Source organism: Pimephales promelas, chromosome 9, assembly GCF_988280905.1.
Source record: "Pimephales promelas chromosome 9, fPimPro1.hap1.1, whole genome shotgun sequence".
Classification (NCBI taxonomy): Eukaryota; Metazoa; Chordata; class Actinopteri; order Cypriniformes; family Leuciscidae; genus Pimephales; species Pimephales promelas.
The window spans coordinates 9,600,872-9,721,738 of NC_142777.1; the positions used below are offsets into that span (position 1 = coordinate 9,600,872).

Genomic DNA, 120,867 nt, shown 5'->3' on the forward strand with positions numbered 1-120,867 from the left:
TACATCTGGGGAGCGATATTTATTTTTTCCTAGGATGGTAGGAGTGACGGGTAGGTTGGGTTGAGGTAGGTCATATGCTATATATATATATATATACACTTGTGTATGTATATATATATATATATATATATATACAATAATAACGTTAAGTCAACGGTATTCATAAACACGCTGAAAAGAGATTATGCGTGTTGATAGCATGCCAAAAATACGTGATACGTGTCATACATACGCAATTTCATGAGATCAGTCTGAGCATGGATGTTGTTGTGACTTAACGTTTCCTTCAAAATGATGCAAATACTGAGAAATGTAATATTTAAACCCCTTCTCTCTTGCTCTGGGGAGCTGGAGGAAAATCATTAGCCAGTCGATGAACATAATCGACTGTAATATTCGGCAAATGTTCAAGACATCTGGAGAAACATACATCCTCTACGTCGTCCATCAGGCTACCGGAAACTAGACACCCCATATCGGTTTCGCAGCCGGAACTAGCATATGCTAACGTGCACATAGTCCATACGAGTTAAATGAAGTGAAATGAGTTTTGTGCTATAAAGTGAAAATGGTCATCTCCTGCTGGGTCAATGGATGTTCATGCCGGAGGTTCAGTTAAATTGGAATTTTACAGTATACCCGTCATTAGACTCCATGAATGTGAGAAGACTAAGCTTTTGTCAGAACAATGACGGAGGTTATGGCTGGCAAGGATAAACAGGAAAGAAACTCACTCAAAACACGCAAGAATTTGTTTGACAAAAGCACAATGTTGTGTTTTATTGTGAGTGTAAACAAATATAAGTTAACACTTTGCAGTTTGAATAATGTCCTTTATGAACAAAATGATGAGGTATTAAAAACAAAACAAAAGAACATTGTTTCCACTGTTTGATCACACACACACACGCACACATACACACACACACACACACACACACACACACACACACACACACACACACACACACACACACACACACACACACACACGTACATGCATATTACAGAAAGCACCGGTGACTGTTTTAAGGGGAACATAGGAATTAATTTGTGCAGACTATGGCTTTTTAATTGACAGAGAGCCTAGCATGATGCTACTTCGCCATGATGACTAAGTACTTTTCCATTGATTGAACTTGAGAAAACGTCACCAAACCAACCCTCTGCAATCGATTGTACACCTCCAATGATTTCCAGACTCGGAAATGCTCACATGTGTAAAAACTTGCCAATACCCAACATGACAAAGGTACACATGAAAATACTGTATCTGAGGCAAAGCTGCATAATCAGTGCTCAGTACTTCCTTCGTTACTGCATACGGAATCACACCATTTATGAATGAAATTTTCACATTGTACCTCTCTCTGTCTTATTTTAAATAGTCTCTTTATTATCTATTCCACTTTGTCTCTTCATGATTTGCAAAACATTATAAACAGAAATAAATATTTGTTTGTAAAACAAAATTCTCTGATAAAACTTTGTAAACACCTATGGTAACACAGCAGCTTATGCCCTCAAAGATGGCGTCTCCGGGGAGGTCACGTGACATTAATTTGCCTGTGGGAAATGCTGGGAACTATAGCCGTTTCTCAAGATGCGTTCTTGTCTGTACTTGCATTCTTGTGGACTTGAGAAAGGTCATCAGTCACTGCGCAAGTACTTTTCCAATTCAAAGTTCACATCTAGCCAAGTCCAGTTCAAATCCCCGGATGTGTTCTTGATCCGCCCCGTTTACCGAAGTGCATCGAGAGGTGACTTGTGCGGACTTGAGATAGCCAGGTATCCCAGAATGCATCTCGTGTCAACCAGCAAGCTTCAATGGGAGAGGAGAAAACCCGTAATATCAAAATACTACTGTTATTGTGTCATGAAATGTAATTTTAAGAGTGTTTCAGGTGAGAATGTGGTTGTTTAAATCTCAAATCTGTGGTTTATTTATAAAGATAGCACCTATTTCAAAAATGTATCTGACGTTTTCGGAGCTCTGACATGCAAGCCTTCACCGTTGCCCAGCGCTCATCAACCCCGACTGGAACAGCTTTTCCTCGGCTAGTGCTTCTAACATTTAGAAGCATAACATTTCCTCGTCTAGTACATCTAACATATCCGCTGACACAGATGTCTCGTCTAGTGGATAAACTTGACGTATAATTCGTCTTGTGTAAAAGTCTATCTTTGTTCTCGTCTCATTTAACTAGTTTGTTCCATGGCAAAAAATTGTTTATTGTGTTATTATAAATAAATATTTTTATTTATTTATTTCATTTTTTTTTACATGATCTTCACTAGGCTATATGAACAATAGAATAAAATGAACTCTGTCTTTGTTTGTTAAATGTCAATAAAAATCAATAATGTTTTATATTTTTAAAATGAAAACAAAAAGATCATGTTCATTTTGTTATTAATGAGTGAAAATAATCAATATACGCCTGAACCACATGGCCAAATGTGAAAATAAATCATGAGGGAAAATTGACAGCTCATCCAGTCAAACTGTTGGATCAGCTTTATTTGTAGGGCAACCTTTGAAATGATTCGTTTCAGCCTTTTTGAATGTCAGTTCCCCAATCCGGAAGTGCCACCTAAAAAAGCAGTATTAACATTACCTTACTATTGGTTGTATTTTACCCGCGTGAAAATCAGTAGGCCTAAGATATGTTTAATTAAATGCGCTGACAGCTCATATCACCTGCCAAACAGATTACACTGAGCGGAGCGGGTGACCGGTTTAAGATGGCGGTCCCACGGCTCGTCTGACACTGGCTGTCGCGGTCGATAGGGCGTCTATCTCTAATATCTATGGTCGCCATGGTCATATTTGCGAAGAGGGCGCGATTTCTGTGCGGTCACGTCATCGTTCCAATAAGCATAGCTAAATCTGCAAATTTGTTTGATAAACTAGCAAACCCACATTTTAACATACACACTACTGTTAATAATCTGGATAATGCGTAAAGGAAAAACTAGTATCGAGGTATGTGTTTTGTTGTTGTTTTTCTTTTGAGATTTGTTAGTGTCCTCAGCACACTAGCGAACCTTCGTGAAGTCCTCGTTGAATTGTATAATGTAGCACTACGTTATTTGTTTATTGAGCTGAAACGATAAACATCTCCCTGCTTACTGGGTTAATTTAACCTTTATTTTAACCCCCATTTGTTTTAACTTGCATTGATAACTTACAATTTGCAATGACATAGCCTATCTTAAAATATGTCCTTTCCATTGTTTTGTCTCGAGATGCAGGCCATTAATGTTATTTTATTTGTTATTTTATTTGTATTTGTATTTATTTTTATTTGTATGTTTGTTTGAAGTATTTTGATATGTAGAAGTCTAAATGGACTTATTATTATTATATAATTTGAGAGTAAACAATCATTTACTCTGCAAAGAGAATATTTTACGATTGTGCCAATGTTACTTAAATGTCTTAATTTAACTAAGGCAGCTCTTCTGTCCTGGCTTAATCAAGCCTTGTCTGTGAAACCAGGTTTATTACCTTGTTTTTGGTGGAAATGGTGTTTCATACTTTCAATAACAGGTGCATACAACTTTTTTGTCATCAAGTTAAACAGCAGTTTTGGGCATGATGGACAGGGCTTCAGGCATGGACAGGTGGGCTCCATAAGCTCACTTTTAGAGGTTTAAGCAAACAGCCTTAATAGTGTTGTTCTTTACTCAAACAGAATAATGTCTCACTGGATCTGTTGTAACTCGTGCTTCATGTCCCCTGGTAATGAGCGTCAGCTGGCTGTCACAAGCTGTGGCCACATCATCTGTAATGTTTGCTTTCAGAGAGGTAACTTTATTTTCAGATTTATAGATGGTATATCGGTGCTGCTTTTATATAAAACTGTAGTTACTCTAAACACTTATAACACTGGATGTGAGTTATAACTACTATTCCTATAACTATTATAATATTTCTTGTAAAATTATCTGTCTATTTTGTATTGAATTGTAGTAGTAAAAGTTTTGTATGAATGTTTTGTTAGTGAGATTATGACTTAAATATGTGAATATGCCGCCATCTGCTGGAAATAATAAGTACTAAGATCATCCTGTGTTTGTTTCCCCTGAAGGAAATCAAGGTGTGTGTCTCATTTGCAAAGCAAATTGTCAAATCTCTGCACTGTCTGATAAGGTAAGATGCAAGAGATTTTTATGTCGTAGAGATTTAATATTAATGAACTGTCCCTAATCTGCGTATTGTTTTCATAGAGCAGCTCAGAGGTTCAGGATTTTTTCTTGGATATCAATGCAGTTGCAGTCAAGTACTTCTCGGATATAAGCAAGGTGATCATGTACACAAAATGAGTAGATTGTATATGTTAATCAATCATGCGGCAGTAGCAGTTATAAAGACATTTATTATGCTTTCTAGGTCTTACAATTCCAGGCCACACACCAGAAGCGATTACTGGCCCACTATCAGCAGAAGGTGAGAGAATCCTGCCCTTAACATGACTTATTTTTACTGAATCAAATTAATGTCACACAACACTCTAAGCACAGATTGAGAGAATGAAGGAGGATGAACTAAAAATTCAACAAGAGATGCAGAAGATGGCAAAGTAAGGATGAGTTTTGCTTTAGTACAAGCCATTTCTTTTTGCATTTTTGCCTTAATCTTGGTTTCTATTTTGAGCAGGAAAATTTCAGAACAGAATGCCTACATATCAAAATTAGAGATGACTGTTCAAAATCAAAGGTATTTCTACATGAATCTCTAAATAGATAGTTGAATACAGGGCCTATAAATAGTATTCACCTCATATATCTTTGATTTACAACATTAAACCACAAATAAATTACTTTTGCTTTTGTGGCACAGATCACCAGGAAAATATTTTTTCATATTGAAATGAGAAACCTATTGGTCCAAAAATATTACAAACATAAATACAGCACATTTAGTAGATGCACCTTAGGCCATCCAGCTCCAGTCTTGAGTGTATGTGGATACTGCTTTGCACATCTGTCCTGTGCAATCTTCTAGAGGCAGAACTGCTCAATCTCAGTCATGAATGGACAGCCTATGTTAAGTCAACCTCTTCACTAAAATGCTACTTGAATTCTCAATAAATCAATAATAGAAGTGGTCTAAATATTACAAAATGCACATATCTTCTGTGGAAGTCTCAGGACCCAAAAAATGTCCTTCCCGAATCATTACGTTTGGTAAAATAGATAGAATATTAAACGCATAGGATGTCCATTGGGAATACATATGTTTACAGGCATGAATGTATGTATTGTATGTATGTATTCCCATACCACCGTGTATTCCCATACCTCCAGACATCACACATCATCAACACGTTTTGTAAGGCTATGCAGAGTCACCAAGCTCCACAAACAATCAGCAGCCATGTTTTACAAACCTCCTGATCAAAAAACAACAAGTTTATGCTGCGTTCACAGCATGTCATAACCATAATTACGAGATGGTAATCCGTGACGGCAACCTCTGAAGATGTTGATGTCCTCAGACTCGGGTATAGGTGTTTCTATAGAAAATTTCTATCAATGGCGGAATTAAACTGCAGCAGTCAGTTTAAAAGTGGTAAAAGTTAGAGCTCTGTAAGTTGTTTATGTTCATTATTTTTGTAATGTGATGTGCTTTTTTACTTTTATTGACATGAGACAATTTAACCCCATCTCTCGTGATGCTTTGCAGACTCGGCTTTAGCAATGCGCGTGTTTTGAAAGAGGTGTGGCTTTGGACAGCGTTCTGAAGGTAGGGTGCCATCGTAGGGGTGTGTGGCGTGGTATAACGATTTTTGATCGTGGATGATTAAAACGTCTCCACGATCTGCTTTTAAAGAATTATCGTTGTATCGTATACATTGCATTCTATCAGTTGTAGTTCTGGCGCCTCCATCTCAACATAAGTTACTATACAACGCAACGTACATTCACATCACATGTTTACGCAGAGGTAGAGTTACACTCACGGGACACTGCAATTCACAAAAAGTAATTATTTGCATTTGCTTTAATGCCTTGCCGGTTAAACATTTTATTCGCATGCTTATCCCCTGTTGATAAGATGCTCTTTTATGAAGCACACAGGCAATAAAAGCCTGTCAAACAGTGCCTGGTTACTGGACTAAGTTATCTTTCGAGTCCTATTGCGCTAATACTGTCAAATACATTCAAAGTTTACATAAACGCAGTTTGTTATTTCTAAAGTGAAAGTACACATTTGAGAGAAAATCTGGTGTATGTCATAAGCGTTTATAATATAAGCATTAGACGCATCGTGTACCGCTCTTAAAGTGACAGTAGCCCATAATATTAAAGATGTTGCCGCTTGAAAGAGATAGTTCTAGGGCTGCACGATAATTTGCGATATTTTATTTTTCTGCTATATATATTGCGATATAAAAACAATTTTCCAAATGACTTGAATAGCTCTATTTGTAAAGAATGTATCCAAATGGTGGTTTTGTCATGGAGTAAATCCGCATAGAAACTAATAAAATGTTAACTAATGTAGTTAACTAGACTTTAATAAATGGAACCTTATTGTAAAGTGCTTCCTATTTGTGTCGCTTGAGTTCAGTGTTGGATAGATCTGTTGTTTTAACCATTCATTAAAGTGAATCGGTTCAAATGAGTCATTAGTTTGCGAGTCGGACGTGTCATTAACGGACCACGGCACACGTTGTGTGATTATCCAGGCAGGTTAGGACATCGCACAAGATTTGTGTCAACACAGAAAACATTTCATCACTGAATAGATTTTTTTTTTTATTGAAAGTGTGGTTTATGTCATCTGAATGTGTGGAAGGCCTTTCAGAGAAGATTTATTTATTTATTTATTTTAGCACAATTCACAACCAGTGGTAGTTCAGAAGAAAAAACAAACAAAATATGGTCTTCCGACCTTTTACCGTCATGTATTCTCAAAGATATTCAGTCATCTCTATTCATTAAAGGGATAGTTCACTTTGAAATTAATTTTTGATGTTTTAGCTTACCTCAAGGGCATCCAAGATGTAGGTGTCTTTGTTTCCACACAGTATTTTCAATTTTGATATCTTTAGGTCAAACCGTTCTTGTCTGTCAGTCATATAATGGAGGTATATTGGGTCCACCTCAAAGAGCATGCACAGATAAGTCCAAATTAAACATGATTTAAAGGCCACCTATTATGCCCCTTTTTACAAGATGTAATATTGGTCTTGGGTGTCCCCAGAATGTATTTGTGAAGTTTCAGCTCAAAATACCCCACAGTTATTTTTTATTATAACCATTTGAATATGTCTTGTTTTGGGGCCTGTTTTAAAATGAGCTGTTTTGAGGCATACCACCTTAAATGCAAATGAGCTGCTTATCCCCTGCCCTGCCTTTGGATGAGGGCATAACTTGATACATGGCAGTCGGCCTAAGCAGAAGGGCTGAGAGAGAAACCGCTATTTTGAATGTCATTCAGCGTTAGTTTGAATCGGAATATATAAATAGTACGAAGAGACTCTGGCAGAATAAACACAAATGAGAATGGACCAGTACGTCTCGGTATGGTTATTTGATACATTTATGTACTTATAGAGTTGTAATCGCGTCCCCTTTCCAATTATGGATGTGCAACACACACACACACACACACACACACACAGACACACACAAACACTAACGCTGGTGCAATTTTTTGAAACTACATACACATTCTGTGATAAAGTTTGCTATGTACAAGCGAAATTACATTTATGCAAGGGACCTGTTGCGTTTACTTGTCATACAGGTGCTTCTGTGTGAGAAGATGACTTAACTTACAGAATAAGAACATATATGCAGTTTTTAATACAATATCTTTAAATATATATATATATATATATATATACACAACCCGAATTCCGGAAAAGTTGGGACGTTTTTTAAATTTGAATAAAATGAAAACTATACGACTTTCAATATTTTATTCACAATAGAACATGGATAACATAACAAATGTTTAAACGGAGAAATTGTACACTTTTATCCACTAAATGAGCTCATTTCAAATTTGATGCCTGCTACAGGTCTCAAAATAGTTGGGACGGGGGCACGTTTACCATGGTGTAACATCTCCTCTTCTTTTGAAAACCGTATGAAGACGTCTGGGCATCGAGTTTATGATTGTCTGGAGTTTTGGTGTTGGAATTTGGTCCCATTCTTGCCTTATATAGGTTTCCAGCTGCTGAAGTGTTAGTGGTCGCCTTTGACACATTTTTCGTTTAATGATGCGCCAAATGTTCTCTATAGGTGAAAGATCTGGACTGCAGGCAGGCCAATTTAAAACCCGGACTCTTCTACGACGAAGCCATGCTGTTGTAATAGCTGCAGTATGTGGTTTTGCATTGTCCTGCTGAAATACACAAGGCCTTCCCTGAAATAGACGTTGTCTGGAGGGGAGCATATGTTGCTCTAAAACCTTTATATAGCTTTCAGCATTCATAGTGCCTTCCAAAACATGCAAGCTGCCCATACCGTATGCACTTATGCACCCCCATACCATCAGAGATGCTGGCTTTTGAACTGAACGCTGATAACACGATGGAAGGTCTCCCTCTTCTTTTGTCCGGAGGACACGGCGTCCGTGATTTCCAACAAGAATGTCAAATTCGGACTCGTCTGACCATAGAATACTTTTCCACTTTGAAATAGTCCGTTTTAAATGAGCTTTGGCCCACAGGACACGACGGCGCTTCTGGATCATGTTCACATATGGCTTCCTTTTTGCATGATAGAGCTTTAGTTGGCATCTGAAGATAGCACGGCGGATTGTGTTTACCGACAGTGGTTTCTGGAAGTATTCCTGGGCCCATTTAGTAATGTCATTCACACAATCATGCCGATGAGTGATGCAGTGTCGTCTGAGGGCCCGAAGACCACGGGCATCCAATAAAGGTCTTTGCCCTTGTCCCTTACGCACAGAAATTTCTCCTGTTTCTCTGAATCTTTTGATGATGTTGTGCACTGTAGATGATGAGATTTGCAAAGCCTTTGCAATTTGACGTTGAGGAACATTGTTTTTAAAGTGTTCCACAATCTTTTTACGCACTTTCACAGATTGGAGAGCGTCTGCCCATCTTTACTTCTGAGAGACTCTACCTCTCTAAGACATCCCTTTTATAGCTAATCATGTTACAGACCTGATATCAATTAACTTAATTAGTTGCTATAGATGTTCTGCCATAAATGTATTGCTTTTTCAACCATTTGTTGCCCCCGTCCCAACTATTTTGAGACCTGTAGCAGGCATCAAATTTGAAATGAGCTCATTTAGTGGATTAAAGTGTAAAATTTCTCCGTTTAAACATTTGTTATATTATCTATTATCTATTGTGAATAAAATATTTGCAAATTTGATTTGAAAGTCGTATAGTTTTCATTTTATTCAAATTTAAAAAATGTCCCAACTTTTCCGGAATTCGGGTTGTATATATCTATATATATATATTTATAAACGTGTGGTTACACACTATACAAACAAGGTTTAAATTATATAAACAGACATCCTATGATGACGACAACAACTTTAGATGCATTTGACATTGACTGAAAAGACTTATTTGCTCAAAAATCATAAAATACACTTACTGTTACTGGAGGTGTCGGTGGATCACAAACCGTAGACGACGATACACACTTGAGGATTAACTTTTAAGCCACAACAACAGGATTAACCCACGACAGAACATTTATGTTTCCAAGAGACATTACCGGCTGTCGTTGAAACAATGTTGGTGTACAGGATGGTGTACAGATCACTGAGGGCGGGGTCTATGCTACAACCACACTGTCAATCAAACCCCTTGCTCAATTCTACGCCACAAAGCGCTGAATCTTAGAACAGTTTGTTCTGAGACAGTGCATATGATTTATTGAGATTGCAAAAAAATCACTGGGTGGATTTTTATCATTCAGGGTGGTTTTTCTCATACACTGCCAACACACGTTTATGTTCAAACACCATGTAAAAGTGAATTTTCCAAAATAGGTGCCCTTTAATGACTCATAAATGTAAGTACACATTGATGGCCTAAGACACGAAACGAGCGTTTTTTGTGAGAAAACGAACAGTATTTATATCTTTTTTACCTCTTGTAATCACAGTCACGTCCAAGTACTTTGAGGGCGAGGGTGCTTCTGTCTGCGCAAGCGCAAACCCCTGAAGTGATCTCTCGCATGTCTACGTCACTCATTGTTTACACAGAGATTTCAGAAGTGTTGCCCTTCACTGTGAAGATCTACACATATTTCGATATACAGGAAATTGCAATGGAAGATGATTTCGATATATCAACACACGACGTTGATTTTTTAAATTTTTTTTTTCCACAAAAGCGCAAGAGATCACTTCCGGCGCTTGCGCAGACCGAATCGCCCGTGCCTTCAGATCACTTCGACTTGGCTGTGGTTACAAGAGGTAAAAACAGTATAAATACTGTTCGTTTTCTTACATAAACCGCTCGTTTCGTGTCTAAGGCCATCAATGTGTACTTACATTTACGAGTCATTAAATGACTCCATTATATGACTGACAGACAAGAACGGTTTGACCTAAAAATATCAAAATTGAAAATACTGTGGAAACAAAGACACTTGGATGCCCTTGAGGTAAGCTAAAACATATCAAAAATGAATTTCTTTTTTATTTTTATTTTTTTTATTTAGATTTTTATTTGAACATGAACATCAGTCAAAAGCATCAGTGAACATCAGTGTTGATGACATTTGACATTTGACAATGACATTTTAGTTCCTTTTTTTATCTCCCCTTTATCCCTTTAATGCAACCCCCCTCCCAGGAAAAAAAAACAATAATAAATAATGATAAATAAATTAAATAATAATAATAAATAAAAAATAAATAAATAAACAGACTAGCACAGATAAAAGGGAAAGTCAATAACAATTACACATAGCAAGTTAGATCTCAGAGAAGACAATAAATAAACAATGTTTAGACTTTACAGGACTAGTAAGTTTACACAGAGGTAAAGGACATAGTGGGAATAGTTTCCTTTTTCTTATATAAACCTCACTTTTTATATTGCTTTCTCAATTTGGGAAAGAAAGGGATCCCACATTTTCATAAACAAATCGTAACGTCCTGAGGCTCTATATATCACACGTTCATAACTAGCAATATTTGACATAAGTTCCAGCCATTCATCATATGAAGAAGGTATGTCTGACTTCCAATGTCTCAGAATAATTCTGCATCCTGCTGTCGAGACATACGCACATCCTCTGGTATAGTACCCAACATACACAGGGCAGGGTTCTTATATAATGACAGGCAAAAAATATTTTTAACAAATTGTACAATTTTCTCCCACATTTCCTCTACCATGTCATATTCATATAACATATGAACTATAGTTCCTGTTTCTTTGTTACATCGCCAGCATATTGCAGTATCTCTCAGTTTAATTCTAGCCAATCTGCTTGGAGTCCAGTAGCATCTATTCAAAATTTTATAATTTATCAGCTGGGATTGAGTTTCACGAAGATTAGTATGCCATTTTGATACAACCTGTTTCCAGGTTTCTTCCTTGATCGCCCCCCCCCCCCCCCCCAAATCTCTTTCCCATGCCACTTTAAGACCATTTAAATTAGGTGCATTGGCACCTCTAATATAAGCATAGAAAGCTGAACCCATCCCTTTTTTGTGATTGTTAGCAGCCAACAGAAGCTGTACATCTGTTGGTGGGTCAGGACCATTTTTAATGGAAGCATGGAGACAGTGTCTTATTTGAAGGTATTTCCAAAAGTCAGTGTTCGATAGTTTGTAGGTTTGTTTCAAGTGATTAAATGAGACCACATGTTCACCCTCATACAGGTCAGCCAGATACCATACTCCCTTTTTAGCCCACTGCATCCAGCAGAAAGCCCTCTTATCTATTCGCAATTTGGTGTTGTGCCACACCGAGGCTCTAGTTGTTAGGCACTGGGTTTGCTTTGAATGTTGGTAATACAATTTCCAGCTATCCCTAATAAATTTAAGAACTGGGTTTTGGTCTGGTATTGATCGGGCAAGCTGTGTCAAAAAGGCCTCCGCTGGAAAGGGAACAATTAGTTCTTTTTCAATATGCACCCAAGCGGGGGCTTCGTTGAAAGCCATATTGTTCTTAGCCAGCTGCGAGAGCGAGAAGGACCAATGATACCAGTTAATTCTGGGAAGAGAAAACCCGCCTGAATCTTTAGCAGAATACAATTTAGTACGATTAAAAAGGGGTTTCTTGCCCTGCCAGATGAAGGATTCTACATATTTATTGTATTCCTTGAGAAGGGATGGTGGCATCGTAAGGGGAAGCATGTATGATAAATAATTCATTTTAGGTACGATTATCATTTTGACTAAATTAATACGACCCAGAATGGACATTGTAAGTTTACTCCAGTTCTGTAACAAATTTTGGATATCCTGAATAATTGGTTGAAAGTTAGTCTGCATTATTTTCTCTAATCCTGGTATAAGTTTAATTCCCAAATAAACCATGCCTGATGAGACCTGCCTAAATGGCCATTGGGCCCATTATCCCATGGCAATTCTTAGACAAGGGCATTACTTCTGACTTGACTTCTGTCCAATTGATTTTATAGCCCGAGATCTGGGAAAAATCATCAATCAAAGAACACATTGTGTGCACTGTCAATTGTGGATTACTGGACACAAGAAGGATATCATCAGCATATAAAAGAATCTTATGCTCCTGCTGGCCTGCTATGATACCTTTAATATTTGGATTATTACGTATTGCAATAGCTAATGGCTCTAAGACCAGTGCAAAAATACAGAGGATACAGGGGACACCCTTGTTTTGTGCCCCTATGTAGCTCAAACCGCGATGACACTACACCGTTACATACCGATGATACTGGTTCAGTGTACAGTAAGTTTACCCACTTAGTAAATAAAGGTCCAAAACCAAATATTTTAAGTGTTTGAAATAAGAAGCCCCATTCAACTCTGTCAAAAGCCTTCTCCGCGTCTAAGGAGATGGCCATGACAGGGTCAGTATTATTTCTAGAGCTCCACATAAGGTGTAATAATCGTCTCATATTGTCTGCTGAAGACCTATCCCTGATGAAACCAACCTGGTCATAATAGTAGGTAATAGTTTATCAAGTCTTTTTGCAAGTATTTTGGCTAATATCTTACCATCAACATTGCCAAGTGAAATAGGTCTGTAGCTTGCACATTGTTGAGGGTCTTTCCCTTTTTTATGGATGAGAGTGATTATGCTGGTTCTCATACTCTCTGGAAGCTTACCCTTTACCAGAGCATTCTGAAAGACATAAAGCAATTTAGGAGCCAACACCCCTGAAAACTTTTTATAAAAATCAGAGGGAAAGCCATCCTCCCCAGGGGCACGACCCGGTTTGAGGTCCTGTATGGCCATCTTAATCTCCTCTAATGTGATATTATTCTCTAACGATTTGCTGTCTTGTGTGGATAGACATGGGATCTGTAGGGAAGAGAAAAATCGGTCATACTGTTCTGAAGTTACTTCTCCTTGCGATGTATATAAATCCTGGTAAAAAGATTTAAGCGTTATTAATTTCCCTGGCTTCTGTAGTCAGTTTATTTTTCTCATGAAAGATAGAGGGAATCAAGTTTTGAGTACTAAGCTGTTTCACTCTATGGGCTAAATATTTACCTGCTCTCTCACCTTTTTCATAATAATTTTGTTTGGTGCAAAATAGAGCAAATTCTGCTTTTTTCTGTATTATATCATTTAATTCTATTTTCAAACTGTAAGTTATTAAGGGTTACTGGGTCTGGATGATTAATATGTTGTTTTTTCAGGGTCCTAATCTTTTCTTCTAATTTAATTAGTTTTTCACGTTCCAATCCAGACGTTTTGGAGCAGTGTTGGATAAGCCGCCCCCTCAGGAAGGCCTTAAAAGCATCCCAAGTAATACCAGTATCAGGGATAGAGCCGTCATTGTAACGCCATTATTCATCTATTGATGACTGTATAAAGGAACATGAGGCCTCAGTTTGCAATAGTTAAAGCGCCATCTTGTGTTTTTGTTATAGTTTGATGTGGTAAGAACCACATATACTGGGGCATGATCTGAGAGAACAATATTACCAATTGAAGCAGATTGAACCTGACTCACCAACTGTTTTGAGATTAGGATATAATCAGTCCTTGAGTATGACCCATGAGGATGGGAGAAGAATGTAAAATCTTTCTCTAGAGGATGAAGGGTACGCCATATATCTATTAGGCCACATTCATCTACCATAGTATCAATGGCTGTGTATATTACAGGTATGTTCTGTTTGTAACTTGACTTATCAAGCTGTGCATTCCTGACTTGGTTGAAATCCCCACCAAGTATTATATTATGGTTACCAATATTTCTAATAATATTGCAAATTTCGTTAAAGAAGTCAGGAGACATCACATTTGGGGCATACATATTCATAATTGTAACTTTCTGTCGTTCTAAGCTAGAATCCAGGGCTATCCACCTGCCTTCCTGGTCAGTATATTCTTTTATGTACATTAAAGTCTAGGCCCTTTCTAATCAAAATAGCAACACCCCTACTCCTAGTGTTGAACGTACTTGAATATACCTGATCAATCCACCCCCTTTTAAATTTTTCCGATTCTTCAGCACTTAGATGAGTTTCTTGCAACATAGCTATGTCTGATTTGTTTTGCTTGAGATAGGTGAGGATTTTCTTACGCTTTATTACATGGTTACATCCCGTTATGTTCCATGAAATAATTTTTGTGAATCCCATAATATGTTTCTTGTTTATAGATTATTCATTGTATAAGAGTTGTTGATATAAAATTTAAACAGTGTGTTGTCTCTGTCAAGACATATAATTGTAAAGTCTAAACCAAAACATGCAATCTGCACCCAGTAAGTAAGGCAATTTAAAACAAACAAAATATCAAACAGAAAAAAATAAATGAAACGAAAAATAAGAACTTTCCCTTCCCCAACCAACCCCTTCCCTATGCAAGAAGGCTGTAACCCAGTACCATTATGCTTCCGATATGTTGACTCCCCCATTACGTTGGTCTCGCGATAGTCTATTTCCCTGTGGAAGTCTCCCGATTTTCAACAGCGAACTTAGAAGGCTCGTATAAAATAAGTAATGATTACTCAAATGGAACCAACACGTCGTAAACAGACCATGCAAATATGGAGGAAAGAGAAAAAGAAAAAAAAGAAAAAAACAACGAGCGAACGAACTCCAAACACTCCAGAATACTTTGGTTATGACCACTCCCCTGGTGACGATCAATGTTAGACATATGTCTACTTTATGAAGAAGTCTCTCAGGTGATCAAGACCCGACATTTTAATAAGAACGAAATGTCACTTTCCCTTCTGAGCAAGCACCTGTTTCTCATAAAAGTCATTTGCTTCGTCTGGAGTCTCGAAAATGAGGTTATCTCCCTTGAACATGACTTTAAGGCGTGCAGGGTACAGCAGCCGAAATCGGATGCCCTGCTGATACAGCTCTCGTTTCACCGGGTTAAACGCAGCGCGCTTTTTAGCAAGGGCAGCGCTCAAATCAGGATAGACCCTCAGTATATTCCCCTTGAACTTCACCTCGTGTTGTCTGGCCCATTTGAAGGCAAGCTCCCGGTCGCTGTAACGGTGAAAACACAGCACAAATGCACGCGCGGGCTTACCCGCTATAGGCTTAGGCCAGAGAGAGCGGTGCGCTCTATCTAGTGTTGGTGGGCTCGTGAATACCTCAGCCATAGCTTCCGCCAGCAGTTCTGAAACGAATACGGTGGGGTCTTTGCCATCCTCGCTCCCCTCGGGAACGTTGAGGATACGCAGATTAGGTCGGCGCAATCTGTTCTCCAGGTCGTCCAGACGATCCAGTAGCAGAGTGTTTTGAGCCTTCAGGGAGCTGATTGTAGATTCCGCAGCCACAAGACGTTCAAAGTTTTCCCCTGCGATGGTTTCTGTGGATGTCAGTCGACTCTGAAAAGAGTTTACTTTATTTATTTTTATTTATTTATTTATTTGATAGGGACAATGCACATTAATGAACTTCTGAATTGAGACAACAAAACAGACGTAAACATGCCGGATTATAGCCACAGGGCTAATTTACATCCGTAGTCCCTAGACAAATAACAAAAAATACAAAGATTACAACAAACAAAATAACAACAAAAACAAAATAAACTAAAAAAACTAAGTAAAAATTACAAGCCGGAATCACAACAAAAAACACAGAAAACACTTAGTGGTCACAAGACTGGTTTGCTATAAGCCACACTTTGAGTCTGGTTTTGAATATAGGAAATGTGGAACATTCCCTGACAGAGATGGGGATACTGTTCCATAACTTACAGGCCTTCACAGACAGAGAATTCTGTCCAAAGGCTGTTCTTCTGAACGGAACCTCACAGTCACCTCTAACAGAGGCCCGTGTCCTGGCACCACTATTAGTGTTTAGTTTAAAAAAGTCCAACAAGGGGGGTGGGGCTAATCCATGTAACACTTTGTAAACAAAACCGGCATATTTAAAAAAAATTAAATTCTCTATGCTTAATATGTTGTGTTTTTGTAAAATCTTACAAATATGGAAGGACATTGGCTTTTTATCCAGGACTTTTAAGGCATTTTTATAGAGTAATTCTATTGATTTAAATGTTTTCATACCGGTCAAAGTCCAGCTTGTACAGCAATATTCCATATGCGATAGAATCATCGAATGTAAAAACACTTTAGCAGCCCCAAATGGTATAAATTGACGAATTTGTTTAAAATTTCGTAAATTAAATTTTACTTTATTCGATATTTTTTTAACATGTTTTTTAAAACTTAATGTAGAATCAAGGGTCAAACCAAGGTACTTAAATTCCGAGACGATTTCTAATTCTTCTACTTTTAGAAATACACCAGATTGTTTTATGTCACGAGACTGTTTAGTAAACATCATACAGATGGTTTTTTCAACATTAAGTAACAGACAGGATTTAAAGAGCCATTCATTTACAGGGACCAGAGCAGAGGTCAGAATGGCAGAAGCTTCTTGAACACTTTTTGCACTTGTGTAGATGACTGCGTCAACAGCATACATTTGAAATTCAACATCAGCACAAGTGTTTGGAAGGTCATTTATATATAAAGAAAATGGTAAAGGACCGAGTATTGACCCTTGAGGCACACCAACGGGGACATCCAAGAAAGACGATTTGACACCGCCAATATTAACACACTGTTTTCTTGATTCCAAGTAAGATTTAATCCATTGAATGGCATTTAAAGAAAAGTTAAAATATGTCAGTTTAGATAATAAAATGTCATGATTCACAGTGTCAAATGCCTTTCTTAAATCTAAAAACACCGCTCCGACACAGGCATTATTGTCCAATTTACTCTTTACTTTTTCTACAAACAAACTATTGGCAAATTCAGTCGAATGATTGGTGCGGAATCCAAATTGCATAGGATGCAAGGAGTAGTGGCCATTATTTAAGTGTTCATTTATAATTTTAGCAACCCACCTCTCTGCAACCTTAGAGACAACCGGGAGGATACTGATGGGTCGGTAATTGATTACATTTAATTTATCACCTGATTTAAAGATTGGGGTGACTAAGGCCATTTTCCAGAAAGATGGAACAGTTCTCTGCTTGAATGATAAATTAATCATATATGTAATTGGAGCAATTAAGGAATCTTTACATAATTTTAGAAAATATGAATCTAGCCCATAAACATCCTTTGCTTTGGAACTCTTAAGTGACCCAATGATGTTGTCCACCTCTAGCTCTGTTATTTCACGCAAATTGAACACAGGCTTGGCAAAATCAATGGGTCTAGATATTTTATCAGATGGCTCAAACTGTTCAGTTATCTCCCTAACAGATTTAGAAAAGTATTGGTTAAATTCTTTTGATAGAGAATTTGCATCTTTAACTACAGTGTTGTTAATTCTGAGTTCAAAGGCTTCAATTGACTTTTCTTTTTGTCTACCAAGTAATTTATTGAGATTTTGCCAAATCTTTTTGCCATTTCCCTTGGCCTCAATGATAATATCCATAAAGAATTTTGCTTTAGCCTTCCGCATGTAGTTAATGACTTTATTTCGTAAGGATGTGAATTTTTGCCTATCTATTATAAGACCGGATTTTAATGATTTTTTCAGTTGGACATCCCTGTCCTTCATTAATTTCCTACAATTATCATTTAGCCAAGGTAACAACTTTCCATTTCTCTTATTATGGCTCCCTCTTTTAATAAAGTTTAACATTACTTGATTGATTTTAGACTGAAAAAGATCACTACAATTCTCTATATCCTCACTATGATTTAATTCACTCCAATCAATTTCTTGTATAGAAGCCACAAAATTTGCCAGTTGGTTTTTTGGAATAGCATTATATACACAGTATGACTGTGTGAAACTTTAAAACGTCGTTTTGTAAGCTTTCTTGAAAAAAAGACAGCATTATGGTCTGATAAACCTGTCATAAAGTTAAATGTTTTAGCAATTCTTTCAGGTCGATTAACAAAGAGTAAATCTATCAATGTTTCAGAACGAGAAGTTATCCGGGTAGGCTGTTGAATTAATTGTTTAAAATTATGGCGGTCTGTTGTAGCTTTAAGATGTTTCCTAGCCTTCTTATCATTCCAATTTACGTTAAAATCACCAATAATAATTGTTTCTTTGTTTAAAGTACAATATTTGAGAAGTTTTTCAAATTTTTCATAGAAATCCAACTTTGCAGATGGTTTACGATATACACATATTATGGCAAATGACATTGAAGATGAAAGGGACACATCTACTCCGACACATTCAAGTTGGATATCCTCTGGCCATACAATCTGTTTACTATTAAAAACGTCTCTTACGTACAATAAAACTCCTCCCCCCCTACCATTTTCCCTGTCGTTCCTGTACACATTATACCCAGGCATTTTTACAACAGAATCTGGAGAGCTATGTGTCAACCACGTTTCAGAGAGGCCTATAAAATCAATGTTGGAATTACATAGCAGATGTTCTAGCTCTTCGCGTTTAGGTGTCATACTCCTTATGTTTAAGTGTCCGCCCAATAAGCCTTTAGGTTTGGCTCGCGGGTCCCAAATTATTTTCGCCTGATTCAGAGTACGGAAAATATTGGATAATCTGTGTCTTTTGAACACGGGATTCCTAATTTTGGTCTGTATTATTACCTGGGAAATGGGTGGAAACTGCGGTCTGGAGCACTCACCGGCAAAGGTGACAGTATCTGACTGCACCACCGGAGACTGCCGCGGATCTTGACCAGTCCATGGATATGAGACGTCTGCAACGGATCTTTGCAGTCGACGATCTCGCGGTCCGCACAACACGCAGCCCCTAGCCGGGTCTCCACCCGTTATCGGGTCACACAGCGGGCAGAAACAAACAGACGCAGCCCCCAAACCTGCCGATGAACACGAAGACGCCGCGGCCAGCAGCGTGCCTCTCCCACCGGAAGCACAGCAATCCAAACGAACGTCAGGAAGTACTCCATCGCTCCACATCGGTATTCTCGGCACCACGATACTTCCTCCTGAAGATGGTAACCCCGCGGTACCTGAGTGACCGTCCCGAGCCAAGCCACTCGAAGCAAGCACCACAGGGCAGGACACCCCCGCACCACCCACCGCAAGAGCGACAGGCCAGGCCGAACCAGGCCCCCACCACCAGAAGGGAGGAAGCCACATGAGCCCCACAGGTGGGCAAAGCTCCACGGGCGGCCAAATTCCAGCGTTCATTGACTGATGAATGTCCCAGGATGGAATCACTGATGTCACTGGATCACCGCTCTGTGTAGCATCCGATAGCAGGGGGCCAGGATTCAATTCAACATCACCAGCAAGCAAGAGAACCAAGGCGATCCGATATAGCACCGACGACCCACTATTCAAGTGGGTTTCTCTTTGTCTTTTTGAAGGTAGGGTTACTTGTCCGTCTTTCAGAAAAACTGAGAACAAGGCATGTTGACTCTTTCGGTTTGGTATATAGCCTCCATTTGTGATTTCTTTCATCAGGCAACATCTTAAATTCAGTAAGAATGTCACAATCACAATTGTTAGAACAAACCAGAATTGTGGTTTAGATGTCTTGAATAAATTAGTCAAATTTGCTGGGTGCACAGCACCTGCTCGTCCGTGTGCCCACACAGCAGCCATCTTTCCTTTCTTTTTTACAATCTCGCGTAGCACATCCACCAATGTTTGGAGTGGTTTCACAGAGTTTTTTATCAGGGCAGCCATGTCCTCCTTAAGAACTTCCTGTTGTTTCGTTAGTTCATCAATGAGTTGTGTCACGGACAGAGAGTCGTCCATGTTTCCCTCCAATTTTTGATTTTCATCTTGAGACGACGCTGCTACCATGCTAGCTAGTTTGCTAGCAACGCTAGCCCTTTTCGACTGCGACGCTGCAGCTCTCTGTTTAGGATTAGCGTTACTCATTGTGCACCAGTTAGTTTGTAAACTCTTCCTTATGGCTCTTTCAGACTGCACGATTTTCAAAGTAGTCAGGTCGCTGCTCTTTTCACACTGCATGACTATCTTGGCCAGCATTCAGTCACTGCTGTGTTCACACTGGACGATGGATCGGCGACAAAAGGTTTCACACTGCATGACTTTAGAAAAATCGCCGACAGACTCTGTCTAGCACGCTGCACGCAAACTACATTTCACAACAAACACGTGTGAGATATGAAAAGGAAACAACGCGCGACACCACACGTGCAAGACCGGAGTTCTCACGTGAGACTTTTTTTTCGACCCGGTTGTGGTACAGCTGGTGAAACAGACACGAGTGCTCCTGCCAAATTTCTACTAATTTTTCTTCCATTTATTGTGTCCAAATAGACCGAGAAGAAGCTTTTTTTTGTTGAAACAATGCCATATCATGTTTATATGTGATCTATAACTCCTCCCCGAACTCCCTGCTGCTCTGTATCTTGCTCTCTCACTGGCTGCCGGTGATCGCCGATGTAGTTTTCAGTCAAAACACTTTTCACACAGCAGGATTTTGAATCGCCGACAGGTCCAGATATTTAGCATGCCAAATATCTCACGGGCGTCGGCGACTCGTCGGTGATTCTCTCAGTTCGCGTCTTTGTTCATTCACACTGCGTGATTGTCACTCGCGTGAACGAGCGCCGATTTGCCTGTGATTTCGGGCATTTGTCGGCGATTTCTCAAAACCTGTCGGCGAGCCAAAATCGTGGCTAAAATCATGCAGTCTGAACTCGGCATTAGATGCTTAATCGGTTTTTAAGCGGGTTTTAAAGTGAAATTCACTGCAAAAGGTGTCTATTAAAAGGATAAAACCGGAAGACCGATATGTGCATGGGAGGGAAAGAGAACAACACAGTTTGAAGATGGTGAGAGTGTGTGCGCGCGACCGGGGCTTTCATTCTCTCAGTTAAACGAGTGCAGAAGTCACTTATTGTCATCTACAGCAATTAAGCTTTGGACGGACAAAAATGCGCAGGCTGACAGAAAACCGCGTGCAAGTTTCAGTCTTCTTGCGCTTGATGTTTAAACTACAGGACTTGCAAATTGATAAACTCTCACACTATGATGGATAAACTTTGCAATTAATCCGCGAATCACAAGCGTTATGGGCCTGATCATGAATCACAGATCAACTACGATCCCTATAATTGACATCGCACATCCTTGCAATGTGACTATCGTGGATGCGCACATCGGGAAATCGATGCTAAATTGATACATTGTGCAGGCGTAGTATAGTTCACCCAAAAATTTTAATTCATTGTCATAATTTACTTACTCTAATGTTGTTCCAAACCTGTATTTATTTATATCTTGTGCTGAACACAAAATATATTTTGAAGAATGTGGGTAACCAAACAGCTGCTGGTGATTTCCATAGTAGGAAAAAATATACTATTTTTGAGTTGGGAGTTTATGAGTTGCTGGTCAGTGGGGACCAGCAACTCTTTGGTTACCCACATTCTTAATGAAGAATGAAAGAAAGAAACTTATTCAGGTATAAAACAACTTGAGAGTAAATGACAATTTTCATTTTTGTGGGAACTATCCCTTTAATGTTAATTAAACAACATAACAAGAAAATCACTCACTGCTTTTGACTGAGAACTTTAATAGTAGTGTTAAAGGGTTAGTTCCCATTCAGGGAACTTCGAGCTGCGTGTAAACGCCGTGGGAACGCCTCTGCGTGATGAGTCATGAAGCACGTATGAAATCTGTCCAATGGCGAGACGGAACGTCATAGGCGGGGTGACGTATCGACCAGGAAACTATAAAGCATCCCCGAAACACAAGCGCAACAGCTTCTGAGTCTTCACAAGCGCTCTGTGTATGAATTTTGTCTGTCTGTCTAATATTGTATGTATATATATATATTGATATGGCGAGCAAACAACAGCAGAATTTCAGAAAGTGTGTTCGTCCCTGCCCTCGCTTCATCACGGGTGGGGATACACACGATCTGTGTGTTGTTTGTTTGGGAGTGCAGCATGCTCAGTCGGCTCTCGAGGGGGCCGGCTGTGAGCACTGCGAGTGTCTGCCCATGAAGACACTTCGCTCCCGCCGGGCACTCTTCGAGGAGAGTGGTTCGGTGAGCGCTCCCCGGGGCTCGGGTCCCGCTGCTGCCGAGGCACAGCGAAGGCTTGCGTCGTGGGGATCGCAGATGGATCTATCAGCGGGGATTGAGACGGGCCCCGCCCTTTCTCTGCCCTTACCTGGTAGATCCAGTGCCTCAGATCTCGCTGCGGGGGTCCGCGTTGCGGTTTCTCCTGCCCGGGCTGAGGCGCCATCACTTCAATTATCCAGTTCTGAGGAGCTGGATATTGAAAGTGTGGCGAATGTAGAGCTGAGGAGGTTTTGACTCGGGCTGTGGAAAAATTAAGCATTGAATGGCCAGTTGAGAAACAAGAGTCGAGAGTGAAGAGTAAAATGGATGAGAGATCAAAGATTCAGAGATTAAAGAGATTAAAATCACACTCACTACCTCCACGCCGGTGTTTGCCCTTCTTTCCCGATCTACACACCGAGGTGTGTAGATCGTGGAACAAACCAGTGTCAGCTAGAATTTTGACACACCAGACCTCTATGTATGCTAATATTGCTGGGTCTAGGAGACACGGTTATGGGGCGATGCCGAGGATGGAGGAAGTTTTGGCTAGCCATCTTTCTCCTGAGACGGCATCGTCTTTTAAAACACCGGCGTTGCCAAAAAAAAAAAAAAAAAAAAACAAGCCACTCAGAAATACTTCGGTTTTGGTGGGCAAAGCTTATTCAGCGTTAATGAGCTGCGTCAGGCAGCAGATATTTCTCTCCGTGCCACCAAGGAGACGGCCAGATCAGTCGGCCGCTCTATGGCAGCCCTGGTGGCCACGGAGAGGCAGCTGTGGCTAAATCTGGCTAATATGAAGGAGAAAGTTAAAGCTTTTCTCCTGGATGCGCCGCTGTCGACCGAAGGTCTTTTTGGTGGTTCTGTGGAAGCTCCTCCCCAGCAAAACTGGGCTGAGACGCGGCGTTCTCAGGCGAGGTCTTCCCGGGATAGAACCGATCTGAGGACGGTTACTGTCGCCAGGAAGGTTTCGTCGAAGAAGTCCTGACGCCACTGGTGTCAGGCTACTGAGGGTGGTCCCCACCGTGAGACAGAGGTGTTCGCCGCTGAATCCGGCGCCCGCTCTCTCTCGGTGCCCTCAGGGGTTCGTTCTGCCAACCCTGCCTGTAATGGGGGGTGCAGACGGTCCCAGCGAGCGATTTCCCGAGGGACGCTCGTTTGCTTCGAGGAGCGATACAGAACGGTCGTTAAACCCTGCCTGTGCGCGGTCACAGGGCACCTTAGTAGAATTTCTGGTAGAATGGGGAAGTCTTCCAAATATATCTCGTTGGGTCCTGCAGACTATCGAACGCGGGTACGCGATCCAGTTCAGGTTGCGTCCACCTCGTTTTCGGGGGGTTTTGTCACAGTGGTGACCCCCGAGCAGGCTCTGGTTATGGAACAAGAAGTGAAAGCTCTGCTACTTAAGGGGGGCGATAGAACGAGTTCCTTCTCCCGACAGAGAGCTGGGGTATTACAGCCGGTACTTCATTTTTCCAAAGAAGGATGGTGGGCTGCGTCCGATTTTAGACCTGCGCCTCTTAAATCGGTCAGTAGGGAAGCTCAAAATGCTGACTCTCAAGCAGATCGTGTCACAGATCAGGTCCGAGGACTGGTTTGTCACGATAGACCTAAAAGACGCGTACTTCCATATCTCCATCCTTCCGCAACATCGGAAGTTCCTGAGGTTCGCTTTTGGGGGCGAAGCGTACCAATATCGGGTCCTTCCATTCGGCCTAGCGTTATCTCCTCGAACCTTCACGAAATGCATGGACGCGGCCTTGGCCCCGCTGCGTCTCCAGGGCATTCGCATTTTAAATTACATCTACGATTGGTTGATTCTGGCTCAATCGGAGCATCAGGCGATTCGGCATCGAGATGCCGTCCTCGCCCACATCAGAAGGTTGGGGTTGAGACTCAACGCCAAGAAGAGTGTGCTTTCGCCAGTTCAGCGGACCACTTTTCTAGGCGTGGTATGGGATTCGACGACGATGCAGGCACGTCTGTCGCCGGCTTGTATAGCCTCGATTATCTCGACTGTCACGCAAGTGAAGCTTGGCCAGTCACTCACTGTAAAGGAATTCCAGAGAATTCTGGGTCTGATGGCAGCAGCATCCAACGTGTTACCGTGCGGCCTGCTGTACATGAGACCACTACAGTGGTGGCTCAGGACCAAGGGGTTCTCCCCGAGGGGAAAGCCGCTCCGCAAGATCAAGGTCACGCGACGTGGTCTCCGTGCCCTGGCTATGTGGAAAGAACCTTGGTTCCTGTCCCTGGGACCTGCGCTGGGAGCCCGTGTCGCCGGGTAACGGTGACGACGGATGCCTCTCTCACGGGCGGGGAGCGATCATGAGTGGTCGCTCGGCCCGCGGGCTGTGGCCAGACCATCATCTCCGATGGCATATAAATTGTCTAGAGATGATGGCGGTGTTTCAGGCTCTGAAACACTTTCTCCCAGACCTCAGAGATCATCATGTTCTTGTCCGGTCAGACAACATGTCTGTGGTCTCTTACATAAACCACCAAGGGGGTCTGCAGGGACCCGTTCTGCTGAACCTGCCTGTGAGGATGGGCGCAGACGGTCCTAGCGAGTGGTTTCCCGAGGGAAGCTCGTTTGCTCCGAGGAGCGATACAGAACAGTCGTTAAACCCTGCCTGTGCGCGGTCACAGGGCACTGTTTCTGTCTCTATAATTACTCCAGAGGCCAGTCTCGAGAGACTGGTACCCTTAGTGGAATTTCTGGCAGAATGGGAAAGTCTTCCAAATATATCTCGATGGGTCCTGCAGACTATCGAACGCGGGTACGCGATCCAGTTCAGGTCACGTCCGCCTCGTTTTCGGGGGATTTTGCCTACAGTGGTATCCCCCGAGCAGGCTCTGGTCATGGAACAAGAGGTGAAAGCTCTGTTACTGAAGGGGGCGATAGAACGAGTTCTTCCCCCCGACAGAGAGTTGGGGTATTACAGCCGTTACTTCATTGTTCCAAAGAAGCTAACGATATACGCCTCCCTCACGGGCTGGGGGCGATCATGAGTGGTCGCTCGGCCCGGGGTCTGTGGACTTTCTCCCAGACCTGAGGGGTCACCATGTTCTTGTCCGGTCAGACAGCACATCGGTGGTCTTTTTATAGACCATCAAGGGGGTCTGCGCTCATGTCCATTATTCAGGCTAGCGCCAGATCCTTCTGTGGGCCCAGGGGAAGCTTCTTTCTTTGGCGATTATATATCCCAGGATATTTAAATCGGGGAGCAGACATCCTGTCGAGGCAGGGGCCGAGGCCCGGGGAGTGGAGACTCCACCCCGAGGTGGTGGAGCTCCTATGGAGTCATTTCGGTCATACCGAGGTAGGCCTATTTGAATCCAGGGACTGAGACACTGCATGCTGTGGTTTCTCTGTATCCACCAGCCCCTCTGGGGTTGGATGCGATGGTACAGGAGTGGCCGATGTAAAGTTGTGCTATCTGTGCGTTTTCGTCGATGGGCGTGTCCGTGGCATCGATGATTCGCCATGAAACAGGAAGTTGTAGTAACTTGGCTGTAAATGCCCAGATCTGCACAAAATTTTACACATTTGACAAGAGTCCCGCCCTGAACAAATCTACATGCCGACATTCACCCACAGTCATAGCGCCACCTGCTGGCAACAGGAAGTGACTTTTAACGTAGCAGCCCCCACCGCACGTTTGACCGACATGTACGAAATTTCTGTGGTACATCTACCATGTCCAGACGCACAGAAAAGTCTCTTGGAGCGATGCCCTAAAGTCAACAGGAAGTCGGCCATTTCTAATTTTACCGCCATTTTTGGATGATTTACTCATTACGTACTTTAACTTACTCCTCCTAGGGACTTAGTCGGATCGACTTCAAATTTCTGCTGTGGCTTCTAAAGGCATTGATGATGTAAAGTTGTGCTGTCTGCGTGTTTTCGTTGATGGGCGTGTCCGTGGCGTCGATGATTCGCCATGAAAGAGGAAGTTGTAGTAATTTGGCTGTAAATGCCCAGATCTGCACCAAATTTTACACATTTGACAAGAGTCCCGCCCTGAACAAATCTACATGCCGACATTCACCCTAAGTCATAGCGCCACCTGCTGGCAACAGGAAGTGACCTTTAATGAAGCAGCGAACCAAATTCACAGCCGCAACGGCTGAGCCGCAGAATATGCAACGCGGCCACCTCACACCCCAACGCGCTACAGGTGCGAGGGCCCGCCCATCGCTGCTTGCAGCTTTAATTAGGGCCCGAGCACTAACAGTGCGAGGACCCTATTGAAACTGTTAGGATTATTATTTTTTGTTTCTTTTTTCTGCAAAGTAAGCGCCATTTTCGGGGCCGCAACATGCTCAAAAACTCACCAAATTTGGCACGCATGTCAGGACTGGTGAAAAATTTCGTATTTTGTGGGATTCGCGGATGGGCGTGGCAAAATGGCACGCTAGCGCCACCTAGAAAATTGGAAAAAATTAGCCCCTCGTCCACGTTCAACGTACATGCACGAAATTTGGTGGGGACGTGTATCATATCAAGACGCACAAAAAAGCCTCAAGAACCCATACCATAAACTCGACAGGAAGTCCGCCATTTTGAATTTGGCGGCCATTTTTGGACGATTTACACACTCCGTACTTTAACGAACTCCTCCTAGGGATTTAGTAGGATCAACTTCAAATTTCTGCTGTACCTTCTAAAGGCATTGACGATGTAAAGTTGTGCTATCTGCGTGTTTTTGTCGATGGGCGTGTCCGTGGCGTCGATGATTCGCCATGAAACAGGAAGTTGTAGTAACTTGGCTGTAAATGCCCAGATCTGCACGACATTTGACACATTTGACAAGAGTCCTGCCCTGAACAAATCTACATGCCGACATTCACCCACAGTCATAGCGCCACCTGCTGGCAACAGGAAGTGACCTTTAACGAAGCAGCCCCCGCCGCTTGTTTGACCGACATGTACGAAATTTCTGTGGTACATCTACCATGACCAGACGTACAAAAAAGCCTCAAGAACCCATACCCTAAACTCGACAGGAAGTCCGCCATTTTGAATTTTGGCGACCGATTAGGGACGATTTATACACTCCGTACTTTAACGAACTCCTCCTAGGGATTTAGTAGGATCAACTTCAAATTTCTGCTGTACCTTCTAAAGGCATTGACGATGTAAAGTTGTGCTATCTGCGTGTTTTTGTCAATAGGCGTGTCCGTGGCGTCGATGATTCGCCATGAAACAGGAAGTTGTAGTAACTTGGCTTTAAATGCCCAGATCTGCACGAAATTTTACACATTTGACAAGAGTCCTGCCCTGAACAAATCTACATGCCGACATTCAACCACAGTCATAGCGCCACCTAGTGGCAACAGGAAGTGACCTTTAACGAAGCAGCGAAAAATTTCAGAGCTGCACCGGCTGAGCCGCAGAATATGCAACGCAGCCGCCTCACACCCCAACGCGCTACAGGTGCGAGGGCCCGCCCATCGCTGCTTGCAGCTTTAATTAGGGCCCGAGCACTAACAGTGCGAGGACCCTATTGAAACTGTTAGTATTATTAGGGCCCGAGCACTAACAGTGCGAGGACCCTATTGAAACTGTTAGGATTATTATTATTTTTTTTCTTTTTTTTTTTTTTTTTTCTGCAAAGTAAGTGCCATTTTCGGGGCCGCAACATGCTCAAAAACTCACCAAATTTGGCACGCATGTCAGGACTGGTGAAAAATTTCTTATTTTGTGGGTTTCGCAGATGGGCGGGGCAAAATGGCACGCTAGCGCCACCTAGAAAATTGGAAAAAATTAGCCCCTCGTCCACGTTCAACCTACATGCACGAAATTTGGTGGGGACGTGTATCATATCAAGACGCACAAAAAAGCCTCAAGAACCCATACCCTAAACTCGACAGGAGGTCCGCCATTTTGAATTTGGCGCCCATTTTTGGACGATTTACAGACTCCGTACTTTAACGAACTCCTCCTAGGGATTTAGTCGGATCGACTTAAAATTTCTGCTGTGCCTTCTAAAGGCATTGACGATGTAAAGTTGTGCTATCTGCGCGTTTTCGTCGATGGGCGTGTCCGTGGCGTCGATGATTCGGCATGAAACAGGAAGTTGTAGTAACTTGGCTGTAAATGCCCAGATCTGCACGAAATTTAACACATTTGACAAGAGTCCCGCCCTGAACAAATCTACATGCTGACATTCTCCCAGTCATAGCGCCACCTGCTGGCAACAGGAAGTGGCCTTTAACGAAGCAGTGTGGCAAATGCACAGCCGCACTGGCTGAGCTGCAGAAAATGAAACGCGGCCGCCTCAGACCCCGACGTGCTACAGGTGCGAGGGCCCGCCCATCGCTGCTTGCAGCTTTAATTTTTTTTTTTTTTTTTTTTTTTTTTTCTGCAAAGTAAGTGCCATTTTCGGGGCCGCAACATGCTCAAAAACTCACCAAATTTGGCACGCATGTCAGGACTGGTGAAAAATTTCGTATTTTGTGGGTTTCGCAGATGGGCGGGGCAAAATGGCACGCTAGCGCCACCTAGAAAATTGGAAAAAATTAGCCCCTCGTCCACGTTCAACCTACATGCACGAAATTTGGTAGGGACGTGTATCATATCAAGACGCACAAAAAAGCCTCAAGAACCCATACCCTAAACTCGACAGGAGGTCTGCCATTTTGAATTTGGCGGCCATTTTTGGACGATTTACAGACTCCGTACTTTAACGAACTCCTCCTAGGGATTTAGTCGGATCGACTTAAAATTTCTGCTGTGCCTTCTAAAGGCATTGACGATGTAAAGTTGTGCTATCTGCGCGTTTTCGTCGATGGGCGTGTCCGTGGCGTCGAAGATTCGCCATGAAACAGGAAGTTGTAGTAACTTGGCTGTAAATGCCCAGATCTGCACGAAATTTGACACATTTGACAAGAGTCCCGCCCTGAACAAATCTACATGCCGACATTCACCCACAGTCATAGCGCCACCTGCTGGCAACAGGAAGTGACCTTTAACGAAGCAGCCCCCGCCGCTTGTTTGACCGACATGTACGAAATTTCTGTGGTACATCTACCATGACCAGACGCACAAAAAAGCCTCAAGAACCCATACCCTAAACTCGACAGGAAGTCCGCCATTTTGAATTCGGCGACCGATTTGGGACGATTTACACACTCCGTACTTTAACGAACTCCTCCTAGGGATTTAGTCGGATCAACTTCAAATTTCTGTTGTACCTTCTAAAGGCATTGATGATGTAAAGTTGTGCTATCTGCGTGTTTTCGTCGATGGGCGTGTCCGTGGCGTCGATGATTCGCCATGAAACAGGAAGTTGTAGTAACTTGGCTGTAAATGCCCAGATCTACACGAAATTTTACACATTTGACAAGAGTCCCGTCCTGAACAAATCTACATGCCGACATTCACCCACATTCATAGCGCCACCTAGTGGCAAGAGGAAGTGACATTTAACGAAGCAGCCCCCGTCGCATGTTTGACCGACATGTACGAAATTTCTGTGGTACATCTACCATGTCCAGACGCACAGAAAAGTCTCTTGGAGCGATGCCCTAAACTCAACAGGAAGTCGGCCATTTCTAATTTTACCGCCATTTTTGGATGATTTACTCATTACGTACTTTAACTAACTCCTCCTAGGGCTATAGTCGGATCGACATCACATTTCTGATGTGCCTTCTAAAGGCATTGACGATGTAAAGTTGTGCTATCTGTGCGTTTTCGTCGATGGGCGTGTCCGTGGCGTCGAAGATTCGCCATGAAACAGGAAGTTGTAGTAACTTGGCTGTAAATGCCCAGATCTGCACGAAATTTTACACATTTGACAAGAGTCCCGCGTTGAACAAATCTACATGCCGACATTCACCCACAGTCATAGTGCCACCTGCTGGCAACAGGAAGTGACCTTTAACGATGCAGCGTAGCAAATGCACAGCCGCACTGGCTGAGCTGCAGAATATGCAACGCAGCCGCCTCACACCCCGACGCGCTACAGGTGCGAGGGCCCGCCCATCGCTGCTTGCAGCTTTAATTTCTTTTTTTTTTCTTTTTTCTTTTTTCTGCAAAGTAAGCGCCATTTTCGGGGTCGCAACATGCTCAAAAACTCACCAAATTTGGCACGCATGTCAGGACTGGTGAAAAATTTCGTATTTTGTGGGTTTCGCGGATGGCCGGGGCAAAATGGCTCGCTAGCGCCACCTAGAAAATTGGAAAAAATTAGCCCCTCGTCCACGTTCAACCTACATGCACGAAATTTGGTGGGGACGTGTATCATTTCAAGACGCACAAAAAAACCTCAAGAACCCATACCCTAAACTCGACAGGAAGTCCGCCATTTTGAATTTGGCGACCAAATTGGGACGATTTACACACTCCGTACTTTAACGAACTCCTCATAGGGATTTAGTCGGATCGACTTCAAATTTCTGCTGTGCCTTCTAAAGGCATTGACGATGTAAAGTTGTGCTCTCTGCGCGTTTTCATCGATGGGCATGTCCGTGGCGTCGATGATTCGCCATGAAACAGGAAGTTGTAGTAACTTGGCTGTAAATGCCCAGATCTGAATGAAATTTGACACATTTGACAAGAGTCCCGCCCTGAACAAATCTACATGCCCGCATTCACCCTAAGTCATAGCGCCACCTGCTGGCAACAGGAAGTGACCCTTGACGAAGCAGCGAACCAAATTCACAGCCGCACCGGCTGAGCCGCAGAATATGCAACGCGGCCGCCTCACACCCCAACGCGCTACAGGTGCGAGGGCCCGCCCATCGCTGCTTGCAGCTTTAATTTTTTTTCTTTTTTCTGCAAAGTAAGTGCCATTTTCGGGACCGCAACATGCTTAAAAACTCACCAAATTTGGCACGCATGTCAGGACTGGTGAAAAATTTCGTATTTTGTGGGTTTCGCGGATGGGCGGGGCAAAATGGCTCGCTAGCGCCACCTAGAAAATTGGAAAAAATTAGCCCCTCGTCCACGTTCAACCTACATGCACGAAATTTGGTGGGGACGTGTATCATATCAAGACGCACAAAAAAGCCTCAAGAACCCATACCCTAAACTCGACAGGAGGTCCGCCATTTTGAATTTGGCGGCCATTTTTGGACGATTTACAGACTCCGTACTTTAACGAACTCCTCCTAGGGATTTAGTCGGATCGACTTAAAATTTCTGCTGTGCCTTCTAAAGGCATTGACGATGTAAAGTTGTGCTATCTGAGCGTTTTCGTCGATGGGCGTGTCCGTGGCGTCGAAGATTCGCCATGAAACAGGAAGTTGTAGTAACTTGGCTGTAAATGCCCAGATCTGCACGAAATTTTACACATTTGACAAGAGTCCCGCCCTGAACAAATCTACATGCCGACATTCACCCACAGTCATAGCGCCACCTGCTGGCAACAGGAAGTTACCTTTAACGAAGCAGCCCCCGCCGCTTGTTTGACCGACATGTACGAAATTTCTGTGGTACTTCTACCATGACCAGACGCACAAAAAAGCCTCAAGAACCCATACCCTAAACTCGACAGGAAGTCCGCCATTTTGAATTTGGCGACCGATTTGGGACCATTTACACACTCCATACTTTAACGAACTCCTCCTAGGGATTTAGTCGGATCGACTTCAAATTTCTGCTGTGCCTTCTTAAGGCATTGATGATGTAAAATTGTGCTATTTACGCATTTTCGTCGATGGGCGTGTCCGTGGCGTTGATGATTCGCTATGAAACAGAAAGTTGTATTAACTTGGATGTAAATGCCCAGATCTGAACGAAATTTAACACATTTGACAAGAGTCCCGCCCTGAAAAAATCTACATGCCGACATTCACCAACAGTCATAGCGCCACCTGCTGGCAACAGGAAGTGACCTTTAATGAAGCGTAGCAAATTCACAGCCGCACCGGCTGAGTTCCAGAATATGCAACGCGGCCGCCTCACACCCCGACGCGCTACAGGTGCGAGGGCCCGCCCATCGCTGCTTGCAGCTTTAATTTTTTTTTTTTTTTTTTCTTTTTTCTGCAAAGTAGGCGCCATTTTCGGGGCCACAACATGCTCAAAAACTCACCAAATTTGGCACTCTTGTCAGGACTGGTGAAAAATTTCGTATTTTGTGGGTTTCGCGGTTGGGCGGGGCAAAATGGCTCGCTAGCGCCACCTAGAAAATTGGAAATAATTAGCCCCTCGTCCACGTTCAACCTACATGCACGAAATTTGGTGGGGACGTGTATCATATCAAGACGCACAAAAAAGCCTCAAGAACCCATACCCTAAACTCGACAGGAAGTCCGCCATTTTGAATTTGGCGGCCATTTTTGGACGATTTACACACTCCGTACTTTAACAAACTCCTCCTATAGTCCAGGCAAAGTAGCGTTTTACGACAGACTAATTGTAAAATAATTTTTTTCAGCATTGATCATTTCTATGAGGTGTCCAGAACAACATACTAAAAGTCCTAAGAAATCCTAGTTGAGGAAATATGTTTAATTCTCATCAATCCGAGATGTTTGCCAGTAAGGCCAGACAACAATACACCCCAATGGGGCTATTTTTTTCCTCTGCTCCTATCAAAAAAAAACTTTATACAATGAAAGTACCCATGAAAAGTAACAAATTTTGTATTACAAGTTTCTTTGAAAATGAATTTTATTATGCAAATGAGCTATACACTAATCGAATATGCCCAAAATACACCCAAATAGGCTTAATTTTTTTCCTTACTCCTACCACAATAAAACTTTACACAAAGAAAGTCTACAAGAAAAGTAAAACATTTTGTATTAGAAGTTTCTTTGAAAATGAATTTTATTATGCAAATGAGCTATACACTAATCGAATATGCCCAAAATACACCCTAATGGGCTTAATTTTTTTGCTTTATTCCTACCACAATAAAACTTTACAAAGTAAAAGTATACAGGAAAAGTAACTTATTTTGTATTACAAGTTTCTTTTGAAATTAATTTGAATATGCACATGAGCTCTACACTTATTGAATATGTCATAATTTGCATAGGCAGAAACACCCTTCATATTTATGACAAATCGGCCCAATCTTCATCCAATCATCCTACTGCCAATGGGTGATGGCAATGCTGCTTTTAGACTGGCCTCTAACCTGAAAACTGCCTGGCTTGGTAGTACCTGTCAGGGGTATAACCCCCGCCGGTATAGTCTTCAGGGTCACAGAGGGACACAAGCCTCAGGGGAGGGTTGGGTGTTTTTTAATTTTTGTTTTCTCTCATTTTATTTTATCCTCGACCCCTTCTCTGTGGCTCTTGGTTCTGGCATACCCAAATCAGTTCCCGGTTTGTTCTTTGCTTAGTTCTTCCCCTCTGGGTCATATTCATCAGATAAATCAGGCAACTGTGAGTTTGTGCAGCTAGTACCACGACATTCCCTGCAAATGGCAGTGCAAGGGAGTCCATGTTTTTTGCATGTTCTTCTCTTTGTGCCACAGTCGTTCTTGCAACTACAGCGGACTACATCTAGTATTTCTGGTGGTGCCGCAGGCTGATCGGTCATTATTGGCAAAACTCCCCCATCCAAAACATGCCACCCCCCGTCTTTTGGGTCCGTACGTTCACTTCCCCCTTTCCACACCATCATTTGTTTAAAGACCCGAAGACTGGAACTTTGCAGATGTTGACGTTGGAGGGAGAGTTTGAGGTTCCACTGGAGATGAGTTCGGGGTCACTTTTCAGTCACTATTCAGAATATAGGTGGGGCCATGGGTCGGCATATTCCCGGGATGGGCCGGCTGCGTCTCCATCCATTGTTTCGTCCATGGTTTGGTCTCTTATCTAAATCTGACCATGGAGTTGACTTTGGCGGAAAGCTGAAGGTGATTGCTGATATCAGACCACGTCTCATTGAGAATGAAACATTGTCTAGAAACCACATGTTCATTTTCTCGTGTTTGAGGGGTGGTTTATGAATGCCCGGAGCCATATTATTGGGTGCTACGAATGTCTATCAAATGCGTCTGTACGTAGCTCATAGCCAATCGGGTCAATGGTACCAGATGACGTTTGTAGAACGGCAGAAAATTAGACGAGGAAAAAGACGATGGGTCAGAGATTTAGGAGATTTAAAGTAAAACTTCAAATAATAGCGAGTCCCAAATAGTCTGTCTCTTTTACACGCCTAGTGTGACTGCAGGTTTGGGTAAATAAAAGCCGGTCTCAAATAGAGGCCAGGTCTGTTTTTTAGTTTCGGGTTTTTAATCTTCTAAAACCGTCAGATCGTCCGCTTTTTGGCGTCTGCCAAAGCAAATTTTTTTCCCGCCAAAGCCTATTTTGATCGGTGAGTGATGTAGAATAGAAACTGCTGCACTTGATAGGACACATAAGGAGCAGAGAGAGCGCACCGGACACACGCGCGCACTCTCACGTCTTCAAACAACACGAGCGCTGTCTTGCTCTCTCTCCTTCGCGCATAATCAAATCAATTGACACGATACTAAAAGGTTGGAAGACCGCAGTTTCAGGTGGAGCATTTGGAGATTTTTAGAGATTATAGACTCATTGAACAACATCTCAACACTAAATTATAAAGGCCGGTTCCATATAGACGCCTGTCTCAAATACAAGCCGGTGCAGTTCGATGATTTGGGAAAATAAGAGCCCAGGCTATTATTTTAAGTTTTACAGTATGTATGTATACACAAAGACTGTATCAAAAGGTAACTTCGCATCCACTGCCAAGATGGATCCATAGAGATACACAAACTGCTGCGGTGTTGCATAGACATCGTCATCGTCTTGCCGCTCCCTCCCCGTTCTGTGATTGGTTCCGTAGCTCAGGCGAAAATTTGGTTCATGGTGTCCAGGCTGCCTAGCAGCGTGAATAAAATCGCGCTGTGGCAAGACAGCATGGGGAAACCCAGCCTAGGCGCTTGCACAATCCAATCACGTTTGAGAGGGAAACAACAAATTGAGGGTTTCCGAGATTTTTCTTATTTTCATTTTTTTTTTTTAGAAGTAGTAATGGGTGCTCACGGTTATGGGTAGAAATGTAGTGGAGTAAATAGTACAATATTTCCCTCTCAATTGTACTTGAGTAAAGTCAAGAGTACTACCCAAAAAATGATCCTCGAGTAAAGTACAGATCCCTCAAAATTGTACTTAAGTACTGTACTAAAGTAAATGTACTCTGATACTGTCCGGCTCTGCTAACTACATACATTTTTGTTTTACAAGATAACTTGTAAAACAAAAAGGTTACTTTTCATGTATACTTTCACTGTCATTGTTCTGTGAGGTTTAATTGTGAGTTTTATAGGAGTAAAGGGAAAAAAATAAGCCCATTAGGGTGTATTTTGGGCATATTCGATTAGTAAATTGCTCATTTGCATATTCAAATTCATTTTCAAAGAAACTTCTAATACAAAATGTTTTACTTTTCTTGTAGACTTTCATTGTGTAAAGTTTTATTGTGGTAGGAGTAAAGGAAAAAATTAAGCCTATTTGGGTGTATTTTGGGCATATTCGATTAGTGTATAGCTCATTTGCATAATACAATTCATTTTCAAAGAAACTTGTAATACAAAATTTGTTACTTTTCATGGGTACTTTCATTGTATAAAGTTTTATTTTGATAGGAGTAAAGGAAAAAAATAGCCCCATTGGGGTGTATTGTTGTCTGGCCTTACTGGCAAACATCTCGGATTGATGAGAATTAAACATATTTCCTCAACTAGGATTTCTTAGGACTTTTAGTATGTTGTTCTGGACACCTCATAGAAATGATCTATGCTGAAAAAAATTCTTTTACAATTAGTTCTATTTTTGGCTCCAAAATGGGCTATTTTGCCTGGACTACTAGGGATTTAGTCGGATCGACTTCAAATTTCTGCTGTGCCTTCTAAAGGCATTGAGGATGTAAAGTTGTGCTATCTGCACGTTTTCGTCGATGGGCGTGTCCGTGGCGTCGAAGATTCGCCATAAAACAGGAAGTTGCAGTAACTTGGCTGTAAATGCTCAGATCTGCACGAAATTTTACACATTTGACAAGAGTCCCGCCCTGAACAAATCTACATGCCGACATTCACCCACAGTCATAGCGCCACCTGCTGGCAACAGGAAGTGACCTTTAATGAAGCAGCCCCCGCCGCTTGTTTGACCGACATGTACGAAATTTCTGTGGTGCATCTACCATGACCAGACGCACAAAAAAGCCTCAAGAACCCATACCCTAAACTCGACAGGAAGTCCGGCATTTTGAGTTTGGCGACCGATTTGGGAAGATTTACACACTCCGTACTTTAACGAACTCCTCCTAGGGATTTAGTCGGATCAACTTCAAATTTCTGCTGTACCTTCTAAAGGCATTGACGATGTAAAGTTGTGCTATCTGCGCGTTTTCGTCGATGGGTGTGTCCGTGGCGTCGATGATTCGCCATGAAACAGGAAGTTGTAGTAAATTGGCTGTAAATGCCCAGATTTGCACGAAATTTTACACATTTGACAAGAGTCCCGCCCTGAACAAATCTACATGCCGATATTCACTCACAGTCATAGCGCCATCTGCTGGCAACAGGAAGTGACCTTTAATGAAGCAGCCCCCGCCGCTTGTTTGACCGACATGTACGAAATTTCTATGGTGCATCTACCATGACCAGACGCACAAATAAGCCTCAAGAACCCATACCCTAAACTCGACAGGAAGTCCGCCATTTTGAATTTGGCGACCGATTTGGGAAGATTTACACACTCCGTACTTTAACGAACTCCTCCTAGGGATTTAGTCGGATCAACTTCAAATTTCTGCTGTACCTTCTAAAGGCATTGACGATGTAAAGTTGTGCTATCTGCGCGTTTTCGTCGATGGGTGTGTCCGTGGCGTCCATGATTCGCCATGAAACAGGAAGTTGTAGTAACTTGGCTGTAAATGCCCAGATCTGCACGAAATTTAACACGTTTGACAAGAGTCCCGCCCTGAACAAATCTACATGCCAACATTCACCCACAGTAATAGCGCCACCTGCTGGCAACAGGAAGTGACCTTTAACGAAGCAGCCCCCGTCGCATGTTTGACCGACATGTACGAAATTTCTGTGGCACATCTACCATGTCCAGACGCACTGAAAAGTCTCTTGGAGCGATCCCCTAAACTCGACAGGAAGTCGGCCATTTCTAATTTTACCGCCATTTTTGGATGATTTACTCATTACGTACTTTAACAAACTCCTCCTTGGGCTTTAGTCGGATCGACTTCACATTTCTGCTGTGCCTTCTAAAGGCATTGACGATGTAAAGTTGTGCTATCTGCGCGTTTTCGTCAATGGGCGTGTCCGTGGCGTTGATGATTCGCTATGAAACAGGAAGTTGTAGTAACTTGGCTGTAAATGCCCAGATCTGCACGAAATGTTACACATTTGACAAGAGTCCCGCCCTGAACAAATCTACATGCTGACATTCACCCACAGTTATAGCGCCACCTGCTGGCAACAGGAAGTGACCTTTAACGAAGAAGCATAGCAAATGCACAGCCGCACTGGCCGAGCTGCAGAATATGCAACGCAGCGCCTCACACCCCGACGCGCTACAGGTGCGAGGGCCCGCCCATTGCTGCTTGCAGCTTTAATTTTGTATAGTAATATCTTGAAATATCTTGTTTATCTCAACTGGTGAATTGGTTAGCTTCCCTGCTTAGTTTCTGATGGAGGTTATGGCTGTTCTTTCTTTATTTCTTTTAATTTGATAATTTGGCATTTCTAGTTTATATGTCACACGCAACACACACATGACCAGCATCGGCCAATAGTGAGCCTACGTGTGATGTACAACACTATTGCACTCCGTGAACTAGCTCAAGGCACACAGTTTTTTTTTATATTTCAAATGGAGGCATTAGTTAGGCTATAATGCTCAGTCACTTGCAAGTTGCAAAATGTTAAATCGAACATGAAAAAGAATTGTGATAAAATCGTGAACCATTATTTTTCTAACAAAAATCATGAACCATGATATTTTTTTCCATATCACCCAGCCCTAGGATCTCATGCTTTTAATGGTCGCTATTCCTACCCTAGGGTTCCCACTAGGGGTGGCACGGTTCACGAAACCGACGGTTCGGTTTGTATCACGGTTTTAGGGTCACGGTTTTCGGTTCTGTACGGTTCTTGTTATTTTTTTCTTTTAATCTTTAACACTCCAGAAATGTACTTCAGAATGTGATCTATAGCTTAATTATCCACACTTTAGGATACAGTATAAAAAAAATGATATTCATGCAATCATGCACAAACTGAATTTGACTCTTTGACTTTAAGCACATTTTGGGACTATCTCAGAGGAAAGCTATAGGTGAGATTTTGATACAGCAAGAGAGAAGACATTGACATGCTTTTCGTTTATTTGGCAAAAAAAGGAGAATGTGTATCACACTATATCTACAAGAACTTGTGCATTTTTATCACACAAATCTTATTTACACAAGAAATAAACTTGCATTTATCAACTGTCAACTTTTGTAGCTCTTACAAAAATTCTATCTTTTAAAAGAAAAAAAGAGGAACTACACTGTCTTTTATGAATAAGTCAATATACATGAAACCTCATTGCCTATAATTAGGCTATAGAAATAGCAAAGGCCATAAACATAAAGTGAAAAATAAGTTCAACCTCAACACAAAAGTCAGTATCAACAATGCTTCTATTCCCAGAGAGTCCCACTTAAAATTAAAGTGCAGGATTTGGAAACGTATGACTGAAGCTCTTATCTAAACATAAAGTGCCACTGTAGCGTTATATTAAAATATCATAACATGAAATCCAAAATGTTCCCACACACCGGACTTATAGCATAGACTTATACGACGCTGGCGCATCCTCCAACTCCCTCATCTCTCCCACTTGCCATTTCTCCGCGTGCCGTGACCGCGCTCCATACTCCACTTTTACTGGCTTGTTTACTAACTTGAACCGGCGCTGCACAGAGCGATCGGTAATGACATCAAATACCGCAAAAGTGAGTGACGGAGCCGTCGCTCTCGGGCTAGTTTGATGTTATTCACCGGTCGCTCTGTGCAGCGCCGGTCCAAGTCGAACAAGCTTATGTCGCGCGAAAGAAAACACACGTCACATACGGGCACGAGGTGCATGCGTCGAACCGTGAGACGCACACACGCTCCGAACCGAGACAAGCGAACCGAACGGTTCGGGTGTTTTTCATGTACCGTGCCACCCCTAGTTCCCACGGGTCCTTGAAATCATTGAAAGTTTGTGAATTTGAAAAACAAAATTCAAGGCCCTGGAAAGTTTTTGAAAATAGATACAGGTCCTTGAAAGTGCTTGAATTTATTTTGTGCAAGAGCTTTTCTGGAAAAAAAAAATCCCTCCTGTCCGCTAATGTGTTATTTCGCCAACACTTCGGGACACTTGAATATTAGCTTGCTTGATTTACGTCAGTTACTCACATTTACGCGTTACATTTAGTGTTTCCCGCGTAAGGTACTTATACGTTGCCATGACGTTCACACGCGCACAAAACAACTATGATGGTACCTCAACGCTTCACAAACACACCGTGAAACACTGCAAAAATAGGCTGAGACCTGGAAAATGCAAATTTCAAGATATTTGGAATATCTTATAATTTATATGATCTACACTATGTTGTCCCCAAGTCCTTGAATTTGAGGGTTTTGGACCTGGAAAGTCCTTGAATTTGAAGTTAACCGAGGTGTGGGAACTCTGCTACCCTCTCTGAAATTGCCTACCCTACTTTTAAGTGTTACCAAACTTTCTATTCATCAATTAATCCAAACAATATTATTCTAATATTATTATCTAAACAAAAATATTAATGTTACACTGAAGACTGGAGTAATGGTAGCTGAAAATTCAGCTTTGCATCACAGGAATAAAATACATTTGAAAATATTTTACAACTGAAAACAATGAAGAAACATAAAACGTCAGAGGCAGTGAATAGTATTTATATGCAGTGTAGACATGGCATGTATCCTTCTAATAAAAGACAACTTATGATGGATGTGGAAATAGAAGAGCTGAAGAAGAAAACACCTTAAACATTGTACTTTATTAATGCATTGTACTCTGTCATTGAAATAATTCCAGTTCAAGACTGGCATTTCAGTCCAACCGAGATCTACCTTCAGCAAGTCAAAGACAAGGTGAGTTCTAGCATGTTTTTAGCTTTCTTTAGCTTGCTTTCTTTGATTGTCCAAACTGTTACAGTTTAAGATGTTTTAGCCCTGGTAATTATGAAATAGATCAGGTGGTTTTTGTGAGTTGTTATCAATGTTGTGTGTTTCATTTAAAGACAGTTCAAGCTTTCTATATATAGATATTTTTATCATGTCAAGTGAAGTCACCTTTATATATTGCTTTTTACAATACAGATTGTATCAAAGCAGCTTCACTGTGATAACATGAAAATAATACAACACAGATCAATAATATTGTTGAATATTAAATATCCCTGACTAAGCAAGCCAAAAGCCAATGCAACAGTGGCAAGGAACCAAAACTCAATCAGGTGACTGAATGGAGAAAAAAACCTTGGGAGAACCCAGGCTCAGTCGGGGGCCAGTTCTCCTCTGGCCAACAAAGCAACAGTGATTACAAAAAAAATTGGATTGAAACATTGAGGGGCGGTTTCCCGGACAGGGTTTAAATTAAGCCTGGAGTAGGCCTTAATCTAGAATAGTTAAAGCTATGGTATACGATGTTAAAAATCGGTCGAGACGGTAGGGAAGTTTTAAAAAACTCATCCCGCCCCTCCACACACACCCCCCTCCCCTCTGCGCTACTTGATCCCTGACGTATGTCACGTTTGAGTTCACGTCAACGCAAGATTAGCAACACATGAAATGTTCTAAACTCCCCACCACCATTATAATACTACTAGTATTGCTAAGGTTTTCAGTAATTGTTATTGCAGCACGCAGCGCATCTTGTTCAAATTCCGATCGGCTCGAACAGAAACCTCGAACAAGAAATATAATTACTTTGAACCGCGATCGGCGATGCTAAACGGCTAACATTCCAATGCCGACCGGCAGCATGAGCAAGTTGTCAAACTGATAAAAAGCCACGTAACACGTCACACCATAAAAGAATAAATAAATGTTTACCTGCTCAACAAAAAGTCATCCGTGTCAGCGTCGTTTTCAGCCCCAGATCTCCCTGAAGCTTTCTCCAATGGTCAATGAAGGACGCTATATTTATCCTACTTAGAGTCCGGCGTTCTTCACATTTCTTTTTAATATCTGATCTTTCCTCCACAGACTTTCTCTTGCGTCCAAACTTTACAGTAGAGGCAAGCAGGGGCCGCTTGCTGTTGTCGTTTATATTTTTATCCATTGCTTTATCCATTGCTGATCTGACGCTACTAGCTAGCTACCATAGACAGTCTGTCAGCTGTTTGCTCACGCACGGAGGGGGCGGGGGCGGGTGCGATTGGGTTGGAGACGCGAGCGCCAGGCGGAGTTTCAAGTGGAGCTGGTGATTGGATGAGAGCAGTTGACCAATATAAGCTGTGCGGCCGCACAGCTTACATTGGTCAACTTTTCTGCGGCTGTACAGCCAATAGAGTGAATGGATTTTTTTCGTTCTTTTTTCTATTCATATTGTTAGGATTGTACTATATAAACATAACCAGCATCTAAACGAGGATATTAATAATGAACAATCTTTGAAGTCGTATACCCTAGCTTTAATCGTGTCTTAAAAAATGGCTTTTTGTAACACAGATTAGTACTTAATCTGTGTTACAAAAAGCCATTTTTTAAGACACGATTAAGTTACACTTGGACTATGGAGTCCTGAACTAAAATAAATCAGATTAAATTAAAACCAACTGTGCTAATCTGAATTAGCATGACAGAGGTTGCCTATAAAACACGGAATGAACCAAGAAAAGCTTAAAATTGCATGGAACTGAGAAGAAAATCCAAGGAAAACAATGGGATCAGAAAAAGATTGCAATCAAAAAACATAAACTAACAAGAGAAAATTATTTTTATGCAAGCTAAATAATCTGCACACAGCTATGGAATAAAAGAGAAGAAATGTTGGAAATTTGTGTGTGTATATGTATATAACAAAATACATGTAAAATCAACGATGTACAACTAGAATCAATGATGTTCTTTAAAGAATGGTTTTCATTTAAAATGAATTATTCAAACAACTCATAGTCTATAATTAATTCTTCTTGTTTATTCCTGTGATTTACATAACAAACTTACTAAAACATTACTTTACACATGTGGGGTTCGGTGTTGACAGTCTAAAAGCAATACTTTCAACTAGAGTAGTACCTAGGGGTTGCTTTATTAATTATACAGCTTGAATTTTTGTAGCAGGTCTTCGATCCAAGGCTTCACCAAAACGGTAACCCCCAAAAACACCAACATAACATAAACGTTTAAATAACAACATAATAATAGAACATTAAATATTCTCTCTGTTTTCTCATCTTAATAAAATAATTGCATAAAATATCACTTTATTTAAAAATTTACATTTCAGCCCTGTGCAAAGCATGATGGGAAGTGAATGTCATGTATAGGTTACTAGATTGAAACATTTCAAAATTAAAACATCAAGTGAAGTCAAAGTTAAGTGACCATTTCAAGTTAGTTTAACAAGAACTAATCACATTTTAACAAGAAACCCGATACAATTAAAACATAATTAAATGATATATTAATATATGTACTGAATGTGTGTGTATCCAAGTAATGCAGGTGTCTTCTTTGAAACACAAAGTTAATCTGAAGTTAAACCTGCCTCCTGGTAGGTTTAATTTAAGACTCAATTTAGTCCTGGAGTAACTGTAGTCTTCCTCCAGGAAATCGGCTTATTAAACTCTGGATTAAACTAAAATCTAGGACTATTTAAAGCCATGACATAGAAAGCAGATTTTTGTTAATCAGGTTTAAAGGGCCGTTTTATTCTAGGACTAGGCTTAATCTCTGTCCGGGAAACCGCCCCTGAGAGTATTTGTCCATTTCCATCTGTTTGTAAGTCGAAGTAATCACGCCAGTTTGTAGACGAGATGTTGAGGATCAGTGCCGATGGCTGTCGTGTCAATGAGGCCGGCACTTAAAGGTGCATTATGTAACATTTCATGTTAAAAATAGCCATTTTTCTAACCCATACATGCTTAAACAATTGCCTGATGGCCTGAATGAGCCCTTCTCTGATCACTGTGATTGCCTCTATAACCCTGTACAGTAAAATAAATTAGATTCGGACTCGAATTTGAGACTGGGCGTGACGTCATGCACGTTCACGGCACGCTCGCCTGGCTATGTCTGGCAGGTTTGTGTATTCGCCGCCATTCTCCATATCAGAGAAGACAACTCGAGCAACACAACTTTCGACAAAAGTAGAAGATGGATTCAAAGAGACCGACGTTCATCTTGTAGATAGATGGAGACTAAAACCAAAGTTTTCTACCACCTCCGTTTCCCCCTCACACACACACACATACAGTCCACTCCAAAAGTATTGGAACAGTAAGGCAAATTTCTTTGTTTTTGTTGTTCACTGAAGATATTTGGGTTTTAGATCAAAAGATGAGTATGAGACAATAGTTCAGAATTTCAGCTTTTATTTCCTGGTATTCACATCTAGATGTGTTAAACAACTCACAACATACCACCCTTTGTTTGAACCCACCCATTTTTCAAGTGAGCAAAAGTATTGGAACAAATAATCTTAAAGTAAATAACATTTAATATTTGGTGCCATAACCCTCGCTTGCAATAACTGCCTCAAGCCTGCGACCCATCGACATCACCAAACTGTTGCATTCCTCATTTGTGATGCCAGGCTTTTACCGCAGCTTCTTTCAGTTCTTGTTTGTTCCTGGGAGTTTCTCCCTTCAGTCTCCTCTTAAGGAGGTGAAATGTATTGTGTTAAGGTCAGGTGATTGACTTGGTCAGTCTAAAACCTTCCACTTTTCCCCCCTGATGAACTCCTTTGTTTTGTTGGCAGTGTGCTTTGGGTCATTGTCCTGCTGCATGATAAACTTTCTCCTGATTAGTTTCAATGTATTTCTCCATAAATTGGCAGACAAAATGTTTCTGTACACTTCTGAATTCATTCTGCTGCTACCATCATCAGTTACATCATCAATAAATATCAATGAGCCTGTTCCAGAAGCAGCCATGCATGCCCAAGCCATGACATTACCTCCACCATGCTTCTCCACACTTTGGCCTTTCCATCACTTTGGTAGAGATTAATCTTGGTCTTATCAGTCCACAAGATTGTGTTCCAGAACTTTTGCGGCTCATCTCTGTACTTCTTTGCAAATTCCAATCTGGCCTTCCGATTCTTACTTCTGATGAGTGGTTTGCATCTTGGCCTCTATATTTCTGCTCTCTGAGTCTTCTTCGAACAGTGGATTGTGATACCTTCACCCCTGCACTGTGGAGGTCGTTGGTGATGTCACTTACTGATGTTTTGGGGGTTTTCTTCACAGCTCTAACAATACTTCTGTCATCAGCTACTGTTGTTTTCCTCGGCCGACCTGTTCGACGTCTGTTACTCTGTACTTCAGTAGTTTCTTTCTTTTTCAGGGCATTCCATATTGTTGTGCTTGCTATGCCCAATGTTTGTCCAATTAATTATGTTTTAGGACTAGGTGAAACAATCCCCTGTTTAAGACCTGAGGTATGAGTGGTGACGATGCATCCATCAAAGTGGTTTCCTCTCTTTAGTGGTGACAGGTTTTTGGTCTGAGTGGTAACAATGCGTCCATCGGAGTGATTTCCTCACTTTGGTAATGGTTTAGTGGGATAAGAATGGGGGTTTTAAGCTTCAATGGGGTCATCAGGTGGGCACCCCCCTTCTCTGCTGTTTCAATGATAGGCACGACACCTCCAGAGGGCTCATCGGCATCACCTGGCGTCCCAGGTGTGCCCCCCTCTGCTTTCAACCCTTAAATGTCACAAGTGGTATTAGGGGCCCAGTTGGACTCTCCCCTTTTCACCCATATCCATCGGCTTGCTTCTTCTGCTGCACCTGAGAGGGCTTTGATGGTTTGGCTTAGGGTTTGGTCTCACACTCCCAGTTCCATTAGGAGCCTGATGGTTGACTTGCCCACAAAGCCTCTGCAGCCGACTTCCACTGGGCAAACCTTGGATTTCCATCCGCGTTGCTCAGCATCAGCTGGCAATTCGGTGTCCTTGAGTCTCTTGCGCTCAAATGCCTCCTCTACAGCATCCTCCCAGGGAACAGTAAGCTCTATTATGTACACGATGTGGAGCGATGGGGACAAGAGCACAAGGTCTGGTCTTGGGTTTGATGTAGCAATCTCAGAAGGGAAGTAAAGCCTTTGGTTCAAATCTGCCACCAATTTCCAGTCACAAGCCTTTCCAAGCTGGCTGATAACCGTTGTTGTATAGCCTTTGGCTGTCTTTACCCCTTTTCGAATGAACTCCCTTGCATATGTAGGATGGAATGATGGAGGAGGCAGGGCATTGTTCTTTAGTTGGCTGCACTCCAAGGTGGCTGCTAGGCACTTCAGGACATGGTTGTGCCGCCAGGTATAGCGGCCTTGTGACAAGCTTGTCTTGCATCCAACCAGAATGTGTTTGAGGTTTGCGGGAGATGGACAAAGGGGGCATGTTGGGCCTTCTCCGTACCACTCGTTGAGGTTCGAGGGGGAAGGCAGGACGTTGTACATTGCACGTAAGAAAGCTGATGTGAAATGCTTCCATGCTCATCAGCTCCCTCCAAGAGAACTTTCTCCTCTCAACACCCTCCCATCTCATCCACTGACCTTGCTTGGCTTGTGAGACAGCCTTTGCACACCTCGTTGCCTGCTTGTGCCGTCGCACCTCCTCGACAACCAGCCGTCGCCGCTGAGCTAGAGCTGCTCTATGCCACGATGGTCTGCTCTCTCTAGATCCGATGCCTCCTCTTCCCTGTTGCACATTGCCAATGATGTCTCTGTGCCTGAGGTCTGACTTCGCCTGGTGAGTGGCTTCAGCAGGGTTCCATTTCCTTCCGGTCACCAGGGTAGGAGCTGTTTGGGAAACGCATGGATCACGGGACTCTGTTAGTGTCATTTCCAGCCTTACTTTAGAGCACTTGAATTCTTCAACCATGCTGGAAACAGGAATCTCCAAGATGCCTCTTCCATACAGTCCTATGTTAGTAAAGCATCTGGGCAGTCCCAGCCACTTTTTGGCAAATGAGCTGATCACTCTCTCCAGCTTTTCTACCTTTGAGATTGAGACCTCATAGATGGTAAGAGGCCACATCATCCTAGGTAGTAGCCCAAAATGAAGGCACCACAGCTTTAGTCTGCCAGGGAGCATGGTCTTGTCGATACATTCAAGGCTGTACATGGTATCTTGCCTAAGCTGGTCTACCTGCTCTGTGTCCTTGAGGGTGGCATGGAACCAACGTCCAAGACTCTTGACTGGCTTCTCTGCCACTGTTGGTATAGGAGGATCTTTTGTGACGTCATTGTTTACGTTTGTCGCGTTGCATCATGGGAATCGTGTGGCAAAGATACCTGCAATTTGATTGTTTTGCACGTTTGGAGGAGGATTTAGAGAAAAGGATGGTTCACTCTTGCTGTGTGGTCGATTGTACGGGTTGTTGGGGGCCTGATAAAAAGTTTTTCATTTAATTTCATTTTAAATAAATAAATAAATAAGAACACTGATCAATGAAGACTTACCCGGCTTTGCAGTGAGCAGTGATTATTTCTCCGTTCTGCGATCACCCACGGGAGATGCGAATCACGCTGTGACTTTGCTTGGCCAGGTCTAACCTCTGCTTTAACAGACTGATCTCATGAAATGGCGCATGTATAACACTCCAATTCGTATTTCCAACACGCATAATCACTTTTCAGCGTGTTTATGAACGCCATTGACTTAATGTTACATTACTGTATATAAATATGACCTACCCCAACCCCGTACCTAAACCTACCCGTCACTGTGGTTAATACCATTTATGAGTCTTCCCTTACCATCCTAGGAAAAAAATATTGCTCCCCAGATGTAGATCTACATTTTGCTTCGTTTCGCTTCATTTAATGGCAGAGACATACACGCATAGCTCAAAATGCTTGAAGATAACACGCCACTTGATTTGAAAGTGGTGTGTATGTTTAAGCAAAAGTCATGATGTCATGTTGCTTTTAGCACTATCACTGCTTTCTGTTTGGCAGAAAAGATCGGCCCAACTTTTCGAGAAACAAAATAATCATAGGCCTCCCGACTTTAATCTTTCATGAGTGAAGGGTCCAGGGGTTTCTATTAAATAAGAATAAATGTCTCCCCAGCAGATTATAGTGGCCAAGACACGGACGAGTCGGATGGACGTTTTTTGACATCCCAAATCACATATGGGCTTTGAATAACTTCAATTTTGTCACCAATACAAATTTTGAGCTTCTCTCCAAACCTCCTCCGGTCGTCAGATATTAAAGTGCTTATATATTGTGGCTTTTGCCAGCTAACTCTCTTGAAAGTGCTTGTCGCATCTTTCAGCCGGTCATTCTATTGTTTTCTTGCCACCTAACGACTCGCGCATGTGTACAATGATGTCAACAAAGATCCTCCTATAGGCTCCTTGCCCACATAAAATCGCTGTTCCGACAGCTTTCCCTTGACGACTGAAATGCTCCTGGACTTGACTGTCTTTATTTCCATCCGAGCCCACTGGATGTTCTCCTGTAGCTTGTTCAGCAGGCGCCTAGCACATGTCTTGGTTGTGGTGAGGATGGTCATATCGTCCATATAGGCTCTGATGGGAGGGAGACGAAGACCAGGGCCCGTATTCATAAAGAATCTAAGAATTCTCTCAGAAAACTCTTAATTTAGCTTAAAAACTTTTACGTAGGATTAGAGTGATTCGGGACCGATCTGAGAGCAACTCTGAGTAAGGAAAAGATTAAAACTTTCATCTTTGCCGGGCGTACACCAAAAGACTTTGAAAAGATTTAGAAAAGACTTTATAAGATTATCAGCTCACACCTAAAGACTTTGGGTTCAGAGTTTTTAGTCTCAGACTAAAGATTTTACAAACACTGAATCTTGTAGTGACACTATTTACAAGACTACAACTAGATTATTTCAGCTTCCCACCAAATTCCTCCCATCATTCTAGTGCCGCAGTTGCATGAATGTGAAAGCAACATGGATTAGGGCGCGCACTTGTTCAGGAAGTAAAGTATACTGCGCATGTGTCCTTATTGTAATGACTTCAGTTAAATAAAACACTTGTAAGGGATGATAGTGCTGATGATTTACCTTGGATACGAGCGAGAGTGAATTCGAGCCTGAAGTGTATTCGTGCATTGGAATCAGAGCAACACATTTGGAAATCCCTGTCTCCTCAGAAGAGTCCGTTTACAAGCAACAGAAGTACACCTTATGTGACGCACACAGTAAACCTGTATTGTACACTCAACTGCGCATAATAGCAGCAAATGAATAGAAAAAAAAAAATATATATATAGGCTATAGGCCCTATACAAGGCGCACTTAAAAGCCTTTAATTTTGTCAAAAAACAACAGTGCGCCTTATAATCCGGAGCGTCTTATATCAAGCACCTTGGATAAATTGGTTAACAACGCTCCGCGTTATTAAATTCGCCCGTGAACTCGCGCTCGTGTCCATCTTATGCCCGCTTTGTCACACGGCCAGTTCAACCTCGTATAAATCAGGTTATGTGCGTCTCCCGCTCACGAGCACTAACTCTTAACAGACACACTGTCCCCGGCGCTGCTCGCAGAATGTTCATAAAGCGCTCCCTGTTCACAGTAACCGGGTCGTCTCATTCAAAACAGCCAGCTGTTGCTGTCAGCGAGCCGCCGCACATTGAATGCTCATATGAGTCAGCCTGCGAATGTAAGTTACGTGCCCGCCCGAGCGCGCTCACACTAATAAACGCCTCACCTCCGGCGCCACGCACTCGCTACATTCCCAGCACATCTAGTGGATGCATAACGTAAACCCAGTCGAACATGTGACTGTAGTATCTTATGTGCCCTATAATCCAGTGCGCCCTATATATGAAAAATGTTCTAAAATAGGTCATTCATTGAAGGTGCGTCTTAACTGCGGAAAATACGGCTATATATATTTACTAGGGCTGACTTCTAATAGTCGAGGATTCGACGATTCGATTCGGAGTGGTCTGATTCGACTATGAACGTTATAGTCGAATACTACACGGCCAGTACAACCTCGCATAAATCAGGTTATGTGTGTCTCCCGCTCACGAACGCTCACTCTTAACAGACACACGAACAGACACACTGTCCCCGGCGCTGCTCGCGCGTCACAGAATGTTCATCAAGCGCTCCCCGTTCACAGTAACAGGGTCGTCTCATTCAAAACAGCCAGCTGTTGCTGTCAGCGAGCCGCCGCACATTGAATACTCAAATGAGTCAGGCTGCGAATGTTACGTGCCCGCCCCAGCGCACTCACATTAATAAACGCCTCACCTCCGAAGCCGCGCACTCGCTACATTCCCAGCACATCTGGATGCATAACGCAAACCCAGTCAAACGTTTGACTGCAGTATCTTATGCGCCTTAATCCGGTGCGCCTTAAAGTGCGGAAAATACGGTATACATGCGTTTTATATTTAGCCTGAAATAGACAAGCATTCATGCGTGACAAAAAATCTTTAAGTTTTAGGAGGCAAAATATATTTTTTGTAATTCTTTGAATTACACTGCTCAAATCAGATGAGGAAGGGTTGGCTCTCCACAAAACATAAAATATTATTTTTCGTGTTCACAGAGAAAAAAAACAATGTTACAGACGTGACAGTTCTCCGACGGACACGAGCGCTCTGCAGCAGCACTTAAAGACTGCTTTAAAACTTTCACAGACCTCAAACAGAAAAACACAAAGCCTTTCTTTAAAGTGAATTTCGTTTTTTATATATTTTTTTCTTGATTTTAATTAATGTTTCATCAACCAATTGTCTGGATTTAATAAATAAGAAGGAAAAGCAGACTATTAGACTGCTGATAATCAAGGCACGGAGGCACCGATGTGCTGGAGCTCGTCTCATAAATATAGCTACCGCAACTCAGCGTATAAGTATAGTCTACTCCACAGACCTGAAACATATATCTATATTGAAATGTCTAGGCCTGCTTGTAAATAGAACGATTCAAAACGTAATGCTCTCTGCTTATGAAATGAACTGTGCATTTCTCTCTGGCGCATGCACTATGCGAAGATTGCGCAGCATCGTCAACTTCATCTTTATTAATAAACAATTAAAATGTCTCCTTGCTATATTTGTTCTTTGTGACAGCTTTTTATTTTCGGCAGTGCCGCTGCTACCCTTAGGCTAAAGCGTTAAGTTACAAGTTACAAGCTCACCACCGCATCAAAAACATGATTGCGTGATAAAAACATGAAAAATATACCTAAACATAGCCTAACTGTTTAGGGGGAAAAAAACACAGAATGAATAGCCTAATGCGCATACGTCCATCTCTTTTGTTTGAAATGGAAAAAATATAGCTGCCAGACCTATCTAAAAAAAAAAAGGTTCGACTATCAGTCGACTACGGCAAAATCTAACGAATCAGATTCGACTATGAAAATCCTTAGTCGAAAACAGCTATTTACCCACGTTCTGCTTTCTATCATATATCGAGCTATAATTTTTTTGCTCCATATCGCCCAGCCCTAGTAGATATAAAAACTTTTCTGGTAAGGAAAAAAGTCAATATCAGGAAACAATGTGTAATCACCATCACATCCAGCCGGCTCCCTGAGACAGCTCCCACCAGTGGGTCTCGAACTTGTGTCTCTGGTGTGAGAGGCGGACACGCCAACCTCCGTTTTATTGGTTGTTGATTGTTTTACGTCACTAGGACTACGCTAGGACTTACGATAATATCAAACATGTTTGATATGAAAGACTAGAGAAAGACTGGCATAAATCGGGTCGTCGACTGCCAATTATCACCTCACATTTAAAGATCGAGATGACGGGAGTGCGCCGAGACTCCAGTGAGATTCCTAAAGACTGCCGGTCTTTAGTCTGGGACTGTGAAAATCCTTTGGTGTAAGCCCAGCATTAGTGAGTAGGCGGGGCTGACCGCGTTGCTATGTATGACAATCTTTTGAAGACTGTGATTGGTTGGTTGTCCAAGAAGGAAAAAAAGAGCAATTTTAAGTATAGAGTTTACTCACACACACACACATTATATACATTATGTATATATATATATATATATATATATACTGTATATATATATATATATATATATATATATATATATATATATCCTTTTTACCATGCTGTTAATTTCCTAAGGTATTTGATTGGCTTAGAATGATTCCAATTACACTGATTGCTGTCTATTTAAATGGTGGTTTGAATCTTGGTTTTAAAATAGCATACATGGAATAAAAAAATGAGAGATGAGAAAGCCCGACTGGACAGAAGAACCGTGTTTACTGTTAGTCCAGTTAGTGGATGAACACTAGACCATCACTAAAGAAAAAATTTGGGCCGGGTGTCACGGTACAGAGCTAGAAGCAGACGTGGGAGCTTATTGATAGCGCAAATTATTAACGGTTCATTCCCCTGCTTGTGCGCACCAGGGAAGCCTGCTATATTCATAAATGAAGAGCTCTTTTCCAAAAAAAAATGAGTTTGTCGTGTCATTCTGCTGTGGACAGAACCCTTTCACTGCTCCATCAACGTTTCATGCCAAATCGCTATATTTCCTTGTTTAAAATGTACTGCAAGATACAGTTTCTTTCCAAACCGCGATAAGCGCCAGCCCTATTTTTAGCCTAAACGCTATAAATCCTCAAATTCAATGAGCGCTCTACACAATCCAGCACTGCGGCACTCTGAACAGAGGTTTATTATGTTCATTCATTCCTCAAAATGAGTCCTAGTTTTCTAGTCAACTAGTAGATCGTTTAAGCCATTTGTATTATCAGTAATCACATATATTGATTTAATTAAATGGGAGAGAAACCATATGAGCGTTTTTAATTGCCTATTCCGCATCTCAACGTATGCAAGCTTGCCACAAAGAACCGGCAAAAGTAATGATTATGCATGAAACATTTGAATTGTTTATTAATAAACTAGTGTTTTCTGTCAGTGTCAGCAACAAAGATAAAGTTGATGATGCTTACTCGCCATATTCGCAGTGAACGCGCATATAGGCCTATAGAGAGAAACGCATACTTCGAATTAGCCTACATACGCAGAGAGTTGCCAATTTATTTTAGTTTTTAATTGTTTTGTTTAAAAGTAGACATTTAAAGCTTTCTGTAGCCTAGTTCTCAGGCCTGTGTGAGGCAAGCGTCGCGGTGTTTCGGTTCATATATGAGACGCACTCCGGTTCACCTGCGCGCCTCTGTGTCCTGATTATATTGTCTGATATTTACTTCTAATGTATTAATCCAGTCAATTTGTCGATGAAACATTTATTAAAATGAAGATACAATTTATATGAAACGAAATTTACAAGCTTTCTACAAAACAAAACTCAATAAGTGGTCAAAATCATGTCTGACGCACTCCAAATATTTTCCGATATTGGGCAGCTTTTGAATTTTGATCCTATCTTACTCATCTCATGCGGTTCCCTTTTCATAGCCTACTCAACATAGATAAAATAATAAAAATAAGTAATGTAATATTATTTAACACAAATGTGAAACGTAGCCTATGTTTATTTATTTATTTTTTGTTTTGTTTTTTTTACTTATATTTAAGCGTCATGCTGCTCCGCTTTGCTCACATGTTATGTAGCCTGTGTGTGTGTGTGCATGTGCTGGAGGGGTGCCCATCCCTTTTTTGAATATCGTTATCATAAATTGATCATTTTTAATAATTCGTTTTTTTCATGCATATGTTGAAATTGGTACTATTTGTTTGAGGTTTGACACTTTACTAAAAATGACTTTACTAAAAATGATACAAAAAAATGGATGGATTTATAGCGTTTTGGAAAAAAATAAAATTAACTTTTAAATTATCATTAACAATATTGTTGTTTGATTTAATAATTATTGTTCAAAATGTTCAGACTGAACCAATAAAACATTTAAACAGGATAATTTGAATATTCACAAAATGTGTGGGTCTAGGTAAAAAATGTAGTTTTCCTGAAAACTATTGAAATGGATTTATAGCGTTTTGGAAAAGAGCTCTTCAAATGCAGTTGTTTTGAGCCTGCAAGGTGGGAATGTCCAGTGGAAACTAAATGAACTGCGACACAATAAGAGGTTCTGAAAGTGTTGTAATTGATTGTGTGATCACTGCTTACAGCTGGTTGTGACAGACCCAAATCATCAATGCTGCTTTATAGCATTTTCCCATTTTCCAAATATATTAATGTAGTGATGACTTTCATTTCTAGCGTTATGGCATATGCATATAGCATATCGTGTCGTGTGTTAGCTGGGATTACGCTGTGTCTGAGATATTAAAGTGTCTCTAATAAGATCAGTCACAAACATGATCCTTGCACGATCTCTTCTATAGCGTCTTATTAATTCACTGTCATCTATTGCAACACATTTCTTCTCCCTCTCCGTCTCTCTGACATTTTCTCCTCTGATAAAGAAACTCTAAAGCCTCTTAAAAGTCCTCATTCGTACTCCTAACAATTTTGACCTTAAGACCTCTTTTAAGGGTTAAGATTCTTTCTGAATTACTTTTCCTTTACTAGGATATTTTCTTTAATTTTAAGAGTAAATGCCCACATTTCTAAGAAATTTCTTAGAATTTTGTCACTAGGAGCTGCTTTTTGCATTAAGATTCTTTATGAATACGGGCCAAGATTTGAGCTTCTGACCTCCTACTACCAGAATTTCAGAATTGGCCTCCATTCAATTCATGAATTGGAATTTGAATTGAATTGACTCCGCCCCCCATGAAGTTGAATTTGAATTTGAATTGGAATGATAGGAAGTGGAATTAAATTCATGGCAATTCAAAGAAATTCCACACAGTCACACAACAGAAAGAATGTGTTGAATCTCACATGAGCGGGGCACAACGTAACGCTTTTTGACTTTCTCAGTTTGTGCAAATCTATTTAGAGTGTTTATTATGTGGTTTTGTTTTATTAATACAGTGTATACTTTTTTCTTGATTTACCCTAAAAGAATGGAAGTGAAATGTGACAACATGCCCCATAGGTGGGCTACATTGTAACATGTGAGGGATACACTGTAACATCACCATCACCGTTCACGAGACGCGAGTGCAACAGTTGCGTGCCTAGTGCGTTTACACTGAAAAACATTGGAACAGTAGCAGAGGGTAATGGAAAAACTTGTTCTTTGTGAACAGCCATTATTGCCAAAGAATGCTTTAATCAAGACATCTATATTTAGTTTTTTCACATGCATAAAATGAGTTAAATCATTGTCAAATCATTTTTGAGGAAAGATATGTACTTTTGCTATGGTTAAATAAATGTTCAGTGATATCTTACAAAGATCTCTGAATTTTGGCTCAAATTTTTCTCATTAGTGTTGAAATGGAAACTAGTAAATACAAGTTTCGTCATGCTAGCATGTGGAAGTATTTAAAACAAGTGTGTTACAACTAGCCCCGCGTCACGTTGTGCCCCACGCTCCCCTACAGTCAAGGTTAGGAAGTTTAATTTGGGAATGTAATTGCTCACTGTTATAAGTTACCCATTAAAAATGTGGTTAAGATTAATTTATTTGGATTACTTTATCAATGTAAAGCAATTTCCTTTTAATTCTGGGAAATGGCGCTACAATTACAATAAATCAAACTTATTATTTGTTCTAACATCCATTGCTGGGGGAAAACATTGCTGGTAGTATATGTAATGCAATCATATCTGACATTTATATTGTAAAGATATTGTTAAACACTTCACTTAAAATATCTATATGAATTTCTTAGAATTGTTATTGAATTGTAATTCTGCTTACTTTAATTCAAATTCGAATTGTAATTCGCCTTTGGCTAAGCCACGCCCTAGAATGTAAATTGACCATTCACAGCGCAGCCAGGAACAGAGGTCCGACCCTTTTTCACAGCGCTCCACTGACTTTCAACGCAGGCGTCTCATATTTCTAATCTCGGCAGGCTATTACCGTTGTAGTTTTATCAAAAATATGGTTAAACGTTGTGCCTGGGGCATTTGTAACACAGATGTGTTTCCCAGAGAGGTTTGAGAGGGGTGTCCTTTTTTTCCCTTCCCCAAACCGAAATCAAATCCTGACAAGTGTCGTCTTTGGATTAAACTGTATGGACGTCCTCAGTCAGATAAACCCCGAAGTTATACTATTTAGACCGTTTTATAATGTTTTAGGTTATCATAATGGGTTCTCATACCGGTTGATAAACTAGCACACGCTGCTAATAAATATAACGTTATACTCGTGTAGTCTGTTTGCTTTGTAATAACGATTATAGAAGTGAATAGAGACCTACCCAGCTTTGCATGAACAGTGTTGCTCCCTGATATTGTTAGTCCCGGCCTCCGTCTCGATTAGGATATGCGGTGTTTCATGTTTTGACTGTGACCGATAACGTTATGCTTTTGCCTCTATTTTAGATGCCTTGTTGTTTCTTGCGTCTCACCTGTACGTCTTGAATATAGCCTTCGAACGCATATGCAGCCCCTTTTGCCTACTTCTATCGGACACTTTATTTGCTGCTTTATAAAAGTTTGATAACATTTCAGCAGCAAGGGCTGTCACAGCACAAGCCATGTTGATACCAAACCAGAGCCCAGATGAAGTTGACGGAAGTAGCAACAGTAACTAAGGGGGGCGGGGCTTAGCCAAATGTGAATTCAAAGCCTGGATGGTGCATCCTGCCATTATTCCGATTTCTTACCGTTGCCATGCTGTGGTATACTCATTAGTGGTTAAGCATAGCTGCAGGTCTTGAAAATAGGATTTGACAATGCGGGTGATTTCATCTGGGATACTGAAATACTGAAATGCAGTCCAGAGGAGATTATGAGGAACTGACCCAAAGGGATTTGCAAGATCCAAGAACACAACATGGAGATCACTTCCATTTTTTTTGGCAGTTTGGATCTGATTCCATATCATGTTTGTGTGCTCTAAGCAACCAGAGAAGCCTGGTATCCCAGCTTTCTGCACCATGGTATCGATGTAGTGGTTCTTTTCCAGGTAGGCTGTTAGTTTGTTAGCCACTACACTGAAGAAGATTTTACCTTCAATGTTCAGGAGGTTGATTTGGCGGAACTGGCTGATGTCTACAGAGTCCTTTTCCTTCGGGATAAGGATGCCTCCTTCCCTCCTCCATGCCGTTGTAATTTCTTGTTTCTGCCAGACTACTTTCATTAGCCTCCATAAGCAGCGCAATACCCCTGGTGTGTTCTTATACAGCCAGTATGGGACTCCATTGGGTCCAGGGGAGGATGCAGCTCTTGCCCGACGTACAATTCTCTCCACTTCACTCCATCTGGGGGGAGTGATGTCCAGCTCATGTTCTGGGGAATGTATCGGAGGCATATCAGGTGGAAGAGTTGTTTCTCCGTCTCGCTGGCTATCAGTGTGGCTCTGTTTTAGGTAAGTTTCCAGATCTTTCTTTGATGCTTTGAGTTTGCCACTTTTTTCCTTTGTGAAAAGGTTTTTTGCAAACTTGTAGGGGTCTTTGAGGAAGTTTGATCTCGCTTGCTCCGTCATTTTACGCCTCCTCCTCAAATTCTTAGCTCTCCTCAAGGTTGCCAATTGGTTCTTAATTTCTGCCTGTAGCAGGTTAATTCCCTCCTTCTCCTCCTCTGGAGCTTTTCCATTGATTTTTCAGCTGCCTTTTTTCCTTGACTAACCGTTCTATTTCCTGCTGTCTTCTGAACTTCGTCGGGGTGGGTGGTGTTTTTTTCCTCTTTCCTGCCATCCCAAAGCGCTGTGCACCATAGTTGTAAATCAGGTCTTCCATTCACTCCAGCTTCTTGACTGCAGTTCCCCTCAGTTGTCCCAGGAGGTTACTGATGTCAGTGTCAATCGCCTGCCACTCCTTTTTCTCAGGATTTTGGCCACTTGACCTGTGTTTTCTGCCCCTGAATCTTATTCTCAGTTGTAGGCTGCGGCAAGTTGGGCTTGGTATTGGTTTAGTGGGATAAGAATGGGGGTTTTAAGCTTCATTGGGGTCATCAGGTGGGCAGTCCCCTTCTCTGCTGTTTCAATGATAGGCCCACGACATCTCCAGAGGGCTCATCGGAGCACCTGGCGTCCCAGGTGTGCCCCCTCTGCTTTCAACTAGGGCTGAATGATTATGGAAAATAATCGAATTGCGATTTTTTTAACCAATATTGCGATTGCGATTTAAAAAAAAAATTCTTTACCTTCTGTATTAGTCGACAAAGAGAAGCAATAAATCATTGTACAGTAGGGATGGGAATCTTTAGGCAGCTCATGATCCGATCTACTTTTTTTTATTAATTAATCTTAACAACACTTAAAATATGTATTTAATTACATGTGTAAAAACACATACTTTAAAAAATAATTATAAAAAAAAACATTGAATTAAACCAATATGTTAAGAATTTTAAATCGGCTTTATAAAAAAATATATCTTCATAATATAAAAGCTAGTAAATAAAGAGAAACAAACAAAAAAAGCATTACAAGCAATAAAGAAAGAGTGGTCTCAGTATTTAAAAGTAGGCTGTCTGAATGTTTATCATTCGAGAGCTGGAGTGATTTCCCCTCAGTTTAGATATGTTAAGCTGCATTCACACTAATGCACATATCTCTTGAAATTGTAAATGTGGTTTGACCTGTTGGTAAGAACTGACCGTGTTTACATTAATTTCGCGTCATAAAAGCATTTTGACTTGCAAGTTTATGCACATTTAACCAATGAGTCGCTCACGGCCGCATGCACGAGAGCTCTTCACAAAGCGTATTTTAAAATGAAAATGAAAAATGAAAGCAGCCTTCTCAGTGATTTTCATAGTTTTAATATATAAGCCAACTGCATTCCAAAAGACATAAATAATGCCTCTGTGTGAAGCATTTGTAAGGAAAATTCCCGCGGGAGAGAACGCGCACTTCAAGAGTATAACATCAAGCAAGCAAAGCGGCAAGCCCGCGAATGTCCTTGTAATTCGGTTCAACCCCGAACTTTATGAAATAACGTTACTATGTTTTGAGTAAGAGAGAGAGAGAGAGAGAGAGAGAGAGAGAGAGAGAATAGAAGCAAGCAGAACACGGTTCATTTCTGAAGCACGCGCAGAGTCATGTAAAGACACTGGGTCGGTTCTGATCAGGGGGGGAATTTGCATATCATAATTAATAATTGATAATTAATAATTATTCATACAGATTTGGATCAGACCGGTCTTACATGTTAATTTATTAATTTTACCCATATGCATACATGTGCATCCCCGCAATCAACCACAAATTAATTGTTATTGATTGCAAGGACCACGTTTTACAAGACAGGTAAAATCAATTAGCTCAATTAAGTTATATAGCTTGTGAAAAAAAATTCTGTGGCCACTAGAATCTGCCTTCCCTGCTCTATAACCAAATACCCTCTTAGGTATTTATAGTTCTGTAAAGCGTGTAGCTTTAAATTGACATTTCATTGACCCGTATTATGAGCAAGACAATCAGTCAAGGTAAGCATATTTTGTATTTAATAAAGTTCCTACTTAAGCATTCACTACGTTACAATGAAACATGTATTTACAAACATTAAAACACAAACTAAGACGACGCAGAGCGTTTAGACAATGGATACGCGTAAGTTGAGTGAGTTGGAGAGAGAGAGAGAGAGTGAGATAGAGTGAGTTGTAGAGCAAGTGAGAGAGAGTGGGTTGTTTGCCACACAGTCAGTTAACCTTTCTGAACACCACGAAAACACTTTAATGCCTCTTAGAAGCTCTAAAAGAAGGTATACTTGCAGGGCACATTGGGTCTGTGTGAGTCGCGGGCTCGTTGCTCGGCCCGTGCTGGCCACATGTCGGCTGGAGGTGCGCCGGTCCGGCGCGCGTGCATCACGTGAAGCGCGGCCGCGGCGTGTTTGCGCGGCCCGTCCCGGCTCGTTCATGGCTGCTTTGTTCCGTGGGGAGTCACGTGGCGTTCGTCGGCATTTAGCGCCAGTGTTTGAAAGGCTGAGAGTCTTTGAGGTGACGTTACCCGAGGAGATAGTTCGGCAAAGTCCACTTCCTTTCCTGGAAGACAAACTTGGTAGTCCACTTGAGGAAAAGATGAAACTTTTAGACGAACAAAAGGAAAGATCCATGGTTGGATCAGAGTCCCGTGAGGTTTACATGTTGAGCGCTGGAAAGTTCAGAAGAGGGCGAGGGCGGACCTGCGTTCTCACATTTATCACCTTGGAGAAATCCATCCCCTTCCTGTTGGTTTGAGCCAATCGGAGAGTGGATGTTGCACGCGGGAAGCTTTCTTTTGTTCCTCAGCGCGCGCTTCTCGTGGAAGGGGGTGTGTTCGATGAGGGTTTTGCAATAGCAATTTGATCTTCATTGGCAGTAAAACGAATTAAAAATACACTTTACTTTACATCTCTATGCATATTCGAGTGTTTCATTCAATAAGCATTCTAGAGATATCAAGGAACATTCTGTTATATCAAAGGAATATACACTTATGTTTCAAATGCATGACGAAGGTATTTTTAATTCCTATTTAAACTGTGACCAAACAAAGTTATTTCACTGTGACATGGGGAAGACACGTATACATAAAAACCATTGAAAACATTTTGTTGAATGTTTTTAAACACCAAAAGTCCTTCTCGAAAACATTCCACACATTCCGATGTGTGGGGGAAGTGAAAGGTTTGTGTGTGCGTGTATGTGTTTCAGAAATTCGCCTGGCCAAAATCCTTACAGTCATCACGCATCTGTGTTTAAAAACTAAGCTCAGACTCGATTCTGAATTTCTTTGAATCGATCCAGCATTGTTGGGGAGAGAATAAATAACACAATATCACATACATTAAAAATAAACAGTTCTTTTCTGAACGCCAGACCGCGTACAGGGCAAGTTGATGCTTGATCTTGCAGACTGCTCCCGTGTGTCACGTGACCAGTGTAATCGCAGTCGATTTCATCTCTTGCGATTACAAAATCGCCTTTCATCATATCGCGATTTTATCGCAAATGCAATTAATCAACCCTTCAACCCTTAAATGCCACAGGTGGTATTAGGGGCCCAGTTGGAGTCAGAAGGAACAGTGATTACAAAACAAATTGGATCGAGACATTAAGAGAATTTTCCATTTCCATCTGTTTCCATCTGAATTTTCCATTTCCATCTGGTAGTCGAAGTAACCACCCCGGTTTGGAGACGAGATGTTGGGAATCAGTGCCGATAGCTGTCGTGTCGATGAGGCCGGCACTTAATAAGGATGAGTCGGGATGGGTCCAGGCGCAGGTCCACCATAGAGGGTCCCTCGGGAAAAACAGAGAAACGGATATTAGCGTAGACGCCATCCTTCTTTTGATGTACGAAGTACATCAGGATTTACGGGACGTGTTCCCAGTTCCGGCTGATCTAAACTATGCAGCCTAATTTGAATTTAGGAAGTCTATAGTGTGTTATGTGTATGCTAGGCCAAAGAGGTGTGTTTTTAGTCTAGATTTGAACTGACAGATTGTGTCTGCTTCCCGGACAATGTTTGGAAGATTGTTCCAGAGTTTTGGTGCTAAATAGGAAAAGGATACCACCAGCAGTCGATTTTGAAATTCTAGGTATTATCAACTGGCCGGAGTTTTGAGATCGCAATAGACATGAAGGACTATAATGCGTTAAGAGCTCGCTCAAGTACTGCGGCGCTAAACCATTCAGTGCTTTATAAGTAATCAGCAATATTTTAAAATTTATACAATGTTTTTTTTTTTTTTTTTTTTTTAAATCTTGTAAATCCATAATTCCAGAAGTGATATATGAGTGATTTAAGTGTTTGATCTAAGTGTGTATGTGAGCCGGTGTGAGTGTGGGTAAAGTATGTGTATGTGTGGGTATGTGTATGTGTATGTGTATTTGTATGTGTATGTGTGTGTATGTGTAAACAAAGTAACCATTTATTATTTATTACCATTGTCATTACCATCACCACCCCACTCCCCACTACCACCATATTGCCAATATTGTGTTGGTCGATTTTTATTTCCATCCTTCCTCCTATATAACAATTTCCATTGTCAATCCTGCATAAAATAAAAGATGATATAATAAGATAATATAAGATAACCTTCCCCCACATCTCATCAGTCCCTATCTTTTCCTATTTTTTTTTTTTTTTGTGTGTGTGTTATGTGTAATGTCTATGGTGCATTAAAAGAGGGAGTACAGTGCGAGAGTGTCTCAAATTGGGACAGAGATGCTGTCCTGTTGAAACCACTTCTCGCCTGTCTTGCCTGCCTTGGTGTTTGTGAGGTTTTCCATATATACATATTCCTTTTTTTTTTAAATTTATATGATGTTTAATTGGCAGCCAATGCAGGGTTGACAGAACCGGGCTAATGTGGTCATACTTCCTGGTTTTGATAAGAACTCGAGCTGTTCTTGTAAGAACTCGAGCTTAAAAGTTTGTTTATTAAACGTGCAGGGCAACCACCCAGTAGAGCATTACAATAATCTAGCCTTGAATGTCATGAACTAATTGTTCTACATTTGACAATGAGTGCATATGGTGTAATTTAGATATATTTTTAAGATGGAAAAATGCAGTTCTACAGATACTAGACACATGACTTTCAAATGAGAGATTAGTATCAAAGAGCACACCCAGGTTCTTAACCGACGACGAAGACTTAACAGAGCAGCCATCAAGTGTTAGAGAGTATTCTTGGCTGTTACGTGTGGAAGTTTTTTGTCCAATAATTAGAATCTCTGTTTTTTTCAGAATTTAGTAGTAGGAAATTACTAGTCATCCAATTTTTTATATCAGGAATGCATTCCATTAATTTTGTGAGTTGGTAAGTTTCGTTAGGTTTTGAAGAAATATACAGCTGGGTATCAGCAGCATAAGAGTAAAAGCTAATTCCATGTTTCCAAATGATATTTAGTGGTAGCATGCACAGGGTGAATAGCAGCGGTCCTAGTACTGAGCCTTGTGGTACGCCATACTGAACTTGTGATCGATTTTCTTGTCTATTTAAAAGAATGTTGTGGTCAATTGTGTCAAATGCAGCACTAAGATCGAGTAACACTAATATAGAGATACAACCACGATCGGACGATAAGAGCAGATCATTTGTGACTCTAATGAGAGCTGTCTCGGTACTATGATGTGGTCTAAATCCTGATTGAAAGTCCTCACAGATATCATTTCTTTCAAGAAAGGAACACAGTTGTGAGGATACTGCTGTTGCCAGTATCTTTGACAGAAAAGGCAGGTTCGAGATTGGCCTGTAATTAACTAATTCTGTAGGATCAAGTTGGGGGGTTTTAACAAGCGGTTTTATCATAGCTAGCTCAAAGGTTTTTGGTACGTATCCTAGCGACAAAGACGAATTAATGATGTTAAGAAGAGCATCTATGATATCTGGAAGCATATCTTTCAGTAGTTTAGTCGGTATAGGGTCTAGCAAACAAGTTGTTGATTTAGATGAATTAACAAGTTTGCAAAATTCTTCCTCTCCTATAGCAGCAAATGAACCAAATATTTCCTCGGGAGACAACAATGCACCCCCTGATGCGATACTGTAGTAGACAGTTGCATAGTTATAATTTTGTCCCTGATATTATCAATCTTATAAGTGAAGAAATTCATAAAGTCATTACTGCTGTGTTGCTTGGACACTTGGGCTTGAAGCTTTCTTTTCCAATGATGAAAACTACGGCCCTGTTTACACGAGAACGCGGTGAAAACGTAAAAATATTTTATTGGATGTGCCTTTCGTTTACACGGCGACGCGTTGTTGAGGCTTAAAAACGCAAAAAAGTGAAACCACCCTCCTGAGTGGAAATTTTAAAAGGCACCTATTATGCCCCTTTTTACAAGATGTAATATTGGTCTCGGGTGTCCCCAGAATGTATTTGTGAAGTTTCAGCTCAAAATACCCCACAGTTAATTTATTATAACCATTTAAAAATGTCATTTTGGGACCTGATTAAAAATGAGCTGTTATGGGTGTATGTCACCTTAAATGAAAATGAGCTGCATATCCCCGCCCTGCCTTTGGATGAGGGCGTAACTTGATACCTATGGCAGTCGGTAAGCAGAAGGGGAGAGCGAGAGACGCTCTGTTTTGAATGTCATTCAGCGTACGTTTGAATCGGAATATATAAATAGTACTAAGAGACTCCGGCAGAATAAACACATGAGAATGGACCAGTACGTCTTGGTATGGTTATTTGATACATTTATGTAATTATAGAGTTGTTGTAATCGCGTCTTTTTGCAAGTATGGATGTGCAACACACACACAGACACACACAAACACTAATGCTGGCACATTTTTTTTGAAACTACATACACATTCTGTGATAAAGTTTGCTACGTAGAAGCGAAATTACATTTATGCGAGGGACCTGTGGCGTCATGTTTACTGCTTCGGTGGCAAATGTGAGAAGATGGCTAACTTACAGAACAGCAACATATATGCAGTTTTTAATACAATATCTTTAAATATATATTTATAAACGTGTGGTTACACACTATACAAACAATGTTTAAATTATATACACAGACATCCTACGATGACAACAACTTTAGACGCATAATTTGTTGTTGAATTGGCTGATAGACTGAAATGACTATTTGCTCAAAAATCATAAAATACACTTTCTAAAGGTGACGTTGGATCGCAAACAGTAGACGACAATCCACACTTGAGGATTAATTTTTAAGCCACAACAACAGGATTCCATGAAAAATTACCGGCTGTCGTTGAAACAATGGAGGATGGTGTGAACAGATCACCGAGGGAGGGGTCTAGGCCACAACCACACTTGTCAATCAAACCCCTTTCTCACTTTCTGCGTCACAAAGAGCTGGATCTTAGAACAGCTCGTTCTGAGACAGTGCATATGATTTATTGAGAGTGAAAAAAAACCACTGGGTGGATTTTTATCATTCTAGGGTGGTTTTGCTCGCACACTGCCAACACACATTTATGTTCAAACACCATGTAAAAGTGAATTTTCCATAATAGGTGCCCTTTAAAAACGCTCCACCGCCGCGTTCCCGTGTAAAGGGTAAAAACTCAAAGTCTGCTTGACAGTGAAGGTTGTACGCAGGCACGTGGACTTGGTGTTGTTGTAGTATGCACTCCTAGCCGCCTGAAGTGCATACTATATTGACCTTCACACACTTTTGCATCACCATTTGCACGCGGATTTCCCAAACAAAACGCTCGTCTAAACGCAGAATAAAAAGTGATGACGCAACGCCACTTTTGCGTTTTCTCTTCAGAATCGTTTCCGTGTAAACATAGCCTTAGACTAGTCATGCAGAGCTATTTAATGTTTGGGCAATCAACCTAAAAGGCAACACCTGGGCAACAAGAAACACCTGTCAGTCACATGTTCCAATACTTTTGCTCACTTGAAAAATGGGTGGGTTCAAACAAAGGGTGGTATGTCGTGAGTTGTTTAACACATCTAGATGTGAATACCAGGAAATAAAAGCTGAAATTCTGAACTATTGTCTCATACTCATACTCATCTTTTGATCTTATAACCAAATATTTTCAGTGAAAAACAAAAACAAAGAAATTTGCCTTACCGTTCCAATACTTTTGGAGGGGACTGTAAGTGTGTAAATTACTCAAATGCCTTTCCTTTCATATATTTTAAATGACTTGCAGATTTATAACTTTATTACCTCATTATGACTGTAACAAAAGATGTGTGCGGCTGATGCTCCTTTGGTTATTGAACAAGAGGGGGCGTAGTTCTGCAAAAACTCAGAGACTTGTGTTTTGCACCTTTTAGAATAAGTCGGGATGGGTCCAGGCGCAGGTCCACCATATAGGGTCCCTCGGGATAAACAGAGAAATTAGCGTATATGCCATCCTTCTTTTGATGTACCAAGTACATCAGGATTTACGGGACGTGTTCCCGGTTCCGGCTGATCTAAACTATGCAGCCTAATTTAGAATTTAGGAAGTCTATAGTGTGTCATGTGTATGCTAGGCCAAAGAGATGTGTTTTTAGTCTAGATTTGTCTGTGAGGCATACGCTGAGTTTCGGTTAATTTATGATGAGGTGCGCTCCACTTCACGCGCAACAAGTGACCGTGTCGGCGCCTCCCTGTCATGATTATATTGTCTGCTATTTTGCTTATTTATTAAATAGAGGCAATTAGTTGATAAAAAATGTATTTAAAATTATGATACAATTTATACAAAACAAAATTCACTTTAAAGAAAGACTTTCTTAAAGAAAGACTTTTAATGAAGTGGTCAAAATCATGTCTGACCCACTCAATGTCTCCCGATATATCTATATATATGAAAAGTCATGCTGTTCACTTTTCATAATCAACATATTAGATAAAAAAAACAACAAAATAATATTTTAACAAATATGAAATAAAATGCACTTATTTAATGGCTACAACATGTATAGTTGGCCTAGACTCTATTTGTACAAATTGCTGCACATTCATTTAATTCTGAATTTTGCACACATAAATTAAAAGGCATTTGTTTATGTGCATAGTAAAACATATCTGCAACATTTATCAAGTTCGCGGATAATAAATCAGGCTATACTACGTACACAAAATCAGATGAGCCCCGAATATGAACGCAACGTGTTTAAGAAAACGTTAAGCATTTTCCTCCCATAGAAAACCATTGTAAGAACGCTTAATTTGGTTTAATGCTGATTAGAATGCCCCCTTATTATGTAGAAATAACAAGAGAGCCTAAGTTTTCTTTTCTTTTCTTCACCATGTAAATTAGGACTTCCATAGAATACAGCCTGAATATAATTGCTTCCAGAAATTATTTTTGGGGGTGCTTTGGTCTATCTTGGGGGCTTTCATTCTAGCACCGCCCATGCATATGCCTGTACATTAACGGGCATTTCTTCATAAATATTCAAAAAATTGCTAAATGCATTATGTATTTATGGGATTATATATGCCATTATGCATAGAAAAACTTTATGTACGCCTATACAACGAGTTACACAAAGTAACTTTAAAAGTAACTTCCCCATCACTCTGTTTCTCTGTTTATTTCAGCTTCTTCAGTGACAAAAGTTCCCTATTCTTCTCCACTTTTAATGTCACGATCCATATCCTCTGCTAGCCTGTGAGTATATGATCAGTTCAGATCTCTGGGGAAGGTTTAAACTACATTCTTTTTTGTCATTTCGCATAGTTTGAGAATTCGTTATTTTTATATTTGATTTATTAACATTAAACTGTTTCATAATCAACAGTACAAAACCGACACGGCAGAGAAATGTAAAACTAATTTTAATTACTTTCCAGATTTCTATGTTTGTTTGTTTTTAAAAAAAATCAACATCCCATGCGAACGTCTATGAAATATTATCTGTCGTGTGTTTTTTCAGGATAGTCTGTGCTTTAATTACTGATAGTCTGGCTTGTGATCTTAACATGAGTTTGTTTTTTCTTTCTCAGAGCTGATAGCATAAAAATAGACAGCAGGGGGCTCTCTCACAAAGTAAACTTATCCTATTTTTCTGTATACTTGTGTGGTTTTCTGTAGAGTATATATAATTCTGTTGTTACTTTGCGATCCTATACTTCTGTTTCTCCATCTAGACAGAAGCCTTGAGTAGGATTTGTCTCAGAAGCTCACCGCAGAACTGCCGCATAGGTTTGTCAATACTTTTTTGGTTTTGGATCGCCTGGACAGGGTTTGTAAATGTTAAAGATGCACTGATGTGGCTGTTCTGGGCAATTACAAAAGTTTTTACAAAGATTATGTAGAAATTATTATTTATACAATGGATTTCCTATTTTATAATTAATCAAAATAATAATAATACAAAGTTTTTTTTATAATCAAGAATATAATGCAATATTATTCAAAAACAACAGCAAAAATATCCTAATGTGATTATCTTACTTACAAGGAATAAATCCAACCAAAGAGAGAAAGAAACCCCAAGGAAAATAACACTTCAAAAAAATATCACAAAAAAAGTTTTCATTCATTCCATGGCGAGAAAAATATTTCAAATAAAATATCCATCTAGATTCTTTCTGATGAAGGACACATTCTATGTTTCCCCCATCCACGCGGAGACGTGGACAAGTAAAGGATAATGTACATCCAGCCGGTTGTTATCGCAGAATAAACCCTGACAGGGTGATCAGGACACCTATGTGAAGAGAGTAGTTGCTAGAAATCACTGCAAGTTCAAACTATGGAGATTTTCTGGGATTAACATACCGCTGAATGTCACGATTGACCAATCCACAGTGCAGTGTAATAATTTATTATTTCTTCTCACAGCACTCATATGTTCAATATTTCATGTTCTGTTTTGTCTAATAGTTTTACCTTGATATTTTGTATGACAGACAATAAATCAAGTAAATAACATTCTCAGAGCAACATGTAACACACTGTTTTATGTTGTAAACCTTGTTGGTAAACAATTTTTTTTTTTAAACTACTACTTCTAATATTATTTCTACAGTCCGCTACTAGCTAAAAAAATGCAACAAATTAATTTTAGTTTTTGATTCATTGATAAATTATAAAACCTGAAGCCATTACATTCAGCCTGCATTAAACTTGAAAATGCCCCAAGATAGCAATAATATCAGACTGCTGAGAAATTCAATGCCATGAAAACATTTTTAAATAGTTTTTTGTACATTTTGGTAGCCAAAAAATAATCAAACTAAAATAAAACTCGAAAATTCTGAAAACAACAAACTAACAGTAATATTGTGAAAACTGTACTGTAGATAAAAAAAGAAATACAAACTGAATTAAAGATTCAAAAATAAATTTGCCATGATCTCACCACTGTATAATTCTTGCAGTTTCATTTGATAATTAATTCAATATAATCCATAATAGGCTCAAACATACGCCCTAGTGTCAGAGTTGACTCCAGCACAGGAATCAACTCTCATTGTTGACTCCGTTACTGTGTCTGAAATCGCTCACTCCTTCGTCAGAGAGTTGTTGCAGAAACAATGTCACAGTCATGTAGTTTAATCCTACGTGCAGCTTGCATTGTAATTATACCCCGTGCCAGCTTTGTGCTTTCATCGGTTGTATATTAATTAGGTTTGCCATGGTATTGTGTTCATAATCATTAAACTAATCATAATTTTTTAAAAATGCCAATAAGAATCAACACATTAAGTGTACATTTTTGTATAGACTAGATATTATTTTTATTATCTTGAATAATGTTCAAGCAGCTTTTTTTGCACTTTAAGAGAGATATCAATGCACTTATCACCCTGCCTCACCTGACCTTTTAGATCAATTAGCGAAATTCATTAAAGAATAAATGACCTTCTCTCTCATTTATTTTACTCTGAAATAATATATTAGAGGCTTTTTCTCGTGATTTTTCCCTCTTTAAAATTAGGTACTATTGGCAACAACTAGGAAACGATCGTGAGGCATCATTTCAAGGTAATGTCATCTCTAAATTGAACTAATTTTGCCAGTCACACTAAAAGTGTGTTGTTTTAGTAAAAGTAGTTTTAGACTTTGCGTCGGAAAAAAATAATTGTCTACATTTAGTCTGTAATAATGACGGCAATCTTTTATTCTTATTGCCGACACTGTTTTGACTGATGCTGGGTTCACACTGTATGATTTAGTGATAGTCCTTTATTACTGTTGCTTGTTTGTATGTACTGAACATGTCAGACTCTGGGATCTCAGTTGTCAATCATTTCAAAACACGCAAGAAGACTTATCCGAAGTTTGACATCATCAATTCATAACGCCCCTTCTTTTTAAAGAAGTATACTTAAAGTTAATTGTATTAAGTATACTTAAAGCTCCTGTCCGTAACTTTTTGGGGTTAAAAATTATCCAAAATAAACATTTGAGCAAGTACATAACCAGCCAGTGTTCAAAAACTATCTGCTTAATTAGTTTAAATCAAAACAGTAAGCTTGTAACAATGTTTTTTAATTCCAGTTATACTGGTGGATTTCCGCTGGAAATTTGAGCATGTCTTTGCTTCATTACGTCATTACGTCATATATCTGTACACATAAAGGAAGAGTCACGGCTAGTTGTAGTGTGAGTGTGAGGATGTTGGAGGTGGAGATTTATAGCCTTTTCTCACCGCACTTGATATAATTAAACATTACTTTTATGGTGGATCCAGAAAGGTTCAAACGACAATCATCAGTGACAACTGGAATGGAAAAATGCAAGACTTTTGACTGAGAGTTTGGAAAAAGAGACCAGTCGGGCATGCGGAAACAAGGATAAATATCTGAAGGACATTAAATGTAGTCACGCAATGCTGAAGTTGTTTACATTAACAATATGAGAACAAAGTATAATTTGCTCAGTTTAACTTGATATGATAAGTTATCGTTAGATTTAATCTGCGTGATTTACTGCAATGGTTTTTTCCTCTCAGTTGGTCAGAAGATTACTTGTTGTTACTTGTTCAGGTGACATTTTAGGCTGAAAATTCTTATGTTGGTCATACTTCCAAAAAGAATAATCTGTGATTCTGAATGCCAGGATCTACACTGGCGCAGTGACTGACAGCTGCACATTCTGTGCTGTGCTGAGCAGAGGTACAACACATGTAAAGTTGATAATTCCACGAATGACTGCAATTGCAGATTTCAAAGAGCAAAAACAGAAGACTTAAATGTGGGTAAGTGTAATTTATAAAAGCAAAATTTTAAACAAAAAGCTGAGATTTTACGTTTTTGTCAAAGAATAAGTCTGGATTGGATTCAGAAAATGAACCAAATATTTCCTCAGGGAGACAACAATGCACCCCCTGATGCGATACTGTAGTAGACAGTTGCATAGTTATAATTTTGTCCCTGATATTATCAATCTTATAAGTGAAGAAATTCATAAAGTCATTACTGCTGTGTTGCTTGGACACTTGGGCTTGAAGCTTTCTTTTCCAATGATGAAAACTAAGGCCCTGTTTACACGAGAACGCGGTGAAAACGTAAAAATATTTTATTGGATGTGCCTTTCGTTTACACGGCGACGCGTTTTTGAGGCTTAAAAATGCAAAAAAGTGAAACCACCCTCCTGAGTGGAATTTTTAAAAGGGACCTATTATGCCCCTTTTTACAAGATGTAATATTGGTCTCGGGTGTCCCCAGAATGTATTTGCGAAGTTTCAGCTCAAAATACCCCACAGTTAATTTATTATAACCATTTCAAAATGTGATTTTGGGACCTGATTAAAAATGAGCTGTTATGGGTGTATGTCACCTTAAATGAAAATGAGCTGCATATCCCCGCCCTGCCTTTGGATGAGGGCGTAACTTGATACCTATGGCAGTCGGTAAAGCCTAGTTCACACTACGTGATTTTAAGCCCGATTTAAGCCCGATTTGCAAATCGTTGAGTCGCCGACAAGTCAGGGTGTTATCGCGTGCAAATCGCGGGCGATTAGCGGACGATTAACGCTCGCCAATCCGTTAGTGTGAAAGAGCCAACAACGCATCAAAGACAGCTCGCAGACAGCTCGCAGACAGGTCACCGAGCTCAGAAAAATATCTAGCCTGCTAGATATCTCGAGCAGTCGCGCGACTCAATCTCAGTGATGTCATGAGTACAGCCAATCATAGCAACGCATGGGTTGAGGACACCAGGTAAATCTTACTTTTTCTTTTTTGCATTTTTTTTCTCAGAGCAGATCGTCGAGCAAACAGTGTGCAGCACTAGTTTCTGTCTGACGTCCATATTCGCGTGTTATGTTCTTCTCTGTAGTTTCGCGTCATTTCTGGTTCGTTTTATTGCGTGGTTTTTCGTTACAAAACATGGTTTCTAGACCAGATAGAATCGTGTTGTTGTCAACTCGTTATTTGTTTGATTATTTTCAGGATTTAGACCGTACTATAGTACTGAAACAGCTCTCATTGAGTCACAAATGATATGCTCTTATCATCCGATCGTGGTTGTATCTCTATGCAGTGCGTTGTTAACTCGTGTAGTGAGTTACCTCCTGTTGTGGATCAATCACGTTGTGTTGTGTGGTGTGAACAGCTAAACAACTTGAACACTCATGATTTCACTGAGAGCAAGTCATGTAATGTGAACTGCACAGTTCAGCCCAACATTTTCAAATCATGTAGTGTGTGAACTAGGCTTAAGCAGAAGGGGAGAGCGAGAGACGCAATGTTTTGAATGTCATTCAGCGTACGTTTGAATCGGAATATATAAATAGTACTAAGAGACTCCGGCAGATTAAACACATGAGAATGGACCAGTACGTCTTGGTATGGTTATTTGATACATTTATGTAATTATAGAGTTGTTGTAATCGCGTCTTTTTGCAAGTATGGATGTGCAACACACACACACACACAGACACACACAAACACTAATGCTGGCGCATTTTTTTTGAAACTACATACACATTCTGTGATAAAGTTTGCTACGTAGAAGCGAAATTACATTTATGCGAGGGACCTGTGGCGTCATGTTTACTTGTCGTACAGGTGCTTCTGTGGCAAATGTGAGAAGATGGCTAACTTACAGAACAGCAACATATATGCAGTTTTTAATACAATATCTTTAAATATATATTTATAAACGTGTGGTTACACACTATACAAACAATTTTTAAATTATATACACAGACATCCTACGACAACAACAACTTTAGACGCATAATTTGTTGTTGAATTGGCTGACAGACTGAAATGACTATTTGCTCAAAAATCATAAAATACACTTTCTGGAAGTGACGTTGGATCGCAAACAGTAGACGACAATCCACACTTGAGGATTAATTTTTAAGCCACAACAACAGGATTAACCCACGAGTCCACGACAGAACACTTATGTTTCCATGAAAAATTACCGGCTGTCGTTGAAACAATGGAGGATGGTGTGTACAGATCACCGAGGGAGGGGTCTAGGCCACAACCACACTTGTCAATCAAACCCCTTTCTCACTTTCTGCGTCACAAAGAGCTGGATCTTAGAACAGCTCGTACTGAGACAGTGCATATGATTTATTGAGAGTGAAAAAAAAAACCACTGGGTGGATTTTTATCATTCTAGGGTGGTTTTGCTCACACACTGCCAACACACATTTATGTTCAAACACCATGTAAAAGTGAATTTTCCATAATAGGTGCCCTTTAAAAACACTCCACCGCCGCGTTCCCGTGTAAAGGGTAAAAACGCAAAGTCTGCTTGACAGTGAAGGTTGTACGCAGGCACGTGGACTTGGTGTTGTAGTATGCACTCCTAGCCGCCTGAAGTGCATACTATATTGACCTTCACACACTTTTGCGTCACCATTTGCACACGGATTTCCCACACAAAATGCTCGTCTAAACGCAGAATAAAAAGTGATGACGCAACGCCACTTTTGCGTTTTCTCTTCAGAATCGTTTCTGTGTAAACATAGCCTTAGACTAGTCATGCAGAGCTATTTAATGTTTGGGCAATCAACCTAAAAGGCAACACCTGGGCAACAAGAAACACCTGTCAGTCACATGTTCCAATACTTTTGCTCACTTGAAAAATGGGTGGGTTCAAACAAAGGGTGGTATGTCGTGAGTTGTTTAACACATCTAGATGTGAATACCAGGAAATAAAAGCTGAAATTCTGAACTATTGTCTCATACTCATACTCATCTTTTGATCTTAAACTCAAATATTTTCAGTGAACAACAAAAACAAAGAAATTTGCCTTACCGTTCCAATACTTTTAGACGGGACTGTAAGTGTGTAAATTACTCAAATGCCTTTCCTTTCATATATTTTAAATGACTTGCAGATTTATAACTTTATTACCTCATTATGACTGTAACAAAAGATGTGTGCGGCTGATGCTCCTTTGGTTATTGAACAAGGGGGGGCGTAGTTCTGCAAAAACTCAGAGACTTGTGTTTTGCACCTTTTAGAATAAGTCGGGATGGGTCCAGGCGCAGGTCCACCATATAGGGTCCCTCGGGATAAACAGAGAAATTAGCGTAGATGCCATCCTTCTTTTGATGTACCAAGTACATCAGGATTTACGGGACGTGTTCCCGGTTCCGGCTGATCTAAACTATGCTGCCTAATTTTGAATTTAGGAAGTCTATAGTGTGTCATGTGTATGCTAGACCAAAGAGATGTGTTTTTAGTCTAGATTTGTCTGTGAGGCATACGCTGAGTTTCGGTTAATTTATGATGAGGTGCGCTCCACTTCACGCGCAACAAGTGACCGTGTCGGCGCCTCCCTGTCATGATTATATTGTCTGCTATTTTGCTTATTTATTAAATAGAGGCAATTGGTTGATAAAAAATTTATTTAAAATTATGATACAATTTATACAAAACAAAATTCACTTTAAAGAAAGACTTTCTTAAAGAAAGACTTTTAATGAAGTGGTCAAAATCATGTCTGACCCACTCAATGTCTCCCGATATATTACTCATCCATCTTACTCATGCTGTTCACTTTTCATAATCAACATATTAGATAAAAAAAAAACATAATATTTTAACAAATATGAAATAAAATGCGCTTATTTAATGGCTACAACATGTACAGTATAGTTGGCCTAGACTCTATTTGTACAAATTGCTGCACATTCATTTAATTCTGAATTTTGCACACATAAATTGAAAGGCATTTGTTTATGTGCATAGTAAAACATATCTGCAACATTTATCAAGTTCGCGGATAATAAATCAGGCTATACTACGTACAAAAAATCAGATGAGCCCCGAATATGAACGCAACGTGTTTAAGAAAACGTTAAGCATTTTCCTCCCATAGAAAACCATTGTAAGAACGCTTAATTTGGTTTAATGCTGATTACAATGCCCCCTTATTATGTAGAAATAACAAGAGAGCCTAAGTTTTCTTTTTTCTTTTTTTTTCTTCACCATGTAAATTAGGACTTCCATAGAATACAGCCTGAATATAATTGCTTCCAGAAATTATTTTTGGGGGTGCTTTGGTCTATCTTGGGGGCTTTCATTCTAGCACCGCCCATGCATATGCCTGTACATTAATGGGCATTTCTTCATAAATATTAAAAAAATTGCTAAATGCATTATGTATTTATGGGATTATATATGCCATTATGCATAGAAAAACTTTATGTACGCCTATACAACGAGTTACACAAAGTAACTTTAAAAGTAACTTCCCCATCACTCTGTTTCTCTGTTTATTTCAGCTTCTTCAGTGACAAAAGTTCCCTATTCTTCTCCACTTTTAATGTCACGATCCATATCCTCTGCTAGCCTGTGAGTATATGATCAGTTCAGATCTCTGGGGAAGGTTTAAACTACATTCTTTTTTGTCATTTCGCATAGTTTGATAATTCGTTATTTTTATATGTGATTTATTAACATTAAACTGTTTCATAATCAACAGTACAAAACCGACATGGCAGAGAAATGTAAAACTAATTTTAATTACTTTCCAGATTTCTATGTTTGTTTGTTTTTAAAAAAAATCAACATCCCATGCGAACGTCTATGAAATATTATCTGTCGTGTGTTTTTTCAGGATAGTCTGTGCTTTACTGATAGTCTGGCTTGTGATTTTAACATGAGTTTGTTTTTTCTTTCTCAGAGCTGATAGCATAAAAATAGACAGCAGGGGGCTCTCTCACAAAGTAAACTTATCCTATTTTTCTGTATACTTGTGTGGTTTTCTGTAGAGTATATAAAATTCTGTTGTTACTTTGCGATCCTATACTTCTGTTTCTCCATCTAGACAGACGCCTTGAGTAGGATTTGTCTCAGAAGCTCACCGCAGAACTGCCGCATAGGTTTGTCAATACTTTTTTGGTTTTGGATCGCCTGGACAGGGTTTGTAAATGTTAAAGATGCACTGATGTGGCTGTTCTGGGCAATTACAAAAGTTTTTACAAAGATTATGTAGAAATTATTATTTATACAATGGATTTCCTATTTTATAATTAATCAAAATAATAATAATACAAAGTTTTTTTTATAATCAAGAATATAATGCAATATTATTCAAAAACAACAGCAAAAATATCCTAATGTGATTATCTTACTTACAAGGAATAAATCCAACCAAAGAGAGAAAGAAACCCCAAGGAAAATAACACTTCAAAAAAATATCACAAAAAAAGTTTTCATTCATTCCATGGCGAGAAAACTATTTCAAATAAAATATCCATCTAGATTCTTTCTGATGAAGGACACATTCTATGTTTCCCCCATCCACGCGGAGACGTGGACAAGTAAAGGATAATGTACATCCAGCCGGTTGTTATCGCAGAATAAACCCTGACAGGGTGATCAGGACACCTATGTGAAGAGAGTAGTTGCTAGAAATCACTGCAAGTTCAAACTATGGAGATTTTCTGGGATTAACATACCGCTGAATGTCACGATTGACCAATCCACAGTGCAGTGTAATAATTTATTATTTCTTCTCACAGCACTCATATGTTCAATATTTCATGTTCTGTTTTGTCTAATAGTTTTACCTTGATATTTTGTATGACAGACAATAAATCAAGTAAATAACATTCTCAGAGCAACATGTAACACACTGTTTTATGTTGTAAACCTTGTTGGTAAACAATTTTTTTTTTTAAACTACTACTTCTAATATTATTTCTACAGTCCGCTACTAGCTAAAAAAATGCAACAAATTAATTTTAGTTTTTGATTCATTGATAAATTATAAAACCTGAAGCCATTACATTCAGCCTGCATTAAACTTGAAAATGCCCCAAGATAGCAATAATATCAGACTGCTGAGAAATTCAATGCCATGAAAACATTTTTAAATAGTTTTTTGTACATTTTGGTAGCCAAAAAATAATCAAACTAAAATAAAACTCGAAAATTCTGAAAACAACAAACTAACAGTAATATTGTGAAAACTGTACTGTAGATAAAAAAAGAAATACAAACTGAATTAAAGATTCAAAAATAAATTTGCCATGATCTCACCACTGTATAATTCTTGCAGTTTCATTTGATAATTAATTCAATATAATCCATAATAGGCTCAAACATACGCCCTAGTGTCAGAGTTGACTCCAGCACAGGAATCAACTCTCATTGTTGACTCCGTTACTGTGTCTGAAATCGCTCACTCCTTCGTCAGAGAGTTGTTGCAGAAACAATGTCACAGTCATGTAGTTTAATCCTACGTGCAGCTTGCATTGTAATTATACCCCGTGCCAGCTTTGTGCTTTCATCGGTTGTATATTAATTAGGTTTGCCATGGTATTGTGTTCATAATCATTAAACTAATCATAATTTTTTAAAAATGCCAATAAGAATCAACACATTAAGTGTACATTATTACATAGACATAGACTAGATATTATTTTTATTATCTTGAATAATGTTCAAGCAGCTTTTTTTGCACTTTAAGAGAGATATCAATGCACTTATCACCCTGCCTCACCTGACCTTTTAGATCAATTAGCGAAATTCATTAAAGAATAAATGACCTTCTCTCTCATTTATTTTACTCTAAAATAATATATTAGAGGCTTTTTCTCGTGATTTTTCCCTCTTTAAAATTAGGTACTATTGGCAACAACTAGGAAATGATCGTGAGGCATCATTTCAAGGTAATGTCATCTCTAAATTGGACTAATTTTGCCAGTCACACTAAAAGTGTGTTGTTTTAGTAAAAGTAGTTTTAGACTTTGCGTCGGAAAAAAATAATTGTCTACATTTAGTCTGTAATAATGACGGCAATCTTTTATTCTTATTGCCGACACTGTTTTGACTGATGCTGGGTTCACACTGTATGATTTAGTGATAGTCCTTTATTACTGTTGCTTGTTTGACTGTACTGAACATGTCAGACTCTGGGATCTCAGTTGTCAATCATTTCAAAACACGCAAGAAGACTTATCCGAAGTTTGACATCAACAATTCATAACGCCCCTTCTTTTTAAAGAAGTATACTTAAAATTAATTGTATTAAGTATACTTAAAGCTCCTGTCCGTAACTTTTTTGGGTTAAAAATTATCCAAAATAAACATTTGAGCAAGTACATAACCAGCCAGTGTTCAAAAACTATCTGCTTAATTAGTTTGATTCAAAACAGTAAGCTTGTAACAATGTTTTTTAATTCCAGTGATACTGGTGGATTTCCGCTGGAAATTTGAGCATGTCTTTGCTTCATTACGTCATTACGTCATATATCTGTACACATAAAGGAAGAGTCACGGCTAGTTGTAGTGTGAGTGTGAGGATGTTGGAGGTGGAGATTTATAGCCTTTTCTCACCGCACTTGATATAATTAAACATTACTTTTATGGTGGATCCAGAAAGGTTCAAACGACAATCATCAGTGACAACTGGAATGGAAAAATGCAAGACTTTTGACTGAGAGTTTGGAAAAAGAGACCAGTCGGGCATGCGAAAACAAGGATAAATATCTGAAGGACATTAAATGTAGTCACGCAATGCGTTGCGTTAATGTGTTTACATTAACAATATGAGAACAAAGTATAATTTGCTCAGTTTAACTTGATATGATAAGTTATCGTTAGATTTAATCTGCGTGATTTACTGCAATGGTTTTTTCCTCTCAGTTGGTCAGAAGATTACTTGTTGTTACTTGAAGAGCTCTTTTCCAAAACGCGTTAAACGCCATTTTTAAAAAAAATGAGTTTGTCGTGTCATTCTGCTGTGGACAGAACCATTTCACTGCTCCATCAACGTTTCATGCCGAATCGCTATATTTCCTTGTTTAAAATTTACTGTAAGATACAGTTTCTTTCCAAGCCGCGATAAGCGCCAGCCCTGTTTTTAGCCTAAACGCGATAAGTCCTCAAATTCAATGAGCGCTCTACACAATCCAGCACGGCGGCACTCTGAACAGAGGTTTATTATGTTCATTCATTCCTCAAAATGAGTCCTAGTTTTCTAGTCGACTAGTAGTAGATCATTTAAGCCATTTGTATTATCAGTAATCACATATATTGATTTAATTAAATGGGAGAGAAACCATATGAGCGTTTTTAATTGCCTATTCCGCATCTCAACGTATGCATAAAGCTTGCCACAAAGAACCGGCAAAAGTAATGATTATGCATGAAACATTTGAATTGTTTATTAATAAACTAGTGTTTTCTGTCAGTGTCAGCAACAAAGATAAAGTTGATGATGCTTACTCGCCATCTTCGCAGTGAACGCGCATAGGCCTATAGAAACGCATACTTCGGATTAGCCTACATACGCAGAGAGTTGCCAATTTATTTTAGACATTTAAAGCTTTCTGTAGCTTAGTTCTCAGGCCTGTGTGAGGCAAGCATCGCGGTGTTTCGGTTCATATTATGAGACACGCTCCGGTTCACCTGCGCGCCTCTGTGTCCTGATTATATTGTCTGATGTTTACTTCTAATGTATTAATCCAGTCAATTTGTCGATGAAACATTTATTAAAATGAAGATACAATTTATATGAAACGAAATTTACAAGCTTTCTACAAAACAAAACTTAATAAGTGGTCAAAATCATGTCTGACGCACTCCAAATATTTTCCGATATTGGGCAGCTTTTGAATTTTGATCCTATCTTACTCATCTCATGCGGTTCCCTTTTCATAGCCTACTCAACATAGATGAAATAATAAAAATAAGTAATGTAATATTATTAAAAACAAATGTGAAATGTTTATTTATTTATTTATTTATTTTTTAACTTATATTTAAGCGTCATGCTGCTCCGCTTTGCTCATGTTATGTAGCCTGTGTGTGTGTGTGTGTGCATGTGCTGGAGGGGTGCCCATCCCTTTTTTGAATATCGTTATCATATATTGATCATTTTTAATAATTCGTTTTTTTCATGCATATGTTGAAATTGGTACTATTTGTTTGAGGTTTGACTCTTTACTAAAAATGACTTTACTAATAATGATACAAAAAAATGGATGGATTTATAGCGTTTTGGAAAAAAATAAAATTAACTTTTAAATTATCATTAACAATATTGTTGTTTGATTTAATAATTATTGTTCAAAATGTTCAGACTGAACCAATAAAACATTTAAACAGGATAATTTGAATATTCACAAAATGTGTGGGTCTAGGTAAAAAATGTAGTTTTCCTGAAAACTATTGAAATGGATTTATAGCGTTTTGGAAAAGAGCTCTTCACTTGTTCAGGTGACATTTTAGGCTGAAAATTCTTATGTTGGTCATACTTCCAAAAAGAATAATCTGTGATTCTGAATGCCAGGATCTACACTGGCGCAGTGACTGACAGCTGCACATTCTGTGCTGTGCTGAGCAGAGGTACAACACACGTAAAGTTGATAATTCCGCGAATGACTGCAATTGCAGATTTCAAAGAGCAAAAACAGAAGACTTAAATGTGGGTAAGTGTAATTAATAAAAGCAAAATTTTAAACAAAAAGCTGAGATTTTACGTTTTTGTCAAAGAATAAGTCTGGATTGGATTCAGAACGATTATCAAAACATAAATAGAGTCGATCGAGTCCATCAACACCCCTAAAGCTTCACAATTATCAACCCTTCCTGCGTCGACATTTCATTAGGTAATGACAGGCAGTTTTGATCTTTTTATATGTTGGGGTGTAACGATACCCTCGTGTCACGATTTAAAACATATCACGATACTGAACTCACAATATGATACTATTGCGATACTCCAAGACATTTGATAAAAGATTAACAAAATAGTATTGTTGATTTAAAATGCTAAATTTGATATTACAGTGTGTCTGTCAATGAATAGGCTGGGAGTTGGTGCTGCTAAAAAATTGCTGTGACAATGGTGACACCAGGATAAAATATTCATGATTATGAATCTGAAGCTGAAAATACAGAATTATTATGCTTGCACTCTGTCACTGATTAGATTTATTTAAATATCGTAGGTCACTTTTTACTTGTAACATAAGACATTTGTCATTATCAGGGCCCACAAATATTCCCCATTGCTTTATTATCAGAATATGCAGCTGTCTTCCCCTGACATGCAATTTTTTCTTACGGAAATTTCTGTTTCTGACTGTAACAAATTATAGCTCAACATTCACCATATCCTCCATGGTAGGTGCTTTTTTGCTAATTCCTTTTGTAGGCATTCATTGTCCTCTGTACTAGAGTATTTTGTATATTGGGATCACTTTGGATATACTGATCCTCTTCTGAATCTCCTTCCTCTTACAACTTATATCCAGCAGAATTTCTTTGAGAAGCGTTAACCATGCTACAACCTTTTTAGTTGCTCAAACTTTTTTATTAATCCAAATCATATTACAAAACAATAGATTACAAATTATTAACACTTTTCTTTTTTCACATAAAAAACTAAGCATAACAAAATAAAATAAATAAATAAACAAAACAAAATAAAATAAATAATAATAATAAAAAAGAAAAAAATTATCTATATACACACACACATATATATATATATATATATATATATATATATATATATACATACACATATAAGAAAATGGCATACATGAGTGCGCACAGATACATTTAATCATGTATTAACCAGGAGGTAGGGTTTTAAGAGATTTAAAGTAGGCTATAAAGGGATGCCATTTACTGAAGAAGTTGCTCTTACGAGAACTTTTTCCAGTTTCAGAAAGAACATACAGTAGTATCCACTAACCATTGGGAGGTTGCTGGAGGCTTATTAGATTTCCAGTGGAGCAAAATACGGCGTCTAGCTAACAAGGAGGTAAAAGATATAACGTCAAGTTGTTTGGAATTAAACTGAGACCAGATTTTTGGTACACCAAAGATTGCTATGGTGGGGAAAACATCAATTCTAATTTTTAGCACTTTAGACATAGTTGTAAAATAACTGACCCAATAATTTTGCAACATAGGACAAGTAAAAAACATATGACTCAAATTGCACAAAAGCGCATGACATCTGTCAGATCTGTCTTCAACATTGGGAAATATTTCCAATAGCCTGGCCTTAGAAAAATGAATTCTGTATAGTACTTTAAATTGTATGAGGCCAAGACGTGCACAAATTGCACTAGAGCGTATTCTGTCCAGAGCGCTTGCCCACCAATCCTCTTCAAAACTTTCCCCTAACTCCCCCTCCCACACTCTTTTAATTCTGTCAAAAGAACAATCACTTACACCTAAAAGACAACCATACATTTTTGAAATTTGTGACTTGTGATACGGATTGAGTTGCAGAAACTCTTCCCAAACTAGCAACGTGGGCAGAGATGGGAACCTAGAAAATAAGGTAGCAGAACCGTGTCTGATCTGCAAGAAACGATACACGTGGGACTCTTAACAACTCCAAATCAGAGGATAACTGTACATAACTACAAAATGTACCATCTCTATACAGGTCTCGGAAACATCTCAAGCCTTTTGTGTGCCACTGCTTAAATACAGGATCAGAAAGAGATGGAGGAAATATATGATTTTCCAATAGTGGCATCAATGTTGAGGCAGAATTGAATTTAAAATGTCGCCTAAATTGGCACCAGATACGAAGTGTGGATACAACAATTGGATTATGAGTCAATGACGCCGAAGAGACATTACAGGATAAGGGTGAAGTAGCAAAGCCAATGGAGAGGTAGATATACACGAATTTGCTTCCAATCTGCACCATGTTGTAGTGGACGAACTAAGCCAAAATGTTATCTTGTGAATATTTACTGACCAATAGTAAAACATAAAATTAGGTGAGGAGAGTCCACCATTCAGATGGCATCTTTGAAGCAACGATTTGCGAATTCGGGGCACTTTACCACCCCACAAAAAGTCAGACACAATCTGGTCAATAGATTTAAAAAACTTTTTAGGAAGAAACAAAGGAATGCACTGAAAAACAAAAAGAAACTTAGGCAACACATTCATTTTTACTGCATTAATCCGACCTATCAAAGATAGAGGCAGATTACTCCACCGCTGAAAATCAGACTTGGCTTGTTCTAGCAGAGGGGTGAAATTACCAGATACAAGAGAGGACATCGAATGAGTGATATTGATACCAAGGTATCTGAATCCTGATCTGCTTAATTTAAATGGAACATCTGACTGCAAAAGGCCCTTAGCCAGTGCATTAATCGGGAAACACTCACTTTTGTGGAGATTTATTTTGTATCCAGAGAAAGAGCCAAATTTTTGCAACATGGATAAAATAACTGGAAAATTTTGAATTGGATTGGAAACGTATAATAATAGATCATCTGCATAATAATTTATCATCTGCGTGATAATTTAATTTCAATGCCTGACCTCACCACTCCCTGCAGTAACGGAGAGGACCTCAAAGCAATCGACAGCCGTTCAATGGCCAGGGCAAAAAGCAAAGGGGAAAGTGGGCACCCTTGTCGTGTTCCACGTCCAAGCCTAAAATAGGTGGATCTATTGTCATTAGTGTGTACACTCGCCTGAGGCGAAGCATATAAAAGACGTATCCAATTTGTAAATTTATGTCCAAATCCAAATTTTTGAAGCACAGTGAAAAGATACTCCCACTCTACACTATCAAATGCTTTTTCAGCATCAAGAGAAATAACAACCTCAGGTGTCTTGGCAGAGTGTTTAAGATTAATTATATTTAAAAGAGTACGGACATTAAAAAATAACTGTCTCCCCCTAATGAACCCTGTTTGCTCCTCAGATATAATCTTTGGAAGTATGTTTTCAATACGAGATGCCAACACTTTGGCCAGGATCTTGGCATCCACATTCTGTAAGGAAAGGGGCCTGTAAGAACCACATAGCTTAGGATCCTTATCTCTTTTAAGCAACATAATTATGGATGCTTGTGTAAGTGTTTCTGGTAGGAAACCACGCTCTAAAGATTCCGTATACACTGACAGAAGTAATGGGGATAATTTGTTCTGAAATTTAAAAAAAAAACTCGACAGGAAACCCATCGGGCCCAGGGGCTTTATTACCTTGCATCCTTTTAATTGCCTGATTAATTTCGTTTGTGTCGATTGGTGCTTCAACATCACCAGCGACAGCTGAATCAATCGTGGTGAAATTTAAGTTCTGTAAAAAGACAAGTCATATCATGGGCATCAGACGGAGATTCAGAAGTATATAGCAAAGAATGAAAAGACTTAAAGGTGGCATTAATACCTTCAGGTTCAGATATTAAATTACCAGATAAGTCCTGAATCTGTGGAATCAAACGACTAGCTGCTTGACGTCTTAACTTATGAGCCAAGAGGCGACCAGCTTTATCACCATGTTCATAATAAGTACTACGAGAATGCAAAAGGAGCCGCTCAGCCTCTTCAGTCAGAACTAAATCAAGTTCAGCTTGTAAATCGAGACGTTGTTTAAATTTAACTTGTGAAGGGGAATTGGCAAGCAGCTGATCAATTTGACAAATATTTGAAGTGAGTTCACGTATCCTCATGTTACGAACTCTCCTTGAGTGTGCAGAGTAAGAAATAATCTGTCCCCGAAGGTAAGCCTTAAGTGTTTCCCAAAGCAATGAGTAAGTAACCACCCCATCTTGATTTGTAGCCAAAAAATTGTCAATGGAATTTGAAATAAAATCAATGAATTTTTCATCAGATAACAGAAGAGTATTCAACCTCCATAGCGATGAATATCTAGGCTGCACAGAAAACTGTATATCCACATTAAGAGGGGCATGGTCAGATATAACAATAGCATGGTAAGAAACAGATTTTACTTTAGATATCAGTGAGCTATCTATAAAAAAATAATCAATACGGGAATATGACTGATGAGCTTGTGAGAAGAAAGAAAATTCCTTATTTTGAGGGTTATAAAATCTCCATGGGTCAACACAGCCATTTTTGGACATAAATTCCACTATTGATTTAGACATAGATGTTGGAGTTATTGTTCTGGAGCTAGAGCGGTCCAAAACAGGATCGATTACACAATTAAGATCGCCACCAAAAATAAGCAGATGACTATTTAATGAGGGGAGGATCTCAAATAACTTGTTTATGAAACCTGGATCATCGATGGTGTAGTATGGTGCCAACAACAATCAAATATCTTCCATTTTTATCAGTTATTACCTTAGTAGAGGAAAACTGAACCCTTTTATTAATCATTATCGCAACCCCTCTAGCTTTTGAATTGAAATCAGAGTGAATAACTTCCCCTATCCAAGTACACTTAAGCTTCAGATGATCTTGGTTTCTCAGATGTGTCTCCTATAAAAAGCGATGTCTGTATTTAACCTTTTCAAATGTGCAAATATTTTTGACTTTTTGATAGGGCTTCCCATGCCATTAATGTTCCAAGTTACAAATCTTATTGCAGAACTGACAGGATGTGGCAAATTACCATGATAATTAGCCATCTACTTAACTAAACTAAAACAATTCCCTTGCAGGGAAAAACCTCCTGTAAGACGCACACAAAAATAAAAAGAAATTCAACCCTCAGAACATTCCCACCCACCCATGCACATACACTATGCGCATCCCCAAATGACGCGGACCCATGTGCAGACTCCAACTGGAGCCAACCCAATGATTCACTGCTCACGATTAAAGATAAACAAAAAGAGTGACCTGCAGAATATGACATTCAGTATTGCAAACGCACATTAGAACAAATTTAAAAGATGACTCCAAATATGCCCAGGTAGGCTGATAATTAGACAGCAAGCATATAAAAATCGTTTGTATTTGAGACACTGTGCCAAGCTCAAAAATAAAATAAAAAAGTAACAAGTAATAAACAGTCACATTCGTGTGACATGCAATGTCTCATGTATAATACCATGGGATAACTTACCCAACACAACTCACATGCCTAAGCGCGTACACATTCACGCATCACTAGATGCATTCTGGCGAGGCTGTAAAGAATTGACATATGACTTAGCAAGTTCCGATGAGTTGAACTGTCTTCCGACGCCGTTAAAAGTAACGCGTAGCTTAGCTGGGTGAAGAAACCCAAACTTGACTCCAGGTATTGAGCGAAGTAGCTGACGAACACCATTGAAGGCAGATCGGGCGTGAGCGGTCTTTGCTGTGAAATCCGGGAAGATGGAAATACTCATGTCACCAACTTTGAGCTGTTTCTTTTCACGTGCCCGCTTTAAAACCTCAACACAGTCAGAGTGATAATGTAATCTTGCCACAATAGCTTGCGGGCGCTCCCCCGGTTTTGGCCTAGGTTGCAAAGTGCGATGTGATCTGTCAATGATGATGTCCCTCTCGATGTTGAGTGCCTCCTTGAGTAGCTTGGAAATCGCCACGGTTGTAGATGGATTTTCTTCTGGAACTCCTATTATCCTTATATTGTTACGGCGGGATCTAGCTTCCAGATCCTCACACTTGTCTTCTAGTTTAACCACAGCGGCCAAAAGAGACTCTACCTTTTCCCGAAGCTCGATGACGTCATCCAAACAGGTAGAAAGGGAATGTTCCATGTCCTTCACTGTGCCTTTCAGTGCCGCCATGTCCATCTGCATCGATACCATACTATTAGAGAATTCCGCTTTGACTGCCTGAAGCTCGCTCTTGATGGTCGCCAAGTCATCTCCTAACATGGACTGCAACTCAAAGCGAAATATTTCAGCCAGTTCTTTGCGCAACGAAGTTAGTATCTCCGTTTTAAGTGACTGTGTCTCGTCTGAAGTTGCCCCAAGCTCAGGGCCCGCCTCCGGGCTGTCTGAATCATGCTCTGCCGTTCCTCTCTCGATCTGCCATCGTCACTCCTCCTTTATGCTTCTGCTCTTCCGTGAGAGATGCGAGAAGATTGCATCTCACAGGTGTCTTTCATTATCACTAGCCTTGTAGACGAAAGAGTGATTTCTCTGAAGTTTTTGTGCTGTTCTGGATTAGTGGCTGTGACTTGTGGAGCTGTGCAATGTGGTGCATTGTGGGAGTTGTTGTCTTGCACACAAATGCACCCTTCAGTTATTTTGTCTTTTCTCAGTCAAGAGGGCACCAAATTTAAAAATTCTTTTACATTTCGACTACATATATGATCCACTTTCAATAAAGATTAATGTTGAAATGGGTGAAATGCTCCTTTAAGAATTGATTTTATAGTTATGTACATTTGAATATGTGTGCATGTTTGTAAATCCCTACAAAACCATGCCTGAACAAACTACTTGTCTTGTCTATAAATTTGATACAGAATTTTGTTTTATTTTATCACATCGGGGTAGGTACGCGAAACGAATTCACAACGCTTTATCTGTAGAGTGGGAAAGGGATCTTCCATAGGGAAAGGCTAGTCGGCACTTCAGCACCGCATTGTCATCGGGTCCAGGCTAAGCTCCTCGTCAGATCTGGATACGGCAGGCTGCGGGAAAACCTCTGGATAAACAAAGAGACTCAAATTAGCATAGATGCCATTCTTATAATGTAACGAGTACATCAGGATTTAAGGGAAGTGTTATCAGTTCTGACTGACCTAATCTATGCAACCTATTATATTATGTGTTTTCTAGGGCAAAGATATGTGTCAAGCTTTGAACTGACAGAGTGTGTCTGCTTCCTGGACAATGGTAGGAAATCTATTCCACAGTTTTGGTGCTAAATTGGAAAAGGGTCTACCGCCAGCGGTCGATTTTGATATTCTAGGTATTATTAACTGGCCGGAATTTTGAGATCGCAATATATGTGAAGGACTATAATGCGATAAAAGCTCGCTCAAGTACTGCGGAGCTAAACCATTTAGTGCTTTGTAAGTAATCAACAATATTTTCAAATTTATATGATGTTTGATAGGCAGCATATGCAATGTTGACAGAACCGGCCTTATATGGTCATACTTCTTGGTTCTGGTAAGAACTCGAGCTGGTGCGTTTTGTACTAGCTGTAGTTTTTTTATTATTAATCGTGCAGGGCAACCATTACAAAAACCTGTCATAAACCCATGAACTAATTGTTACGCATTTGTCAATTAGAGCATATGGCGTAATTTAGAGATAATTCTAAGATGGAAAAATGCGGTCTTACAGATACTAGACAAGTGACTTTCAAATGAAAGATTGCCATCGAAGAGCACACCCAGGTTCCTAACCGACGACGAAGACTTAACATAGCAGCCATCAACTGTTAGACAGTATTCTAGGTTATTACAGTTTTTCTCCGTTGGTTTGGCTCATTTCTTAAAACAGAAATTACATTCTCATAACTCTAAGATATGGCAAAACAGTCTTACAGTTCAGCACAACACTATCTCACTTGCAAAAGCTCATACCTCGCAAAAAAAAAAAAAAACAGTTCACTCATGCTTCAAAACTAAATTCAATTCCCATATACAGAGTCAGTGCCGCACAAACGTTCTCAACACTCTTGGTGCTTTTGCCAAAATAACGTGGATGGTTCGGCACAACACCATGGTTCATCTGCAAAAGCTCATACCTCTCCCAAAACAGTTCACTCATGTGTCAAAACTAAATTTCCTCGTCATTTAACCGGTCAGTGCTCCCCAAATGCTTAGTCCCTTTGGCATTGTGTAAGCACTGCAAGTCAAAATGTTTAGATGTTTTGTCACTATGGCAGAGGACCCAGGTGAAAAATAATTCTATTAAAAATATACTTTAATAAAGTGTACTAAGGATATTTTCTACATTTTGTACTATTTTCGTCAAATCCAAATATAGTTAGGTGTATTAAATTATGTATTAACTTCAACTTAACATCTATTTGACTACACTTCCAGTGTAAATAGTTTACTAAAATGGAACAACTTTCTTTAAACTTCAAGTGCACTAAAATACACTGATGAAAATCAAGATTCATGAGCAATTAAGCACACTTACAGTACAATTGCATTGTATCCCCAAGTGAAAAGGAAATATATATTTAAATTGTGCTAATTTTGTATTTTAAGTTTACTGTATTATGTATTAAATGTTATTTTGAAACAACTTTAAGTATGAAACTTTAAGTGTACTTTAATATGTATTTAAGTTCACTTTTAAGGTAATAATAATATATTTTATTATATTTAATTTTGTTAAAATGGAACTATTTTAAGTACATTTAGTGTAATATAATAGCACTTCTTTAAATTGTATTTTTAATACACTTTAAATCTACTTTAGAAATACAGCTGAAGTATATTTTAGCTTCACATTAAGTAGAACACTGTAAGACAGTATATTAAAAATATATTTTTACAAAACCATTAAATATGAAAATAATATATTTTAATGTATTAAAAATACAGTGAAAACATATAATTCAGTAAAACACACAGTAAAAAATATTTGTATAAAACACACTCAAACACTCTTTGAAAGATAGTAAACTTTAAGGCGCACCTCTAGCCCTCTTCACTGCGGTAACTTAGCTGACCTGGTAATCTGCTCGTCTGTGTTCTCTAAATATTAGATTGATGCTATCCACATTCGCTAGGTCAGAGTCAGGGAAATAATACAAAGCAAATTTTGGAAAAGACATGATTTCTGTTGAAATATCCATATAGTTGGAATACCACAGTATCCGTTGCCGCCCAACTTGTAATTTCAAATGGCAGTGTGTGATTGGACAATTACATGCATGCTTGGTTTGAAAAGCTTGGCTCTGATTGGTCGAAATTTATGCACCTCGAAATAAATGAACATAATTCTTCATATATATATATATATATATATATATATATATATATATGTGTGTGTGTCTGTGTGTGTGTATGTATGTATATATATACTGTATGTATATATATATATATATATATATATATTATGCATACCGGTATGCAATTAGTTAAACAATTCATTTGAATATCCGATATATTTTTTGATGTGTTATTTAAATATATTAAAATGTTAAACATGCTTTTCACTATATTTTTTAAAGCAAGGCTGAAGCATATGCTGTTACATAAATATTAAAAATAAATTGCAGTAGGCCTATACATGGTTATAATTAAGGTATGTGTAACCAACTAAAATATTAATCGTTTTGCTATACACACAAAGTAAACATTAAAAAACTTATATATATTAAAAGTATATGATTGTCTATAGCATATTTCTTAAAAGTGTAATTAAGCATATATTTACTACCAATGTACTTCTAGTACACTTTTTAGAAATATATTAAAATGCAATTCAATGTGTATTTTTAGTTAAATTAAAATAAGCATGTTGGATATACAAATGTATTAAAACATACTATTTGTATTTCAAATATATTTTTAATACATTTAATACTACGTCTTTTTCACATAATAGAAATACACTTAAAAAGGTATTGCAGCGCAAATTATAGTTGTGTTTAAGTATATTTTGTGCATACTTATAATTACTATAGACTTCTATACAATTTAAAATACATTAACAACAAAGTACACTTTCAAAAAGTACATTTAAAAAATAATTTGATTACTGGTCAATTAGTATACTTTTTGGACTCTTAAGTTGAACTTAATTACATCTTGTTTTAAGTATACTTTTAAGAAGTACATATCAAGTACTCTTTTAATAAAGCACAAGAAGTAGAAGCATACTTGTTTTATACTTCATGTACTTCATTCATATTTCTAATACACTAAAGTATACTACTTTTTTACCTGGGGACCATTGAAATGTCCCTCAGGTCCACCTTTCAGTCTTAGCCCAGTCCTTCATTGACAATGGTTACTGTGATGTTTTTTTTTTTTTTTGTCTAGCTAACAGAATACAATTTGTGTATAAAACTGAAATTTTTTTGTGTTTTTTTTAATTTTTTATTGTAGGGTAAGAGTAGCCTCCAAGATTTGATATCACACATTGCACTCATATTGCTAAGAAATTGACATTATCATTCACACACATAAAGTAACTTGCATACATCAGAGTTAAAAAAAAACATTCTCAAAACAACATAGAACATTCCTATGTAACTGGAGGTGTGTCCATGTTCTTCACAAGTTCAATATACTGCTGGCCACTACTCCAGTGGTTCCAAACCTGGGGTACATGTACCCCTATGCAAAGGTACTACAGGGGGTATTTGACAGAAAGGGGAGGGGTAAATCATCAATGAATAGACTTACTGAAATGGTACAGTAAAACCCACAGTATTTGACAGATTTACATGAGAGGCACTAATTGCAGCTCTTTGACCAAACATATGGTTTGATTGGTCATCTGAGATGTGTGAAACTCCTCCTTCATTTGTCAAGTTCTATCAATTGCTGTAATAAATGTATCAAATGTTCCAAGGGATTCATAAATGATATTAATGGTGACATAAATGGTGACAATTGAACAGACTATTGTGCAGTCCCACTTTGGCAAAAAAAAAAAAGTGATACTATCTCGTGATCTCAAGATAGTAACTCGTGGCCTCAAGATACTATCTCGTGGCCTCAAGATACTATCTCGTGGCCTCAAGATACTATCTCGTGGCCACAAGATACTAACTTGTGGCCTCAAAATACTATCTCGTGTCCTCAAGATACTATCTCGTGCCCTCAAGATAGTAACTCGTGGCCTCAAGATACTATCTCGTGGCCTCAGGATACTATCTCGTGTCCTCAAGATACTATCTCGTGCCCTCAAGATAGTAACTCGTGGCCTCAAGATACTATCTCGTGGCCTCAGGATACTATCTCGTGGCCTCAAGTTACTAACTCTTGGCCTCAAGATACTATCTCGTGGCCTCAAGATACTATCTCGTGGCCTCAAGATACTATCTCATGGCCACAAGATACTAACTTGTGGCCTCAAAATACTAACTTGTGGCCTCAAGATACTATCTCGTGGCCTCAAGATACTATCTCGTGGCCTCAAGATAGTAACTTGTGGCCTCAAGATACTATCTTGCAGCCAGCAGCCATATCACCCTGTAGCCCAAGACTGGTTGCCCACTGAAGCTAACCAGGGCTGAGTCTGGTTAGTACCTGGATGGGAGACCTTCTGAGAAAGCCAGGTTGCTGCTGGAAGAGGTGTTAGTGAGGCCAGCAGGGGGTGCTTACCTTGTAGTCTGTGAGGGTCCTAATGCCCCAGTATAGTAATGGGGATACTATACTGTCAAAGAGCACCGTCCTTCGGATGAGACGTTAAACCGAGGTGCTGACTCTCTGTGGTCATTAAATCCCAGGATGTCTTTCGAAAGAGTAGGAGTGTAACCCCGGCATCCTGGCCAAATTTGCCCAGTGGCCTCTGTCCATCATGGCCTCCTAATCATCCCCATCTATACCAATTGGCTTCATCACTGTCTCCTCTCCACCAGTAACCTGGTGTGTGATGAGCGTTCTGGCGCACTATGGCTGCCGTCGCATCATCCAGGTGGATGCTGCACACTGGTGGTGGTTGAGGAGATTCCCCTCTCTATGTAAAGCGCTTTGAGTGCCGAGAAAAGCGCTATATAAATGTAATGAATTATTATTATTATTATTATTATTATTATCTTGTGGGCTCAAGATACTAACTTGTGGCCTCAAGATACTATCTCGTGGGCTCAAGATAGTAACTCGTGGCCTCAAGATAGTAACTCGTGGCCTCAAGATAGTAACTCGTGCCCTCAAGATAGTATCTCGTGGCCTCAAGATAGTAACTCGTGGCCTCAAGATAGTAACTCGTGGCCTCAAGATAGTAACTCGTGGCCTCAAGATATTAACTCGTGGCCTCAAGATAGTAACTCGTGGCCTCAAGATACTGTCTCGTGGCCTCAAGATAGTAACTTGTGGCCTCGAGATTATTATTGTTAGTATTATAGTTTATTTAGATAGGGACAGATACAGATAACATAGATACACTTTGACAGTGATCTGATGTATGTATCAATGTTTTTAGCCAAAGCTAATTTACAACATTAGTCCCTTGAAGGGCTTTTTTAGTAAAATGTAATACATGCGATAAAATACATGAGCAATGCAATACAATAAGGGCTTATTGATAAAATGCAATACAAGGGTAAAAATACTAGTAGAGAGAAAAATAATAAAATATAATATAAATGACAAAAAGGAAAAAAGAAAAAAATACAAAGAAGGCAGAGTGACAAGGACTAAATATGCGAACAACACTGTTAAATAATATAATAATAATTCATTACATTTATATAGCGCTTTTCTCGGCACTCAAAGCACTTTACATAGAGAGGGAAATCTCCTCAACCACCACCAGAGTGCAGTATCCACCTGGATGATGCGACAGCTGCCATTGTGCGCCAGAACGCTCACCACACACCAGCTTACTGGTGGAGAGGAGACAGTGATGAAGCAAATTGGTATATATGGGGATGATTAGGAGGCCATGATGGACAGAGGCCACTGGGCAAATTTGGCCAGGATGCCGGGGTTACACCCCTACTCTTTCGAAAGACATCCTGGGATTTTTAATGACCACAGAGAGGCAGGACCTCGGTTTAATGTCTCATCCGAAGGACGTCTCATCCGAAGGACTTTTCCTGAATGAACCACAATTTGTTTTTTGTCATTTTGAAGATGTCTAATGTCGGGATGCATTTCAGATGATCTGGCGGAGAATTCCACAATTTTGCCCCTTTCACTGAAACAGCAGTCTGAGCAAATGATGTTCTACAGAAAGGGATGTTACAGTTGACTTTAAAAGTAGATCTGGTCAGTCTAGTACTTTGCTGTCTTGTTATTATTTTGCAAAGCGGTAGTGGAGCAGCATCATTTAAACATTTGAAAATCAGCTTAACCAGATGCAGAGAAATAAAGTTAACAAAACTTAAAATCTTGTATTTGCTTTGAATATGACAATGATGGTACCTTATTCTTTTCTTATCCAAAACTTTCAAGGCTCTGTTGTAAAGGCACTCTATAGTTTTGACAGATGACTGATGAGCTTGAGACCATGTGGTTATGCCGTAAGATATACACTCACCGGCCACTTTATTAGGTACCCCATGCTAGTAACGGGTTGGACCCCCTTTTGCCTTCAGAACTGCCTCAATTCTTCGTGGCATAGATTCAACAAGGTGCTGGAAGCATTCCTCAGGGAGTTTGGTCCATATTGACATGATGGCATCACACAGTTGCCGCAGATTTGTCGGCTGCACATCCATGATGCGAATCTCCCGTTCCACCACATCCCAAAGATGCTCTATTGGATTGAGATCTGGTGACTGTGGAGGCCATTTGAGTACAGCGAACTCATTGTCATGTTCAAGAAACCAGTCTGAGATGATTCCAGCTTTATGACATGGCGCATTATCCTGCTGAAAGTAGCCATCAGAAGTTGGGTACATTGTGGTCATAAAGGGATGGACATGGTCAGCAACAATACTCAGGTAGGCTGTGGCCTTGCAACGATGCTCAATTGGTACCAAGGGGCCCAAAGAGTGCCAAGAAAATATTCCCCACACCATGACACCATCACCACCAGCCTGAACCGTTGATACAAGGCAGGATGGATCCATGCTTTCATGTTGTAGACGCCAAATTCTGAATCTGAAACCATCCGAATGTCGCAGCAGAAATCGAGACTCATCAGACCAGGCAACGTTTTTCCAATCTTCTATTGTCCAATTTCGATGAGCTTGTGCAAATTGTAGCCTCAGTTTCCTGTTCTTAGCTGAAAGGAGTGGCACCCGGTGTGGTCTTCTGCTGCTGTAGCCCATCTGCCTCAAAGTTCGACGTACTGTGCGTTCAGAGATGCTCTTCTGCCCACCTTGGTTGTAACGGGTGGTTATTTGAGTCACTGTTGCCCTTCTATCAGCTCGAACCAGTCTGGCCATTCTCCTCTGACCTCTGGCATCAACAAGGCATTTCCGCCCACAGAACTGCCGCTCACTGGATGTTTTTTCTTTTTCGGACCATTCTCTGTAAACCCTAGAGATGGTTGTGCGTGAAAATCCAAGTAGATTAGCAGTTTCTGAAATACTCAGACCAGCCCTTCTGGCACCAACAATCATGCCACATTCAAAGTCACTCAAATCACCTTTCTTCCCCATACTGATGCTCGGTTTGAACTGCAGGAGATTGTCTTGACCATGTATGCCTAAATGCACTGAGTTGCCGCCATGTGATTGGCTGCTTAGAAATTAAGTGTTAACGAGCAGTTGGACAGGTGTACCTAATAAAGTGGCCGGTGAGTGTATGTGAAAGAATCATAGAATTAAAAAAAGTAAAAGCGCAATCTAGAGTAAGACAATTTCTAATCAGCATAAAGCAGCTCAAATTGGCCCTAATGATTTTATAGATTTTCTTGATGTGACTTTTGAAATTCAGCTTATAATCTATATTTATTCGAAGATACTTTACTTCAGGTACTTGTTCGATAAGTTCACCATTCATTTTTATGTTCAAAAGTTGTGCTGGGGGTAGTTTTTGAATAGAAATAAAACAGATAGAGTTTGTTTTTTAATATTTAAAGTTAAATGAGATGAGGCCAGCCAAGACAATATTCTTTCCAAGTTAGCATTAAGTTTGTCAGCCACAGAAGTACAGGTATCAGCAGAAGGATACACAACTTACTAAACGATAGTAACTCGTGACTTCAAGATAGTAACTCGTGGCCTCTAGATAGTAACTCATGGCCTCAAGATAGTAACTTGTGGCCTCATGATAATAACTCGAGAATGCACAATGGGGAGCAGCTTGTATGTATCAGTATGTCTGCGTATGTATATTAGTTTGTCTGTCTCTCTGTCTGTATCAGTATCTCTGTCTCTCAATATGTCTGTCTGTATCAGTGTGTCTGTGTATGTATATCAGTATGCCTGTCTGTATCAGTATGTCTGTCTGTCTATCAGTATGTCTGTGTATGTATATTAGTTTGTCTGGCTAGTATGTATGGCTGTTTATCACTGTGTATGTGTATCAGTATGCCTGTCTGTCTGAATCGTATGCCTGTCTGTCTGTGGGCTATAAAACATGGGCTATAAAATATGAAGAAGAATTATAAAGGACTATGGATATACACCTACTAGATTTATAGTACTAGTAAATAAATAGAACCAGAACAGCAGCAAACTATATTGCACACTGAATATTAAAACAGACAATATTGCACAGAAAGTGAATTATTGAACTACAGCGTCCAGTTTAATAACAAAGGGTCCATGAGTCACACACTTTACTATCTTGAGGCCACGAGTTAGTATCTTGAGGCCACGAGTTACTATCCTGAGGCCACGAGTTAGTGGCCCTCATTTATCAAAAGTGCGTACACCAAATTTCCAGCCTACACCCAAAACCACGGTGACTTTGAGATTTATCAATATGGACGTTGGCGTACGGCACGCTCAAATCCTACACCAGCTCAGGAGGTGGTGTACGCACGTTTTGAGTTAGTGAGGAAATGCGGAGAAAAATTTCTAACACCACTTAATGCACTGAAAAGATATGATTATGACCCACTGTAAAAAAAACAAAAAAAACAAAAACAAAACATAGTAATTATAAACTTCTGTGTTTATTTTTGTGCAACGTGGACTTCAATGTTTAATTTGTGTGACTTTACCAAAGCATTTGATTTGTAAGCATATGTATTCCTTCAGTTGCGAGCCTGTGGCCCTGCCGTTTCAGGATTATCCCGGCAGGTGCGCACGGACACGGTTCGGTAAGGCTTTCATTGACCAAAAAAATAATTCAGACTGACAAAATAATAAAAAATAGCAACATTCTTCTTCTTTTAAATAATAATAATAATAATAATACAAATAATAATAACGACATCCTTCTTCTAAAATTAATACAATGTTAATACAAATCATATAGGCCTAATAATAATAAGAATATTACAAATTGTCATGCAATTATTAGTGTGAATGAATGGTACTTCACATCACATCATCATCATCGTCATCACTATTATACATGTGACGTGATTCGAAATTGAATGCTCATTTCAAAAGACGTGTTGTAAAATAATGCATTGTGATAGGTCATTTTGGCTCCACGTCGGAGAAGTTACTCTTCTTTGCCGTCTTTCATGTGTCCATGGCGTAAAATGAGGGTGTGGGGGGAGCGGAGACTTGAATATTTAGGGGCGTGTTATTCTAATGACGATCATTTTCGGCCGCGGGATTTATCAAGGACAGGCATTGCGTACACCTGGATTTCAAAGGTATGCACATCTTCATAAATCAGGCGGTGAGAGGAGTGTAAGCATAATCTTACGCCAAAATATACACCCGTTTCTACGCAAGATTGATCAATGAGGGCCATTATCTTGAGGCCACGAGTTAGTTTCTTGAGGCCACGAGTTAGTATCTTGAGGTCATGAGTTACTATCTGTGGCCACGAGATAGTATCAATAAATTTTTTTGGCCAAAGTGGAGGGGGGCTTTTTTGCCCCTACGGAGGGGGGCTCCGTAGTTTTTTCAGAATTTAGTAGTAGGAAATTACTAGTTCAATTTGTTATCAGCTATGCATTCTGTTAATTTTGTGAATTGGTAAGTTTCGTTAGATTTTGAAGAAATATAGAGCTGAGTATAATCGGCATAACAGTGAAAGCTAATTCCATAGGAGAAACTAATGATATCTCCTAATGGCAGCATGTACAGAGTGAACAGCAGTGTTCCTAGTACTGAGCCTTGAGTACTGAGTACTGAACTTGTAATCGATAAGACATCTCTTCATTTACTGTTATAAACTGATAACGGTCAAATAAGTATGATTTAAACCATGCTAGTGCAACTAATGCCAACATAGTTTTCTATTTAAAAGCATGTTGTGGTCAATTGTGTCAAGTGCAGCACTAAGATCAAGTAACACTAATAGGGAGATAAAACCACGATCGGATAATAAGAGCAAATCATTAGTGACTCTAATGAGAGCTGTCTAGGTGGACTAGTCCGGTCTAAATCCGCACTGAAAATCCTCGCAGACATCATTTGCGAGAAAGGAACAAAGTTTTAAGGATACTGTTTTTTTTAAATATCTTTGACAGAAAAGGTGTCGAGGTCGGCCTGTAGTTGACTAATTTTGTATGATCAAGTTGTGTTTATTTAACGAGCGGTTTTATCATATAGCCAGCTTAAAAGTTTTTGGTACGTATTCTAGCGACAAAGACTAATTAATGATATTAAGAAGAGGATCTATGACATCTGGAAGCATCTCCTTTAGTAGCGTAGTCAGTAAAGGGTCTAGCATACAAGTTGTCGATTTAGATGAATTAACGAGTTTGCAAAATTCTTCCTCTCCTATAGCAACAAATGAATACATTTTTTCCTCAGAGAGCCTACAATCCATTCCCTGATGCGATACTGTAGTAGATGGCTATTCAAATTTTGTTCCTGATATTATCAATCTTATAATTGAAGAGGTTCATATTTACTGCTGTGTTGCTTGGACATTTCTGGGCTTGAAGCTTTCTTTTTCGTAAGTTTAGCCACGGTTCCAAATAAATACCTAGGATTATGTTTATTTTCTTCTAGTAGGGTTGAAGATTAGCAAGATCTAGCAGCTTTTAAGACCTTTCTGTAAGCAATTGAGCTCTCTTTCCATGAAACCCGAAATACCTCTAGTTTTTTTTTTCTAGTCTGAGTTTGCTCGTTGTACCACGGCACCTTTGCGCTTCTCCGCATAACAGTTTACATTCTGAAATCTAAACCAATCTGTGTTACTTTAAAATATATTAAGTTTATCTCTGTAAAGCTGCTTTTAAACAATCTACATTGTTAAAAGCGCTAAATAAATGAGGATGACTTGACATGACTTGAAATTACACTGCCATCTACTAAATAAATATCAATAGTGTTTATAAGAATCAATACATTATTGGCAAACATAATATTGCGATATTCACATATTATTCCGTATCGATATTCACATATCTATCACCAATCCATTTTCTTACACCCCTAATGCAATCTATTTTCTTTCACCCCTAATACCTAAATCCAGTTTGTGAAATGCTATAAGTATATTAAATAAAATTATCATACAGATTAACAAAATTACATTAAAAAGTTTTGGTTTAAGTTTTCCCAGTTTTGGGGGAAATATATCGGCCACCTTTTTGTTTTATTTTCGACCAAATACTTCTCAGAAGCAGCACTCATTTCACAATGATATCAACAATCCATTTATATGATCTAGCTGTATACTTTGTTCTGTAATAAATGGTCTCCTCTCTTTTTAGGTTCAGTTCATCACAGGGCATCAAGTCAGAGCTCTATGGGAAGCCATTCAGCGCCATTCAGTGCCACTGTCAGGTATTTCTTCCACTAAAGAATGACTCTACTGTCTTGTATCTTGAAAAAAACTATTCTATCTTAGCATAAACGCCCGGAGTAATATGAGAAGTATCTCTTGCTGTAGGGAATTCTCCAGTGGTCTACGGGAGCCTGCGATGAGTCCATCCCATAATATGGCCTACCGCAGAGAGTCTTCATGGGAAACGCCTGTGTTCAAGCTGCCCTCGACCTACAAATACAGTTCTGTGTCGTCCCTGGGACCCCCTCTCTGATGTACACTCCAGTCCAAAAGCAATATGGCTAATCACAACTCAAAATATTATTGTATGTCACAAAGTTCTGCTATTTTTACTTGATACTTTTAGGAAAAAGACATCAGGGCCATTAATGTATCAACATCCAGGGCTGTAGTCGAGCAATGAACACACTGCAGCGCTGCCCTGTAACTGACTCTCTTATGATGCCGCAGTGCATTAATGTTGCCTCTCAATGAACATCTGTGTTCTTATTTGCTTGGTTCCTATGTATTGTAGCAATTACAGACCCTGATTGAGTGGTTTGTGACTGTGAATTTTAATATGCCATTTTGTGCATGACTCGCATTGTGTCAGCAGCATGTGCTGTTAATCACATCCAATATGTTCTCTGCTGCATGTTTCTGTTCTGATTCTCTTCTGATTGCACACTGATAACATTGTATTGTGGAGTTCAAACCATGGATTAAACCTTGTTTACATGGCTTGAGTTTGTTTGGGTCTTACTCTTGAGTTTATTATGTTGGTAAATTGTGAGATTCATCTATCAAATCTCGGATTCATCCAAACAGTTATCACTTTATAAGTTATCAGTTATCACTGCATGATGCCATGAATCATTGGTTAAGTATCAGTAAATGGTTAATTCATTATAAAGCATTAATTGACATTAATACGCAGTTTATATATGCAGCTATAAATGCTTTATTCTTGATTTATAAGCATATCTATAATTTTTTAAGTTTTTAATAATTGTATTTTCATACTTTATTAACAATACCACACTTAAAGCCACAGTGTATAGTGTATATACACTTAAACTATACACTTAAAGCCTATAGTTGGTTGCTGCTATAGGCAATGAACCAATAGTCTGTTTAGATCATATCTGTTATATGTTGGATATTGTCTGTGATTTAGATATGCAGATTTATTTTTTAGGTGACCTAAATATTGATTGGAGTTTGAATAATTGCTCACTGAAAGCTGATTGTTCAGTTGCAGCTGATACCTGGCACAAGTGGTCACTACCCCAACAAGAATTTTTTTATAATGTTGATGAGACAAAAATGGAAACATGCATAGATTTACTAATGCAACAGATTTGTGTTCAAAAGCAATCTCAATTTGTGTTGGCTTTAGTGATCATAATTTTATCGCAATTAACAGAAAATCCCAAATCCTCAAACTAGGCCAGAAAATAATAATCAAACGGATGTTTAAATATTTCAAATATTGTGAAAAATTAGAAATACGTATTGGTCACAAGTATTAGGGGAAGTAGATCCTGATCTGTACCAACATTTTTAGATGTAGGTGACACTTTTTTGACTAAACCTGCTGATATAGCTAATTATTAGGAGATTAATTCACAAAGAAAGAATTTACAAAGATACAATCATGCTTAATAAATCATAATTCAAATTTGATAGAGTAAAACATTAAAGTTAATGAAATAAAAACCTCCTGGTGTTGATGAACTGGTTGTCAAGCTATTAAAGATGGTTGCTGATGTGCAGAGGTGGGGGACTCGAGTCACATGACTTGACTCGAGTCTGACTCGAGTCACAATTTTCAGGACTTGTGACTTGCTTGATTAAAGTACAAAAATGACTTGACTTGACTTTGACTTGAGAACAAGTTACTTGAGACTTGACTTGACTTGAAGTGGAAGACTCGACAATGACTTGAACATATAATAAACAAACAGCAATACAGTTAATTAAAATATATATATATATTGTGACGTCAGCATCACTATATCGGCATTTAACGCTGCTCAATTCAAACCGCGCCAAACGGAAGTTCCGGGAGTCTCACGCATATTGATAGCGTCTCCCTGATGCTCGCAAATGAGTTAAAATCTCCCGGAATCTAGAGCGAGATACTGCGCGTATAACATACATAGCGTGCGGCGTGTGCACGGCAGAGATATGGGAAGCCAAACAAACCAAAAGTGAGACGAGACAGCGGGGCTTTACAGAGCTCGTGCCGCGCAGACATGTCATCTGCACGGTTCAATGATCCGAGCCGCGCAGCCGATTCGTCAGCGCAGCGCGGACGTGTTTCCTAGCGACACTCAATAGTCAGCGCTGCACTGACCAATTTAAAGCAACGCAAACCATATGCTACATACTACATGCAAATAAATGTACATTAAAGAAACCCCTCCTTCCTTACAAAGAATTGTTCTCTACTAAAGTTTAGGAGTTAATTATGGAGAATTCCATAATTAAAACAATTATTTGTTAATATTTATGTAAATTTAATATATAATATACATAATAATACATATTTTATATTTATTAACATATTTTATATCCCCCCCCCCCCCTCCCTAACATTACATTCATTGAGATATACCTCCCTGAAATGAATTCTTGTAGGTTGGGATGTCTGTATATGCAGCATAGATATATAGGCTACACGGCTGTGCAGCTGCAAATGCGTTTTACATATAGGTTTCAGTAAATCGAGGAAAAGGAGTTTCCGAAGACATTTGTTGGCTATGATAAGAAAAACTACTAAATTAAAAAAAAATTGCATTTTATATTCTCATACATTTCATACATTTTATATTTTACATTTATATAAGATATAACATTTTAGATTTCATACATTTTAGACCGTTTCAATTAAATTGAATTAGACAGATTGGATTATACATCTTAGAATCGATACATCTTAGACTCTGAACGTTTTGTGTAAACAACACAATTTTATTTTATTTTCAGATATTAATGTAGCACAGATATGCATATGATTAATATAGCAAATATATTAAATAAGATACATAATATATGTATAAAAGTTCATCTTTTCTGTGCAAAAATAAATATGTATCGAAAAAATTTACCTCTATTTATTTTAGTAGTGTGACTTGACTTTACTTGAAACTTATCAGGACTTGACTTGACTTGCTTAGGGTGAACCCTTGACTTGACTTGACTTGCTTGATTTATCTGAACTGCGACTTGAGACTTGACTCGAGACTTGATGGTTAAGACTTGAGACTTGCTTGGACTTGACCATGTGTGACTTGTCCCCACCTCTACTGATGTGATTACCAAGCCTATATATGTTATACTATTAATTTAAGTTTATAAAAATCTGTTTTTCCTGTGAAGTGGAAAAAATCTGAAACTGTGCCTTTTCCAAAAAAATAAAAAGTAACATTTTCTGAGAAAAATAGCAGACCTTTAAGTGTTTTTGAGTTTACGGAGAAAATAGTTTGTGATCAAAGTAATTTGTATTTCTCTAAAAATTGATTGAATTCACTTTATCAACATGCTTATAAGAAAGGGCACTCTACAACGACAGCCTTGGTTCAGATGACGGATGAATGGTTGCATGAAATTGACGATAGAAAATTAGTTGGTATTGAAATGTTAGATCTGAGTCCAGCATTTGATTTAATTGATTATGATTTTTTATTGAAAAAAACAAAACAATTTATTATGGATTTGAAAAGTATGCAATCCAATGGATCTATCTTACTATTAATTTAGTTTAATGTACTGTTTAATGGTAATTACTCCGATACAAAAGTTGTTGTGTTAAGTTGTGGGGTGCCTCAAGGGAGTTTCCTTGGCTTGGACCACTGTTATTTTCTATTTTTATTAATGATCTGTCTTTTATTGTGAGGTGTGCCACCATTATTGTCCTATATGCTTTGAATTTGTCAGTAGGTGGTTTGATAATTGAACAAGTGAACAATTGCTTGGCGTGATTGTGACGGACAGCAGGTTGACCTGGAACACAGATACAATTAATATTGAATAGCAGTTCTCCATTGCAGAAAATGAATGAACCAATTTGTATACGAAAAACTTTGGTGGAATCAATAGTTTTGTGTCATATTGCATATTGTTCCATCATTTGGGCTTCAACTAGAGAATAATTTAAACAGATTACAGATCGTACAAAATAAAGCATCTTGGCTTGTTCTAAATGATTTTTTATTAACAAAGTTCAGGAGAAGCACATTCAGATAATTAACACGGGTGGAGAGCACTCAGCAAACATGATAAAATCATAAAAATCATGATTAATTAATCACATTCTCAACTAATTTCTCTGACAGTTTAGCAGCATCCCTCCACCACCCCTTCTCCACTCTTCTAGTCCTAAACCACTTTACATAGAGGGGGGAGTACTCGAATTTGAGCCCTTCTCCTGGACACCACGCCAAATACGCATTATACTTTATTCCCTTTAAGTGTATGTAAGTGTGAACTCGTAAAACTGTTCTTAGAACAAGTATGAGGGACATTCACAATCAGTTAGCATGGCTTCATGAAAGAAGCAGAATTAATTATTCTCTTATTAAATTCTTAAAAAAATATTACAAAAGCACCTGAAATTATTTATAGAAGATTGACTTTCTTCAGTGACATTCATACCTCTTCCACTTGTCATAGAGGGGGGAGTACTCGAATTTGAGCCCTTCTCCTGGACACCACGCCAAATACGCATTATACTTTATTCCCGCCATATGACATTTCGTCGAAATACTACGGACATGGCACCCTTTAGCGTCAATTTAACACGCAGAACCCAAGGCGTCATGGTGAGTGGCATCTTTTAGCGTCAATATGAGATGCAGAGAGATGCAAGAAGGGCCTTTCTTGTTACCTGCCTGCCTGTCAAACACATCAACTTCAAAGAGCATCGTGTTATAGACAGAGCAATGGTGGCATGGAAATCGCTCCCGTTATTTTTGGTCTCAGAGTCACAATGTTAGTTTTTCCCAAAAGAGTATTTATTTACTTTGGATTAACTAATTATGTAATTAATAATGACTGTATAATGAGCTATGGCAATATAATGAGCAGTTGTATAATGAGCAGTTGGTCGTCCCGATTACTATTGGCAGATGGACAGGAAAGGCTATAGTTGATACCGGAGCAAGCTATAGTCTGTTACATGAGAGCTTATGGACAGAGCTTGCATCCTCTGATCCACTTCGGACATGGGCTCTTGGTCCACTCTACTTGGCAAATAGTGAGACAGCTGTACCTATAGGATGGACACATACCAAATTTGACACTCCATACCCAAGTTTTTTCCCTACCAGCAGCCATACTGTCTACAAAAGCTCCATACCCATTGACCTACCATGTTCTGTGGTTTTAGGATTGGATTTCATATTCACCAGTGGTCTTCAGCTCAATGTAGCAGATGGAGAATATTCGTTCAAGTCAGTTCCAAACCGGACTTATCCTTTTCAGCCTGGACGAGCTAGTGTTCCCACTAGATGCATCCAGCATCTGGAAAAGAAAGCACCACATGCAAATGCAGATCGAATCCTCGCTTTGTTCAGTTCTATTCCTCCACACCAAATGCCATGGGTAGTGTCCCAATCACCAGATAATCTGGAGTAAAAAACGGTAATGAAAACCCTGGTAGACACAGCAAACCTACCACCCGAAGGAAAGGGCCAACTGCTCCACCTCTTAGAGAACAATCCTCAAGTCTGTACCCTCCAGCTCGGAAGAACCACAGTACTCCAACACTGTCTTTATAATGTCCATCCGCAAAGACGGCAGCCAGAGATTTTGTGTAGACTATATGAGGGTCAATGCTGTCACTGAGAGAGATGCCTATCCCCTGCCTAATATCACTGAGATATTGGAATCCCTCTCTGGTGCAGGTATTTTCTCCAGCATTGACCTCAACAGTGGTTACTGGCAGGTGACAATGGAACCCGAGAGCAAGTCCAAGACGGCATTCATCGCTCCATCTGGATTATATCAATTTAATGTCATGCCATTTGGTCTGAAGAATGTTCCAGCAACTTTCCAGCGATTAATGGAGACTGTGTTGGGTGAACTGCAAGGAAGAATATGTTTTGTATATAGATGATATCATAATTTATTCACCCTCCGTCACTCAACACTTCTATGATCTTCAGACTGTCTTCGACCGATTGCACAAAGCCGGTTTAACCATAAACCTGAAAAAAAGTAAATTCTGCCTTCATGAATTGACATTTCTGGGACATGTGGTAAACACAAAAGGCATCTCGGCTGACCCCAGCAAAGTAGAGGCCATTCGCTCTTACCCTGTTCCCAGGAATCTTAAAGAAGATTAACGATTTCTCGGGTTGGCCAGAAGGTACCACAGGTTTGTGCCCAATTTCTCACAGATAGCTGAACCTATAAATGCTCTGAAGAAGAAGGGACGAAAATTCCAGTGGTCACCACAGTGTCAAGAATCCTTTGAGAAATTGAAGACATGTCTCACCTCACCCCCCATTCTGGGTCATCCAGACCTTCAACTTCCTTTTGTCATCTACACTGATACCAGTGATTCAGGACTCGGTGCAGTGTTGACACAAAGAAAAACACAGGGCTTGGAAGAAGTCATAGCCTATGGCATCCGAACGTTGACCAAAGCTGAGATGAATTATTCAGCTACAGAGAAAGAGTGTCTGGCAGTAGTATGGGCGCTAGAAAAATGGAACCGAATACTACCTGGAATACAATACTACTTCGAACCGAAACTCTTCACAGTAGTCACGGATCATTCAGCTCTACAGTGGGTCATGAATTCCACAAAAACCACGGGACGTCTAATCCGTTGGGCATTTCGTCTGCAAAAATTTTACTTTGTGGTTGAGTATCGAAAAGGAAAACTCAATGAAGCCCCAGATGCATTCCGGATGTATTCCGCACCTGGATGCCATTTATACTTTGGATTTCCACTTTCTGCAGTAGACATCTGGGAAGAACAGCACAAAGATCTAGTAATTACCACAATATTTCAGTCACTAGCCGACAATGATTCCACTATGCAAGACCAATATGAGGTAATTGAAGACAAGCTATATCATCGAACTCATCTGACTAATGGGCAAGTTCATTACAGACTCTATATTCCGGCCACCCTTGTCCCAAGAATTCTACAGCATTACCATGCGCATCCCTTAAGTGGTCATTTAGGAATTAGCAAAACTTACGGGTGCATCAGGTCGCTTTCTGGCCCTCCATGTGGACATCTGTAAAACATATGTAAAAAGGTGCATGAAATGCCAGACCTTGAAAAATGACAACCGCAAACCTGCTGGGAAAATTCAACAGACCACCACCAGTCGTCCAAACGAGATGTTGGGAGTAGACATCATGGGTCCACTGCCTCGCAGTTCCCACCAACATGAATATCTACTAGTGTTCGTGGATTACTATTCCTGGTGGGTTGAACTTTTCCCCTTCTCTGCTGGAGCAGACGCTGGAGAGAAAATAACGCTCTCCATAACAAAGTCTTCAGCGCGGTGCGTGGACAAGAACCCTAAGTGAGTGGTGACCGTCTGGATCCTGGGCTATATCCATTTACCATCCATCAGAGCATCATTATTGCTAAGGGCTACGGCGTGGCTGGATTCGCGGCTGTTTTTTCCCCAAACACTCACATCAATTTATCTCTGCTTTTTCCACATCCGGGTCATTCCGGTTCCCCCACAAACTCAGGTTGTGAGTAATATATTATTTATTTATTTTGGGCTTGGTTTTGTTTTGAGTTTTTTTTCCCCCTTAATGAAAACCAAATTGACATGTTTTGATATTTCTTTTTGGATGAACGAACTGTTGAATCTGTGGATTATTGGACAGAAACTTTGACTGAAAAATGTAGTGGTTTATGTATATATATATATATATATTTTTCCCCCTCTTTTTTCGTTTGTACAGACATTACTAAACTGAATCTGAACTGTTCCATGGTGATTTATTTTTTTGTACATGTAACCGGTGACACAAGCTATCTGGGCTATTATAATGAAAGATTGACAGGGATACACCTGTCTGCCGATCGAACATATTAATTTTTTATTTTCAAACAATCGTTGGTTGATTATTTGAATTCATTATTGGGTAAGCCATAGGGTACTTGCACTAGGGTATTTGTAACGGTCACCGTATAGATCTGCACTACATTTCCCAGAAACCTCTTCACCACACACCTTCACTTACCTCTGTCTCTCCGGGCCTGTATCCTGACAGAAGGCTTGACCGGCACAAAGAGAGGTGAAGAAAGTGATTTCCAGACAATCACCAGCAACTGTGAATCAACATTTTGTGGGAACTCGGTTGGCGAGGTTTACAGGAACCCGTGGTGGTCGCAGTAGGGGATGTGATTGAACCCACCAGCGCGTGACCCATAAAGAGTATCCGAAGCAACCTGCACTCAACGCTAGAAATCCTGTGCAATCTCCAGTCAGTGCTTCTGTACAGCCCATGGATTTCACTATGTTCGACCAGAACGGTAAGACTAGAGGAATTTACTAGAGTTTACCTTCGACTTTACCATGATGGGAGTTGGGACGAGGACTTCCTTCAGCAGCAGTTCTGGAGCGGGTTAGATGATCCACTCAACCAGATACTACTGCTTGATGATCTCAACCTACCTCTTAATAAATTGATTGACCGCACGCTGTGGGTGTGTGGTTCCTCACTCACTGTGGGATCCAGCACAATCTCCTGCACGATCTCCTTTCCCATCCGCCTGAGCCCGTTGCCTGGCCGCCAGCACCGGAGCCCGTTGCCTGCCCGCCAGAGCCGGAGCCCGTTGCTGCCCGCCAGAGCTGGAGCCTGTGTCTGCTGTCCTTGTCTATGTTTGTTTCTATTCCCGTTCCTGAGCCAATGTCTGAGCCGGTGTCTGTTCCCGTTCCTGAACCCGTTTAGTCTGTTCCCGTTCCTGAGCCGGTCCCTGCGCCGGTCCGGGGTTGGGGGGGCTATATGCCTTCGCCGTGGCAGGCCAAAGACCCACGGAGGCCTACTGGGTCCTCACCGCCATGGCCGCCCGAGGGGTCTTTACCACCCTGGAAGCCCGAGGGTCCCACAGCTCCGCCCTGGAAGCCCGAGGGTCCCACATCTCTGCCCTGGACGCCCGAGGGGTCCTCACTACCATGGATGCCCGAGGGTCCCACAGCTCCGCCCTGGACACCCGAGGGTCCGACAGCTCCACCCTGGACGCCCGAAGGTCCGACAGCTCCGCCATGGCCTGCACCTGTTCCAAATCAGCAGCCAGCTCCATATAAACTCCCAGTTTTTACTCAGTCATGGTCAAGCCTCCAACAGGAACAGACCCTAACCAGTCTCCAAGGAACACTCTGATTCATCCAGCACCAGAAATGTAACCTAATGTGTCACCTAAAAATACTAACCTCTCTGTCCATGTTCTGATGTCCCCAGAATCTGCTCCTTGAACCATGTTTCCTGAGTCCGGTAATCTTCCTGAGTCTCGTTTGCTGATGGATGATCTGAAAGAGAAAGACAAGTATCACTGGACTGTGTTAGTTTGATGTTGATTACACTGAAGAAGATCTGCTCACCTGGAATCCTACCTGCAATGTATCCTCCTCGAATTCACCACTGAAACTTTGAACACTCACCTTTGAACTTGAAATAAAGATTTATGTTTATTCACTTACCTCTGTAAGTGGCCTGTATCCTGACAGTATTATTATTATTTATTATATTATTATTTACGGTAATACTGACAGTTTGGGGAGACCCTATTTCGAGGGAGGACGCAATTTGTCATGACACCGCCACATTTTAACATACAATCTTTCATAGATGAGATTGGCGGCATCATCACAAGGTGATTTCTGCACTTGTTTCTGTGCGTGTTTCTACATTAGATTGTGTCACGGAACGGGTTGTGTAGACTGGAGTGAGGACTCAAATGCAGAGTAAATTTGAAGCTTTTAATTAAGTGAAACATAAATCAAACAAACCAAACAAAAGAAATCCAGGTCTCAAAACTAAATCCAAAGACATGACGTGGCGTGGCAGGCACAGAACTCCACACAACATAACCATACCATTAACAACGAACGAGCACAGGACAGCAAACACAGGAAGGCTAAATAGGCAGGCAACAATGAGGTAAACGAGGATAACAGGTGGGACAATTAAACCAATGATCAGATAACAAGGGGAGGGATCAAACAACGACAAGAGCACATGGCTCAACATAACAAAACTCATGTGCATAACAAAGACAGGACAGACATGTGACAGATTGATTAAATGAGGCCCAATTAGTGTGAAGTGAACAATAGTAACAGTGATGCTTGCTAATGTTGTCAAGTCAAATCACCTTTATATAGCGCTTTACATACAATATGTTTCAAAGCAAGCAAACTTATTGCCCATAGTGAGGAAAGTGAGGAATATTTATTGTCGCTGTGCTCCCACAGCTTATGACTTATGGAAAACCGAATGAGTTAAATGATTTCCAGCACCTTCAAATATCAAACGCCTCCTGGTACTTTTAAGTATTTTATATATTGTCTAAAGCACAATCCTCATCAATCTAACAGCTGCATACAGTGGAGCAGATTATAAACACTTTAGCACTAGATCTGAAGAGCTGTGACAGCTTAAAGTGTGCAGTGAAAGAAGAGACGGTTATAGCTTGAGGGCCTCAACTGATCAAACGACAGCAGAGATTGTTCCAGTGTCATATCTGCCATGTTACACAAGCAGCAGAGAAAGATGACACAATTACGCTGAGTACAGCTCCTTAAACTTTGGTCTAAATCGTTTAGGAAATAAATGTCTTAAGGGAATGGGATGACAGATACAGTATAAAGATGTCTGAATGTTCTAGACCAACAAACTTCTGCCTAAACTTCTGCTTTTATAGAGGGGGTCATGGCTGCTGATGATTTGATAATCGAAGATTAACTAACTGCTACAATTCCTATGGAAGTTTGTTAAATGGTGGCAAGATTGAACAGTGGCTTACTTAGTCATATATCACACATCCATTTTGGCCTGGATTTTGTTAAATAAATAATGACACAGTGAAATGTGTCATGTGTCGTAGTTCACTTGAGGTTGCATTTACCTAATTTTAAGACCTGCAAAGGACCAGATGATGTTTTATGTCCTGATTCATAAAACCATACAATTCAAAAAGGTTTACTTTCTTTCTTTCACATGACTGTATGAATGTTGTATATCCTAATTACTGTAGATGGTTAAACGTAGTGATTACACCACTTCATATTACACATATTCTCACTCTACCTTTAATAGTCTGTGTTTCCCCTGGTCATTCAGCACATCTGGTTGCCGTTTTCTCCTGATGTGGTGGTGTACATTCATATCGGGCACTCTGAGTGAACGTGTGTGTGTGTTTACAATAATCACTTCCCATAATTACAACAACAGAAGGAAAAAAACTTGTTGGAGGCAGTTGTTTCCAGGCTGCTCACCTCTTTGGAATGCAAAGGAAACAAACACACACACACACACACACACACACACACACATGCACACACACACACACACACACACACACAAAACCTTGATGAAGGTGTATTGGTGAGCACAGGCCCTTCAACGGTTTGATAAGGTACAAAATAATGAAGATGGAACTAAATTAGGCTCATATTGCTTATTTAGTATACTAAATATAGGCATATTTAGTAGGGGTAGCATAAGAGGCATGCGAGTATGAACGTATGAAAGTTTTAATGGGTTCATCTGAGACACTGGCAGACACACCTGGAACTCATTATCCATCCATATGCAGTGGAAATGGCTGTCATGAGGGCTCACCTCTCCTTCACTCAATCTCTGGTAATATAGCACTAAATCTGCAATACTCAAGTGTTCAAGGTTTCAACAGAGTGAAACGTCCTCTGAAATGGTGTTTTGTGCATTTCATTGTATCACAGCATCAAGCAGTGGTTAGGCATAAAGTCTCAAATGGCCAACTACAGCTTGACAAAGCCATGGAATGGCTGTAATTGAATGCCAGTTTTTTTTTACCATGAATTACCATGAAGCCATGAAGATAATGGGCCCTATTTTAACGATCTGAAACGCAAGTAGCAAGCGCAAAGCGCAAGTAACTTTGTGGGCGGATCTTGGGCGCTGTTGCTATTTTTCCGGGCGGGATAAATGACTGTTGGCGCAAGTTTAAAAGGGGTCGGTCTGAAGTGGCTTCATTATTCATAGGTGTGGTTTGGGCGTAACAGAAACAAACCAATGAGAGTGTCATATCCAACGCGTTCTCATCCCAAAGCGCCATATAGGACGCTTTTGCAAAAGCGTAAATATCCAACGCACATGGCACCCTTTAACGTCTAATGAGACGCTTCGGTTAATGGTTAAGTTTAGGTAAGGTGTGGGGTAAGGGTTAGACCACTAGGGGGCGCCATCTGCCCAAATATATCTGCGTCTCATTTCACGTTAAAGGGTGCCATGTGCGTTGGATATTTACGCTTTTGCAAAAGCGTCCTATATGGCGCTTTGGGATGAGAACGGGCTCTCATATCACATTCCCTTTAAAAACGTAATGAACGAAGTGCACTTGTTCCATGGCGCAATTCTATTTTAACGGCGCATTTATCAGGCACGCTTCAGAATCGGTTCACAGCCGAGGAGATCAATGTTCTCGTCAGGGCCGTAAAAGAAAGAGAAGGGAAATTGGGGATGGGCTTTGGTTAAACACGCATATAACAATTTGGCTAAATGTGTTAGCTTTATACCTATTTTTCCCATCGTCATGGACACAACAATGGTTTCCCTCATGTTTATATATTTTCCCTTATAATAATGTATCATTTGCAAAAAGTAAAATGCATCTGTGTAGATGAGAGAATCATCTAGCCTACACTGTATGCTCGTTGTTTACACTCTGTATTATGGCCAAGCATGCGCGCTTAAAATAGTATCTGAATGTACATGCAACGCGCCACTGACTTTAGACCAGTGTTTTTTTCTGGTCATTGGCACAATTGTTTTCTGGAACTGCAAAATAGCACCAGCGGTTGTTTGGGCCGAAACACGCTTCCTTTTTGTGCTGACCCACCGAGGGAGTGCAAGTTCATTTCCTAGTTTACCGACGTGCGTCTGTGGAGGAAAAAAGCCCGCTTTGCGTGGGTGCAAAATAGGATTGATAAACGCGTCAGTGTATAAAGTCAATGAAGTCATTTGTGCCGGGTTCAAGATAGGGCCCAATATGTAACCTTTAGGTAAATGTTTAGGTAAATAGGTAAATGTGTGGAAAAGATTTGTTAGGTTGGGGATAGCAAAATATCAAAGTTCTACTGATTCTGTGTTTACAGTATGTACAGATAATGTGCACGTTTTGTGATGATATGCTCCATTTGACACAATGGCTGTGCCCAAAAATCGGCATACTTCGCAATAGGTGAAAAACAATATGTGATAATGTCCAAAATGTACAGTAAAAGAGCAGGCAAAATAACCCGGATGACCTTCTACTCTGGTGAAATTCTGAAGTGTACATACGATAAACACATTTACTTTATGACCATGAGGTCACAGGAGAGGATTTGTGAATGGCAGCGAAACGAGTGACACTGGAAGGTCACGTGATAATGACAACATGGCTAATGTACACTCATAAAAACATTTACGTGTAAGTCTAAACTTATAATTATGTGTTTCAATTGCATTTCCATCCATGGGTTACATGGTTTTAACATCTGATTGTGAAATATGATGAAATATGAATGTTCCCTTTCGGAGTTACGTCAGATGAATGGGGTAGAATGGGGGTTTTGCTTAGAAGCCTATCATCTTCGAGTATTAAAAAACAAGCCAAGAGCTTCTCTTCACTCCACAAGCCAAAATCCTGAGTTTATCAATGACTACATCTCTTTGAGACGAGCAAACTCTCCGTTGTTGGTGTGATGGCGGTACCCAGTGAGTTTCAAATTGCCTGCGATCTGAGCAGTGGTCTGCCAGTCTGTGTGTTTCTCCCTGGTCACCTCAGCATCACAGAGTTTTACCTCTCACTAAAAGAGCTGCACGAAGCACTTCTTTTTAAAAATGTCTCGCCCGTGTTCTTCTGCTTGCGGTCGATTCTTGTCAGCCTTTGATGGGCGTGATCGCTGCTTTGCATGTCTGGGCTTTGAGCACGCTAAAGCAGTCCTTCGGTGGGAACATGACCATCGCGACACTGAGGCCCACAACCCAAATGTAAAAGTACAAAGAACCGATGAACCGATGAGATCTATAAGTGTACCGACACATATGTTTCATATTATTACATGCAAGTGTTTTATGGACCAATATTTTTTACCACTTCCAGGGGGCGCTGTCGAGCCCCCCTTACACGCCCGGGTACCAGCTTCAGCCCGGGCCTGATGGCCGCAGGTTCTGACCTGTGTGCAAAGTTTCAAGAGTTTTCAAGCATGTTAAGGCCCCAAAAGTGCCTGAATAGTTGTAAGAATGATAATAATAGAAAAAAACATATAATAATCCTAAGGAAAACAATAGGGCTCTGCGCCCTTTCAGGGCTTGGGCCATAATAACATCATCAGGGCAGTGTGTTCGCAAACATGGCACTTTAAACACTCCGACACATGCAGCGAATCATCAGACTGACACACAACATTATAGCACCAGCCAGAAAAAAAAGCCCTAATTACAGTGTTAATCTGAAACACTCAGAGATGTAAAGCTACTTTCAAAGTTGGAATATGAATGGAAATAACAGTGACGCTGAGTTATTTGGACTGAGCCAGGATAAACGGAGGGGAATATTTAGATGTAATGCCTGTCAAGAGACAAATACATTACCAACAGGAACATTAGGAAACTATGTGTCAGACGACTAAATCATTTAATCCCCCAAAGCTTGAGATAAACACATGAAACCACACGATGAGCCTCATATTTCATACTGCATACTATAAATCAAATACTCCACTTGGATGACAGGTAGAAAATCAGTCCATGAAAAGATTATTTGTCAATCCTCTTTACACATCAATAAACATCACTAACAAAAACATACCATGGTTATTACCAAGCTATTTTTTGCATATGCACCAAGATAGTCGTCACCTTTATTTATTTATATGAATGTTTTAAAGCAACTTTACGTGATTCAGTTCTTTAGCAGTTCTGCAGAAAATTGTCATCAATCAGTTATTATATAAAAGCATTAAATATATATATACATATACACACACACACACACACACACACACACACACACACACACACACACACACACATACATGTCAATACAATAATATTGTTGAATACAATTTTTGAGTGTAAACAGTATCAGTATCTAATAGTATCTTAATGAAACTAAAATAACACTTTAGCTTTTGTTTATGATATAATATTTAATAATATTTAGCTTTACTTTATTTTTATTTAAGTAGTTTTAGTTAACAATAACAACAACACAAATAACTGAAAAATACAAATAATAAGATAATGCTTTATCTCTTTATCACTGGTTCATTAGTGAACATAGTTAATGTATTAGCTATCATGAACTAATAATGAGCAATGCATTTGTTACAGTATTTATTAGTCTTTGTTAATGTTAGTTACAAATCCAGCTGCTCATTGTTTGTTCATGTGGTAACACTTTATAATAACTGCACACTAATAATCATTAGTTAAGCATGAATAAACAGTTAATTCATCATTCATAAAGCATTAATAGACATTGATAAGCAGTTTATAAATACAGCTATTAATGCATTCTTCTTGATTTAAAAGCATATCTATAATTTGTTTAATAGTTGTATTTTCATCCTTTATTAATGATCAATTTATCATTTCTAAATGAAGAATTTAATTTTTTATAAACCAGTTATTTAAGAGTTTTCAGTGGTTCATAAGATTACTTAGATTGTGTAAGTAAATGATTAATAAACTATTTAAATTCATACATCTTATTATTCAGACATATATTGATGGTTACCGATTGTGTTAATAAATGCTTTATTAACATGTACTGATGCTGTAATTCAGGGTTAATTCGGGTAGTTATAAAGCATTTAGTAGTGCTCAGTTAACTATTTCGTGAGCTCATCTAAAGTGAGGACTATTCATGCCTTGTATAGCATTTATAAAGGAGTTTTAAAGGCTGTTAAATATTTCTATGTTCTGTATCACTGTGTTGTGTTGTTACATTTTACTGTTTAGAAGATTGATGTGCCTTTAAATCTCATTTATAAATCCTTTACAAGGCATTAATAGTCCTCACTTTAGATGAGCTCACGAAATAGTTAACTGACCACTACTAAATGCTTTATAACTACCTGTATTTACTACATTTACTTACACTTTCTAAGTGCTCTTATGAATGACTGACAACTCTTAAATAACTGGTTTGTAAATAATGATGTACTTCATTTAGAAATTATTAATTGATCATTGACAAAGTATGAAAATACAATTATTAAACTCATTATAGATATGCTTATAAATCAAGAAAAAGAACATTTATAGCTGTATTTATAAACTGCTTATTAATGTCTGTTAATGCTTTATAAATGACGAATTAACTGTTTACTAATGCTTAACTAGTGGTTATTAGCGTGCAGTTATTATAAAGTGTTGCCGGAAGTTAACTAATGTTTACTAATGAAACTTATTGTAAAGTGTACCAAAAATAATTGTAATTATGATCCATCCATTCTCCAAACCGCTTATCCTCCGAATGTCACAAGATAATAATACATTAGAAATGATCAATAACTCCAATAATTATAAGTAATTGATTCAGTTCTCTATTTTATTATTCATTTGTCTCTAGGGTTTTTTACTCCATCAGAACATGGCAGGTGAAAGATGCATGTGAATGGGGAGCAATTACATGCATGGCCCTTGGCCTGTCGTGATCTGCCCCGGCTGGTAATTCACTGTGTGTATCTTGAGTGTGAGTGTGTCCAATATTACGTCTGTTTTGTTAAGACATCCAGCTCTCTAAGAGGGGCGAGGTGTGAACAGACAGTATTGTACATGTGAAATGTGCCTGAACTCTGGGGCTTCAGAGGGATTTCGGGTAATTTCCTGTCCCAGGGACCAGCGAGAGTGAAATTTAGCCCTTTGGGTAGGCTGTCATTGTGTCATGCAGCCTGAGAAAAATATAAATCAGACTTCCTTTGTACAGCCACAGGGTGTACAAATGAGTTGTGCTGCTTCAGTGAGATAAAGAAAACAGTTCGAGAGTTGGCATAAGTGATTGTCCAACTTTAACACAGAGAGAGTCTTTGTGTTTTCAGCTGGAATTATGCTTGACACTTCTGACCCCAACATCTTGAAACGCTTTACCCAAAGCAGGTATAATTTATTGATTTTAATTTTTTTTTTTTGCATTTGAAATTAAGTTATGTTTCATTTGTTTTACACAATAGTGTAATAAACACAGAAGCAATTTTCTTTTGAAGCTTTTACCATTGCTAATTTAAAGTTAGTAAAGAAACAACAATAAAAAGATGTCAAAATAATTAGATTAAACTTCGATTCTGTGCACAGAATGCATTTTATTATTGCATTTTATTTTTTACAGTTATATAACTGTATGTTTGTTTAGAAATTGTTCAGAAGTGTGTTGTCATTTTATGGAGAACTTTTTTAACTAATGTAACAAAGTGGCTGCTTTATAGCCATTATAAGAATTTGGAAATTATGTTTTGGTTATGTTTATCGGTCCCACATCATCAACTACTCATTCTTCCCACAGCTGTGATTAATGATAATATAATTTTACAAGTGCGGACAACGCGCAGGGTCGCGACCTGCAGTTCTGTGAGTAATTACAGGAAATAAGTTAAATGATGAGGATGCCCTTGGATGGTCGAATTTAATCCAAACAATGTGTCACAACACCTGTCGAACACAATGACGGCATTTCCTCTGCGCTTATCTGAATCCTCTGGTTTCTTTCAAGGTGCTAAAAGAGGCTTTTATCCATGTGAATGGCTATAAGGAACTTCCTGTTGAATTGTCGGCCTGCTTCTCCCGAATGACTCACCTTGAATGATATGCATCTGTTATAGTTTGAGGTATTTTGGATATCTGTTGTGGCTTAAGTAAAACATGAACAGGTAAGGGTTGTAAAAGCACAGCGCTTGTGTGTTTTAACACACTTGCACAGATGTCCCACATGTGAATAGCTTTGATGACCCTGATTTCATCCCGGGCTTTCATGATGTCAGCGGGACTGTAGAAAGAATCCTTTCCTCTAAGGCAGCTTGGCAGGATGTGTAAAGAAAGGCCGAAAGACAACACCGAGATTAAGCTGCTTTTGTCATGGTTCTGTTGCGGACTTTAAAGGCTTTGGCTCTGGTCCCAACTTGCAGACACTTTTTTTAAAATTCCCTCCTCTCCCTCTCTGCATCTTCCTCTTTTTGTATGCAAGGTAAACATTTCAGGAAAGCCACTGGCAACCAGTTTTCAGAGGGGGGTGTTTTTTTTATTTTCGCTCTTTCATTTGCCGTCTTTGTTGTCGACCGGGCCATTATGACTGTTTGAAAAAAAAAGAGGAAAGCAAACAGAGGCTTCATTCTTTGAAAGGAACAGCCAGGTATTCCCAGGTGTTGGATTTATAGACACTCACGCTTTCTGTGTATCATTGAAGACGCTCACTCGTCACTACATGAAGAACGCAGAATGAAGCAGTTGAAAAGACCAGTAGTGCTTTGAAAGTTGTTTGGTACTGTAGCTTCATGATTACACCATGAACATTACTTACAGTATGTATACAAAATAGGCTGATGATATAAATTTTAATGAAAAAAACAACAACAATATATAGTGCATACGTATAATGCAGAGGAATTCATAACAACCCATTTTTTTCTTTTTAAGAAACAACTACTTTTATACAGAAAGAATCCACTAAATTGATCAAAAGTGACAGCAAAGTCAATTATAGGAAAACATTCCACTAATGTAAATCAATGATAGATGCATATAATTTGGTAGTAAAAAACATAAAGTGTTGCAAATTTTATCGGTGCAAAGATGAGTATAGGCGTTATTTTAGGCCTTATTTTGTACATTTGCAACTGTTTTTGTGTTTCACGTAGTTGCTGAAATTACGACGTCATAGGCCACTTTGCAAAAAAAAAAAAAAAAATTAAGTGTGTCCCATCGAGTAATCCAAAGTCTTACACACACTTGAAGTCTTTGCGCCTACTTGAACATTTGGGTCAAATAGAGGAAATACGTCATGCAAGTAGACAAGTGGTCTAGTGTGGGTCTTTGCACCCATAGGACAAAGCATACGTTTTGGCCTAAAGCATTCTGGAGGCGTGATCCCCCCTCAAAATTGATATATTTCTCTCTTTTGACTGCAGTTATCAATCTCTTTCTCTCTCTCATTTGAAAGTTGTGAAAACACTGTTGTTGAGTTTTCTTTTGCTATTTTGAGCACATGGGAACACACAAAATATGGAGACTAGGTATTAAAATGAACATCCATTGGTTGTTTGTGTTATATCTCTTAAAATTTGATACATGTTAGCCACATTTGTCTGCTACAAATATAACACAATCACAGATTATGTGAGATTATGTCCAACACAAAGAGTTCCGTTGTTACAACATACCCCACTATACACTAGCTGGGGATAGATGTAACAGTGAGAGGAAATTTGCTGAAATAGGACCCACACAATCTAAATGTGTGCAAGAATGCTATTGAAGAACAAAGAATAATTAGTTTTAAATAAAGTGATCATTTTAAAGTAACAAAAACACTTGACATGTGTGTTTATGCCATCATGACACATAAGCCCCTTTCACACAGAGATTCCAGAAAATACATGGATAATGTGACCCGGCATTTGTCCCGGGATTGTTTGATTTCGGTTCATTCACACTGCCAGTGATTTGCCGGGATCTGTGAGTGTGTTCACACACAACCCGTAAAAATCCCGGGAAGACACATGATGTCAGGATGAGACGTATAACGGACGCGTCGAAAACATGTACACGCTCATACCGTTCCACAAAGCTGGTGAAAAAAAATTAGATATTTTTCTGACATTATCTCACAAAACGTTAATAAACCCTGTGTCCTTTTTAAAACGATTGATTATTTATTAAACCCTTCGCAATCCACCTGCTTGGAAGCTTCGTTTGAAGTCTGTGAAAAATGTCTAATCTTCTTTTTAGGTAAGGTTGCCACTATTAGAGTCCATATACCACCCGCTGCCTTTGACCCTTCCACTGAGCCACTTCCGGGGCGGCAGTGGCTCAGTGGTTCATGTGGGTTGTCTACGAACTGAAAGGTTGGTGGTTCAATCCTCGGTTCCACCTGACCAAGTGTCGAGGTGTCCATGAGCAAGACACCTAACCCTAGTGCTAGACACCTAATGCTAGTAAAGCATTACAGTAATCTAGTCTCGAGGTCATGAATGCGTGAACTAATTTTTCTGCATCAGAGATAGATAGCATGTTACGTAGCTTAGCAATGTTTCTAAGGTGTAAAAAGGCTGTTCTTGTAACATAAGAAATATGATCTTCGAAAGACAAGTTGCGGTCTAGTATAACACCCAGGTCTTTTACTGTAGTGGATAAAGTAACAGGACATCCGTCTATATTAAAGTTGTATTGCGAGAGGTTTTGAGAGTAGTTTTTTGGACCAATAAGTAATACCTCCGTTTTATCTGAATTTAATAGCAGAAAATTATGCGTCATCCAGCATTTTATATCTTTGAGACACTCTGTCAGTTTAAATGAGTTAGTGCTTTCATCTGGTCGTGATGAAATATATAATTGAGTGTCGTCAGCGTAACAGTGAAAATTAATTCCATGTTTTCTTATAATATTACCAAGTGGCAGTATATATATTGAGAATAGCAGAGGGCCTAAAACCGATCCTTGCGGTACTCCATAGTCTACTGACGTTATCTTTGATTTTTTTTCCCATTTAAACAGACAAAATGATAACGGTCCGATAAGTACGATCTAAACCATCTTAATGCCTGTCCCTGAACACCAGTGTAGTTTTGTAGTCGATCCAGACAATTGGCTCGAATTTTCAAAAAATTATAAATAGTAGTCTGGCATGAGGTGTTGTGCCAGCATATTTCAAAGAAGCAGTTCCCCTGAAAGAAGTCGTCATTATTCATAAAACTGTGAGCTCAAAAAGGTGATGTGAGATATTGATGACATCACCACAGCTCTTTTCTCACAAGTCAAACTGACAGTTACAACTGACCCTGTGTAACAACACTCCTCGGTCTCCCCCTATTTCATGTATTCTCTCATTCACCACCATAGAACTTTACCCAATTATGACGACTTCTGCTTCTGAGAAACCCGAAAAAAGGTCAATTATGGTGAAAATTGGAGCAATGGTCTAGGAGTTTTTTTGGGGAAAATTCTAAATGGCAAAAAAATGTAATTGTGGAACATTTCATCATAGAGTGGAAGAAAAGCTTGTTTCTGAAAAGCTTTTTTCTGCAGATTTGTACAGTTGGTGGTGCTAGAGGGATTGAGTTAGAGACTCCAAAACTGCTATGGTAACAGTTCAGACTTTCCTGCAAGCGGTTCATTGGCTTCCTTGGTGGTGGAGGAAGAGAAGAAGCACCCTTTTGACAGGTCAGTAGTGTCTCCTTTCTTTCTTAAATATTGCCATGTCATGCTGTAATCTTGCAATTAAGTTCAATTAAGCATTTCCGGGAGACTCGAAATGAAGCGCCCCCTCGCGATAAAGAAAACACTTTTCAATGATGCCACTCCAGACTCTGTCTATGAAGCAAAGCAAAGTAGAAGAGTTTGGGAGCAGGCTACAGAAATTTAGTATATTAGTATAATTTCTTAAGGATCATGAAAATTCAGCTTTGATAACAGGAATAAACTACATTTTAAAATATAAAAACAGTTACTTTAAAGTTAAATATTTTACAATATTGCTGTTCTTACTGTACTTTTGATTAAATACATTTGGTGACACTTGTAACAAATAACATGTAACAAATATTACTGACCCAAAGTTTTGAAGTAGTTACACCATTAAAGAGTATCTGCTACAGTATTTCTATGATTTATTTCACATGACTTTCATATTACACTTTGAATTATAAATACAGTCTGAAGAGATATCTCGAGAAATATAATCTTGCATAAGCGGTTTAAAAAATAATTTCATACATTTTGTACTAATTGTAATATAAATTAATATAGTTCATA

The 120,867-nt window shown here is 39.6% G+C and overlaps 1 protein-coding gene across 5 annotated transcripts; it reads left to right on the forward strand.

Annotated features, from left to right (window-relative positions):
• Window positions 1–2,765: 2,765 nt before the first annotated feature.
• On the forward strand, window positions 2,766–99,408 carry rnf212 (ring finger protein 212). 5 transcript variants are annotated; one of them, XM_039665551.2, is made up of 17 exons: window positions 2,766–2,986; window positions 3,554–3,627; window positions 3,699–3,811; window positions 4,095–4,156; window positions 4,234–4,308; window positions 4,397–4,453; window positions 4,528–4,586; window positions 4,664–4,723; window positions 40,682–40,737; window positions 66,747–66,816; window positions 67,152–67,194; window positions 67,296–67,350; window positions 74,853–74,922; window positions 75,254–75,296; window positions 75,398–75,452; window positions 98,615–98,687; window positions 98,794–99,408. In XM_039665551.2, the coding sequence occupies exons 2-17, from the start codon at window positions 3,599–3,601 to the stop codon at window positions 98,939–98,941; spliced, it is 1,068 nt and encodes a 355-aa protein (XP_039521485.2). In that variant the 5' UTR covers window positions 2,766–2,986; window positions 3,554–3,598; the 3' UTR covers window positions 98,942–99,408. The 5 variants fall into 5 exon arrangements, with proteins under 5 accessions (XP_039521485.2, XP_039521483.2, XP_039521489.2 ...); XM_039665549.2 differs by having other exon boundaries at window positions 3,580–3,627; XM_039665555.2 differs by lacking the exon at window positions 3,554–3,627 and having other exon boundaries at window positions 4,239–4,308.
• Window positions 99,409–120,867: the final 21,459 nt, after the last annotated feature.

Coding starts and splice junctions, on each gene's coding strand:
- rnf212 (XM_039665551.2), top strand. CDS start 3,599: ATGATGGACAGGGCTTCAGGCATGGACAG. Junction 4,309..4,396: donor ACTTCTCGGATATAAGCAAG/GTGATCATGTAC, acceptor TATGCTTTCTAG/GTCTTACAATTCCAGGCCAC. Junction 4,724..40,681: donor ATGACTGTTCAAAATCAAAG/GTATTTCTACAT, acceptor AAATAATTCCAG/TTCAAGACTGGCATTTCAGT.